General features: G+C 51.1%; 2 protein-coding genes across 7 annotated transcripts; both read left to right on the plus strand.

The window, feature by feature from the left end:
• The first annotated feature begins 719 nt into the window (after window positions 1-719).
• On the plus strand, window positions 720-68337 carry DEPDC5 (DEP domain containing 5, GATOR1 subcomplex subunit). 6 transcript variants are annotated; one of them, XM_079763039.1, is made up of 43 exons: window positions 836-951; window positions 1623-1740; window positions 5374-5461; window positions 6679-6725; window positions 7830-7915; window positions 8777-8860; window positions 10197-10246; window positions 12811-12880; window positions 14516-14594; window positions 15808-15869; window positions 17729-17798; window positions 18117-18189; window positions 19278-19381; window positions 19877-19951; window positions 21664-21798; window positions 22831-22892; window positions 23155-23228; window positions 23957-24026; window positions 25285-25321; window positions 26033-26153; window positions 26863-27083; window positions 27672-27875; window positions 29562-29697; window positions 30684-30781; window positions 34398-34463; window positions 36822-36978; window positions 37652-37812; window positions 39685-39802; window positions 40222-40389; window positions 41514-41733; window positions 42338-42471; window positions 46554-46665; window positions 49704-49769; window positions 53730-53884; window positions 55190-55267; window positions 55779-55911; window positions 56642-56750; window positions 57881-58105; window positions 60971-61140; window positions 62984-63155; window positions 65047-65107; window positions 66911-66993; window positions 67144-68337. In XM_079763039.1, the coding sequence occupies exons 2-43, from the start codon at window positions 1683-1685 to the stop codon at window positions 67434-67436; spliced, it is 4785 nt and encodes a 1594-aa protein (XP_079619165.1). In that variant the 5' UTR covers window positions 836-951; window positions 1623-1682; the 3' UTR covers window positions 67437-68337. The 6 variants fall into 6 exon arrangements, with proteins under 6 accessions (XP_079619161.1, XP_079619165.1, XP_079619160.1 ...); XM_079763035.1 differs by lacking the exons at window positions 836-951; window positions 49704-49769 and adding an exon at window positions 720-765; XM_079763034.1 differs by lacking the exon at window positions 49704-49769.
• Window positions 68338-80001: 11664 nt separating this feature from the next.
• YWHAH (tyrosine 3-monooxygenase/tryptophan 5-monooxygenase activation protein eta) lies at window positions 80002-91534 on the plus strand. The gene is made up of 2 exons (XM_079763354.1): window positions 80002-80289; window positions 90089-91534. Exons 1-2 carry the CDS (start codon window positions 80203-80205, stop codon window positions 90740-90742), a joined length of 741 nt encoding a protein of 246 aa, XP_079619480.1. The 5' UTR covers window positions 80002-80202; the 3' UTR covers window positions 90743-91534.
• The last annotated feature ends 28813 nt before the right edge of the window (window positions 91535-120347 follow it).

Here is a 120347-nt window from a genome sequence, read left to right on the forward strand (position 1 = left end):
ATTATTCATAACCAGACCAGGACACACGTTATTTGGGGTTTGGAAGAGGCTTTGAAAAGCCCCTCAAGCCGAAACCGGTTTGGCTCAGTGGATAGAGCCTCTGCCTTGGTTGCGGGCACATCCCCAGTGGGGGGTGTGCAGGAGGCAGCTGATTGATGTTTCTCTCTCATCGATGTTTCTAACTCTCTATCCCTCTCCCTTCCTCTCTGTAAAAAATCAATAAAATATATTTAAAAAAAAAAAGAAAAAGAAAAAAAGAAAGAAAAGCCCCTCAAGACGGGTACTTTCCAGCAGGGGCGATCGCACGAAGTATTTTACCTAAGTTCTCCCAGAAACGATTTTCGGCCTCTCAGTAGCCCCCCGGTGAGGCCAGAGGAGGGTCCCATACATGACATTCCCCTTAGAGGTCCGGGAGACTCTGCTGAATTTGCCTCGTTGGGGGGGAATCACTACGTTGGAAACGAAGATCTCGGGCTGGTATTTGTTTAGAAATGACCAGAAGGTAAAGGCATTTTCCTCTAAGGGGCTTACTGAGGTCTTCAGGCCTGCAAAGCGGGAAGCGCCTGGGGCAGCGGGAGCAGGAGGCCGCGCGCGAGGCCCCGCCCCCCCGGCGCGAGGCCCCGCCTCCCCCGGCGCGAGGCCCGGATGAGGAAGTCGCGCGGACACCGAGAGGAGCGGAGGCTGGGCCAGAGCGGCCCGGGGCGGGTGGGCGGGAAGGGGGCGTGGCCACGGGGGCGGAGCCACCGGCGCGGCGCGGGTTCTCAGGTGAGCGCTCCTCCGCTGGGGCGGACGGGCGGGCCGGTCGGCGGCTGGAGCTCGGGCACGAAAGCTGCACGGGGGGGGGGCGATCGAGGCGTAGGCAGGGGCGTCCCGAGGAGGCGCGAGGGACCTGGCGAAGGTCCGGTCCTCGGGGCCCCGGGCTGAAGCGGGAAGAGGGGTCCGGCGCTGCGGGTGAGTGGAGCTGCCAGCCGGGGCCCGGGTTTGGGGAACCAGAGGGAGGCCCCACCCCCAACCCGCTGTGTGACCTTAGACCAGACTCTGTACCTCTCTGAATCTCAGCGGGCCTCCGCTGTGGAATGGGTGAACGTGCGGAGGACCCGCTGAGAGTTGGTACGGATGGAGAGGTTCGGGGAACGAACCCTTGCCTTCCTCCCGTTTATACTCTTTATTTGCCCAAGACATGGATGGCCAAACAGGAACTGTGGCAATGCCTCTCAGCCTCTGAGTGATTTTTGGCCAAGTCAGCTCGCCGCTCCGGCCCACGCTTCCCTCCCACAGAAGGAGTGTGCTTACCTTTTTTTAAAAGCTCTTTATTTTTTGGGGTGTTATTGGTGGAGATCGAGACAAGGTAATGAGTGCCCCCTTCTCACTCCCAAGTTCCCCCTGTAGGAGTGTCTTCTTCTTGGAGGCAGGACGAGAGCGTGGCCCGGATTCTCTCCTTCCCCAAATGCTCTGGTTCTACTTGTCCTCCATCCCTCCTTGTCCTTGGAGGCGTTACTTTTTCATCCAGAGGTTCGGTGCCACCTCTGAGCTGAGCAGCAGCAGTGGGTGCCCGAGGTTCCAATCCAAGTGCCGTTTGCAAGGGCAAGTCTGACAGCCTTGTTTGTGTTTCTCCATGGCAGGGAGGCAAGATGACTTCTCTCCCCCGAGCCTGGAACAGCTGAAGGAAACCACCGCGCAAGATGAGAACAACAAAGGTCTACAAACTGGTCATCCACAAGAAGGGCTTTGGGGGCAGTGGTCAGTATCGATGGGGAGCTGTGTGAGTTGGCCGAGGTTCTGGTGTGTCCAGTGCCTTGAGAAGGACCCACGGGCTCGTGTGACTATGAAGGCGAGACAGGCGACTTGTCTGAGAGAAGCCGCAAGTCGAATGCAGTAGCGGAAGGGCAGTAGGAGCAGAGAGTACAGTCCTTCTCTTTCTTTTCTTTCTTCCTTTTTTTTAAAAAATATTTTTATTGATTTCAGAGAGGAAGAGAGAAGGAGAGATAGAAACATCAATGATGACAGGGAATCATTGATTGGCTGCCTCTTGCACGCCCCCACTGGGGATCGAGCCCCAAACCCAGGCATGTGCCCTTGACCGGAATCAAACCCGGGGCCCTTCAGTCCGCAGGCAGGCGCTCTATCCACTGAGCCACACCAGCCAGGGCTCTTTCTTTGTTGTTGTTGTTGTTAATCCTCACCTGAGGATATTTTTCCATTGATTTTTTTTTTAGGGGGAGTGGAAGAGAGAGGGAAAGACAGAGAGACACATCAATGTGAGAGAAACATATTAATTGGTTGCCTCCTGCAAGAGCCCCGACCCGGGAGAAGCCTGCAATCAAGGTACATGCCCTTGACCGGAATCGAACCTGGGACCCTTTGGTTCACAGGCCAGTGCTTTATCCACTGAGCCAAACCGGCTAGGGCCAGGCCTTTTCTAAAAGCATTTGCACTCTTTTTTTAAAAAGTATTTTTTAAATTGATTTCAGAGAGGAAGGGAGTGAGAGCTAGATACATCCATAATGAGAGAGAATTAGTCATCAGCTGCCTCCTTCACGCCCCCTACTGGGGATGGAGCCCACAGCCAGGCTGACCGGGAATCGAACTGTGACCTACTGGTTTGTAGGTTAGTGCTCAACCACTGAGCCATCCCAGCCAGGATGCACTCTGATTTTTAAGGTGCATTGTGAATATTGCCAGTTTAACACCCTTCATTTGTTTGTGGTTTTTATTACACATTTACTGTCTACGTTCCATACAATTCCAGTCTGCACTGGTTTGGCAGAAAAGAGAAACTTACATTCAATGAGAGAAATAGCAGATGTGCATGAGACAGGTATGATCCAAGCATGAAGCTTTGCATGGCTCTGAGGCCATGCGAGAAGGGGCAGGAAGACAGCGTGTTGCCCTGCGCTAACCAGAATCCAGAGTGTCTGCTCTGCCTCTGGCTTTCCCTGTGGCCCCTGGCGTATCTTATCTGCACATCCACGGGCCGCATGTCGCTTCTCTGAGCACTTGAGTCTATAAATCTGCAGCAGAGGATGACACTTCGTAATAGGATATTTTTGCTAAATAAATAATTTTCTGTTTTAACAACCTTATTTGTTTCAGCAGTTGGAATTAATAACACAATGAGTTGTTTTAAAATTGCATTTTAGTCTGCATGTGCTCCAAAGGCAAGGACTGCCAAAAAGGAAAAACAAACTTTTTTTTTTTAGTATAATTTTTTTTTATTTCAGAGAGGAAGGGAGAGAGAGAGAGAGAGAGAGAGAGAGAAACACCAATGATGAGAGAGAACTATTGATCGCCTGCCTCCTGCTCGCTCCGCACTGAGGATCAAGCCTGCAACCCTGGCATGTTCCCTGATCGGGAATCGAGTCATGACCTCCTGATTCACAGGTTGATGCTCAACCAATGAGCCACGTTGGCTGGGTGGAAAAACATTCGTTTCTCTGTCATAAGGTGTGGGGATCAAGTTAGGTGACGTATATAAAGTATTTAGCAAAACACCAGGCTTGTTAGTACAACTCCATAAACGCAGCCACTATCATGACCAGGACCAGGATATACCAGGCATTGCTATACTTAAAACAGTGTCTGCTAAAACTCACCCTCTGTGGTTAACATTATCCTTGGTTTGCAGCTGATGCTGCCTAAACATGGGTGAAGTAGAATTGAATAGCCAACACAAATCACTGTTGGTAGAGGGAAGGATACAACAGGGTGGGGCAAAAGTAGATTTCCAGTTGTGAGTACACGAAACACAGAGTTTATGCTTGTATTATTATTTATTAATTATTGTATTATTTTCCATACGAACAACTGGAAACCTACTTTTGCCCCACCCTATGTAGTAGTAGATATGATGTGTACAAGTCTGCCTTTTCATGTCGATGAGGCCAAGGTAGCTAGGTGCTGTACCCTGTTTCCTGTAGGATTATCTACACTAATAAAAGAGCAAGATGCAAATTGACCATACCTTCGTGACACCCACCAGCCAATCGGGTGAGTATGCAAATTAACCCAACAAAGATGGCAGGTTAATTTGCATATGCAGGCGCCAAGCTGCCAGGAGCAGGGCGGGACACTTGTGTCATCGCCATGGCGATGACGCAGGTGTTCCACATCGCCCCAGCCGCTCTGGGCCTCTGGGCAGCGTGGGAAGGCGGAAAGGCGAAAAGGCGGCTCCGGCTGTAACGAAGGTGGTGCCAGCAGCCAGGGGAAGGAAGGCCCGTTCTTGCACGAATCTTCATGCATCGGGCCTCTAGTAAATAAATAAAAACAAATCCAACCATTCTTAGGTGCATCCCTGTGCCAAACATAAAGATTATGAGCATGATAAGGTCCTTTGTCCCTAAGGGGCATTCAGCTTGAAGAGACAGACGAGCAAAAAGGAAATGATAACATGAAGCACAAGGAGTATGTGCTCGGGGAGCTTCATTCAGACTGTGGAAGTTGGGATAAAACAGGATTTGGCATAAAACTGTCAATGGAAACAATATGCCAAAGAAGCCCTGGCCGGTGTACTCAGTTGGTTGAGCATTGTCCCATGCACTGAAGGGTTGCTGGTTTGATTCCCCACCTGGGCACATGCCCAGGTTGTGGGCTTGATGTCCCTGGTTGGGATGCATGTGGGAGGCGGCCAGTCGATGATTCTCTCTCACATAGATGTCTCTTCCTCTCTCTCTCAAATCAATAAAAAAAATAACATATTAAAAAAATATATATATATATATGGGATAAAATTTGGGATTAACCCAGTGCTTTGGGTCCCAGGCTGAATTTTGATTGGGTCTGATTATGTTTGAAATTTAGATATACTTATTTGTCATGATTTTAGCTTAGTTAAAGGCCATGTCTTTCCCGAAATACCAGAAGAGGAAAAAAAAAAAAAATCACTCCCATCTTTATAGCTCTGAGTATGTTGTATTTGAAAGAGTTCTCTCCCAAACAAAGCATGAAACCATGTCCGCCCTTTATTTTAAGGGTCTCTTTGGATCCTAATGTGAATGGTATCTGAAGTTTTCCCCCCTGATCAGATGCTGCCCTGCAAAGCCCATTTTGTTTGGCTTGATTTTAATGACCTATGAGAGGTGGTGGGCTTTAGGTAGAAGGAGCTCTGGGCTCAGCAGTCATCAGTCCTGGCTGTGCTGTTACTAGCTGTCTACCCTTAACCTATTCTAGGTTATATCCTCATGTCTGCTAGGTCCAAAGATTTACTGTGAGGGTCCTATGAAGACAGTATCTTCGGGTCATTTTGGATAAATACAAGGGGTTGTCCTGTCATACCCGCCCGAGGGGGTGGCGAGGACCCAGTGTGAGAACACGCACCACGCCTGTCACCCACGTGTGTGTGTGTTTCCTGCTTGGGACTCCCGAATTGTCTTTCAGATGATGAGCTGGTCATGAACCCCAAAGTGTTTCCTCACATCAAGCTCGGAGACATTGTGGAGATTGCTCACCCCAACGATGAATACAGGTGAGTGCCTGGCTGGGGTCGAGGGAGCTAACTGGCGGCTGTTTCCAGATGAGATTTTGTTTAAGGGGCTTGACGGGCAGACAGCTCTTTGCTATGGGATAAAAATGCTCCTGCCCTCTAGGATTCGGTAAGCCAATAATCTTAAAAAGTGGTGCATTCTTTCTTTTTATTTTAAAATATATTTTTATTGATTTCAGAGAGGAAGGGATACAGAGAGAGAGAGATAGGAAACATCAATGATGAGAGAGAATCATCGATCGGCTGCCTCCTGCATGCCCCCCTACTGGGGATCGTGCCCCCAACCCAGGTATGTGCCCTTGAGCGGAATCAAACCCGGGACCCTTCACTCTGCAGGCCGATGCTCCATCCACTGAGCCAAACCAGCTAGGGCTCTGTTTGTATTTTTTATTAATCCTCACCCGAGGACATTTTTTTCCATTGATTTTTTTTTTTAGAAAAAAAAATCAATATTTCATTGATCTTTCTACAGAGAGGAAGGGAGAGGGACAGAGAGCTAGAAACATCAATGAGAGAGAACCATCGATCAGCTGCCTCCTGCACACCCCCCACTGGGGATGTGCCCACAACCAAGGCACATGCCCCTAACTGGAATCGAACCTGGGACCTTCAGTCCGCAGGCTGACGCTCTATCCACTGAGCCAAACCAGCCAGGGCTCCATTGATTTTTAGAGAGAGTGGAAGGGAAGGAGGGGAGAGAAAGAACGAGAGAGAGAGAGAGAGAGAGAGAGAGAGGCGGGCATTGATTGGTTGCCTCCCGCACAAGCCCCAACTAGGGCCAGGGATTGAACCTGCAACTCAGGTATGTGTCCTTAACTGGGAATTGAACCCTCGACACTTGGGAGCGCCAGCCAACATTCTAACCACTGAGCACACTGGCCAGGACCATTCTTTCTGTTTTTGAAGCCTAGTTGACAACTCTATGAAAAATTCTGGCAGGCTGGAAAAGATTACTGGGGGCGGGGGCGGGGGGAGGACCTATGTAATACTTTCAACAATAAAGATTTTTTAAAAGGAGAGAGAAAAATTCTGTAGCCTTTTCCCATTTCCTTGAGCGCAGATGCAGGATTACTTTGTTGTGCTGCAAGTTACAATATGTCCAGAGTGGTTAGTTTGCCTTTTGGAGGGGGGTTGCATGAAGAAAGCTAATTAGTTACTGCTTATAGCATCCCATCTTTTTGTTGCTTTTTTTCCCCCAGCCCTCTGCTTTTGCAAGTCAAGTCCCTAAAGGAAGATTTACAGAAAGGTAAGAAAAAATTCCATTTCTGTTCTCTAAGATTTTTATATTTTCCTGTCCCAGAAACTGCAGGAAACTTTCTCTCTCTTTTTGTTAATTCTCACCAGAGGTTATTTTTTCCATTGATTTTTTTGTTTGTTTGTTTGTTTTTAGAGAGTGTGTAAGGGAGGGGGAGAGACAGAGAGAGAGAGAGAAACATCAATGTGAAAGAGACACATTGATTGGTTGCCTCCCGCACCTCCCCTGAGGATTGAGCCTGCAACCCAGGTACACGCCCTTGACTGGAATCGAACCCTCAACCCTTCAGTCCCCGGGGCCAACGCTCTGACCACTGAGCCAAACCGGTTAGGACAAGAAACCTCTCTTTACAACCTCAGGAGTGAGGGCACAGCACTTCTCTCCTTATTGCGTTATCTCTGAAGGAATGGTCCACTGTCAAAGCTGTCAGTGAATCTCACTTGTCCGCATCCGGCACGGAAGAAACTATCTTAATTTAGTGTCAGGAGGAAAATTAATCTGAAGAGGTGAAGCTTTACACTTAACTCCAAAGTAATTGCTGGCAAAACATGCTTTCTTTTTTCTCTTTTAGTTTTTTAAAATTTATTTTTATTGATTTCAGAGAGGAAGGGGGAGAGAGAGAGAGAGAGAGAGAGAGAGAGAGAGAGAGAGAGAGAGAGAGAGAAACATCAATGATGGGAGAGAACCATTGATCGGCTGCCTCCTGCTCGCCCCAGGACTCATTGTAGAGTTGGTTCTTTCTACCATCACTACTTCTTCTGAATTTTCACAGCTCTTTGAACTTCTTTTTTGTGTGTTTGTTTGTTTTTTTTGAACTTTTTTATGTTGCTTCTTAAATTATTTTCTCTTTCTCTGTGTGTCTTGTCTTTTTCTCTCTCATTTTTTAATTGCTTGGGCTCAGGTCTTACTTTATCTGCTTGTGTCACCTGAAAAGCAGAGAATTCTAAATTTTAAGCCCCTGGAAGGCAGAGAACATGGCTCGTCCATGGCAAAGGGTCAGTTGTGTTGCTTCTTGAATGTCTGAGTATTTATAGATGAGAGTATAGGTACCTGCTTTTTTTCAGACTTTATTATTAGATTTCTTCTTTGTTTCAGAAACTATCAGCGTGGACCAGACCGTGACCCAAGTGTTTCGTCTGAGACCTTATCAAGATGTCTATGTGAATGTCGTAGACCCTAAGGTATATCTTTGTTCTGAACTTGAATATATTTCAGAGATGATTAGCACCCTTCCTCAAGACTAGGCCTCTGAGGAAATAATGAGTTACTTACGTATAGTGGTAGACTATGAAATATGCAGTAATATGTAGGTTATTTAGATTATAGGTAGTATGTAGGTTGCATTTAAAATGACCCCCCCTTTTTTGCCCCTCTTTCTATAAGGATGGAGTCTTTTAAAGACACATTTATGTATGTATAGATATATTTTTGCTCCCCCCTTTTTAAAGATTTTGTGTATAGATATCTGTGTGTGTGTGTGTGTGTTTGTGAAGCTACAAGTAAAATTTTCTATTAAAATGCTAAATTTTCTTTATAGCCTCGCACTTCTAGAGACAATGCTATAACAGGTAAAAATCTTCTAGAAGATACTATTGACATTATCTAGGGAAATAAAGCACACACCTCGATGTCATATTTGTGTGTCAGAATTAAGACTAAAACAACGCAATAGAGTGTGCAGGTGATGTATTGTGGAATTGTGCATCTGTAACCTGTGAAATTTTGTTAAGCAGTGTCACCCCAGTGTAGTCAATAAAAAGAGGAAAAGAACGAAACAAAAAGACTGAAGCCCGGAACCAGTACTCTGGTGCTCTTTGAACTTAACCATGACTCAGCTGCTATAGCCTCTGTTACAGACTCATCACCTGTTCCCAGAAACCGTTGTTGGCAGGATAAGCTCTATTTGTCACGGTTCTGCTATTGGATGGTCCTCCCGTAGTTTCTTTTTGGCCAAAAGGTGTCTCCTTGTGACCGGGCATTATCTTATGCCAATGAAGTGAGGCAGAATGATGCAGAGGGATATGTTTGATTGTCTTTTTTAGGATGTGACCCTGGATCTAGTGGAGTTAACCTTTAAGGATCAATATATTGGCCGTGGGGATATGTGGAGACTAAAGAAAAGTTTGGTAAGATATGATTTTTTTAAAAGTCTGTGCCTTTTTATATTTTATTAATAATCCATGTTCTCATAGAGATGAGAGGATCCAGTAAGGGAGAAGAGCTTACAGTCATTTCAAATTGCAGCATCACAGACAATGATTGGGAACATTTTCTGTATCTTCCTCCATTACTTTCATAGTGTTTTTTTTTTTTTTCTTCTTCTTCTGGGAATTGAATCTGCGACCTTCCAGTGCTGGGAAGAGGCTCCAACTAATGGAGCCACACCAGCCAGGGCTTTTTTCATAGTTCTTTTTTTTTTTTTTTCTTTTACTCTGCATTTTTGGTTTGAATGGGAAATTGTAATATTATTTGACATTTGAATAAAACTGTAGTTTTCAAATTTCCCCTTGATTTCATTTGCACCTCACATGCCCTCCTTGTGGACAGGTATTTATTACCGCTAATTTATAGATGTGAACACTGAGATGGAGACGTTAAGTGATTGGCCAAGACTAGGAGGCTAGGAAGCAGTCAGCACGGAGCTAAAATCCAGACCTTACTGCTTCCAGGTTAGACTGCTTTTGCCGTACCCTCCTCCCATTTTCCTTATTTTATCTTTAATTTACGTTCTCCCCTTAAAATGATGAGTTCATCAAAATTGTGAGCTGGAGCTAAAAATTCTCCTTATTGGATTTTTTTTAGTAGTATGAAACAACAAATTATAGGTAGCATTTCCAGGCAGTGCATATTTTCAGAAAAAAAAAAATCTTTGCTCCTTTTATTTTTATTTTTATTTTTTGGTTAATCCTCACCTGAGGATATTTTTTCATTGATTTTCAGAGAGAGTGGAAGGGAGGGGAGAGAGAGAGAGAGAGAAACATCCATGTGAGAGAGACACATCAATTGGTTGCCTCCTGCACATGCTCCAACCAGGGCCAGGGATTGAGCATGCAACCAAGGTATGTGCCCTTGACCGGGATCGAACTGAACCAAACTGGCGAGGGCTCTTTGCTCATTTTCAATGAGAGAAGGAGGGTACTATTTTCCGAAATAAGAGCTAACATGAGAATGAAATGTTCTATATTGAAGTGAGTATGTAAATTTAGGTATTCATACAAATGTGAGGATAAGTATATCAGTGAAGCTGGCTACTTATCCACCTGGTCTTTACTATTGTCTATACTTGCCAAACTCTTAAGACCCTACTGTTAAACCTGCCCCAGCAGGCTTTCCTATAAAGCTATTACTCCCACGTTAATTGAACTTGGGGTTGTTAGGAGAGATTAGACAGCCAGGAGCCTTTCTTTATGACCTTTCATGGCCTTGATGTATTGTTAAATCTCTCTCTCTCTCTTCCCTTAGGTCAGCACATGCGCCTACATCACTCAAAAGGTGGAATTTGCTGGCATCAGGTAGATAATACATGACTCTTGACTTACCCGCTGGTCAATGGGAGTAGGCTGTAAAGCAGAGAGGGGGCCGCAAACAGCATCTGAGGCATATGGATGTCCCTGTAATAAAATACACAATAGTTTAAAATGTTAGATTCTCTTCTGGCTAAACAAACCAAAAACCCCCAAAATGCACCAGAGTCCTGGCAGTTGCTGAAGCCACCTGGTGTTCTGTAACAAAGGAGGTCTAGAGTCGTAACTTTAGAATTGGAAAACGCCTTGGATGAACATACTTAAACCTTTTTAAAAAAAATACATATGTTTATTGATTTTAGAGACGGAGAGAGAGAGATAGAAACATTAATGATGAGAGAGAATCATGGATCGGCTGCCTCCTGCACGCCCCCCACTAGGGATTGAGCCCGCAACCCAGGCATATGCCCTTGACCGGAATCAAACTCAGGACCCTTCAGTCCACAGGCCAACGCTCTATCCACTGAGCCAAACCGGCGAAGGCAAACTTTCTTGTTTTATAGATTGGGAAGCAAGTTTGGAGACGTAAAATGACTAGCACAATAGTTCTGCCTGTTTTTCTTAATATATTTTTATTGATTTCAGAGAGGAAGGGAGAGGGAGAGAGAGAGAAAAAAACATCAATGATGAGAGAGAATCATTGATCAGTTGCCTCCTGTATGCCCCCTCCTGAGGGTTGAGCCTACAACCCGGGCATGTGCCCTGGATCAGAATCACACCCGGGACCCTTCAGTCTGCAGGCCAGTGCTCTATTCACTGAGCCAAACTGGCTAGGGCTAGTTCTGCCTTTTTAACTGTATTGAATTACTCTTGATTTATTAAAGTTATTTCTATATTTCAGTTTATTAAGAAGAGACCCCCCCCTTTAAATTAAAAAAGCATACTTCTACATAGTAAAGCTGTTGGTATAAAGATGTGTGCAATGAAATATGTAAATCCTTTTCTTAGAGGACACTGTGTCTTTCCTGAAACTTGTTGCACATATACAACAAATTTGCATCCGGTTGGCTCACTTAATGATGCTAAGATTGACAGGTGGGCTCCGGTGATGCAGTCTGAAGTTCCCCATCAGCTTTTTACCTAATCGTTTTATCCATTGACGATTGTTGTAAGATGGTGGTCTTCTAATTCAGTCATTCTTTCTACTTTCATTAGCCAGGATCATTTTGAAAAGAACTTATACCAGCAACTGGAGTTGTTTGATTAGTCTGAACTACTTAATTGGGAAAGAAAAAAAGGATAAAGGAATTATTTTTTCCAAAAAGGGATGTTTTATGATTCAGCCATAAAATGGACGCTCAACCACTGAGCACACTGGCTGGGCTGTCTTGGGTTTGTTTTGACTCATAAGACCTGAGGATATTTTCCACTGAATTTTTTTGAGAGAGAGAGAGAGAGAGAGAGAGAGAGAGAGAGAGAGAGAGAGAGAGAGCGCACGAAACATCGATGTGGGAGAGAAACATCGATTGGTTGCCCGCCGGGCTGGTCAGCTCCAAAGGCCTGTTGTCACTGTACTATCCATTTTACAACCTTAAGTTGCAGAGGAGAAAACAGCCAGCCCCCAAAACACAATAGCAAGTTGCCATGAAAATTACCCACTAGAATGACCCCCATTGAATAGGGCCTCTGTCCCTTCTGGCCTCCTAACTGCCTGTCTTCCAATCCCGATATGAACGTGGATTTTGTTTCTGTGGAGACGGACGGTGTTAAAACTGGGATTAGCAGAGTGGCTCATCCGTGCTTCTTCGTTGTTCCTTGTGAAATGGACCCTTTTAAGATTTGACAAAAGCTGCATACGCTGCCCAGAAAAAAATGTGCATCACTTCAGAGGGTTCCTGGCTTCCCTGCAGCCCTTTCCTTAGACCCACGTGCTGTCTGTGGACGCTCAGATTAAGAGTTCCTGCCCTAGCCGATTTGGCTCAGTAGATAGAGCGTCGACCTCAAGACTGAAGGGTCCCAGGTTCCATGCCGGTCAGGGGCTCGATCCCCAGTGTGGGGCGTGCAGGAGGCAACCGATCAATGATTCTCTCTCATCATTGATGTTTCTATCTTTCTCTTCCCCCTCTCCCTTCCTCTCTGAAATCAATAAAAACCATATAAAAAAAAAAAGAGTTCCCCTTGTGCATATACTACATGCTCTAGGAATTCTTTTTTTTTTTTAAATATATTTTATTGATTTTTTACAGAGAGGAAGGGAGAGGGACAGAGAGCTAGAAACATCGATGAGAGAGAAACATCGACCAGCTGCCTCCTGCACACCCCCCCCACTGGGGATGTGCCCGCAACCAATGTACATGCCCCTGACCGGAATCGAACCTGGGACCTTTCAGTCCGCAGACCGACGCTCTATTCACTGAGCCAAACCGGTTTTGGCGCTCTAGGAATTCTTCACGTGGTGTAATCTGTCCACGGCACTATCTCTGGAAGTCTGCACCTGGCCAGGTCGTTTGGGTAGAAGTAACAGGGTAGAGTGAGCCACCCTGAAGTCCCCTCTGCGTCTTCACGGTTCATGTAAGACTTGCACTAACTCATGTGTGTGTTTCTTCTTTCAGAGCACAGGCCGGTGAGCTGTGGGTCAAGAATGAGAAGGTCATGTGTGGTTACATCAGTGAAGACACCAGGGTAAGATGGAGAAAATGCTTTTTTTAGTTGTTAGTTTCGTTTCCCCATATCATGATGTCTTAAGTCCTGAAATAAGAAACAAAAACAGAGAAACAAGCAAAAACTTGATCATGAATGGCACAAGGCCCTCTGATGTTAGGTAAACTTTCTAACCAGTTCAGGTACCTGGTTTTCCAGCCTCCAAATTTTTAGAAGCAGCAAACATAAAAAGAGAGGGAGTATTAATGCCTGTAAGTTATTTTTATGAAGAAAAAATCAGGTGGACTGATTGATAGATGGCCAGGCATGGCTAGATGGTGATAGGTGGCATGCTCAGTATAGCACTTAGGTGGTGGGTATGTGGGTGGTTGCTGTATGAGTTTAAAAAAACTTTTTTGTACGTTTGAAACTTTTAATAATAAAATAATAAAAAAACACCCCAAATTCTGAATTAAGAATGGCAATGTTAATATGGCTATATTTCTACATAAATATTAAAATATGATAGAAAAAGTTATAATTGACATTAACTAGAATTTTTCAAAGTATCTTTGAAAGAGACTCAAATATAGTAAATGATTAATTCACTTTAAAAAAGGAAGCCAAACAGCCCAATTGACCAATGAACACATGAGAAGATGCTCTATATCATTAGTCATTAGGGAAATGTCAATCGAAACCATACTGAGATACCACCTCAAACTCACTAGGACAGCTACGATAAAAATAAAAATGTTTAAAAAGGAAAATGACACGTGTTAGAGAGGATGTGGAGAAATTAGAACCTGCATACACTCCCGTGGTGAATTAACATGGTGCAGCCACTGTGGAACAATTTGGTGGTTCCTCAAAAGGTTAAATTTAGAATCACCAAATGACCCAGCCATTACACTCGTAGGTACATGCCTGATAGAATTGAAAATATGTGTTCACACAAAAACTTGCATACAAATGTTTGTAGCAGAATTATTCATGTAGCAAAAAGTGGAACCAAGCAAAAATGCCCATCAGCTGATGAGTAGATAAACACAATGTGGTATAGCCATGTAATAGAAGGTTATTCAATAAAAAAAGAATGAGCCCTGGCCGGTTTGGCTCTAGGCTCAGTGGATAGAGCATTGGCCTGTGGACCAAAGGGTCCCGGGTTCGATCCCAGTCAAGAACACGTACCTCAGTTGCAGGCTCCTCCCCAGCCCGGGCCCTGGTCAGGGCTCCTGCAGGAGGTAACCAATCGTGTGTTTCTCTCACATCGCTATTTCTCTCTGTCTCTCCCTCTCTCTTCCACTCTCTAAAAAATCAATGGAACAATATCCTCTGGTGAGGATTAAAAAAAAAAAAATGAAGTGATGATTCATGCTGAACCTTGAAAACATTATGCTAAGTGAGAGAAACCAGTTAGAAAAGGCCACAGATTGTATGATTCCATTTATGTGACGTGTTCACAAGAGACAAATCCATAGAGACACAGAAGAGGGTGGGAGGGAGTAACTGCTAGTGGGTATGTGTTTCTTTTCGGAGTGATAAAAACGTCCTGGCCTTAGTGCTGATGGTTGCATAACATTGTGACTGCTAAAAACCACTGAGTTCACGAAGAATGGTGAGCTGAAACTCTACATCATTGCTTTTTTAATGCGGTCATGCTTTCGTTTATTTCAGGTGGTGTTCCGCTCTACGTCGGCTATGGTTTACATATTTATTCAGATGAGCTGTGAAATGTGGGATTTTGATATTTATGGTACTGTTCCTAAATGCTGGCTGTCACTGCTCATGGGGAGAAGTTTCTGGTTTCTCCCAAGTTGTTGTCATTTACAGTAAGCCCTTGACCTTCTCTAACGATGTGTCCCTGGGATTTTTACAAATCCTCAAATGCTAAAACAGACAGACAGTTTGTACACTGAGTGGCCAGATTATTATGATCTCTGAACGCATAATAATCTGGCCACTCAGTGTATAGCCAATATAATAAAAGGCTAATATGCAAATTGTCCCCTCGACCAGGAGTTCGACCAGCAGGCAGGCCGGCCAACCACCCATGTCCCCTCCCCCTGGCCAGGCTGGCCGGACCCCACCCATGCACGAATTCATGCACCGGGCCTCTAATACACACACACACACACACACACACACTGAGTGGCCAGATTATTATGCGTTCAGAGATCATAATAATCTGGCCACTCAGTGTATATTTTCCATATACTGAATTACATGACCTGTGGCAAAGCGTTAAAAGGTAAACAAAAAGATAAACTAAAGCACAAACACTCATAATGCCAACAGATCTTTAATTGTCCTGTGACTACAGGGTCAAAATCAGAGAGAGACTGACTCTGTGGAACCAACACTGTCTTTGCTATTTTTCATTTCTCGTCCTATCATCCCGGAAATCTCATTTTATTAGAATGACGACACAGTAAGTAGAGAACAGTGAAGGTGCTAGGCGGTGTGGATACTGTGTCCAACACACCAGCTTCATGGCGCACGCAATTTGGGTTTGTGCTTTATAAAATTATCAGTTGCTTTTTTGCTGCGGGTCATCAGAATCACTCAACAACAGCAGGAAGTGAAAATGGTCATTTAGCGAATGCCCAGGGTCCACCTGATCGTCTTCTAACGAACTGCAAGTCTCACTATGAAAAGGATCGTGTTTGGAAATTAGATGGTTCTCTCATTTTGGAGACCCACCATGTTTTCCAGTGGCCAAAGCTCTTTCAATCTTGCATTTTACCCCGAAGCCATGGCCTCTTACTGAGTGAGGTGAATGCTGAAATTGACCCCGTAGAAAGTCTAGGCTGAAACCCCTTTTGTATATCTGGCTTTTATGATCTCGTTTGAGGACACAGCAGAACCCACCTTCTCTCTGGCTAGTCCCACTCCTGTGACTTTACTGAGGGAAGAAATTGTCCGCAGGAGTTACAGCTTGTCCTCACCCTCTTCTTGTTCCCTTTCAGGGGATCTGTATTTTGAGAAAGCTGTGAATGGTTTCCTTGCCGATCTCTTTACCAAGTGGAAGGTATGTTTCCTCTTAGGCACTCAGTCTCATCGAGCAACCGTGATTCAATGCAGATTTAAAAAAACCCACTGTTTCTAATAAGCTGCATTTCATCGAGGTATCTTAGCTACAGCCTAAGTTGATGAGACTCGACTTAATTTACTTCAATCACCTCGACATAGTAAAAAGCATTTATGAAAAACCCATAGTTAATATCATACCCAATGTGGAAAGACTGATAACTTTCCCCCTTAAGATCAGGAACAGTACCAGGATGCCTGCTGTCACCACCAGTACCCAACATTGTCCTACAAGTTCTAGCCAGAGCAGCAATGTAAGAAAAAGAAATAGTGGCCCTGGCCGGTAGCTGGGTTGGTTAGAGCGCCGTCCCGAGATGCCATGGTTGTGGGCTTGATCACCGGTCAGGGCACATCCAAGAAGAAACCAGTGAATGCACAACTAAGTGGAGCAACAAATCTATGTTTTTCTCTCTCTCTCTCTCTCTCAAATCAATAAATTAAAAAAATAGTTAAAAAGAAGTATTTGAGATCACACATGTGGCAGAAAAGAGCATGGAGTCTAGATTCAAATAGACTAGGTTTCAAATTATGGTTCTGCTCTGATTAGCTTTTTTATATTTGAGAATTCAGTCTCTCTGAGCCTCCGCTTTCTTATCTATAGAATGGAGATAATAGTAGTCACTAACTCACAAGGTGTTTTAAATTACCTGCACATAGCCAGGTCTCAGTAGGGTCTGGGTCTCAAGTCTCATTCTCTTTCCTCAGCAACATAGGGAGAATGTCCTCCCTCTGAAGGTTAAAGAAAACAGAAATAGGATGCTTGCCCTCAGAGAACTTACGGATCTGCTGAGGAGATTGGATATACGTATTTGAAACAACAGCTAACCATACATTTATTATTATTATTATTATTATTATTATTATTATTATTATTATTTTAACTATACATTTTAGGGGCTAGGATGTTATTTACTTTTGAGTTTGGACCTGGGAGGCGGGCTCCCTGTTGCAAGCCAAATGTCACGCCATCCGTAAACACTCCACTTCCAGAACATTGATCTCCAGGCTCCACGAGAGTGTTTCTTCTCGCTAGGCCCTAGCCCAGTCCAAAGGGAAGGCATCGCCTTGGCTTCACCCCCTGCCTCTCCAGCAGCCCCCGTCCTCATCCTATGACAGTGATAGGATGTGGGAGTGTCTATGAGTCTGACATCCACCACCTAGCAGTTCTGTTCCCGTTCCCTAAACTGCACGTATGTAGAAATTAGAAAACACTGCCTGGCCGGCGTGGCTCAGTGGTTGAGCATTGATCTATGAACCAGGAGGTCACGGTTCGATTCCAGGTCAGGGCATATGCCCGGGTTGCGGGCTCAATCACCAGTAGGGGGCCTGCAGGAGGCAGCCGATCAATGAATCTCTCTTCTCATTGATGTTTCTCTCTCTCCCTCTCCCTTCCTCCCTGAAGTCAATAAAAATTATTTTTTTAAAAACAACAAGAACACTGACACAGATACAAACACCATGATCCTTAGACACTGGGCTGGTCTATTTCATGTCAAATCAAGAGCTTGGGAGACAGGGACCTATCCTTCTTTTGGTGATTTGCAGTTTTCAAAGCATTTACCACATGCCTGGAACTTTAGGTAACGTGCCCAAGGACACGTAGCGGTAAGTTTCAGAGCCAGGACTGAATCCAACAGTGCTCTCGTCATTGCCTTGTGCAACCTGTGATTACCTGATGTTATCTGAGACTGTGCTACCCACCATGCCTCCTGGAACGGAGAACGCTGTGTTCATGCAGACTGCTTCATGTGGAAGGAACTGGAATAAACTTGAGCCTTCTTTTTCTCTACTCATGCCTAGGAGAAGAACTGTAGTCATGAAGTGACAGTGGTCCTATTTTCTAGAACTTTCTATGATGCAAAATCTCTTGGTGAGTACGTCTTTCTCCTAGTGCTTTTTTGTTAAGCTTCTCCCACCCCCACCCCATTCGTTCCTTACTATCTTCTTTCCCTTTGCACTGCTCCATCCTTCTCACCGGTCCTGTTCTGTGGATGATAAAGTAGCAAATAGCACGGTCCCTTAGCGGGCGCAAGAAGTCCGTGGGCTGTGATTCATCTTAAACCAACTTCATAGACACGTCACGCTATTTCTTTATTTATTTTTGTGATGCCAATGTTCAACCCAGAAGCGTGGGAGCAGAGAAACTGAGTCTCTCTTTTCAATCTGATGTTTGTTTTCTCTGTTGCAGATGAATTTCCCGAGGTAAACCGAGCCTCAATTCGTCAGGACCACAAGGGGCGATTCTATGAAGACTTCTATAAGTATGTTTTGGGTCCTTCACTAGAACCCCCTCTCCTTGTTTTTTGGTGGTTTTCTTTCCTCCCTTTTTTTTTTTTTTTAATTAACCTTTGTATTTTGGAATAATTTTAGGTTTACAGAGAAGTTGCAAACATAATCTAGAGAGTTTCCATAGACCCTTCACCCAGTTTTCCCTGTTAACATTTCATAACCAAGGTACATTTGTCAGAACTACAAAAACATTACTATTCACTAAGTTTCAGGCTTTTCTCAGATTTCACCGGTTTTCCCATTTATGTACCCTGTTGTTCCAGGGTCCAGTCTTGGATACTACGTCACCTTACGACTTCCCAAGCTTTTCGTGGGAAATATTTCAAGCTTGCAGAAAAGAATGAGCAATATAATGAACCCATATACCAATGCCTGGTTTTAACAGTTGTTACCATGCCATATTTGCTTCATCGGTTCTTTTTGTGGCTAAATTATGATTGAGAGTAAATTATAGATATTATAACATTTTGCTCCTCTGCATATCTCTAGAGTAAGGGCATTTCCATGTATAATCACAGTGTAATTACATACATACCCACAATTTCTTTTTTTACCGTAATCACCTTCAACAAGATTAATAATAATTCTATAATATTACCCAATATCTAGTACATATTCAGATTTCCTTAATTGTCTCCAAAACAACTTTTTTGTTTGGTCTGCTTAAGCAATTTCCCCTTTCTTCCCTCTCCTCCCCCACCAAGTGTTGACTTCATGGAGAATCTGAGTCAGTAGTCAGGTACATGCCCTTGACTGGGAATCAAACCCACAGCCCTTAGGTGTGCGGGCTGACCCTATAACCACTGGGCCACACCGGCCAGGGCAAGGCAATTTTAAAATATCTTGTTCGTTTCAGTCTATGTGAATATTGACGTGGTTACATTTCTTTGTTAATATTTGTTAAATGGACTTGACTTTATCACTTGTAATTGTGTGGTAAAGCTCCCCCTAACTTTGGGAATCTCTTCTATTTACTCCTTTCCTTGCAACCCTCTGAGGGACCTGCTGTCCTATGAGTAGTAGTTGACTGATACCTGTTTCATGATGATGCTCCTTTCAGAGTGGTGGTGCAGAATGAGAGGAGAGAAGAGTGGACTTCGCTCCTGGTGACCATTAAAAAACTCTTCATCCAGTATCCAGTGTTGGTGCGACTGGAACAGGCAGGTACTGCATCCACGGGCTAGAAGGTGCAGCAGGGAAGAGGTGTAGGACGAGGCTGGGAGAAGAAGAGGCTCATGCTAGTTCCCCTTCCAGTGCTGTGTGTAGTTTCTGCTTCCATCAGGTTTCTTATCTTTAAAAAATATATTTTTTTATTGATTTCAGAGAGGTAGGAAAAGGGAGAGAGAGATAGAAACACCAACAATGAGAAAGAATCATGTATCAGCTGCCTCTCACACGCCTCACACTGGGGATCGAGCCCGCAACCCGGGCACGTGCCCTGACCGGGGATCAAACCGTGACCTCCTGGTTCCTAGGTTGACGCTCAACCACTGAGCCACACTGGCTGGGCTCAGGTTTCTGTTTCTGGTTGGGTCCAGTGGCTCATTACCTATGCAGTAATTTCCATAATGTCCCCACCACAGCGGAGCCAGGCACCTTCTACTTGCTTCACAAGAGTTTCTCATGCGCTGTCTTCCTTCTCTGTGCCTTTTGCTTCAGAGGGCTTTCCTCCAGGAGACAATTCTACCTCAGCACAAGGGAACTACCTAGAGGCCATCAACCTGTCCTTCAATGGTGAGTGAGGACAGCGGCCGCCGTGAGCAGGCATCCTGCTGACCACCTGACTCTGGCCTTCCCTGTACCGATGCCGAAGACCCAGGCCTGGTTGGTGATGGTCACACCCACCTCCCCCGCAAATGAACTGAAAGCATTAACTCCTGATGGCCAGAGTGTAGCTCTTAGGTCTTCTGTTGGGAACTTCACTTGCTGTTCTCATGTTTCTCAGGGTGACCTCAGAGTAAAGTGCTGGCGGGGTCCCCCTTGGGCTCTTGGTTTTACTAAACTGTATTCTTACTCTTTTTCACCCCAGCCCTCAGCTGCTCCTAGGCAATTTTTTCAATCAACTTTTTAAAATATATATATATATTTTATTGATTTTTTACAGAGAGGAAGGGAGAGGGATAGAGAGCTAGAAACATTGATGAGAGAGAAACATCGACCAGCTGCCTCCTGCACACCCCCTACTGGGGATGTGCCCGCAACCAAGGTACATGCCCTTGACTGGAATCGAACCTGGGACCCTCCAGTCCGCAGGCCGACGCTCTATTCACTGAGCCAAACTGGTTTCAGCACAATCAACTTTTTAAAAAAATTACAGAAGTGACCCGTGTGCCTAGAATTCACAGAGAGGGATATTGAAGGAAACCGCCCCTTCCTGCCACTGTCAGGCTCCCTCCGAGAGAGGCCTGTTAAGAGTGTGGCGGGGTTTCTTCCTGATGTTTGTCCCCACACTCAGGTGTTAGTTTGCAAATACCGAAACCTACTAAATTGGTTTAAACAAAAAGGGGAATTTACTCTAAAGGCACAGGGGCTCAGTGGGGCAGCCGAGAAAGGCCCGGACCCCACGTCGAAGAACATGGGGACCAGGGTGGCTCTGGGAAGCGCAGTGGCAGGAATTCCTAGAACTGGGTTCATCTCCCAGCAACCCCCGCTCTGCTCTCTGTTCCGAATGCCACGTTCCCAGCAGAGAGCATCTGATGGGACCAGCCCCGGGAGGGCATGTGTCTGGCGCCCACCAGCGGTCGGAAGTGACCCTGGTGTGGGCACTTCACTGTGCCTATCACCCTCCCCCGGCCTGCACTCGGGCGCTGGGCATTCTGGAGCCTGGGGTCTTTCATTAACGCATCTTCTGTCATATTTGGATATCACTGCTTTTCCATAGTGAGAATTACACAGGCCAGAAGTAAAAATTAACTTTCCAAATTTGCTAAGTCATCACCAGGTTCTGGCCCATCTCTTTTAAATATTGTCCAAAATTAGTATTTGGTTCTTTTTAAAATATATATATATTTATTGATTTCAGAGAGGAAGGGAGAGGGGGAGAGAGAGAAACATCAATGATGGGAGAGAATCACTGACCGCCTGCCTCCTGCACGCCCCCCACTGGGGATTGAGCCTGCAACCCCCAGCATGTGCCCTTGACTGGAATCGAACCCTGGACCCTTCAGTCCGCAGGCTGACGCTCTATCCACTGAGCCATACCAGCTAGGGCAGTATTTTATTCTTACAAGTTTTAGTACCACCTCATTTGTGGAAACTAATGGCATGAAGTTTGAGCCTATAAGGCTGGCTGCACAAGGCAAGTATCAATGGAGAGAGATGAGCAAAGGCGACGGTGACACAGTCTTGTGTGAGGCAGTTCTTAATGTAAAAGGGGAAAGGCAGGCAGCCGTGGCTGGTTTCTGAAACATCTCCATTGGAGGGTTGATATTTTGCTTCGTTTCCAGTGTTTGACAAGCACTATATCAACCGCAACTTTGACCGAACTGGGCAGATGTCCGTGGTGATCACGCCTGGGGTGGGTGTGTTCGAAGTGGACCGTCTACTCATGATCCTGACCAAGCAGCGGATGATAGATAACGGTAATGCTCCCTGGGTCCTGCTGACTTCCCCTGCTCTGTGCACCGGAGGTCGGGGAGTGTGGGTGATATCAGGGGACAAAAAGTGGTTTGGGAGAAGTTGGGTCATACACAGTTAAGCCCTTTCCCTAATTTCAGATTTTTTTTTAACTGTACACTTTTTTAAAAAAAAAATTGATTTCAGAGAGGAAGGGAGAGGGAGAGAGATAGAAATATCAATGATGAGGGAGAATCATTGATCAGCTGCCTCCTGCAAGCCCCCTGCTGGGGATGGAGCCCACAATCTGGGCGTGTGTCCTTGACTGTAATCGAACCTGGGACCCTTCAGTCGGCAGGCCGATGCTGTATCCATTGAGCCACACCAGACAGGGCCCTAATTTCAGATTTTAATATGTTAGTGTACCCTGCTTATCTCTGAAGGGCATAACTGGTACTCTGAGTTTCCCAAACATATTTGACACTGGGGAACCCTTTTGGGGGTGATGGTTTCAAGGAACCAGTGTCCATCAGCCCACACTGGGAAGTCCTGTCTAGAGCAGCCCTCCCTCTGTGGGGTGCCATGCTTCCCCAACTCGCACCCCGGGCCCCCATTTAATTTGTGCTTCCACAACAGGATGGGGTGGGAAGGTAAATCCCAATTGCCAGCAAAGAAGCCCTGTTAAGTGACGTGGATCGTTTGGCTTTTTACGGAGATGACAGGTTCCTTTCCCTGTCTGGCCTCGACCCTGGTCATGGAGGCCTGGCTGTCGGTGTGACAAATCATGATCTGCAAGGCAGGCAGAGGCTGACTGTCGAGCACCGAATAGTGGCAGGTGTGACAGACTTGGTCACAGGACAGAGAAAGAACAAAATACATCTGTGTGCTTCTTTGCTGCGTAGGCAGAACCAGGGGGTTGTAAATCGAAGCACGGGAAGTTGGCTCTGCCTCAGACCCTCACCCAGTGAGATAACCTCGATAGTAGATTGGCGCACTGATCTCCGCCTCTCCCCGCCTCACCTCTACCCAACCTCTTTTTGTCTTTTTTTTTTTTTTAGGAATTGGTGTGGACTTGGTGTGCATGGGGGAGCAGCCGTTACATGCTGTCCCGCTGTTCAAGGTAATTCGGTTTTGGATTGCTTACCGAAGGCCAGTTTCCAGGGCCGGGGCGGTCTTGAGAATAGTTTTCATTAAAAACAAAAGCTGGGCTGGGAGGCAGGGGGAGGACAGGAGCAGACTGGAGGGCCAATGGGGGGAAAAGGAGGACCTAGACAATACTTTCAACAATAAAGATTAAGAGAAGGAAAAAAAGAAAGAGAAGGGGAGCAGTCGCCTGGCCTGCTTGTTTTCGTAGCTGATCTGTGCTGACCTCTCCCTTGCAGCTGCATAACCGGAGTGCTCCTTGTGATTCCCGTCTGGGCGACGACTATAATATTCCTCACTGGATAAACCACAGGTGGGCGTGATCTTGACTCGTGGCGTGTGACAAGAATTTCAAATAACTTCCTTGACGTTTTCTCTATAGTCTCTTGTCAAGATGTGGAAACCAAAGCTCTAACATTTGCTTAAAGCTTCTCCGTGTACCTGCCCGACCGGCGTGCCTCCGTGGTTGAGCATCGACCTCTGAACCAGGCGGTCACAGTTTGATGCCCAGTCAGGGCCCAGCATCATGCCAAGCATCCGGGTGAAAAATTATTATGGTACAAATAGGTTTATCTCTGCCAAAAGAAGGAGAGTCTAGTCCAGTTAGGAATCAGAGCTAGCACGAACACAATTGAAAGCATAATTAATGTGTTATAGTAATTACAAAAGAAGTCAGCATTGGCGAGACCAGGGAAGCCTGAGACAAAGGCATTCAGGCGGCGGCTGATCCAGGGCTGCGATTTCAGCTGTGTCTTGAGGTTTAAAAAAGAAGGGGGTTTATGCCCTGGCTGGTGTGGCTCAGTAGATAGAGCGTCGGCTTGCAGACTGAAGGGTCCCGGGATCAATTCCAGTCAAGGGCACAGGCCCAGGTTGCGGGCTCGATCCCCAGTAGGGGGCGTGCAGGATGCAGCCGATCAATAATTCTCTCTCATCATTGATGTTTCTATCTCTCTCTCCATCTCCCTTCTTCTCTGAAATCAATAAAATATATATTTTTAGAAAGGGCGTTTGGATTGATGACCCTGTTTCTTTCTTCCACAGTTTCTACACCTCCAAAAGCCAGCTCTTTTGTAACAGTTTCACCCCCCGGATAAAACTGGCCGGAAAGAAGGTAGGTGTCACCCACCAGCAGAGCCTTGGGGACTGGCACACACCCGGGCGGTTATTTTAGTCCTGAGCTACCCCCTTCCCCCAGGGGAATAAACGAGTTTAAGAAATTGTTTTTAGAACTTTTTACAATTTCCCACATTAAATAAATAACAAGACTAATCCCCGTATGTAAGAAATATCTTTGGCAAAAATATGGCCAAAAACTATTTTTAGTTTTTAGTAATAAAAAGAATGATTTTTGTTATGATGCGACCGGTGTGTTCACCCACTGAGACCTCTCAGGTACTGGCAGGGACAAAGACAGGGACACATGTTGCAGCAAAGGGGAAATATGTTAAAAAGATCACATCTTAGCAGGGCATTAAAGAAAGACACTTTCAGACACGAGTGGGGACTCATCTTTTTGCTTACCAAACCAAAGAGGTTTAAAACCTGTTCATAATTATACCCAAAGCCTGTGAAATTGGTGCTTGAGTATCTGGTTCGTGTCCGATTCTTATGAAAAGCAGTTCAGCGTGTGTATGAAGAGCGGTGCAAAAGGTCATGCCATTTGACCACATCATTTTATTTCCGGCCACGTGGTCTAAGGAAATCATTGAGGACATTGAATCTGAATAGACCTTGGTCTAGTGTTGTTGTTGTTTTGAAATATATTTTTATTGATTTCAGAGAGGAAGGGAGAGGGAGATAGAAACACCAGTGATGAGAGAGAATCATTGATCGGCTGCTTCTTGCTCTCCCCCCACTGTGAACTGTGGTTCATAGGTTGACGCTCAACCAGTGAGCCACGCCGGCTGGGCTAGTTTTATTCATAATAGTGACAAGTTGAAAAGAATAAGGAAATGGCTAAATAAACCATGAAATATCCACTCGATGGAATATATTTGCAGCCAATAAAAATGCCACTCTTAAGAGTCTGAAGAGCTGGTCTTGGACTTTGGCTCTGCCACCTGCCAATTGTGTGCCTTTGAACAAGTCCCTTATTCCTTCTAAAATTAAATAGCCTCCCCTGTGAAGTGGGGTCCGGGGGCCCCCTGGGTGGAGTTGTGAGAGCAAACAGGAGTGAGGTGGGAGGAAAGGGCCTGGCAGGGCTGGAGGCCACGGTAGGTAGACGCCTGGCGTGCGCTCCTGCCTTTCCCTCAGTGTGAGGGGCGTGAGACGGCCTCCGCCCTGGGGAGCAGCCGCCGGCGTGCTGTGCCTTGTGGTCAGTCCTACTCCAGCGGGGAAGGGAGCGACTAATTCTCTCTTTATTTCCTCAGCCCGCCTCTGAGAGAGCGAAGAACGGCCGTGACACGTGTGAGTATTTTCCTCCTTTCATCTCTGTTAGAAAGTCAGCACCAAGAGGCTGTGCGCTCACATAAACAGTTCACAGCCAAGCTGGGAGACCTGGGTTCCTAAGCCACCTTGTATATTTTTGTCCTGTCAACTGCAAGATGGATGATAATGATAGGTCCACGGTAGGGGTCAGGGAGAACATTTGAAAGTACAAAACGTACACATGAAGATGGTATTTTAAGAGTGGGATTACAGAAGAATGTGGTACTGCCATCACCTTGCCTTTATTAGTGTTATACTCTTTCCGCATCCTTTGGCATATAAGTCATGTATCTCAACAACCTGATGAATGGTTATCATCCTTTTTAAAAATATATTTTTGTTAATTTTTAGAGAGAGAGGAAGGGAGAGGGAGAGAGAGAAGCATTGATGTGAGAGCAGAACATCTACCGGCTGCCTGCTGCCTGCCGGGGATCGAGCCTGCAACCCGGGCATGTGCCCTGACCGGGAATCGAACCAGCCACCTTTTGGTGCACAGCAGGATGCCCAACCAACTGACCCTCACCGGTCAGGGCCTCTCTCTCTTTTTTTTCCCCAGGGGGAGATGATGATGATGATGATGATGATGATGATGATGATGATCATTATGTCTTGCAGATTTTGATGAAGACCCTCGGAAGGCATCTGGTTGAAGGGAGTTTTGATGACAGTCATGTTATTTGTGTGTTTCAGCTCTCGGGACTCCAAAAGAAGCTGAGAATGCCCTTCCCATCCAAGTAGACTACGATGCCTACGACGCTCAAGTGTTCAGGCTGCCAGGCCCCTCGCGGGCGCAGCGCCTCGCCACCTGCAGGTCTTCTGCCCGATTCGCTTGGGGGTGGACATAAAAACGGCTGGGGAAAATGGGAGGTCCGACGGGGACCTCTATGAGAGCAACCTCGAAAATGTTTTCAATTCAAATAGCCGGGGGCGGGGGTGGGGGCGGGAGTGGGCTGGAGGGCGTCAGTAGGGGAGAAAAGGAGACATATGTAATACTTTCAACAATAAAGAATTATTTTTTAAAAAATTAGCCAAATAGGAGGCATACCATATAGATCATCAGGATTTTGTTTCCAGGTTCTCTGGGTCAGCCATTGTGATAGCTCTGTTTGCTGTGACGTATTGTCCCTAATCGGAGCGCATTCTTCTGCTGTTTACTAGACACGCGGACATCTCATTGGGGATTTTTTAATATATATTTTTATTGATTTCCGAGAGGAAGGGAGAGGAAGAGAGAGAGAGAGAGAGAAACATCCATGATGAGAGAGAATCATGGATCAGCTGCCTCCTGCAGGCCCCCCACTGGGGATCGAGCCCGCAACCCGGGCCTGTGCCCTGACCGGGGATAGAACCGTGACCTCCTGGTTCATAGGTCGTCGTTCAACCCCTGAGCCACGCCAGCCACCGGCCAGGCTCATTGGGGATTGTTGTTATTGGCTTCCCAAGTGGCTTGGGCTGGTGACAGGTTTGAGGGCAGCGAGCGTCCCTTCCTTGGCGGTAACTTGTCCTCTCTCCCGGGCCAGGTCTGTGCGCGAGCAGGAGAGTCACAGTCGAAAGAGCGCCAGCTCCTGCGACGTCTCCTCCAGCCCTTCCGCGCCCAGCCGGGCGCCGCCCGCGGAGGAAGTGAGGAGCCAGGCCTCCGACGACAGCTCCCCGGGCAGGAGCGCCAACATCCTCATGGTCCCCCTCCCCCACCTGCACCAGTATGAAGTCAGCAGCTCCTTGGGCTACACCAGCACGCGAGGTCAGAGCCGCAGCCCGGGCCGAGCTGGGCACAGCTTCCTTCCTGCAGGGAGGGGTGGAGGAGTGGGGGGTTGTGGCCCGATGTAAGGCCACGTTTTAATGATTTCCATGCCAATGCGATGAGTACAAACCACCTGAGCTGTCCGTATGTGTGCCTACGAGGAAAAGCAAGCAGGTTTAGCGAACATATTGACTGTCTCTGCCAGGGTCTGGCCCTCTGATCATCCAAATACATATGTCTTATTGTTCCTCTCACATGCAGAATATACCCACCCTCATCTCCTGCCCTTGACGTATACCAGCTTAAAGTCCAGGGTCTTTAAGTCTAGGCGATCTGTGGTCCTCCCCATCAAAGTGTGGATGTGGCTTCACTGGGCCAGTCATTTGGGGACCAAGACGAAGTATTTAAAAAGTAAACAAGCCCACGGTTTCATTTCTCCCTGGTTTGGTGATTTTACTCATTTCCCTCACTGCTTGGCATGTATAATGTCCTAGATTCTTGTCAGCCTCGGCAGATCGGACTGCCTGGTTCTGGTTCCGTGTGGCTCTGTGCTCTGTCTCCGTGTCTTATCTCTACCATCACCGGCAGATGTCCTGGAGAACATGATGGAGCCGCCGCAGCGGGACTCCAGCGCGCCAGGGCGGTTCCACGTGGGGAGCGCGGAATCCATGCTGCACGTCCGACCTGGGGGCTACACACCCCAGCGGGCGCTGATCAACCCCTTCGCCCCCTCACGGATGCCCATGAAGCTCACGTCCAACAGGAGGCGCTGGATGCACACCTTTCCTGTGGGTGAGTCGGTGGCTCAGGAGAGAGCCGTGGACCGGGCCCTCCCAGGCCTGGTCCGCAGCACCAACCAACCATGTGGCCTCGGTCAAGTATCCAAACTCCTCTGCGTACCTCGTGTCCCGCCCGTAAGATGGGGTAGCCACGCCCACATTGCCTACCCCAAGGGTTCTTGGGAAGACCCGAGGGCACACCTGGGAATGGGCTTTGTCACTGTAGTGAGCGGTGTCGAGCTGAGGGCTTCTGTTCTGTTGGAAAGAGACTGTGCTTTGCCACCTGCTTTCTTTCCTAAGACTGATGGCCCTCGTCCTCGTTCATTCCTTCCTCCCTGCCTTTCTCTGGGTATTGATATTACTGTTGGTTTGTTTGTTTAAAGATTTTTTAAATTGATTTTTAGAGAGAGAGGAAGGGATAGAGAGAGGGAGAGAGAAACATCGATGTGTAAACAGCACGTAGGTCGGCTGCCTCTTGCAGGCCCCCCACCAGGGATTGAGCCTGCAACCCAGGCATGTGCCCCGATTGGAACTCAAACCAGCAACCCCTTGGTGACCAGGACGATGCTCAACCAACTGAGCTGCACTGGCCAGGGCGATAATACTGTTTTGGTTACTTAGTTATGTTCCCTTGTTGTTGTTTTTCCTTTGGGATCTCTGACAACTGTAAAACGAAATTTTTTTCCTCCAAATTCAGTCTGTCCTGTTGATGGGTGCCTGTCCTGAAGGTGACAGTAGGTTTTAGGCAGCTGTGGCTGGAACGCACCTGCAGCTTCCTGGGCGCGTGCCGGGCTGGGAAGGGACAAGTGCACAGAACGACGGGGTTTCTCATGGGAGCCATCCTGCTGAGTGCCTAGAAATGCCTGGTTATTATTACTTATTATTATTATTTCCTTGCTTTAGTGTTACATAAGCCTGCAATGGCTCTGGTTGCTCCGGCTGTAATTGGGAGTCATTCTTTGCCCTCCTGTTCGCTGTCATAATCAGTCACGTGACCTGTTTCTTCCTGGGCCTCTTTCTTCCCATTGCTACCCCCGCTGGCTCCCTTCGCGTTCTCTTGGGAGCAGAACTATTGGTGTTTCTCCCGTGGCTCTTCGCTCTTCTTGCTTCTGTGCTTTTCCTCCAAGCACGCGACACGCAGCCCTTGACCGAAACAGTATCTCCAAAGCTGCGTCCTCCTGCCCGCCCGGGCCTCTCATCGCCCAGGCACCCCCTGGCCGGGCTCCCCAGCCGTCGCCATCCTCGGAGGTTCCTTTCTTTCCCACGCTCGTTTGGCGGTCTCCTGCAACTGTCTTGCCTCTTGCACGCCTGGGGTCTCACACGGATCCTCTCTTCCACCCAGACATCCTCTCCTGCGGCCCCTGCTGACTTGAATGCTCTGAAACTTCTTTCTCTAGGAAGAATTTTTTAGCAGACTTGACTAATTCTGATGATCTCCTACTCGTCTTTATTGCGCTTATGTATCTTCTGCTTCTTCGAGTCACAGCTGTTGCTATCTTATATCTTAGTCGAGTCGTTGGTGTTTTTTTTTTTAATCGTATTTTTATTGATTTCAGAGAGGAAGGGAGAGGGAGAGAGAGAGAAACATCAGTGATGAGAGAGAACCATTGATGGGCTGCCTCCTGCACACCCCACACTGGGGATCGAGCCCACTAGCTGTCGGGTGGGGATGATGCTCAGTGGGTCTTTGTCTGGGTAGGACCATCCGGAGAGGCCATCCAGATCCATCACCAGACCCGACAGAATATGGCGGAGCTGCAGGGCAGCAGGCAGAGGGACCCCGCCCACTCCTCTGCAGAGCTGCTGGAGTTAGCCTATCATGAAGCTGCCGGAAGGTGAGAACGTGCGCAGGGCTCCGGACGGTACCCCGAGACCACCCTTCGGCACCCAAGACGATGCACAGAACAGACCGCTGGCACAGCGTCACGTTGATGAGACTGAAGAGCCAGTGTGAGATCGGGGTCAGCGTCACTCCCTTCAGCGGGCCACGTTCAAAGCAAACAGCCTGACGTTGTTGCCAGAAACGTTGCCCAGGCCCTGCTTTAGCTGGAGGTGTAATTCAGAGCACCGTTTGTAAACCTCAGACGTGAATGTCTCCTAGTCCTTGGTCAAGGGTGACAGGGGGTCCGAGACCGGTGGTGCTTGCTGTGTGTTTTGGGCGGGCAGGCTCTGACTTTTGTCATTTTGGTCACTGAGAAATTTCCCTGCCAAGTTTAGGATAAATCAATGCTAAAAAACAGTGGAAATCGAGGTCTGTGCTTTTTAAAAACAAGCCTTTTTGAACCAGAATTCTGAACGTGTTACAGGCACCCAAAGAAGCTCGGTCCAGGAAGAAAGCCATTTCAGCCTTGGCAAGCTTGAGTCCGGGGTACGCCTGGACTCACTGTGAGGCTTTAGGCAACACTTTGCAAAGAGCGGAGTTCGACCCCATTCACTCACCTCAGCATCCCCCGGGGTGGATGAGGGATGCAGATGGGATGTGACCATCTCTACCAGATCAGCTGGCTGCCTCTATTCGAGCGCCTCACATCCTCCTGTCGGTGTGAGCAGGGGAGGCTTAGAGCAGAAGGGGCAGGCGGTCTAGCCTGGCAACAGCAGGGAAGGTGCCAGGGCAGGAGGGGCTGGTCACAGGAGGCGGGAGCTGGCACACAGGCCATGCGCCGCGGCCTGGGAGCCTGGGATACGGATCCCAGCAGTTGCCAGCCTGTGTGGCTGGATACCCAGTCCTGTTTTTGATGAGGACCCCCGGGATGCAGGGTGAGCAGGATAAAGGCGGCCGCGATCTGCACTAAGCCCGGTGGCTGGGCTCTGTTCCCTGCAGGCACAGCTCCTCCCGCCAGCCTGGCGACGGCACGTCCTTCTTGAACTTCAGCGGGACGGAAGCGCTGGCTGCCAGCCTGCTTAGCAACAGCGGTGCAGGTAACCAACCGAGGCGGCGCCAGAGCCGGGGTGCTCGGAGCAGGCTCACCCGGGGACCAGAAAGGAAGGGCCGCGTCTATTTTGGGATCATGTCAGCCACCATTTGGGGTGACCTATTTGGAAGCAGTGCTTTAGAATGCATGGAATTATAAATGGGCCGCACGTTACATTTTTAGCCGGGAACAGGCTGGTCAAGCCGCATTTATCACCGGTCTGTCAGTGAGTCGTGACCGAGGACGACTTACGAGCTTGGCGTTAAGGGCGGCACCAGGGCCGGGGCAGGAGAGAGCTCTGCTCCCAAGAGAGCTTTCCATGGTGTGTGTGTGTTGGGGTGGGGGTGGGGGCGAGCCCCCCTCCATAAAAACAACTAGGAGAGGCCCAGAGGGGAACAGTGTGGTGTATTTTGTCCTCTTACTTCTTTGCATTTCTTGTGCAGCCCGTGTGGCTCAGTGGTTGAACGTCGATCCCTGAACCAGGAGGTCACGGTTCAATCCCGGGTCAGGGCCCATGCCAGGTGGTGGGCTTGCCTCTGTCCGGAACATGCTTTTTCTCTTTCTTCAACCCCTGGTTCTGCTTGGGAAATGGCAGCTTCGTCTTGATGAATCAGCTCCAGCGACGCCCCTCCCGTGCAGCCCTCTGGTGCTCCTGCTCCTCCCCAGGCCTTCCCAGGAGCTGTGAGGCATGTTCCCACAGCGCTTCACACGCATGACCCCGTTGTCCCACTTGGCGCGTTCTGATCCCATCGCTTCTGTGTTTGTCTCCCCACTAGCCTGAAAGAGCTTGTCTCTGCTCGTCCCCACATTGTCCCCACACCCGCACACGTATTGACAGGTGAACATACACTTCCAAGACCAAGCTGCCATATGTGAGAAGCATCTGAATGACCCACAAAGTCATTCACATTTGTCTGCGAGTGTTCAATTACCTAAATATGTTCTAGAATGTTTAGCGTCTTAGAGAAGGCGTGGGCACCTCGGCGGGTAATATAGTCTGGGTGATGTATGGGTAATGTAGTGAAGTAGGGTCATCCTTACTCTTGCCCTGTCCCTTTATGTCCAATAGCATGTGTTTTCAAAGGGGTCAGGGGTCAACAGGAGGTGGTCTGTAGCAATGGCCTCGCATGGGACTTGAACTCCCACCTTTGATTTTGTGCTTCCCGGTCAATCGTGTCAGCCAGCCACGGACAGGAATGCGATAAAATCGTTCTGTGTTGCCATGTGCAATAACCAGTTCATGTCAGATTTACCTTCAGGATCGATCTAGAATCTTACCATCTCTCATCATCTCCACCACTCCTCGCTCGGTCCAACGTGCCACCCATCATCTTTCGCCTGAATTAGCTCAGAAGCCTGCTCACTGCCCTTCCATATAGAAACGTCAATGATGAGAGCTAGTCATGGATCGGCTCCCTCCTGTACAACCCACATGGGGGATCGAGCCCGCAACCCGGGCATGTGCCAATCCCGGGAATCGAAGCGTGACATAGGTCGACGCTCAGCCTATGAGCCACGCCGCTGGGCTGGATCTTTCCTTTTTGGTGTTGTTTATGATTGTATCTCTAGAGTGTAAAACGGTTCCTGGCACATATCCGGTAGCTGAATGAAGGCTGAAAGCCTTCTGAGGTCAGCTTTCTCTCTACTGAAGGAATTTCTTCTCTCTCTTAAAACCTTTAGCATTTATTCTGGAACAGTGAACTGGATTCCTCTCCTCACAGCATCGGACAGCCTTTTTCTGCCTTGCTTGGTTTGGAATCGACTCCTTTCAGCCATCCTCAATCCCCATAGATTGCTCTCTTCATACCCACTAAACTCTCACCGTTCCAGAAGTGTTTCTTGAACGCTAGGCACTATGCTAAGGCCTGAGAAGAAGCCAAATGATTCGGGCCCCGATTCTTCTCCCCTCAGGGAGCTCTGGCTTGGGATTCTGTTTGAAGCAGTTCCATGGGGGGTAGCAATCATGAAAGTAAAGCCCTCGTCCTGGGCAGTTTGGCTCAGTGAATAGAGTGTCGGCCCATGGGCTGAAAGGTCCTGGGCTCGATTTGGGTCAAGGGCACATATCTCAGTTGCAGGCTCGATCCCCGGCCCTGGTCAGGGCGCATTTGGAAGACAACCAATCGATGTGTCTCTCACATCAATGTTTCTCTCTGTCTCTCCCCCTCCCTTCCACTCTCTAAAAAAAAGAGAAAGTAAAGCCTTCTTCCTTATCTCTGCTCATCCCCACATTGTCCCCACACCCGCATGAGTGGTTCCAGTGGTACCTTGTGGTTTGAACATGTGATCTACGACCAGAACCAAGTTCCCAGCCCGACTCCTCATGACCTTTGGCGTTTGGCCCTCAGCCTGGGCTAAGCCTCACCTGTGTAACGGGCATAAAGGCCTTCACCTCCTCCCCGCCTGCCCACCTGCCTCAACAAGTTGCAGCGATCAAAAGTAGATCGGGTTCCTTGAGGGCAAAATGTCACATTGGGTTCTCGTTTGGGGACAAGGCGGGGTCTCAACAAACCGCTAGTTAACATTTCATTCATTAAAACACAGACGACCTCATCCGTGACCTCCCCCTCTCACCCTGGGCTTGACAGTCTGCACCACCTGCAGGCACGCAGGCGTGACTCAGATTTTCTCCTCGCTTGGACTGAATTCTAGCGAGTCATGGTTCCCAGGAGGTGTCTCTGTGGGTCTCCCTCCTGGCCCCGTCGGGTTTCATTCTGAGCTTTGCTGGCTGGAGCCTGGCACCTGGGCCATTCCCATGTTTTTCACACGCGGCCCAGCAGGGACCATGTTGGTGGGACTGGGCAGATAGTTTTCAGCTCTCTGCTTCCTTTTTTTAAAAATATATTTGCCCTGGCCGGTTTGACTCAGTGGATAGAGCGTCAGCCTGCAAACTGAAAGGTCCCAGGTTCAATTCCGGTCAAGGGCACATGTCCGGGTTGTGGGCTCGATCCCCAGTGGGGGACTTGCAGGAGGCAGCTGATCAATGATTCTCATTATGGATGTTTCTATCTCTCCCTCTTCCTCTCTGAAATCAATAAAAGTATATTTTAACTATATTTTTTTATTGATTTCATGTTTTGAAAGGGACATTTAAATATTTACATGTGTGTCTTAAAATGAGTTCTATTACATTTCAGTTGCATTTCAAAGATTCTTTCTGTTTTTCTTTCAGCCTGGTTATAGGTGCAGTCATGTGTGTTTTCTCCTCAGGTAGTGAGCTTTGATGTCTTACTTGAAACAGCCATGCTTTGGGGAAGGACGAAATTTAAATAGGTCATTTTATGCTTGCTAAAGATTACTTTTATGCTTGCTAAAGATGGCTTTACTTCGTTTAAAATGACTTTGAAATACGTCCCTTTTCCTACTGTAAGTGGTAAGCTGCTTTTTGCAAGGTCTCAGTGGGCAAAGAATAGTATTGATAACCTCAGAGTCGCGTTCTGGCTCATTCCCAGGTTTTAGAGTGATCCTTTTCCTTTGATTGACTCCTTTGTGCTGTTGGAAATCCTCAGCACTTGGTTTACATCTTTATTTTTAGCTCTAGTTTTGGGCTTTTAAAACCATGACTGGTGAGAACTTTTTTGGAAGAATGAGCCTCATTGAAACCAGCTGTTTTCCTCTTTCCATAGGGATGAACCCCAGGACCCAGAATAAGGATTCTCTGGAGGACAGTGTCTCTACCTCTCCAGACCCAAGTAAGAGGGGCGGCTGGCTGGGGAAGGTGGGAAGGAGGTGGGGGTGTGGGGTGGTCCATGCACGAGGAAGCAAGAGGGGGCCCTGCGGGAAGAGAATGGCCTGGAACCCCACATGGCTCCGGGGTACCAGGAGGCAGTGTGGTGAGGGAGGACTCTGTAGCCTCTGGGATGGAAAGTGAGAAGGGCGTGGCCAAACGACCTGTTCTGAAAGGTGGTTCAGAGGAACGTGGGAGGGGTAACAGAACTTTCATGAGGCTGTTGGGCCGGTCTAGAGCTGGCCTTAGCCCTTAGGTACCTTAGTGATGGCTTGGGGGGAGAGTTGGAAAGAAGTAATGAGAGCTGGAACTATGTACACGCCTGTAGCTGGAAACGTCTGACTGAGTTGCATTTGTTCTGATCATCCTTTTCTACTGAAGTAGCTGAACCACTTACCATAGCCGACCCTTGAATACCATGAGGTTCGGGGCCCTGACCCCTGTGTGTTGACAATCCACATATAACTTAAACAATTTTTTTATTGAGTGATTGATTTTAGAGAGAGGAAGAGAGGGAGGGAGAGAGAAAAAGAGAAGAGAGAGAGAGAGAGAGAGAGAGAGAGAAACATTGATCTGTTATTCCACCCGTCCCATAGCCTTGGCGGATTGGGACAGCCCTCCAACCAACTGAGCTACCCGGCCAGGGCTCTGTTTTGAGTTCTTGAAATGTTAATGAGTTAACAAGACTGCATAGTCAAACTCATAGACTCAGAGAGTGGCATGGTAGTTGCCAGGTGCTTAGGCAGGAGGTGGAAATGGGGTGTTGCTAGTCCGTGGACATGAAGTTTCAGTCACACAAGATGAGTAAGTTCTAGAACTCCGCAGTACGGCATTGTGCCCAGATAATAATACTGTGTGGTACGCTTAAAAATGCGTAAGAAGGTGGATCTCGTGTTCAGTGTTCTTACCATAATAATAAAGTAAAATTGAAACAAACAAGCTAAACATCAGCCCAAGACCTGTGTGGCTCATGGAGTTGGGCTGATCGTAGGTCAGATGAGATTCCCCAGGGCAGCGGTGCTGCGTGGGGCATATTTCCTGCTCTGACTGAGCACGCGGCCCTCCTGTCCTGCAGCCCCGGGTTCAGTGGGATCCCTTGCGCTGGTCAGGGTGTGTCTACCTGCTGGAAAGGCGCCTGAGCAGAGGGTTCTGGTCCGGTCACCGCTGGGAGGTCAGGCTTGGCCAGCTGTGTAAAGGGCTTGGTGGACACATCCAGCTGCCCCGAGGAGGCAGGGTGAGGGCTGCTCAGGTAACGGCAAAGCACGCTGAAGGACACAGTACTGTGCAAAGAAGCTGTATTAGGGTCTCGCCCGGGGTTCAGGGGCAAAGGCGTGGGGTGTTTCTGTGTCATATCGCTCCTTTGTACAGAGACTTGGAAGATAGTCTTCACTTCAGTGACTTAAAGAAATAGCCACTCTGTTTACCTTAACTCATTGATGCTCCTCTGGGGGAGGGGGTGCTGTCCCCGGGGGACACGTGGCCATGTCTGCAGACATGTTTGGTTTTCACAACCAGGAGATGCCATTGGCGTCTAGTGAGTAGCGTCCATGGTGCTGCTCCACATCCCACAATGCACAGGGCAGGCCCCCCACCCCCCAACACAGAATTATCCAATGTGAACACCTCAGTCGTGCCGAGGTGGAGAAACCCCACTTTAACCAAAGAGCAGGCAATTTGGGGGCAGACCCCTGTGGTCAGGCCCACGCTACCTACCCATTGAAGCTTTCCTTTCTAGGTTGTTCAGCTCAGTCTCATACACTTCCGGCCTTATAACGGTCCCAAGCACCCTTGACTTCTCTTCCTGCCCTTTTGGATCTGTGACTTATTTTTGCAATTCCGAAAGAACTAAATTCTGCTACCGTGTGCCGCTTGCTCCCAAACGCAGCTGAGCTCTCCTCCTCGCTCCGCCAGCCCCTCTGCCGGCTCAGGAGGCTCGGCCTCGAGCCCTCTCCTGCTCTGGGGACGTGATTCGCTTGGTTCGATGCGTACCCCTGCCTGCCCCGCAGTAACCTCCTTGCCATCACAGCTTAGAGCTCACAATCAGCAGAAAACGAAGAATCAGCTCTGAATCCCGTTTGCATGAGGGGATTGAATAAGCAGCACGCGCATTGCATTGTCTAACAAACTGTTTCTCTCTTTCTCTTTCTCCCTCCCCATCCCCATGCCTGGAAATTCTGTCACCTTTTACCGTGAACTCCCCCCCTCCCCTCCCCCCTCCTCTGGCTCCCCTCCCTGCCCGCCACTATCCACGCTTGCCGTGGCGACCACACGTGCCTCCCCCGTGGACACGAGGCAGTTCTGACGCTGTCTGCCCCCCCTGTAGTGCCAGGCTTCTGTTGCACAGTTGGAGTGGACTGGAAGTCTCTCACGACTCCGGCGTGCCTCCCCCTCACCACCGACTACTTCCCTGACCGCCAGGGCCTGCAGAACGACTACACCGAGGGCTGCTATGACCTCCTCCCGGAGGCGGACATGGACAGGTGCGTGTCAGGGGGCGGGTGTTGGCGGGCAGTCCGGGCATGGCCAGGTGTGCGTCAAAACACTGAGGTTTCAAACCCGTGTCATCTTACACTTAGGAAACGTTACGATGCAAGAACTGTTCATTTTTCTTTTTTAAAAGAAAATACTTTTATTGATTTCAGAGAGGAAGGGAGAGGGAGAGAGAAACATCCATGATGAGAGAGAATCATGGATCGGCTGCCTCCTGCACGCCCCCTACTGGGGATTAAGCCCACAACCCCGGCAAGTGCCAGGACCAGGAATTGAATGAACCCTGACCTCCTGGTTCATAGGTCGATGCTCAACCACTGAGCCACACCAACTGGGCTCTTTTTCTTTGGAGTTCTGTTGACCCGCCTCCTTTAACCATCTCCCCTCATTGATCCCTTCTCGTTTTCTGTGACAGTTGTTGTGATTTTCTTTTCTAAGATTACTCATTTGGGCATCCAATTACCTGCCTTCTTCTTCCACCTCTGGAACTGATCGTTTATCCCAGAACGGCTTTATAGACTGTTGGTTTTAGGAACCACCGTGGACTGGTTATCAGGGCTGGCTTGTGGGGTTGAAGCGAAGGAACGGATGGGAGTGTGGACTCCGAGTGTCGCCCCGCCCTGGGCTAAGCATAGGCGTGCGAGCAAGCGTTTGCTTTTTCAGGAGGGACGAGGAGGGTGTGCAGATGACGGCCCAGCAGGTGTTTGAGGAGTTCATTTGCCAGCGTCTCATGCAGGGCTACCAGATCATCGTGCAGCCCAAGGCGCCGAAACCCACCCCCGCCCCCCCACCCCCGCTGAGCAGCAGCCCCCTGTACAGCCGAGGTGAGTTCTTCTCCTGGGACTTACATTTTTTCTTTTTCTTAAAAAAAAAAACAACACAAAAAAACATATATATATATATATATATATATATATATATATATATATATATACTAGTATGTAAATTTTTTAATACATTTTTATTGGAGGGTCCAGGACTCTTTAGTTCACAGACCGAAGCTCTATCCACTGAGCCAGACCGGCTAGGGCTGTATTTTTCCTTTTCTACTAAATTTGTGCAAGTAGACTCTCAAGATGGTAGGGAATAGATACATTTAGGAGTAATTATTTTTCTTTTCTCTTTTTCAAATATATCTTTATTGATTTCAGAGAGGAAGGGAGAGGAAGAGAGAGATACAAACATCAGTGATAAGAGAGAATCATGGATGGGCTGCCTCCTGCTCACCCCACACTGGGGATGGAGCCCGCAACCCGGGCCTGTGCCCTTGACCAGGAATTGAACAGTAACCTCCGGGTTCATAGGTTAACGCTCAACCCCTGAGCCACACCAGCAGGGCTATGAGTAATTGTTTTTCAACACAAAAATATTTCCCCTAAATTTTACTTAACAGGAGGAATAGAGTCTCCACTAGGCACAGACTTACCCTAAAACTCTCCTTTGAAGGACGAGAATGGCCAAGTTCAGGAATGGCACAGCCTGGCTCGGGCAGCACCTCAGCTGAGCCGTGCCTGAGATGGCCAAGTACGCAGTGACTATTCTAGACCCAGACACTTGCATTTGTTTCAGACACGGGGCCTGACACACAGCAGGTTCTCAAATGTCACCTAACCCTGAAGTTTATACTTCCTTTTTTTTTTTTCTCTTCTGGATTCATCTCTTGTTCATCACTGATGCTTACTGACTTGGAGCAAGAATGGGAGGGTCATCCGTGAGTGACAGGGGCTAATCAGTGGCAGAGACTGGGTGACGCCGGCTGAGTTGGAGCCAGGCGCTGGAGGGCCCTTCTAAAGTAACAGAGGCAGAGAAAATCAGTGCGGGTGCCGGAATCAGAAAGCAGCGGTCACTTCCTGGAACAATCGATGAGCAGCCATTAATCTTCTGCTCCCTCCGGAGAGCTAATGAGACCCCCTGTTCCCCGAACCACCAGCTCAAAATCTCCGCCCGTCTTTGGCTCCATTAAGCCGCTCCTGGCCAGAGGGTCAGAGAAGTGTGGTTTTGTTAGAGGGGGCTCAGAGGTCACCCTGTCCAGGCCCCGTTGTTGATGGCGAAGCCTCAGACTCCCTCTGGATTTTCCTTGAAAGCCCCTGTGATATCTATCACGTGTTGCCTTCTTTTCCTGTTCTGGACTCTACTGAATAGGAACCTTTCTGAGTACCGGGACTATTTTAGCTTCATTTCTTTTTTTTTTTTTTTTTAGCTTCATTTCTTAAAAAATATAGATTTTTATTGATTACAGAGAGGAAGGGAGAGGGAAAGATAGAAACACCAGTGGTGAGAGAGAATCATGGATCAGATGCCTCCTGCAGGCCCCACACTGGGGATCGAGCCCCGAACCCAGGCATGTGCCCTGACCGGGAATCGAACCCTGACCTTCTTGGTTCCTAGGTTGATGCTCAGCCACTGAGCCACGCCAGCTGTTCGGCTTTGAGTGTGTCATCCAGGTGCTATCAGCAGCCCCAGGCTCTCATCTGCAGCTGGTTGGTTCATAACAGAAAAATCTGCTAACTTCAGGACTTTCACTTTTTTTTTTTTTTTTTTTTACCAAAGGATAACGCTTTTCCATGAAACTACCCCTCCAAAGAAAGTGTCTCTTTTGTCTCTCCTTTTCTGAATCTCTACGGAAGAGAAGCAATTGCCTGTTAATGGAATGACCTGCAACCAAATGTAGAAAATGATGTTTCCCCCTCTCTTAGGCCTGGTGTCCCGGAACCACCCTGAGGAGGAGGACCAGTACTGGCTGAGCATGGGCCGCACGTTCCACAAAGTGACCCTGAAGGACAAGATGATCACCGTGACGCGCTACCTGCCCAAGTGAGTGCTGGGATGGGTCAGGCTTCCAGCTCCTGACCTGCATTCTGTCCACATGCTGCCCACGTGCTCAGTTACGTGTGTCACACGCAGTGCACACGGAGGCGTCCGAGCGAGTGTCGTTGTCTTCTTCTGGAGCTGCTGTTTTGTTTCCCAGGCTTATGTTAGGGTTTTAGCTCCCAGACTCCCAAAAGGGATTTGATTCCGTTTATAACGTTTCGCCTGATTCTTAACAAGCCCAGTGAAAATGAAGAACGTGAGGAGAGAAGAAGGAGAACGTGGAGATCTGAGAAATCTCCTCCACCAGCCCCGGGGATGAGGTGGTTGAATGCCGAGGGGGGTGCTAAGTGTTTTGGAAAAGGTAGGGAGGAATCGGGGAGGGTTCTCTTTTGGACTTGCGGCCGTGCCTGGTTTTTTTTCAGGTACCCGTACGAATCGGCCCAGATCCACTACACCTACAGCCTGTGCCCCTCCCACTCAGACTCGGAGTTCGTGTCCTGCTGGGTGGAATTCTCCCACGAGCGGCTGGAGGAGTACAAGTGGAACTACTTAGATCAGTACATCTGCTCCGCCGGCTCGGAGGACTTCAGGTCGGAGGGCGCTTCGGCTCTCCCTTGGGCCGCCTTGGGTGTAGCCATATTTTTTTGTTTGTTTTTGTCTAAACAATATTTATTCGTTTATTATTTTTTTATTATTATTTTTTAAATCTTTATTGTTGAAAGTGTTACATATGTCCCCCTTCTTCCCCCCATTGAGCCTTCCAGTCTGCCCCCCGCACCCCACCCCAGGCCTTCACCACGTATTGTCTGTGTCCATGGGTTAGGCACGTATGCATACAAGTTCTTTGGGTGTGTCCATATTTTAACGCTTCTGGCCTTTGATTACAAAATGATGTCGGTTTTAGAAGAATCTGGAAGAACAAAAGCACATCTGCATTTGGGTTGAAAACTCAACGATGGGGTGGATGGTGGTGATGGTTGCACCACCGTGGCAATGTGCTGATGCCACTGACATGTACACTTAACCATCGTTAAAGTGGTCAACTTGGCTACGTCGATTTCACCACCTAAAAACAAACAGCCAGAAAACTTGGGGGTGGAATGTCAGGGCAGGCCATGTTCGCTTAACGTTTTCCTGACTACTCGTGGTGCTTCGCTGTTAATTTTTCTGTGTGATTTATGACTGCGGGGGTTAAAAAGCCACCACTCCCCTGGGCTGGGCGCACAGAAGCGTTCTGGCATCTCTGAGATAGAAAGCAAATGCAACCTTCCAGTCCTTCCTTCTGAGCTTGTGTTTTTGTGTCTTTTTTTTAATTTTTATTTTGTTATTATTTTAAAATATATTTTTATGGGTTTCAGAGAGGAAGGGGGAGGGAGAGAGAGATAGAAACATCAATGATGAGAGAGATTCATTGATCAACTGCCTCCTGCACACCCCACACTGGGGATTGAGCCTGTTACCTGGGCATGTGCCCTGACCAGGAATCAAACTGTGACCTTGAGGTCGATTTTTTTGTTTTTTCCCCCCCAGAATTTATTTTTTAATTATCTTTGGCATACCATGAGCTTGTGTTGTGAGTGAAGCCCCCTGAATGGTGGCACATCATGGGGAGAGGGACCCCCACACCCCAGCGTCAGGGAGAGGGTTGAGACGGTGCTTTCCTGATCCACGTTTTCTCACCACCACCCCCCGTTCTTCGTTGGCTCCTCCACAGCTTAATCGAGTCTCTGAAGTTCTGGAGGACCCGCTTCCTGCTGCTGCCCGCCTGTGTCACCGCCACCAAGCGCATCACGGAGGGCGAGGCCCACTGCGACATCTACGGGGACCGGCCCCGGGCCGACGAGGAGGAGTGGCAGCTGCTGGACGGCTTTATCCGCTTCGTGGAGGGCCTGAACCGCATCCGCAGGCGCCACCGCTCAGATCGCATGATGCGGGTGAGGGCTCCGCGGCCCCTTGGGGACGGCGCTTGGTCTGGGATTCGGGAACCGTCTCCTCCTATCTCAGGGACCTCTCCAGGAGATTCCAAGAGATGGAATAGTTTCCATCACTCAAAAAAAAATCTCCCTCGTGCCACCCTGTGTAACGGGTGGGGAACGTCCGGCCCACGGGCAGTATAAGGCCCTCGAAACCATTTGGTCTGGCCCTGCCAAGGCATTAGAAGTTCATTAAATGTTCGACCAAACAGAGCGGGCTAATATTTAAGTTGCTAATTTTGTGTGGCCCTCGAATGATGTTACAAATATCCACATGGCCCTCGGCAGAAGAAAGGTCCCCCAGCCTGCCTTACAGCCACCTTCCCCCCTCCTCTCTCCCCGCTGCCAGCCAGTGGCCTGTTCTCCGTCACTGTGCTTTTCGTCCTTCCCAAATGTCATAGGAATGGCATCGTACCCCATGTGACCTTTCGGAGCTGCCTGCTCTCACTCAGCATCAGGCCTCCGCTGAGGGGCTCCCGGGGCAGGCTGACGGGGAGCAAATGAGAGGAAGGGAGTGGGGTAGGCTGGGCTCCTGACTGAGGGTCCTCTCCTTTCTCTGCCTCAGAAAGGGGCCGCCATGAAAGGCTTACAGATGACCGGGCCCATTTCCACGCACTCCCTCGAGGCGGCCGGCCCCCCGGTTGGGAAGAAGGGGACCTCGGCCCTGTCTGCCCTGTTGGAGATGGAGGCCAGCCAGAAGTAAGTGCCTGGGCGGAGAGAGGCCGCAGCTACATGTAGTGGCCCAGAGAGTGGTTTTTGTTTTGTTTTATTGGTTGGTTGTTTTTTTGTTTGTTTGTTTTTGTTTTGTTTTTAGTAGAATTTATTTTGTAAGAACAGTTTTAGGTTCAAAGCAAAATTGAGTGCGAGGTACAGGGATTTCCCATACACACAAATGAGAAATTTCTGCACCCACATATACATATCTTCCCCCATGTATCAGCATCCCCCACCAGAGTGGTACAATTGTTACAACTGATGAAGCTACAAGGACACATAGTCACCCAAAGCCCATAGTTCATTGACCCCAGGGTTCTCTCTTGGTGGTGTCCCTTCTGTGGGTTTAGACAAATGCAGGATTACGTGTCGTCGCTATGGCAGTCATTTCTGTGCTGCCCTTGACTCTCCCAGCCAGGCCCGGGAGCCTCGGTGCTCCCCGGCGGCCTGGGCCTGTGTCCGTCAGTATTCTTCCAGGCCGCACCTGGTTAGCTCATCTTCTCCCGACTTGTCTGTGCGCTGAGGACAGAGGCTGTGTGCTGTGCCTGGCACGTAGTAGGTGGACAATAGACGTGAAAGATGGAGAAAGGGATGCCAGGGTCCCTGCACGAGATGTTATAGGGGACTGGACCGTGCGTGTCGGTGTGAGGGTCCCAGCAGGAGCCTGCATCCATTCAGCGTTCAGAAAGTGATACGGAGTGAGGAGGAGGCCGAGGGGGAGATGCCATTACAGAGACTGCGTGGGAAGCTGGGTTCAGGCTGTCCTTACCTTAGCAAGAGCGATCCTTGGAAAGGCCTTTTCTTTTCATGGAAAATTCCCAACAGATTAAAGAAGTAGACAGGCTGGTATAATAACTCCCCACTTACCCATCACCCAGCGTCACTGGTTATCACCTCGTGGCCAATCTCGTTTCTTTTATATCCCACTTGTTCTCATCTTCCAGTTTTATTTCTTTTCTTTTCTTTTTTTTTTAATTTATTGATTCTTCACAGAGAGGAAGGGGGAGAGAGAGATAGAGAGTTAGAAACATCGATGAGAAAGAAACATCAATCAGCTGCCTCCTGCACACCTCCCACTGGGCATATGCCTGCAACCCAGGTACATGCCCCCGACCGGAATCGAACCCGGGACCTTTCAGTCCGCAGGCTGACACTCCATCCACCGAGCCAAACCGGCCAGGGCCTTTTTTCATTTCTTATTCAATCCCACACATGTATCCCCTCCTCTGTAACATTTCAGTATGTCTCTGAAAAATAAGTACTCTTTCCTAAACAAAGCAAAACGAAACCACGATACCATCATTCACCTAGAAAGTTACAGCCATCCCTTAACATCACGAAATAGCCCTTCCGTGTCTCTGCCAGAAGTGGTGTTCTCAGAGCCGAGCCCCACGTGCAGGAAGGCCCGGTGGGTGGGCCCAGGAGGCAGGGGCCCCCGGGTGGGCTCTCGCTGGTGCAGGGGAGAATGCAGAGGTGGAGGGAGGGCGATGGTGACACGGGAAGGAAGGGACCCAGGTGGGGACGCGGAGAGCATAGCAGGCTGACAGGGAGCAAATGAGAGGAAGACAGTGGGGATAGGTTGGGCTCATGACTGAGGGGTCCTCTTCCAAAAATACCTCTGTGCCCGAGGAGAGACCCCAGGACCCTGCCTGGCAGGTTCTCCCTGCAACTAGTCCCAGGCCTTTCCTGCTGGAAAAAAGCACAAGGAGCATATGTTGCTGGGAAGGGTGTGAAGCTGGGGGTGGGGGGATCTTATTTTAATGTGTCAGTGAGTCATCATTCAGGACGCTCCGAGGAGCCTGCTGCTGCTCATCCTGGAAGAGGAGGGATGGCTTGGGGTGGGGGTCCCCGTGTGAGGGGCGAGACTCAGCTAGCCCCAGAGCAGGAGGCAGGACAGAGAGGCGAGATCCGCGCCTCCCTGGGGGACTGTTCCGTGACATGGTGCGTTCTCTCAGTGCTGGAGGCAGAGCAGAGGGAGCAGACCTTCGTAGAGTGTTTGCTCACACAGCGCTTTCCATTTGTGTGCTTTTTAATGTCCTGCACCAAGCTGACCCCACTTTATTTATTATGAAAAAGAATTTTTTTAATATAATTTTTAAATTGATTTTAGAGAGGAAGGGAGAGGGAGAGAGAGAGAGAGAGAGAGACAAAAACATCAATGATGAGAGAGAACCATGAATCTGCAGCCTCCTGCACAACCCACACTGGGGATCGAGCCTGCAACTCGGGCATGTGCCCTGACCGGGAATGGAACCGTGACCTCCTGGTTCATAGGACGATGCTCAACCACTGAGCCACCACGGCCAGGCATGAAAATTAACTTTTATTTATTTTTTTAAAAAAATATATTTTATTGATTTTTTACAGAGAGGGAGGGAGAGGGATAGAGAGCTGGAAACATCGATGAGAGAGAAACATCAATCAGCTGCCTCTTGCACACCCCTACTGGGGATGTGCCCGCAACCAAGGTCCATGCCCTTGACCGGAATCGAACCTGAGACCCTTCACTCCACAGGCCGACGCTCTATCCACTGAGCCACACCGGCCAGGCATGAAAATTAACTTTTAAATGTCCCCTGTAGTCCTGCCATCCCAGCCTAACTGTTTATTTCTTCCACTTTGCTCCCGTCTTTCTCGGAGGTGTGTCGTTCAGTCAGGCCCCCTGGGATCTGGGCCTTGGCCGATGAGCAGCGTGGCCGTGAGCCGTCTGGGCAGCAGGTACCAAGCAGCAGGCACCAAGCAGCAGGCTTCGCTGCTCCTGGTAGATGAGGACAATGATGACAGCTGAGTCCGAGCAGAGACCCCCCCCCCCGCCCCATGGCGGCTGTTACTGCCTTGGTGCCACCCTCCCGGTGGAAGGCCGTGTGCCCCTGTGCATGTTCTCACGTGTGTACGTGTACAATACGTATGACTGGTCATTTTGTGGCAGCCCCGTCCCCTGAGCCTTAGACAAGGGTCCCTGGATCCCTGATTGCTAGTCCACGGGCCGGACGGCAGCTCAGTAGGTGGGGGTTGACGTGGGCATCAGTGAGGCCGCTGGGGTAGCCAAGCCTTCCTGGCCCTGCTCTCCGGCCGCGGCCACCCAAGGGAATGGCACGGTGTGCGACCGAGCGTGAGGCTCAGGAAACACAGTGAGGGGAGTGGGGAGAGGCAGACAGTGATGCGAGGGGACAAGGGAAGGAACCAGCCCTGGCTCCGCGTTTCCCGTATGAACTGCACCCCAGAGCAGCCAAGTCGCTGTTGGGGGGAACGTTCCTTTCCTCGGTGTTCCAGCGAATAGGTGGGGACGATGGTAGAACATGGCCGTGCGTGGGCTCTGATGACGCGTAGACCCAGCAGAGATGATCAGCGGCAGCTGCCGTCGCCAGAGAGGGGCCGGGGGGCCTCCAGACGTAGATCTGCCCGCCGCTCAGCATCCTCTCCGGCCGCAGGCAGCGCAGGCCCCGAGGAGCGCGATGGCAGGGAAGGGAGGCCGTCGGCTCTCCCGGCTGTCCGTTCACAGGACACACGAGCTGCTTTCAGCAGATAAACGGCAGGGCTCAGGAGCGATCCGAAGGCGTTTATAGCTTAAAGAGACTTAAGAGACACAACGTATTGCAATGTAGGGACCTTAGTTGAATCCTGTTTTGAACAAACAAACTGCCAAGAAATGTTGGAAGGTGATTGGCGAAATATTTGATATTAGAAAACTTTAAAAAAAGGTTTTTGAGCCCTGGCTGGTGTTGCTCAGTGGTTAGAGCATCGGCCTGCGCACCAGAGGGTCGCGGGTTCGGTTCCTGGTCAAGGGCGCGTACCTGGGTTGAAGGTTTGATCACCTCAGTCGGGGTGTGTGGGGGAGGCAACCAGTCAATGTGTCTCACACTGATGTTTCTCTCTGTCTCTCCCTCTCCCTTCCACTCCCTCTAAAAATCAATGGAAAAAATATCCTCGGGTGAGGATTAAAAAAAAACAACAAAAATGACAGCAACAGCTCTGTCTTCACGGCACCTTGTCTACCGCGGGGGGCCTTCCTGGGGCGGGGGGGGGGGGACTCCGCACGAGCCACGGGCGTGTGTGTGTCCTTCCAGGTGCCTGGGAGAGCAGCAGGCAGCCGTGCACGGGGGCAAGAGCTCCGCCCAGCCAGCCGACAGCAGCAGCAGCGTTGCCATGACTCCCACCTACGTGGACAGCCCGAGAAAGGTAAAGGGGGCCACTCCAGTGGGGACCTGGGGGGGGGGGGAACGTGCCCCCAGGGGCCCGATGGGGAGGGCGGGGTCTAGGACCTGCGTGCTGAGGATTCGGAGGAGTTCTGCCCTGCGCCCTTTGCAGCGTGACTACTGTTACTGAGGGACTTTCCTGCTCTGAACTGTCAGGAGGCTGACTGTTCAGTAGATGCAGATAGAAGGCAGCCGGGCTAAACGGTATTGGTCAAGGCCCAGGATCTGGCTTGAGCCTTGGCATTGGCCATCTGGTTGTCCTTTAGCCACATCTCCGGCTCCCCCGCAGGGCAGGTAGGAAGCTCCTGAGGCATCTGCCATGAGAGTTCACTTTTTCCCTTTTTCTTTGTTTTTAATGATCTACAAGCAAAAGTCCAGGGTCAGAGAGCTCTCTCTTTGCTAACGAAATTCCCGTCTGTTTGCTCAGACTCCTGAAAGCGACAACAACCACAAAAATCACAGCCCTGAGGCGGGGGGCCTCTGTGCAGAATAGGAGGGACAGCAGAGGGGCGGGAACTGTAGGTCAGGCTTCTTACCCCTTTACGACCAGTGGCCTGGGCTCTGTCAGCGCCTCTGGGAAATCCAGAACCCGAGATCGTCCTGGTGCGGTAGGTGAGCCGATCAGATGTCCTTTCATCTGATCTCTATTAAGAAGAAACGAAGGAGATTTAATAGATGTGTTTTCTTTTCAAAATTGTGCTCAAATTGTCTATCCACCTTGGTATTTATTTCTTTTACTTCCATGTCATGAACATTTGCCCATATATCATTATTTTTCAAAAGAATGATTTTTAAAAATAATGATATAATATTTCATCATATGGATGGCCCTTCATTTATAATTTACGTTTTTTCATCTGGTTTTAAAAACAACTTTGGAAAATTCTTCCATAAATCTTTACTAGTATAATTATTCTACAGTGATCAATAATACTGCAAATAACATCTTTGCAGATAATTATTTGACCACATCGCTGGTTATTTTTTCAGGATAAATTACTAGCGTTAAACTATAAGGATGGAGGGATTAAAATCTGAGGAAAAGTATAACTGAGGCTGTAGGCAGCTTGTGTAATCTGCAGGTCAGGGGTTGGCAAACTTTGAGGAATACAGGCTTTGTGGGCCAAGAGGCAAGATCAAGGCTTTTGCGCAGGTGCTTCCATACGCAGTTACAGCCCTCTCCTCGCTCACAGGCCGTGATAGGCCAGTGGCTGGGTGTGGCCTGCAGGCTGTAGTTTGCTGTGGCTTCGGGTGCAGTTCTAAGGACAGTCTGTGCGTAAGGAATGATCTGTTGGTCAAGGAAGAGGCTTTTCACCCATCCTCACTTGCATGTACATACATCTCAGCAGTATCAGCGCCTCTGCTTCTGTCTGTTCTGGCAGAGAAGGGACCCGGATGGAACAATGAGAATCCCTAAGTACCCTCGCTTTGACCTCTGCTCATTGCCATCTGTGAGGATTAGAAACAGGGCCAGGGACAGGCCTGAAAAGCAGAGAAATGACAGAGCCACAAGCATCCTGGCTAAAATGTGGCCACAACCAGATATTCGATTGCCATTCAGAACACTCTCCTAACCTTCCCACTGAACACTAAAACCCAGATGGATGGCCGTCCGCCATGCCGGGTGTGGATTCCCGTGGAGGCAAGGAGAATGAAAGGTGTGATGCGATGGCCAGCGTGAAGAACCCTGGCTGACATGCTCAGAACCGCCTGGCGATGTCTCCAGGCAATGTCTGGGCTGGGATGCGTGGAAGGGTACCCGAGTTTGCATCCCCACAGCCGCGCGTTTTCATGGTTGGTTACCCGAGTTTCCAGTGGCTTGTGGGAAATGGCAGCAGTATTGATCAAACACACAGCCAAGCGGTTCAGTGATTCTGCGGACAGGATTGAAGGAAGGGGGTAGGAAAGCAGAGGCCTTCAGCTCTATCGAGTGTCGGTTCTGAATTTCAGTGATAATGCACCCAAAGCAAAAACATTTTGACAGAACAAGGGAGGCCTTCTGAGCTATAAGAAAGGTGGAAGGAGGGGTCATTGGAAAAGTCCTCTATGTCATTTTTAAAAAATGTATTTTTATTGATTTCAGAGAGGGAGGGAGAGGGAGAGATAGAAACATCAATGATGAGAGAGAACCATTGATCGGCAGCCTCCTGCACGCCCCACACTGGGGATGGAGCCTGCAACCCGGGCATGTGCCCTGCCCGGAAATTGAACCGTGACCTCCTGGTTCATAGGTTGATGCTCAACCACTGAGCCACGCTGCCTGGGCTTCTATGTCATTTTTGTTTCAAATACACGGCAACTTGAGGCCCACAGGACAGGCTGGGAGAGGAAGGCAGTTTCAGAAGCTCCCACCAGTGCCTGTGCGTCCGACATTCTGACATTGTCACACAGACTGGAGGAGAAGGGATGCTGCCTCTTTATCCCCTGTTTTCTCAGAACATAAAAAGCAAGACCTTGTCCTGCATGGAACCCTCTTCTCCCGTCTGGCTGCCATGCTTAGGGACCGACAGAATTGAAAACCTCAAGCCGCTGAGTATCTCGCCAAGAGGCCTGCTGGTCACCCAGGCTGGTGGGAGGCCAGACAGTGACCCCGGAAGGGTCTTCCCTACCACCCCCTCCAAGCTGCTCTCCGGCTCTCCCTCCCCCTTGGCACAGGCCTGAAGGGAGCTCAGAGCTGTATGGGAGGGCACGAGCATCCGAGCCGGGCTCCAAGGAGGCCCGGGGGAGCTTGGACCCGCCTTCTACGCCCGGTGCTTGCTCCCACGCAATGGGGTGCTCTGCCCACGAAGGTGCGAGTCCTGTCTGTGCTTTGCGTTTGGATGTTGTCTTCCCTGTGGCTCTCTCTTCCCCCATCCTCTTCATGAGCCATTGTTTCTCTCCTTCCCTCCCTGTTTTTGTTTTTTTGTTTTTCTTTCGTGCCCCCCCTCGGCCCCCTGATGGCTCACCACCGGCCCACATTCCGTTCCTTCGCTCTCTTGCACCTGCTGCCGCCACTGCCTCCTCCTCCTCCTCTGACTCCAGGACGGGGCCTTCTCTATGGAGTCTGTCCGCAGTCCCCGCACAGCGTCGTCCGCCTTCTACTCGCAGGTCAGTCAAACCCTGCAGCCCACGCACGCCTGCCCGGTCGGCAGGAGCCTTCTGCTCGGCTCGGGACAGATGGGATGGGACCTCGGCTGAGACTCAAGGGCAGCTGACATTGACTTTGGTCTCCGAGGCATATGTTCCCGTCCGTGGTTTTGGCCGTGGCAGAGGGGGATGGAAATGATGGATGCGAGAGACCAAATGGTCGCATCAGTGCTGACTTGCGCTTCCTGTCTCTGCCTCGGAGTTGCCGCTGGTTCTTCGCCACGTGGCAGCATCTTCCCTTTTAGGTGTTTCTGTCCACGTAATACAAGCAGCACGGACGAGGCCCGTTTAAGGACTGAACGCTTTTTTTTTTTTTTTTTTTAACTCCTAATACAACCAGAGAAGTTTGTAATCGTGGGGTGAGAAGCGGGAAGTGGTGGAAACCAGCACACGTTTACTAACAGGCCTGTGCTGTCGGAGGCTAACGTGTGTGGCCCCGGGCAGCTCGTCCGGCCACTGGACATCCCTGAACACGTGTGTCAAAGGAAGGGTCTGGGCCAGATCGCCCAGGGCCTTGCACGCCTTGCCATCCTTCAGTTGCTGTCTGCGCGCACGTAGTACCGTCTCACTCTGTCCTCATGCCGTCACCTGTGCGTTAGGTGGGAGTGTTAGGGCCAGTTGACAAACGGAAAAATTGAGAGGCAAAGAAGCTGTACTTTACACAGCGTGGTGCCCACCTGGGGTTTAAATCCAGGACCCAACAGGCTTGACCTGTGACCACCCCCCTGCTCTGTAGTCAACATTAGCAATGACTGTCCCGACAGGTCCTAGGGCACGATAAACGGGGCTCCCAGTCCTTTACCAAGACCCCTGAGTGCGTGACATTGGCCTAGTTACAGGGACTTGGGAGAGCTGAGAAGGTTTATGCGGAGCAGGGCAAGCTAAGGAGGTTGGGACTTGGGAGTTTAAGGGTGGGGTTAAGGGACCCTTACTGGGTAGAAGTCAGAAAACCAGCATTCAGTACCTCCCTGCCCCCCACTATGCAGTGGGCTCTGCAAGTATGATCTTCCCAGCAGGGTGTGAGGTGCAGGGATTATCGCCCCACTTTCCAGATGAGGAAACTGAGGCTTGAAGATGTTAGCTGGTCAAGTGGCATCCAGCTGGCGAGGGGCTGAGCCCCTGCACCATTCTGCCCACCTGTCTGTGCGGCCCGCACCTACCTCTTCCCAGGGAGCTGCTCGACTCGGGGCGGATCCCTGCTGGGGCCTCTGAGTCCAAGCCAGAACCTGTGATCTCTGAGTGTGGGCGGCGCACTGCATCTTTGGTTTAAAACAGACTCAGGTCGGACTTTTTAAACTTTTGCTTTCTAACAAGAGAGACCCTCTTGGACTTAGATTAGAATTTAACATAAGAAAAAGCAATCCCTAGCCGGTTTGGCTCCGTGGCTAGAGCGTCGGCCTGCGGACTGAAGGGTCCCGGGTTTGATTCCTGTCAAGGGCACATGCCTGGGTTGCAGGCTTGATCCCCAGTGGGGGGCGTGCAGGAGGCAGCCGATCAATGGTTCTCTCTCGTCATTGATGTTTCTCTCTCCCTCTCCCTCTCCCTCTCCATTCCTCTCCGAAATCAATAAAAAAAAAATATTTTAAAAAGATCAACAGATCTGGAATAAGAGAATTGTGTTAAATATCCCGTAATAGTCCATTCACGTGGTAGAATTCTCCAGTAGAACTAAAGTGGATGAGTTCCCACAATTGGAAATAACAGTTGAGATCTTAGGAGGACACGTGAAAATATTTATATCTCCCACCAGGTATGTTGTTAAGAAGACATATAACATTTTAGAAAATTAACTCTACTCAAATCAGGTACAGTAAGGGAGCTCCCTATACTCACACAAAATGAAATTGCACTTAATTTCTGTGTTAAATATGCATAACATAAAATCTGCTTGCTTTGTTTTCTTTAGAAATTTGTTATTTTTATTGATTTCAGAGAGGAAGGGAGAGGAGAGAGAGAGAGAAACATCAATGCTGAGAGAGAATCATGGATCAGCTTCATAGGTCGATGCTCAACCACTGAGCCACACTGGCTGGGCTGCTTGCTTTGTTTTTTGACACATAGAGTGGAGAGGGGCCACAGGGCCCATACATCACGAGTGACAGAAGTCATCACGCGGTGATGTCGCATCTGCCAGCTGTCTCCTCTGTGACGTTACGGTTTCCCTTTCCATGCTCATCTAGCCCACTCGGCAGAGGATGGGGAGATGAAACTCCACCTCCTGGAGAGGGAGTGCCTGCAGTCCTCTGCGACGAAGACTTTGCACACGGTTTCTAAGAAGAAATGCCTTCTAGACCAGCGGTCGCCAACCTTTCGGACCTCACGGACCACCGGTTGGCGACCGCTGCTCTAGACCCAGCACCCCTCCGCGTGGCTCTTTCCAGGCCTCTGTGCAAGAAGACAGCCATTCTGTCCATCGTCCGTTTTCCACTGGCCCTGGTCCAAAAAACTACTTGAGGTGGACGATGGAAATAAACATACCTCCAGAGTAAACACGTGACTGCATTTTCAGATTTGGGGGAAGTTCAGGAAAAGGAAAAGTCCGATAGGACATCGTGTGAGGTCTTCTAAAGTCCCTCGAGTTTCATGCTACATTCAGCCCCGACCCTCCTGGCAGCCAGAGAACAGTGGTCGTGAGATGAAGGCAAGCCAGTTTCCCGGGAGAAGCATGGCTTTTCCTGGAGTGAAGACCTGAGCAACACGCCTTTCTGTGCTGCCTCTTGAAAGATGAACGTAGAGCAGGGGTCAGGGAATGGGCAAACCTGGCCCACCATCTGCTCTTATGAATAAAGTTTTATTGGAACAAAGCCATGTCCATTTGTTTACATTGTCTACGGCTGCTTCTGTGGCTCTCCGTGCAGAGTTGAGTAGTTGCCGCAAGCCCTATAGGGCCCACAAAGCCTAAAATAGTCTGGTCCTTTCCAGAAAATGTTTGCCAATTTCTGATGAAGAGGATAACTCCTTAACCACATCTCCACTGAAATGAAACGGCAGGAATTAGGCAAATTTTGGAGACATCCTTCAGTTTAGGCTGGTGGGGCAGTTCTCAGGGGCAGTAGATGAGAGGGAACCCATTACCAGGATCCAGGAGGCGTCACAGAAGAGCTGGGTTGAGTCCTCCATTCGCTTCTAATTTTTTATCTTTTATTTTTAATATATTTTATCGATTTTTTACAGAGAGGAAGGGAGAGGGATAGAGAGTTAGAAACATCAATGAGAGAGAAACATTGATCAGCTGCCTCCTGCCCACCCCCTCCTGGGGATGTGCCCGCAACCAAGGTACATGCCCTTAACTGGAATCGAACCCGGGACCCTTGAGTCCGCAGGCCGACGCTCTATTCACTGAGCCAAACCAGTCAGGGCAATTCGCTTCTAACTTAGAAGGACAGTGCAGTACCCCTTCCTAAGTCTTGCTGGTTAGAAGCAGATGGGGATGGTAATTGCAAGTTGCCTCTTGCTGCCTTTCTCCGTGCACTTACGGTGCTGGCAGAGTCTACGTGTTTTTGGTGTGTTCTTTCCACCCCCCAACCAGGAGCCAAATGGTTCTTTCAGAATCAGAGGCAATTTTGCCTCCCAAGGTACATTTGGTACTATCTGGAGACATTTTTATTCATTACAACTGGGCTGGGGGAGATCATGAGAGTAGTGTTACTGGCATCTCGTGGGTAGAAGCTGGGGATGCTGCTCTATGGCCCACACAGGACAGCCCCCACAGCAGACTGATCTGTCCCCAAGTGGCAGTCGTGTCCAGGTTGAGACGCCCTGACTTAGCAGGAGTAATTTGTGCGGCATCTAACAGCATAGCTGACCATGTGAGGCTTCATTTTAGAAGTGCTCGAGTCCTCCTAGTCCCCTTTAAAAAAGAAAGGAAAAGGACCATAAATGCAAATAGCCTTAAGGAATTTTTTTTTTTTTAACGTACAGGTATCCGTGGACCAGACGGCCGTCCCGGGGTTGGACGGCACCAGCTTGGGGGTAAGCGCAGGCCAGTCCGTGGACAGAGGCAACAGCCAGACCTTCGGGAGCTCCCAGAACTCGGGGGAGCCGGGCTTCACCTCCGCGAACCCCAGTGACAGCAGGTGAGACGCCTCCTGGGCGATGGGGATGGTCCGCCCGTGGAGGCTGGGAGTCTGGGAGGCCCGAGTCCTGACTCCCAGTCCGTTCTCACCAGCACCTGTGCTGGGGCTGATGACCGGCGTCCTGCCTTGCTCACTGGAGAGCTCAGAGGTCCCCGCGGAGGATCAGACGTGCAGAGTGGGCTTTGGGGAGGGGGCTCTGAGCCAGTCCGTCCTGTTTCACGTGGCTCCCGTGGCAGAGGCCTCGCATGTGGTAGCGTGCAGTGGGTCTACGCCGCTGGAGGAAATGCACGGATAGTGAATGGGTCCCTCTGTGGCCAGACAGGGCTCTGCCGGGAAATGGGAAATTCCCGAGCATCCAGAGGGAGCAGAAGCCGCTCGGACCTCATTTGCTTGAGGAAGTGGCAGATCAGAGGAACTTCTTCTTGATTTCCTTTGTTGCGTAATGGCTCCCTAGCCATCTGCCCAGGCTGTTCCTGCCGCCTCCCTGGGCTGACGGAGCAGCCCGAGGAACCTGACTCTGGCACCCGCTCCCCGAGGGAGAGGGGCCCCGGGCAGCCTGCCTGGCCGGCGCTGTCAGAAGCGCTCGGTTGCCTTCACGTCGCATGTCTCATGCTCGCAGCCGTTCCCTGGGGCCATGGAGGATCAGTTCAGAGGCGCAGGCAGGCCTGGGCGGCGCTCGTCCCTGGCGTCTCCCAGGTTCATCCCCATCAAGCCTGGCTCTGGCCGGGAGGGACGGAGTGCATGTCCCTGCTTCCTCATTGCTTGCCAGACCAGGGGCGCAGGTTTTCCTCTGCTTTTGAAAGAAAAGAGGAACTGGGGGTGTCTAGGCTGGAGACAAGGAGACCAACATTGACAGGAATCGGGACCAGCGACCGAAAATTAGAACAGGTTGCATTTCGTGGTAAAGAACTTGCTAGCAGCCGGATGCCTCGGAGGAGCTGAGTTCTGAGTCACTGGCGGCGCTCACGCGGGTGGGACCGCCTCCTGTCCGAGCCTGGGAGTGGGGACTCGGGGTGCTTGGTTTAGTCCCCATTCAGCGTGGGTGTGGGAGGAACCCCTTCTCCCCTCTCTAAAATCAACAAAACGTATTTTTTTAAAAAAATAAGCAAGTGTGGACATAAAATCACTTGGAATTCTTTTTGTTTTTTAATGTACACACGTCGGAAGTAGGAAACCCCCCTCCCTCCCATAAAATAACCCCAGGATGTAGCGATCCAGAATTTTCTGGGGCGCCTTTAACGTCAGTGCTGTCCAGGCTCCTAAGGCCCCTGCCCTGGCCCTGCTGACCAGGCGCTCTGTGTCCAGCTCTCAGCAGGTGGTGGCGAGCGCCTTGACGTCGGCCTCCACGCTGGCCGAGATCCTGGACGCCATGAAGCACCCCTCGTAAGTGCTGGGCGCGTGTGTGAGCGCCGGGGCGGGAGGGTCCGGAGGGTCCGGCAGGCCCAAGCCGGGCCAGGCTCGGGCACTGCAGTTTGGCGGAGTCCTACCTGACTTGGTTGCTCACTAGCTGTGAGGCCTTGGGCGAGTTACTTGACCTCTCTGGTCCCTGAGACTCACCTTGTTTGCAAAATGGGATAATAGAAGTCACAGGTTTGATGTAAGGATTACATAAAATAGTTACGTAACTCACCTAGTCTGATACCTGACGAGGACAGGTGTTCTCTAAATGCCAGGTCCTTTTTGCTTTCTCTTCTCCTTCCCCCACTTTTATACCATTTTTTGTTCTGTCCGGGGGTTTCTCGGGGTCTAGAAATAGTGGCGAGCAGTCGCACTTGGGGGACCCTCCCGTCAGATAGTAAGCGCTTTAGCACGAGTCCCTTCTTCACCGTCTTCTCTTTCCGCTGCTGCCGTGGTGCGCCCCGCCCCGCTCCCTGCCCGCCGCGATGGAACGCAGGACAGGCGTCCAGCTGCTCTCGGAGCAGAAGGGCCTCTCGCCCTCCTGCTTCATCAGCGCCGAGGTGGTGCACTGGCTGGTGAACAACGTGGAGGGCGTCCAGACGCCGGCCATGGCCATCGACATCATGCAGGTGAGACAGCCCGGGCGGGGCCCGCAGCACCGTCTCTGAAGGAGCCGCCCTTTCCAGCAGCCAGGTCTGGAGGTGGGGGGAGGGTCTGCTTTAATAAGTGTGAAGACTGTCTGGAGTCGAGGAAGGAGCTTGTCTTGCTTTGAAAGACACGACTTAAAAATCTGGCTGAGCCCGGCCAGCGTGGCTCAGTGGTTGAGCGTTGACCTAGGAACCAGGAGGTCACGGTTCAATTCCCAGTCAGGGCACACGCCTGGGTTGTGAGCTTCATCCCCAGTGTGGGGCATGCAGGAGGCAGCCGATCAATGATTCTCTCCCATCATTGATGTTTCTATATCTCCCTCCCTCTCCCTTCCTCTTGGAAATCAATAAAAAATATATTTAGAAGCCCAATGCGCTATCCATTGCGCACAGAGCCCGCTAATAAAAATGTATTTTAAAAAGATCTGATGTCAGTATAGTAAAATATTAAATTGGTTGAAGTCGGATTTTCTTTATACTTTTCCGTATGTTTGAAATATTTGATGCTGTTAAAATATGCATTTGTACTTTATAGCATTGGCTGCACCAGGCACAGCACTTAGCAGGGTGCAGCTATGGCTGATGGGGGTGGGGGTGGAGGGTACGGTCTCCTGGGGGCCCTGCCATTCCCTCCACTCCGTCCTGTACCGGGGGCTGCGCCTCTCACATGTCCCTCTGCAGGAATTTCAGAGTCTCACTGTCTCTCCCTCAGAAAATGCTGGAGGAGCAGCTCATCACGCACGCGTCCGGCGAGGTCTGGCGGACCTTCATCTACGGCTTCTATTTCTACAAGATAGTCGTGGACAGGGAGCCCGACCGAGGTCAGAGGCGTGGCACGCTGGTGCCCGGGGGCTGGTGCTTTGCCCGGTGACTTGCTCTCTCAGATGGCGCTGCTGCTTGAGCTTCTTGGGTCACTTTGTTTTCCAAGTTGTGCCGGGCCTGTCGGCTCCCGTGAGCGTTCGTGTTTAATTTAAGCATAGCTGGAGCGACGCGGGTGTCTTAAAACTACAGGACGTTCTTGTGAGAGCAGCGTGAATGGGAGTAACCCTAAATGAGGGCGAGGGACCGGGTGTGAGCCAATTCCCGCGGGTCATGTTTCGGTGGCTGGCTTTGATTACAGCGCCCCCACCCGGTGCAGGTGGATCTGAGTATGACAGGATGGGCTCTAACCTGCATGTCTAACAGCACTTCCTCCTCACGGGGCCTGCAGATCCATTTCTTCCCCCAGGAAGACCATCAAGACCCAACATATTTCCCAGGATACGTTTTATGGGTTTGTTTGCGGGTTGCTTTAATGAGGAAAAGGGATCCCCAAGAGGAGAGCAATCCCAGCTGGTCAGAGCTGGCTCGCACAGCGCCGGAGACAGCCAGGACGCAGGCAGGCCGCTCCGGTCCCCTGGCGCGCAGGGCTGTGTGACTCTCGTCCTGCAGGCGAAGGGCGTCGGCCGCCGGGTCTCAGGAATCGTGCAGCCGATAAGGCATCCTGTGCCGCTCTTCCCCAAGGATCGGGCAGGTCGCCGCCCTTGTGGCTGCTAGTGTGTCCCTGCCCCCTCTCCCCTTCATTTCTGAGTGTGACCCGTTGTACCTTCAAGCTGAAGAAATGCCGGGCAACGTGAACGATGCAGTGGCATCTGCTACCTTCACGATGTCGTGCATCCACCACTGTCTCTAGTTCCGGATCATTCCATCCCCCAGTGGGAACCCTGGGCCCATAGCAGCCAGTCCCAGACTCCTCCGCCCCCCGGCCCTGGCCACCACCAGTCTGCTGTCCGTCTCCAAAGATTGGTCTTTTCTGGACATTTTATTAAGGGGACTCTTACAGCGTGGCCTTTTGTGCCTGGCTTCTTCTGCTTAGCATGATGTGCTCAAGGCTTACCCATGTTGGAGCGTGTGTCCGTAAGAAAACAAGCCTTCGTGCCCAAGGCGCTCTCTCTCCCTTCTACCTCCCCAGTGGCCATGCAGCAGCCCACCACCTGGCACACGCCCGCGGTGGACGACTTCGCCAGCTTCCAGCGCAAGTGGTTTGAGGTGGCCTTCGTGGCCGAAGAGCTCCTGCACTCCGAGATCCCGGCCTTCCTCCTGCCCTGGCTGCCCAGCCGGCCGGCCTCCTACGCCAGCAGGCACAGCTCCTTCAGCCGCAGCTTCGGAGGACGGAGCCAGGCCGCGGCGCTCTTAGGTAGGTGCCCGACCCGCGTAGGGCCCGGCGACACGCTGGCGGATGGCTGAGGCCGAGTGGCCGCCAGCCGAGGGGACGAGGCCACGGGACCCGGGATCGGGGCCGCCGTGGCGGTCACACTGGCCATTCGGTCTGTCGGCACTGCAGGCTCCTGTGCTGGCTTCTGCTGAGTGGGCCGAGCTCGTTACTGTCCCGACCAACAAACAGTGTTCATCGGCGTCCCACTCTCCCCAAGGTCACTTTCAGAGACAGAGGCACAATGGGTTGCTTTAAATAAATATCGGAGGGTGTGCGGTGGTACTTGATTTTCCTGAGCGCTGAAGGAAACAGAGATTTCCGAAGAACCCGACCCAGGGCCAGAAGTCCAGGCGTCGCCTCTCACTGGGCGCGCCCCGCAGGCCAGCACAGAGCGCTCTTTGCTCTTACGGGCTTGGCTACCGGTCGCTCAGCATCGCCCAGCTCAGAGGCAGAGGATCAGGGGCACTGATGGCGGCAAGTGCACAAACACGTTGTAGGAAAATGTTTTGCAAAACACATCTGTTAGATTTGGGCTCTTTTCAGGTGGGGGGTAACTAGCAGTTATTTGAAGAACGTCTTTTCCTTTAAAGTGTTCGATAGAAGGGCTTCTTCTGAGGTGAGTCCCTCGTGCAAAACCAGAGAGCAAGGGCCTCGACCTAGGCACTGTGGATATTGGGGTCCAGATCATCCTGTGTGGTGGGGCGCTGTCCTGTGCCTCGTAGCGTGCTTAGCCTCTCAGACCTCTACCCACTAGATGCCAGTGGCACCGCCCACTGGCAAAATGTCTCCAGACATTGCCCGGCGTCCCCAGGGGAGTGCCAACTTGCCCCCAGTTGGGAACGGCTGCCTGGGAGGGAATTGAAGATTCCAGGAAGGAGCCAAGATCGGGGAGCTCAGCAACCCGGGGAGGCCCTGAAGCTCGTCGGTCGCCTCCCTCAGCCGGTGTCAGGCCGAGCGAGGTGTTTTCAGAGCTGGTGGGAGGAGTGAGCTGCAGCCGAAGCAAGCGCTGTCCTCTGCCCTCCCGGCCTGAGCGGGCGATGCGGCTCTCTAGCCCTGCCCCGGGCGGTGCCATGCGGACGACAGCCTTCATGCCCTGGTTTCTGGATCACTCATGAGCCGGCACTGCAGCAAGCAGACAGTCACCTCATTTACTCCTCCTCCCTCCCGTGCCGGAGCCATGCTGTGATTTATGTTGCAGAGCTCGTGACCCTGAGGCTCAGGAGGGGAAGGAATTCCCCAAGGCGCTGCTTCCATGCGGTGTTAGGACTGGTGTGTTTTCTCGACTGTCTGAGCCCCCACCCTACTGCACTACGGCCTCAGGAAGACAAGTCAGAGCCGGGCAGGGCTGGAGGGGTTTGTGTGCCAGTTTCAATGAAACTTTTAGCATCAGAGCCACTAAATTATTTTGCCTTAAGTATTGTAGCCGGCCAAGCAGTGTCAGTGGGATCCTGGCCAGGCCTCGGGTGAGCATGGGTGAGCGCGTGGCTTACACTGGGAGGAAGGTTACCAGGAACAGGAGGAAAGGGGACGATTACAAGCGAGTGTGGCCAGAGGAGAAGGCACGTGGGAGGCTGTGACTCATCCACATTTCATTGATCAGAGCACTCCTCTGTGGCTGCGTAGGATTTCTGAGCAGGAGGCCCAGGGAGGATGAGCTAGTTTGATACCGACCTGGAACTTTTGAGCAGTACACAGTTAATGAAACAGGGCATTAGGTCTCATGATGAGGTCTCTTGAGGCAAGATTATAGAACTGTTGCCTTCCGGGGTCGAGACCAAAAAAGGGAGACGTTCCCCGGAGTGTGATGTGGTTGGATGGCTGGTCCAGTTGTGGCCCTTCATGGGTCACTGGGATCGGAAGATCAGGGATTCAGCTGGCGGAGGTTCTGACTCTGTGATCTTGACCGAGGCATTTTCCCTCCTTGGCTGCTGTTTCCTCAGCTATAAATGAAGGGGCGGGGTTAGATCGGGGGAGGTAAACTATGGCTTACCTGGTCAAATTTGTTTTATAATAAATTTTCTTTTCTTAAAATATATTTTTATTGATATCAGAGAGGAAGGGAGAGGGAGAGAGAGAAACATCAATGATGAGAGAACCATTGATCAGCTGCCTCCTGCATGCCTCCTACTGGGTATCGAGCCCACAACCGAGGCATGTGCCCTTGACCGGAATTGAACTAGGACCCTTCAGTCCACAGGCCGACACTCTATCCACTGAGCCAAACCAGACAGGGCATAAGTTTTCTTTTTAGAGCACTTTTAGGCTCAAAGCAAAATTGAGCGCAAAGTAGACTTTCTATATGCTCCCTGTCCCAACACACACTCAGCCTCCTCCACTATCAACATCTCCCACCAGAGTGGGATGGTTGTTATAATCGATGAACCTACATTGACATTATCATTATCATCACCCAAAGTCTGTAGTTTGCATTAGGGTTCACTCTTGGTGGTGTACATTTTATGGGTTTTGACAAATGTATGATGACATGTATCCACCATTATAGTATCACACAGAGCAGTTTCACCGCCCTAAAAATCCATCTGTTTTTGTAAATAAAATGCCTGTGGCTGCTTTTGCACTATAATGGCAGATCTGAGCCATTGAAACAGTCTCTGTATGAGACCACATAGCCTGCAAAACCTGTTTATTATCTGGACCTTGACAGAAGTTTGCAACCCCTGGACTAGATGATTTCCAGGAAGCTTCTGGAATCTTCCCAGAAGCTTCTGGAATCTGCGATTTTCCTCTTTGGTGATGCTGCAGTTTCCTATCTGGGTGTTTATTCTTCCTCCTCATCCCCTCCTCCTTCTCCCTCTCTCTTGGGGCCCCTCCTCTGCGCGGACATAGCTGCCACTGTCCCGGAGCAGAGGACTGTGACGCTGGACGTGGATGTGAACAACCGAACAGACCGGCTGGAGTGGTGCAGCTGCTATTACCATGGCAACTTCTCCCTGAACGCGGCCTTCGAGATCAAGCTCCACTGGATGGCGGTGACCGCCGCGGTCCTCTTCGAGATGGTGAGCGCCTCCTCTCGTTGCGGATGGGGCCCTGGCTCGCCTTGCAGGGGGCTCAGTGGGTGCTCAGTAGCAAATCGTGTCACTTTAAAAAATATATCCTTTTATTGATTTCAGAGAGGAAGGGAGAGGGAGAAATAGAAACATCAGTGATGAGAGAGAATCGTGGATCGGCTGCCTCCTGCACTTCCCTCACTGGGGATCGAGCCCACAACCGGGCATGAGCCCTGACCGGGAATCGAACTGTGACTTCCTGGTTCATAAGTCAACGCTCAACCACTGAGCCATGCCGGCCGGGCTCACTTTTTTTTAATATATATAGTTTTATATATATATCACCTCTCACCTGGATTATTGAAATAGCCTCTTTAAAAGTATTTAAGCACAGTAAAAAATTCAAGCAGTCACAAAGGGTGTAGATCAGAATTGCTCAACCTTGGCCCATATAACGCTCTGCCGTGGGGGGCTGTCCTGTGCTTTGTAGGATGCTGCACAGCGTCCCTGGCCTCCACCCCTACATGCCAGGAGCACGCCTGCCTTGTGACAGCCAAACGTGTGTCCAGATACCGCCACGTGTCCCCGGGGACGGGAGGCATTAGCACCTCCGAGCCCCCTCCCCCGGAGAGAGTCTCATCAGGGGAGCATTTGTAAGTCCAGGTTTTAAAAGATGGCCCGAAGTCTCTAGTGCATGTTAATTATCATTCTGAGGCAATGCCCCACCTGGTTCTGAATCAGATTTCATTAGGATGAGTGTCACATCAAATGAAAAAGTCACTGACTAAGCCTTAGAGAGTGTTTTGGTCAAACAGAGAGCTTGGTTTTTGAGGTGTGGTTATGCTGTTGTTGATCTGAGCGTTCCTGGGAAAACTGAAGAGTGGTCCCCTGCCGTTTTAAACATAATTGTATTTGTTTAAATTGAGGTATGGCCCAAACTGTAATTTTTTGAAACAGTATTTGACACAAATCTCATCTGTATGCCAAAGCCACATGCATCCGTTTTTATTTATATATCAGTTTTCTGGTTTAAAGAAATATCTTAAGACCAAGAACACGGCCACTGTTTCCTAAGAAAACATTATAACGGGAAGGTTTGTCTCCACGGCCCAGTAGCTTTGTTTGTGGGCCAGTCTTCGGACCGACAGCTTTGGGAGTCTGCCGAGAGCTGCGCTCATTCCGCAGGGCAGGCAGCTCGCACCCTGCGCCACGTCCCACTCAGCCAGCTGGAGCGGATCGTGTTCCCATTCGATGCTTTGGACTTAGTAGAGTTTTGATAAAGGACAAAATTAGGACTTAACCTATATCCTGTGACCTTCCTCCAACACCCTATAGAATGAGAAGGGTTTTTTAAAAAGTATATTTTTATTGGTTTTTAGAGAGAGAGGAACAGAGAGATAGAAACATTGAGGAGAGAGGAACATCATCCTCAGTCGGCTGCCTCCTGCACCCCGCTACTGGGGATCGAGCCCACAACCCAGGCGTGTGCCCTGACCGGGAATCAAACCGGCAACCTCTTGGTTCCTGGGTTGATGCTCAACCACTGAGCCACACCGGCCGGGCGAGAAAGGTATTTCTAGGCAAGAAATAGCTCTCTCCAGTCTCCTCCTCCCAAAAGAAACACTGGCCATGCAGACGCGTGGGCTGCGAGGAGGCACTGTGCTTAGCTCACAGGTTTCGAGTATTCGTCAGGAGGGGAGACTGCGTTTTCCGGCCCGGGACTGGTTGGGAGCGGCGATCACTAACAGTGCCAGCCAACGTGCGTGACGCCACCTGGCCGCTTCGCTCCCCGGGCAGTGCTTCCTCTCGCCTGCACCGGGTTGGGGGTGACACTGTGTGTGTTTCCCACCAGGTCCAAGGGTGGCATCGCAAAGCCACCTCCTGCGGCTTCTTGCTGGTCCCGGTTCTGGAGGGCCCCTTTGCGCTGCCCAGTTACCTGTACGGCGACCCGCTTCGCGCCCAGCTCTTCATCCCGCTCAGCGTCAGCTGTCTGCTCAAGGAGGGCAGCGAGCACCTGTTCGACAGTAAGAGAGGCTCCCTCGGGGATCGGCTCCTGCGCAGACAGAGCCTTCGGACAAGGGGCCACAGGGTCTGGGTTTTAATCCTCGTCCTTCACTTAGTGACTGACAAGTCACTTAATGTCTCTGAGCCTCAAAATCCTTTTTATTTATTTTTTTATATTTTTTTTTATTGATTTCAGAGAGGAAGGGGGAGGGAGAGAGAGATGGAAACATCAATGATGAGAGAGAATCATGGATCGGCTGCCTCCTGCACACCCCACACCGGGGATTGAGCCCAAAACCTGGGTTTGTGCCCTGACCGGGAATGGAACCTGACCTCCTGGTTCATAGGTCGATGCTCAACCACGGAGCCACGCCAGCGGGGCTATAAAGCACTCTACACACACACACACACACACACACACACACACACACACACACACATGTGACCTCACAGTGTGGCTGAGCAGGACCATCTTTGCAGTTCGGAAATGCCTGATGATTGTGGGTATCTGACGATGTTAAGCCAGGCGCCGCCTTATAGTGCTGCTTTTCACATGTTGAGGGGACAGAGAGATGGTCCCCCGCACCGTCCGAGCCTCCTCTGGGGTTTTCCACCTTCACGGTGATAGCACAGGACAGCACGAGGGGCTGGCGTCGGGGGCCGTTTTTTGTGTGAGCTGATGGTTTTCTCTGCCACTCATAACCCCGTCATCAAGACCAGCAGCCTCTGTGGGTTGCCATGGTTACAGCTGAACGAAAGGAGCCCTAGCTTCAAGGAATAAGGGCTGGAATCTAAAATTCGATTTTCTTGCTTCTGTGCTGCTTCTCTTCCAGTTATCGCCCCTTCTGATGACAGCGAATTCAAACCCTTACAAACCCGACTAGAATCTGCTGTGTGTGTGTTTTCCTATTGAAGCCAAAGCCTTTTCTCCCTTGCTCTCCCGTTGCCCAGAATCCTCAGGTCTGTCCTAGAGAGAAGATTTCAAGTGCGGAAGGAGGAGTGACGAGGCCACTGCAGGCCCCCGGGCCTTGGGGATGCCTCCTGCAGTGGCTGCTCCGTCCCGAGAGCGGCCCTGGCCCCTGGCCCCGCTGCTGTGGGACAGGCTGCCCAGCCCCCGCCGCAAAGGGGGCCATGGGGGAGGGGGTGTCCCGCCCCTCCCCAGCCGATCACTTTTCCAAAATTATTTTTATATTTATTTGCTTCCATTTTCCCATCCAGCTTATAATATTGCCTTTCCTCATAGGGAAATGGAAGACGGTCCTTAGAGGCCGATAACATGCATTTCTTTATTTTTTTATCTTTTTGTTCATCCTCACCCAAGGATGTTTTTCCATTGATTTTTAGGGAGAGTAGAAGAGAGGGAAAGACAGAGGAGACATCGATGTGAGAGAAACACATCTATTGGTTGCCTCCTGCACGAGCCCCGACCAGGGCCCCGGGCTGGGGAGGAGCCTGCAACCAAGGTACATGCCCTTGACTGGGCTTGAACCCGGGACGCTTTGGTCTGCAGGCTGACGCTCTATCCATTGAGTCACACCGGCCAGGGCCAGATGACTTGCCCTTAAAGCTCCTCTCCTGTTTGCACTGGGACATCATGCTCCTTTCCGCTGCTGACACAGGAGGTCATAGGGATGAGTCCTGGGCAGCTCACAGGACTCGCGTTCGTCCCCTCTCTAGATCCTGATGGAACGCAGGGGTGGGGAGGGTGAGAATGTGTGGCTGTCACTTTCTTTGGCACGTCCCCCCTTGGGGTGGAGGCCGGTCTTTCCGGAGGCGGGTCGTGTGGAAAAGCTGAGCCTGTGACCCAGGGGGAGGCACTGCCAAGAGCAGAGAAGGGCTCAGAAGGGCAGACCCCGGGCCAGTCGCGTACCTTAGCGCCACAGCCGAGCATCTGTCCCTTCTCCCTTTCAGGCTTCGAGCCGGAAACCTACTGGGACCGCATGCACCTCTTCCAGGAGGCCATCGCGCACAGGTTCGTGCCTTCGCGAGAGAGAACGGCAGGGGGGCCCTCGCGCTCCTGGAATGGCCGTTCCCAGAGCGAAGCCCCGTTGGTTCCATTTCCGGGGAAGCAGGTCTAGCCCCCCAATGTCACGTGCGCTGCTCATCTCCGATAGGACCCGGCCTTGGTTCCTACGGCTGTTGTTTCTCAGACCTGATTTCTGTCGCCTTCCAGTTGAGGGGAGAGCAGAGCTCCCTCCTTAGCCTCCAGCAAGACCTGAGACAGGCTATCATCCGGGAGGTGACAGGAGACGGAAAACTGGAATTTATCGAGTCCCTGGACACATGCTGAAAAGACAGTCAGTGCTTAAGCAGTGGTAGGGAAGTCAGTAGGCAATTCCTGGCGCTTCAGATGTGTTCCCGGGAAGCCTTCCCCAGCCTCGGCTGTCCATCGGGGATAGTGAGGGGGCCAAGGACCATGTGGTTAAATTGCCTTTTAATATATATATATATATATATATATATATATATATATATATATATATATGTATATATATGTATGTATATATTTATGGATTTCAGAGAGGAAGGGAGAGGGAGAGAGACATAGAAACGTCAATGATGAGCGAGAATCAGGGATCGGCTGCCTCCTGCACATCCCACACTTGGGATCGAGCCCGAAACCCGGCATGTGCCCTGACCGGGAATCGAACTGTGACCTCCAGGCTCATAGGTTGATGCTCAGCCACTGAGCCACGCATTTTTTTTTTCCGTTTAGCAATAATCGCGCCTCGGGTAAACCTCATTGGTTACGATACTGCCAGTGCGCAGAGCTTAAGTTGCCTTTTTAAAATGGAAGGTCCTTCCTTCCTGGTGACTAAGGAAGAGATGAGGCAAGAATGTGGCTCAGGCTGACCCACGCCGAGGAAATGAAGGACTTGGTTGGAAGCGGAGAGGAAGAGGGGAAAACCCAGTCTGCGCCTGCACCTGATGGAGTCAGCCTGCGGGCGGCGGATGGGGCTGGCGGGCCTGTTAGCCTGTCCGTGTGATTTGCACACCTGACTGATGTGGAGGCGGCCACACAGCATCACCCGAGGAACTTGGTCCAGGAGGAGCGGGGCCTTTTACCTCCTGGAGTCCTGCCCGTGTCCCCGCCCGCGTTACATAAGCCGTCGGGCTCAGGGCGGCAGCCACATCCATTACCGTGTCCTCTGCGGCACTTAGCAGGTAGAGCTGTGACAAATGGGCCTCACGAAATAGAAAAACCAGGAATAGAACCAGCCGGAGCCGAGGAGCCGGAAGGAACAGCCGTGCGTGAAAAACGGCCCCTCCTGCTCGTTCCAGACCGTAGCGAAGCTGAGAGCCCAGGCTGGTCCTCGCTTCTAAGAACAGAATTTCAATTAAGATACTTCGTTTCCCTTCAGAGCCTTTACTGAGAACCTACTATGTGCTTAGTGTGGGAGGCGAAAGGGAGGGAGGTGTGGCTATGGTAAATAAAGACCAGGACCGTTTCCTGGAGGGCCTGACAGTCCCGAGGATGTGCTGGGCACCGTGGGAAGGTCTGATGGTACGGACGGGGGTGCCAGGAGCAGGGGGTGAGGAAGAGGGCGGCGGGAGGGGGCTTTCGGCCACCCGGAGGTGAACGGAGGCCGGGCGGGAGGAGGTCCGGTGAGCCATCGGAGGCAGAGGCCGAGACGCAGCGGGGACAGATGCAAGCAGCCTGCACGTTCCATCTTGAAGGAGACCTTCCAGGCCCTGTTAGCCAGCCTGTCGGACCCTGTTAGCCCCTGGACCCTTGAGAAGCCCTACTCAGTGCGTCTTCCTGTCTTTCCCTTAGGTTTGGGTTTGTGCAAGATAAATATTCCGCGTCTGCTTTTAACTTCCCAGCTGAGAACAAGCCTCAGTACATCCACGTCACAGGTGAGGCGCTCTGGACAGAAGTGGGGGGGTGGGGGCGGGGACCATGCACAGAGTCTGCACCCCACCTGTGGTTGCAGAACTGCCCAGCCAACCCCGACCCGACCCCGGGCGCCTCCCGTGGCTGCAACCCAGCCCCCTCCCCCCTTCCAGGCACCGTGTTCCTGCAGCTGCCCTACTCCAAGCGCAAGTTCTCGGGGCAGCAGCGCCGGCGGCGCAACTCCACCAGCTCCGCCAACCAGAACATGTTCTGCGAGGAGCGGATCGGCTACAACTGGGCCTACAACACCATGCTGACCAAGACCTGGCGCTCCAGTGCCACGGGCGACGAGAAGTTCGCCGACCGGCTGCTGAGGGACTTCACCGACTTCTGCGTCAACCGCGACAACCGGCTGGTCGCCTTCTGGGCGAGCTGCCTGGAGAAGATGCATGCCAGCGCCCCCTGAGCCCGGCGTGGGGTCAGAGGGTGGGAGGGCGCCCGCCCGTCGGCCGTTGTGTTCAATAGGATCAGCCAGGCTCTGGGCACCGGTGGCAGTTTGCCACCGTCAGGGGGCGGGGGCCGCCACTGCCGCTTCCCCCCAGTGTTCTTCCGCTCGAGGAGAAGGGTTCTGGAAGCAGCTAGCGCCCGCCCAGAGCAGGTGGGAGGCCCAGATGGCCCGTGGGAAGGGGACAGGCAGCCCCCAGGAGTGTCCTCAGAGGGGGCGGCTCCTCTGAGAGTCCCCTCCTGCACCCCCCGTGGGCTCCTGGAGCAGGATCTGCACTTCCCACTAGGAGTGCGCACAGGATGTAAGATAATGTTGTGAAATAGTGTACATAGGCTCACACCGGCTGTACATACCTGTACATAGCGGCGTGGAGTAAAGTGCCACGGGCGGCATCCCTGTCCCCAGCCTGGTTTCTGCGCCGTCTTACACCCCCCACCTTCCCAGGCCCCTGGTACATGCTGGGGGAGCACCAGGGGCTGGCCAGGGATCTCACTGGGGGCGACTTTGACCCCCGTTTGAGAAACATTTGGCAATATCTGGAGACACTCGGTGTCATAACAGTCAGCAGTGTTACTGGCATCTGATGGGTGCTTCCCAACACCCTGCATTGCCCAGGGTGGCTCCTACAGCAAAGAATTGCCCGGCCCTAGCCCCTGGCCCGGCCGCCGTGGCTCAGTGGTTGAGCAATGACCTTATGAACCAGGAGGCAACGTTTCGATTCCCAGTCAGGGCACATGCCCGGGTTGCAGGCTCCATCCCCAGTGGAGGGCATGCAGGAGGCAGCCCATCGATGATTCTCTCTCATCATTGACATTTCTGTCTCCCTCTCCCTTCCTTTCTCTGAAATCAATAAAAATATATTTTTTGTAAAAAAGGAGTGGGAGGAAGAAGCCCACTGTGAGTGGTTTCCCACATTGGGAAGGAGGGAGGGCAGGCTGGGGGCCTAGCTCCCTGCACAGCGATGAGGCCAAGGCCACAGGCCCTCCGGTCCCCAGTCACCACACTGGCCTCCGTGGGCGGCTGGCACGGGAGGACAGGAGCGCTCCCAGGCTGGTCTGACACAGGAAGTGTCTCGCCTCAAAGCAGAAGCGAAACGGGGCACACTTCCCCTTGCAGGAGGCGAGTCGGACCCGTCCCCTCGCCACCGTCTCCTGCTGGGGTCTGAGGTTGGGGGGTGACAGAGAGAAGCCGGCCTGATCTGGGGACCCACCCATGTCCGCCTCCCACCACACACATCCTGGGCAGCATCTGGTCACACACGCCTCCTTGGCCGGCAACCCTGTGATTGGAAGAGACGGTTGCTGTCGGGTTTTGTGACTTAGACTCTCGGGGAGATGGCCCTTTATCCATCCCCTGCTCCCAGTGGGGTTGCAGCCAGCCCGTCACTACAGGAGGGAGGGAGGTTCATTTATGTTTTATGCGCTCATTCTCTGTTCTCCCATCAACAATACATTCAGAGCAATCTGTGTACAGGTCCATGAGGAGAAGGGCTGTAAACACCCGTGTACACAGGTCACTATTGTTATGGTGGTGAAGTCATGCAGTCGTGGGCTGGGATTCGAAGGCTGTGTATGAGTTCTGGCCTTCAAGGCGCCAAGGGACGGGGAGGGATTCTGGAGGGCTAAAGGGCTCTGGCACTAAAACCAAGCAAGAGAAGGCAGCCCGGCCACGGGGGCTCAGTGGTTGAGCGTTGACCTATGAACCAGGAGGTCCCGGTTTCATTCCAGGTCAGGGCACAGGCCCAGGTTGTGGGCTCGATCACCGGTCAGGGCGTGCAGGAGGCAGCCGATCCATGATTCTCATCATTGATGTTTCAGTCTCTCCCTCTCCCTTCCTCTCTGAAATCAATAAAAATATATTTTAAAAAATAAGCCCTAGCCCATTTGGCTCAGTGGATAGAGTGTCGGCCTGCGGACCAAAGGGTCCCGAGTTCGATTCTGGTCAAGGGCTCATACCTCGATTGAAGGCTCCTCCCTGGCCCGGGCCCTGGTCGGGGTGTGTGCAGGAGGCAACCAATCGATGTGTTTCTCTCACATCCATGTTTCTCTCTGTCTCTCCCTCTCCCTTCCACTCTCCCTAAACATCCATGGGAAAAATATTCTCGGGGGAGGATTATAAAAGAAAATGACTAGTCATCTTAAGAAGAAGATGCAGTTTGTTAAGTCAGACCAATAGCGTGTGAGCTTCCTGACAGCGTGGCAGAGGGCGAGAGACTCCGGAGAACGAACAGCGTGCGGCAGTTGATGAGCAAAGACCCAGACTTCGTGCTGGGACGCTTCTGAGGATGGCAGACCGGGGACTGAGAAGTACAGACGGGTTGTGACCGGAGTCCCGGGCATGGAGAGTACCACACAGGGAACATCGTCAATGACGCTTCAGGAACCATGGTGGTGCCGGGTGGGTCCTGGGAACAGTGGGGGACGCTTCGGGAAGGGTATGGTTCTCTGACCCCTGGGCTGTCCACCTGAACCCAGACAAAATAACATTGAATGTGAGCTGTAATAGGCCATTTTTGTTTGTTTTTAAAGATGGAGCTATCCTTTACTTTTTAAAATTTTTTAAATATATTTTATTGATTTTTTACAGAGAGGAAGGGAGAGGGATAGAGAGTTAGAAACATCGATGAGAGAGACACATCGATCAGCTGCCTCCTGCACACTCCCCACTGGGGATGTGCCCGCAACCAAGGTACATGCCCTTGACCGGAATCAAACCTGGGACCCTTCAGTTCGCAGGCCAACAGACACTCTATCCACTGAGCCAAACCGGCTGGGGCTCCTTTATTTTATTTTTTTAAATAGATATATTTTTACTGATCTCAGAGAGGAAGGGAGAGAGAGAGAGAGAAACATCGGTGATGAGAGAGAATCATGGATCGGCTGCCTCCTGTACGCCTCCCATTGGGGATCGAGCCTGTAACCCGGGCATGTACCCTGACCGGGAATCGAACCCTCAACCACTGAGCATCTTTGAGGTTGATGCTCAACCACTGAGCCACACTGGCCAGGCATAAAACATTTTTTGGTTTTTATCATTAAAGCTTCTGAGCCAGCACCAGGTGACACGATCAGGTTTGGGTTTTTAACAGCCTGTCTGGCTGTGGTTATACAGAATGGGAGCCGGGGGCGGGGGTGGGGGAGGTCGGGGGATGAGCGAGTGTAAAAGCAGGAAGCCTCGGAGAGGCCAGTGAGCTTGTCCAGGAAATCTGTGATGGAACCTCAGACGGGGGACGCGGCGGGGGAGGGGAGGCGTGGGTGACTCGCCGGCCATTTAGGAGATAAAAGGGATATGACTGGGCGATGGGTTTGGTGGGAAGGATGCGGACCAGACCTTTGTTTAGGATGACATCTAGGTTTCTGGAAAGAACTGTTGCCAGGCAACGGAGGGAAAGCCAGGGCGGAGCTGGGAAGGGGTGGGACGCACTTTCCCCTGCAGTTGCGATTATGCCCGTGTTTGCGAAATACGGGGTGTTGAGAGCCTGGGCACGCACAGCTCCCTGACTGCCTGCGGGCGGGGGTGGGGAGGGTGAGGAGGCTGGTTGAAGGAGGTTGCACGGGGCCGGCTGGAGGGCTGGGCCTGGGAGCTAGGGCTTAGCTGTGTGGCATCGAGGGGCAGCTTTGCCGCTCTGGGCCTCAGCTCTAGAATGGATGGCCCTGCTGGTCTGGCATTTTAAGGGCAACCTGAGTCCTATTTGTGGCCCCTGGCGCTCCTGCCAGGGGTCCCCCTTGGAAATGTATTCCTTGTAGGCGCACCTGACCCAGAGCCTGGAGGCGAAGACAGCAATGAAGTCTGGGATGTGAGATCTGAGAGGCACCCCAGAGCCCCGTTGGCTCCATCTTTGAATTTCGCAGAGGGGCTAGCACCTGTGCGACCCTCACCTCCGTCCTCCTGCAGTTCCCTGCTCGCGGGAGAAGAGGCGGAGCGTTGGTGCAAAGCCACAACGCTGGAGGGTGGAAGGGTACCCTTGGGGGTGGGCTCCAGGGTCCTTCCCCTTGGGGTGGGCACTTTCCTGCAGCCCACAGCCATTTCTCAGGACAGAGGGGGCTGGGAGAGCTGTGGGGAAGGATTGAGGTCATAGGCCAGGGGATGGTGCGCATCTGAGGGGCGGGGGAGGGTGATGAGGGGACATCGGGAGCTGAGCCCTGCGAGGCTGGGTCCTTGGTGACTCTACAGAGGCCTCTTGTCACGCACCCTGGCTGTGGCTCCTGAGTGTCCTCCCTGGCCTGCAAGATGCTCTTTGCAAGAAAAGGAATGCAGGAAACCCTTCCCCCCTGCGAGCAGCAAAAACCTGGTTGGAACAGAATCTCAGGCCTGAGGTTTCCATGGTGGCTCCACTCCGCCGCCCTTCCCATTGGCCAGGCATCCTGCTTCGGCTTTAGCAACAGAGGCTCCGGCACCCATCTCCTTCCTGATTGGCCCGGTGGTGCTGCAGTGCCATGGCAACAGGAGCAGAGGGACCAGTGGCTGCAGGATGACTTGAGTCACCATCGACCTGGGGTGGAGCTGAGAGTCTCCTTATGGGGAAGGGAGGGGGGTGCAAAGAGGAACAGGTAACCCCACCTCCTCTCACAGTCAGGTGGGGGACCCTCCTCCTCCTCAGTCGCCCAGGTTGGTGGGCTTCCCCTCATTTATCATATCTCGTAGCATCTTCCCGGCCCTTCTTTCGCCCCAGGGTTCCTGTCTCTGCAGAAGAAAAGCCAGACCTGACAGAGGTTAACTGATTTGCCCAAAGTCATGAAAATTGCAAGCCAGCATTTGAACCTGTATTATGTTGCCTGACTTAAAGGCTTTAGAGGGTCTTGCTAGAGGTCCTTTAAAAAAAAAGAAAGAAAGAAAGAAAAACTACTGTAAGAGCCATTTTAGGTTCATAACAAAACTGAGCAGAAAGTAGAGGTTTCCGATCGATTGTTTTCAGGTTTAACAGCAACCCCCCCGTTATTTACCAAACAGCTCATGCTTTCCAAAGCACTCTCCCATCGGACTTGCTATCTGATCCTCCCCAACAACCCTATGGGTTTGGAAAGTCAGGGAGGAGTGACCTGTTTTATAGATGAGGACACCGGAGTCCAGAGAGGGCAAGTAGTTGGTTCCATGTCACACAGCATCCTGATGCCACAGCTGGGCTGGTCGGATTTACATTTTGGGGAGCTCCCAGGATTTGTGGGAAACATACTGGAGAGAGACAACAGTGGGTGGGAGATGAGGGGCCTGCTTTGTCCAGGCCAGAGAAGCAGAGGTCCCCTCCCCCCGGGGAATGGGGGCACCTCATCATGTCACCGGCCTCCCCGACCCGATGGGCAGGCTTGGGTAACTCCCTCAGCTGAGGCAGTCTCTACAGGTGACTGCAGACCGGGTCAGGCCCCAGCTCTGCTGTGTGAGCTTCTGGGCTGGTCTGAGCCCTCAGCAGCCTCATCTGTTGAATGAAGGGGTCAGACGATGAGAAGAGATGAGGGTCCGAAAGGGCCATTCTGTTCCTGCCGTCCTGGGCTCTCTGCCCATCCTCTCTCTGACATCTCTCCTAGGTGTTGCCCCACCATGATGCCAAGTCCAAACTCGAGATGTTTGGCTTCAAGGTCACCCTTCCTATGCCCCCTCGTCACTCTGGCTAATGAATATGTGCCCTCCTTCTCCCTCCCCCCCCCCCATCTCTTCTCTCCAACCTCAGGACCCATGCCTGGTTTGGGAGAAGAAACTCAGCATTTTCTGAGGTCCTACTATGTGCTGAGCTGGGTCCTCTACATCACTTCTCTCATTTAAGCCTCATAACAGCCCCTCAAGGAAGGTATTTTATTATACCCATTTCAGAGATCAGAAAACCGAGGCTCAGTGGTACCGTTGCTGCTCAGGCCACACAGTGGAGTCCCGGTCTGGCTGGTGCCGCTGCTCTGCCCTCCCACTGTCTCCGGGAAATGTCCCCCGGGGAGCCCCTGATCCCCCATACAGTCATCGCTTGGGCTCAGTCAGCAGTCTCTTTGTCCCGCTGCAGGCACACGCAGCCCTGGCCGTTTCTGAGTTAAGCCGGGGGCTCAGATGGATGTGTTGAATGCTCGTCTGCTGGGGGCTTTCTGGTTTCTGAAGCCCTTTCCCAGCTGCGCCCTCCTCACAACCAACCCCACGGAGACTCTGTGCGCCCCCCTCCCGCTCCTCTGACCCGCAGCTCTGCCGCAGTGCCGGCCACATTAAAGATTAACCGGCAGCTCCTGGCACCGCTGGCTACTGGGCTGCTTGGTGGGGGCCCAGGCTGCCTTTCCAAGGGGAAGCCGTGCCGGGAATTCAGTTCGGCTGGCTCAGACGGCGTCCCCGGGGGCCGGCTGTCAGGAGCGGAGAAGATGCGCTAATGGAAGGCGTGGCAGGAGCTCTGGGGCTGTCTTCCTGTCTCGGCTCCCTCAGGCCCCCCGCTTCCTGCTGCTGCCACAGTGCACTCAGCCGTTTGAGGAGTGTTTGCTGAGCACCTGCTGAGCGCCAGGCACGGTGCTAGGCTCTGGGGGCACGGCTGCGAGGGTGATGAGACCCCTGCATCCTGGGACTCCCTGTCTGGTGGAGGAGATGGAGAAACAGCCTCATTGCAGAGGGGGACGCCCAGCCCGGTGCCCGCCCCGCCCCGCCCGCCCCGCCTGAGGCTGAGGGATCCCTCCAAAGAGGCTAGGGTGGTGCTGAAAACGGAGGGAGAAGCTCGAGTTAGGTCTGGAGAGAGGCAGGGGACATGTTTCAGGCAGAGGGAACCGGGTCAGAGCTCGGGTCCTGGTTCCCCCCTTCCTAGTCATTTATCTGCAGACTGGGTCCCCCTCCCAGGGTTGCTAGGAGGACTGAGTGAAGCCATGGCTAGCAATAGCACAGGGCTTGGTGCATAGGGCGAGCTTGGGGCGGGGGGAGGGGGGGGAGGGGTGCTGTTAATAAAAGAGCCCTATAGCCTGGCTGGCGGGGCTCAGTGGTTGAGCATCAACCTATGAACCAGGAGGTCACGGTTCGGTTCCCAGTCAGGGCACCTGCCCGGGTTGTGGGCTCCATCCCCAGTGTCGGGCGTGCAGGAGGCAGCCGATCCATGATTCCCTCGCATCTTTGATGTTCCTCTCTCTCTCCCTCTCCCTCCCTCTCTGAAAGAAAAGATTTCAGTTGGGCATTAAAGGGTGTGAGGAACCGAGAGGTGGAGGAATCAGAAAGGACATTCTACATTCCCAATTTGGAAGACACTCATGGCAGCGTCTGGGGACCTGGTGGGCCTAGGATGTGCAGGGGTGGGGGCCGAGCTTGGAAAGGTGGGCCAGGTCTGGTTCTGAAGGGCCAGGGGAGGAGCCTGTACCTTTAAGCGGTCCTACCTCTGACCCCGGCGGCAGGCAGGTCAGAGCTGTCTGCAGGGGCCAGGCCCCTGGAGTCAGCCTTCCCCCGTGGCTTTGGTCCCCCCAGACCCCTTATTTCCAGAGTCGGGGCCAGCCTGGCCCTGCTGTCTGGAAGAAGGCACGAGGCTCTAGCCATCTGCTCGCCTCCTACTAACATCCTGGGAGGAAAAAGATGTTTCCAGCGCAGAGGCCTGGCAGGGAACCTGGGGAGAACTCAGCGGCCCTCCCCCTGACTTCCCAGGGGACCGCTGCTTCAGCAGGAAAAGAAGGTTCTCAGGCTCCGGAGGGGCAGGGGCAGGGCCAGCAGTGGGAACGTGGTGATGGTGGAGCGGGTCTGCGCTCTGCGTCCTGCCCCCGGCCTCTGTGCTGCGGTTGAGCTCACTGGGACTCAGTTTCCTCGCCTATAAAATGGGAACATGACCGCTGACCTGACCTTTACTTAAGTGGGAGCTCCCGGGCCACCTGCTGCCCCTGCTATGGGCTAGGCGCGTGTTCCCTTCCCCCAACACGGGGCCTCTGATGCATCCTTGGTTCATCCTCTTGAGTTTGCTGAACTGCCGACGGCGAGCTACCTAGCCCTCCGGAGCTGGGAAAAAGAAAGAGCTCTGTCACTCACCAGTGCGGTCCCCCATTTCACAGACAGGAACTCCAAGGCTCAGAGAGGGGAAGTCCCAGCCATCTCAGGCCCGGTCCTCCAGCTTTCCTGGACCACACGGCCCCTCCCACCTCGGCCTCACCTTGTGGGAATCACACAGAAGCCTGAGGCGATTATCCAGATGGTTCCAGGCAAAGGGTCTAGAAACTTCTGGCTAAGGGACACAAGCTCCTTGACCCTCTGCAGGGCTGAAGCAAAAGGCTTTTCCCCCCTGATTTTAACCAGATCCCACAGCCTCGCCTTCTCCCCCGGAGCTGAGCTTGGAGGGGCAGGGGACGGGGAGGGGAGGACTGGGGGTGGGTGCTGGGAATGGCGCTCTGAGCTCCTCCAGCGCACAGATTGCAGCTCCCAGGACGTTTTCACACGTCTTAATGCCAACAGCTGCCTCGGGAGCCGATCTGCTTCGGAAGTGGGCTTTGAACGAGGGGTGGCAGGCTCTGGACGGTCCTGGAATCTGTGGGCGCAGGCTGAGCTCAGACACAGCGGGGGGGTTCGGTAGCAGCAAAGGGACAGGAAGTGGGCATGCATGGGGGGCCGCGGTGACCGCCTTGAACGCTGAGCAAGTGAGCGCCTGACCCTTCCAGGCCTCGTTTTCCTCGTCCGTATCATGGGGATAACCACCTCCCTCCAGGAGTTGTGAGGATGTGGGGAGACAGCACATGGGGGTAAAGTACCCTCAAGCCAGGCAGAGAGCCAGCCAGGGACTCACCAACTAAGATGCTGTTGATGATGCGTCAGCCAGCGGTCTCAAAGGTCCCAGGTTCGATTCCGGTCAAGGGCATGTACCTCGGTTGTAGGCTCTATCCCCAGTAGGGGGTGTGCAGGGGGCAGCTGATCGATGTTTCTCTCTCATCGATGTTTCTGACTCTCTATCCCTCTCCCTTCCTCTCTGTAAAAAATCAATAAAGTGTGTTTTTAAAAAAATAAGATGCTGTTGATGGTGGGGTCACCTGGGGCGGCAGGAGACCTGTATTTGAGGGGGCACAATTAACATCCTATCTGGGTGACACCAATCTGTGGGCGGGTGGCCCCTCCTGCTCAAGACGGTAACCATGCCAACGCGGTGAACACCGCCGTCTCTTCCAGAACAATGCCAGGCTTCTCTTTAATATGTCCCTTGGTGTCCAGACTTGTCGGGGAGCTGGAGTGTCCCAGAGCGCCCGCGAGGAAAGCAGGACGTGCTTTTTCTGGGTCACCCATTCCCCGGGCTCCGGCAGCAGGTGCTGGCAACGCTGGGCAGATCCGGGCCTGAGTGAGGAGCTGTGGGTACCACCGGCTCCGGGCGGGAGCGCAAGGGCGCATGACCGGCTGTGACGGCCGGCGCTTCCTGTTGCTGGCACCGGGCTGGCCCGGGACCCACACGGTCTTGCTGATCCCCCATCTGAAGAGACAGGTGTGCTTCGTCCCCTTTGGCAAGTGGCTTGCGCAAGGGTACTCAGCTGGGACCGGGCAGAGAGGGTTCTAACCCCAGTCCGGACCCTTCTCCCCCATCACACCACAGGCACGTCCTCGGGGAGCCGCGGGGTTCGCTCTGTTCCCTGCGGAGACCTGAACCAGGGGAAGACACAGCAGACCTGGCCCCCGAACGGGGACCTGCTCTGTCTGACCTTAATCATCGGCCCCCCTACACCTGGCTCAGGAGCGCTCTTTGGAGGTGTTCAAAGGCCACATTTCTTTTTAAAAATGTTTATTGATGAGAGAGAGAGAGAGAGAGAGAGAGAGAGAGAGAGAGAGAGAGAGAGGGAAGGGAGCAGGGGAGGGGGGCAGGCAGGAAGAGAGAGAGAGAAACATTGATTTGCTGTTCCACTTATACATGCATCCATTGGTTGAGTCTCCTATGTGCCCTGACTGGGGCTTGAACCCACAACCTTGGCATGCATATCGGGACGATGCTCTAACCAACTGGGCCACAGTGGCCAGGGCAAGGCCTTGTTTCTTGATGAGACTTGGAACCGGGGGACGAGGTGAGCTGTCTGAGGTGGCTGTCCTGGTCTTTGTGTGGGGGGAATGGGGATAGTAGCCGCTCTCCCCATTGCTGAGGAACCCCGGCATTTCCGGGTAGGCTGGGAAGACCAGCCCACACAGGAGACAGGAGGGGCCAGAGCAGCAGCGGGAAGCCGGGAGAGGGCAGGGTCAGGAGAGCTGAAAGGGCCAAGGAGGGGAGGACTAGGGGTGACCTTGGATTCGACAGCAGGAGCCGCGGGCGGCCACAGCGGAGCAGTGGCAGAGACCGCGGAGCTGAGGGCTGGGTGGAAGGCACGGAAGTGGAGACTGAAGTTTGGTGAGAAGGAAAGAAAGCTCCGTGGGCGAACCAACGTGTCCCCCGTGCATGTCAAGATCAGTGAGGATGGGGAGTGACTTCGATTAGAAGGCTGCCGTCCACCTAACGCTCACTGGGTTGAAATCCACCTCAGTCCAACATGATCAGAAAAGCTAGGGGGGCTCTAACCCCTCTAAGAGTTGGAGGAAACTGGGGTCCCCTCCGGTGCTGGGGACCCTGGCCTCATGGAGGGCAGGGCCGGTGGGTGACAGTTATGATCTACCGGGCTCTTTTAAAGATATTCACTAGGGGAAACGTGAGCCTGGTTTGTGAACCTCGGTTCCGTGTGCAGTTAGCAAAGATGACTCTTCAAAGCCGGGTGAAGCCTGGGGTGGGGCCTCCTCCCACACCCACGGGCAAATCCTACTCCACGGGGACTGTGTTCCTCTTTTTAGCATCACAGCGAAGGGGAGGAGGCCCGGGAGGCGGGAGACTGCAAACTGGGGCCAGCCTCTTCGCCCCCTCAAATCTCAGTTTCCTCTCATGCTAGATAAAGGGTCAGACAGTGGTTGACTTTTTAAAAAAAATATATATATTTTATTGATTTTTTACAGAGAGGAAGGGAGAGGGATAGAGAGTTAGAAACATTGATGGGAGAGAAACATCGATCAGATGCCTCCTGCATACCCCCCACTGGGGATGTGCCCGCAACCAAGGTACATGCCCTTGACCGGAATCGAACCTGGGAACTTTCAGTCCATAGGCCGACGCTCTATCCACTTAGCCAAACCCAGTGGTTGACTATATATATATATATATATATATATATATATATATATATATATATATTTAGAGAGAGAGAGGAAGGGAGAGGGATAGACAGACAGAAACATCCATGAGAGGGGAAAGTCATTGATTGGCTGCCTCCTGCAGGGTCCCCACTGGGAATCTACGCTCAACCGCTGAGCCACACCAGCCGGGCCACTTTCAAGTGCCCTGCCAGCCTTCCTTTGACATCCCGCGATTGCTCTTCTGCAGTTGCTGTTAGCAGTCCTTCCGGTCCAAGTTCCAGAGGGTAACACTCAGGTCCGGAAAAGACCCACTTTCCAGTGAATCCCCTTCTCCCCTCTAACGCGGGGCTGTAGGACTGACTCTGCAGGAGCTCCCCCTCCCAGGGCTGAGCACGCAGTAGGTGCTCAGTTAAATTCTCAGCGCCCCGAGGCCCTGTGTCCCCGAGCTGCTCTTTGCATGTTGTACTTTCTCCTTAGCGCCTGTGTTAGTCACTGGGATTTTCCTGGTTTGTCCAGGGAGTGCCCAGCCCAGGGCCTGGCACGGGCACCCTCAGCATCTCAGTGTCGAATGGCAGGACTGGGAGGGGCTTAGTGACCGGCCAGCCTTTCACCCCTCTGTCTCTTTGGCACAGGAGGCAGTCCAGCCTGGGTTTGAACTCAGATCCTGGTCCCACCACTTGCAGGCTGTGTAACCACCTTGAGCGAGTCACTAACCCGGCTCGGAAAGAATGGAGAGCCCAGCCGCGCCCACGTGCCCGGTGGGTTGTGAGGGTGACACAGGATGATACCCCTAAAGGCATCGCCTGGTGCCGGCCCCTAGCAGGTGTGTCCCTCCTCTCAAGGAAAGTACCGAATGCCTCACGCCCTGGATCAGGGTGGGGCAGGTGGCGCACTGATCTGGGTGTGTGTGTGTGCGGGGTGGGGGTGGGGGGGTGGGGGGAGAGGGACTGTCCCCAAAGGCCCGACGCGGTCTCGCCCGGGCCGGTGCAGGGTGTGGTCCAGCGGAGCCCAGCGGCTGCCGGGGCTCGGGGCGGGCGAGAGGGCTGGGCGGGTTCGACCCGCCCCTCCGGGCACACGGCCTCCCGGATGCTCCAAGCACCAGGTTTATTGGCGTTTCGGGTCCTTCTCAGGCCAGACCTCTCGCCCGGATTCGGGGGCGCTGTGCTGGGCGGGGTGCGCCATCGCGCTGCCTGCGCACGAGCCACCCCCGCGCCCCCTCCTCCAGCCCGCAGTGCGCCCCGCGTCCCGCTCCCACCTCTCGCTGCGGCGGCAGACTGCAGCACGCGCAGGGCGCATGCGCGGCTCGGGGGGCGGGGCCGCGGCGGCAGCTATTTATAGTAGGTGACGTCACCTTGAAATAGACCGTTAGGGCCGGCCCGCCCTTCCCCCCTCCCACTCCCGCCGCTCCCTGCCGCCCGCCCCGGCGGCTCCCACTGCGCAGGCGCCCTCCGGCCCGCCCCGCCCCCTCGGCAGCAGCCTCTCCTCCCTCGGCGGCGGCGGCGGCGGCGGCGGGCACTGCGCGCGGCGCGAGCCAGCGAGAGGGCGCGAGCGGCGCTGCTGCAGCGGAGCCTCCGGCGGCCGGCGAGCCAGTGCGCGTGCGCGGCGGCGGCCTCCTCGGCGACCGGGCGAGCGAGTCAGCGAGCGAGCGGTGCGGGGCGCGAGGCGAGGCCGAGCCACAGCCGACATGGGGGACCGGGAGCAGCTGCTGCAGCGGGCGCGACTGGCCGAGCAGGCGGAGCGCTACGACGACATGGCCTCCGCCATGAAGGCGGTGAGCGCGCCGAGAGCCCGGGCGGCCGGCCGGGGGGCCCGGCGTGGGGGGCGGGAGGGGAGGCCTGGCGGCGCCGCCCTCCGGGCCACAGGCGACCCCGCGACCCCGTGGGGCGCGGCCGCCCGCCCGTAAGCCCGTGCTTCCCGCGCCGCCGGGCGCCCCGCCATTTCCTGCGGCCGGACTCGGGTGGGGTCTCCGGGGAGGGAGCCAGTCGGGGTCGCGCGTGCAGCCCTGATGGACGGGCGGGTGATGGGGGTTCCCCCGCGGGCGGGCGGGGGTTGCCGCCTCCGAGCTCGGAGCCCCGCCTGGGGGGCGGGGGTGGCCCGAGGGATCGTGAGGCAGACACAGTCCTCCTTCTAGAGCGTTCTTCCAGACCTGGGGCTCACTCCCCCCCGCTTGCCTTCCTCCGTACCCCAACTTGCAATAAAGAGGCACCTAGCCAGTGGCGCCCCGTCTCTCCTGTTTTTTGCTGCCACGACCTGAGGTCTGTCATTCGGGTCTGTTGGGCTCTGCTTTGCTCGGATCGTGCTCGTCCCAGCTCCCCACGCCCGGGCTCTGGCTTTGTGTGCGGGAGACCCCCATCCTGCAGGCTAGGCGTGGGCTCGGGCGGGAGGGCGGCGGCGGGCGTGGGGCCCCACTCCCGGGCTTGATGCTGCGCCCATCTGCCTGGGGATGGAAACGAGGCGTGACTCCGAAGCGAGAGGAGACAGTATGTGCAAAGCTTTGCATTCTGAGACCCTCACAGATCGATTCTGCAGCCTGATTTCCGGTGGAGGACGCGGGGAGGGGGGGTTTGGGGGGGGTAGCCACACCCTAACCGTGCATTAGACACCCACCACCTGCGTTTCTGGGAGTTCCAGTTATCCCGTTACTGTCCCTGTCTCCTAACCTGATCGGAACGTTTTCTCTAAATGCACATTGCTTCTCTCTGCCTCAAGGTCACACAGCTACACCTGCGGCTGCCAGCCTAGCTGTGTGCATCCCATGTGCAACCTCCTGAGACCTGGAAGGATTCGCCTGGGCCCCACCTTAGACCTAAAGAGTCTCAAACTATGAGGGGGGGGGGTGGGCCCCCAGAAATCTGCATTCTTACCAGCTCTCATGGCAAATGTTAGTGGGCTTCAGTTTGAGAATTACTTCCCTGGGTTTTGCTGGCCTTTGTGAGGGGATTTCTTAGGGAAAAAGCCACAAATCCAGAGGTGCCATAACATTTCTGAATCATCTGAAAAGCTCCTTTGAAGGCTTTGATATTAATACGATATGAGGTATGTTGCTGAGGTCAGTGTTTGGGACTCTCCAGGTAAGAAACATGCTTGAAGCGTGGTGTTTCCGGGAGCGTCCTTATTGCACACGAACAAGGCGTGTTCGGAAACCACAGCCACAGCCCATGTGTTGATTCAATGGCGACATGGCGGGGTGTGGGTTAGATAAGGGCTTTCCACCTGAACCTGGGCCATCTGGGTTTGGAACTGAAGTCTGCGATTCTGGAGGCCCCGTTTAAGAAAATAAATGGAAAAGATAATTCATTTTGGAAAATTTTCACAGGACTGGCCGTGTGGCCTCATTTCCTTGGAAGAGGTTCTGCGCTTTCATTTCTTTGCGATAAAGCCACTTCTGTCCACACAGCAAGTCACACTTAAGTGATCTCTTCTCCCCAGTAACCGAGTGGTGCTGGGAGTAGGGCGGGGGGGCGGGGGGGGGGGGCGCTCTCTGGACATTTTAGGGAGGCCCTGGCCTCACCCTGTGAGTGTTGGAGCCTTTTGGGGAATGAAGGCATGAGGCCTGAAAGAAGGTGAGTTGAGGTTACGGCAAAGCGACTAGAAGGTGTGTTCTGAGCGCCAGGGAACCTGAGGCCCCCTCAAGCGGGAAGGAAGAGAGGAGTGGAGAGAGAAGCAGCATAAGAAATAGTTTGGGGCGAGACGACATTGGCTTTCTGTTCTTCATATCCAGGCTTGAAAAAATGCTTCCCTGCAGCTCCTGTGTCCAGTTTTCCTCTGAGGCTTGTAAGGTAGTGTTTCACAAACCCACGGCCCCCTCCCTGTGCTGGGAATCTGATAGCGGAACTGAGCTGATGGATGGGTTGGATAAGCCATCCAGCATCAAAAATTCAATCCAAGCTGTAATCATGTCATCTCAGAATTGGGATAAACCACTTCCTCAAGGTAACTCCTGTAAAAAAAAATAAGAACTTTTCTTGTGCGTCAGTATGCCTGTTTCGTCTATTAAAAATATGTTTGTCATCGAAATTAACGGAATATGTTTATTGGAAAGGACTTGGCAGGGGTCAGTGGGAAGCCTAAGTTGATGTTTGTACGTCCCATTAATGTTATTGAGAAGACTCAGTCTCCGTTTTATTAATGTCACAGGCCTTAAGAGCTTTGGGGAAGAGTGGATTCTAGAAGCCCTCTGGCTTTCTGAGGGTTTTCTCCGGGCAGGTAAGTGGACTGCTGTGAGGAGGACGGAGCAGCTCTGTGACCTTGAAACTTACATCTGGGCTTGGGGTCCTCTGCAGTGTAAAACGAATGTTAGTGTAACTATCGAGCTGATTTCAGTCTTCATTCTCCTAGCTTTTCTTTTTTCCTTTATCATATAAATGGTCATCTAATAATACTGCCTGCTTGTAATGATCGATGTTTTAATGATCCCAGCGCCACCTGGAGGAGGCCGTGGGTAAGCTCTGAGAAAAGCCATGGGCATCGGAATCGGGGGTGTCTCCCTCAGCTGAGAACTGCCATTCCCGCTCACTCCATAACTTGAAGAGGCAAGAAATGGCTCAGGCGAAATACAGGAGTGCCTTCGAGCTCTCCTCATCTCAGACCTAGTAGCTTACGTGCAGTATGAGAGTGGGAAGAAACACGGAAAGATTCTAGAACCCCACGTGTTTCTCAGCACTGACAAAGGATGGGCAGAAATACATCGGCAGGACTTGAGTGTCTGTATGCAGGAAACAAAGCTGCAGTTAAGGAAACAGGAGTCGGAGAGGAAGAGCCACTTGGCTCAGGCGGGGGCAAAGGGCTCTTATTCCGACAGCTGTGAGATTATGGAAAACGGGGACGCGAGCAGGTGCCGTGTAAAAGGAGAGCGCTGCCGAGTGGCCGGGGCGCGAGAGCCCGTGCTGCAGAGTGTAGAACGAACGATGATTTGAGGTGTACCAGCACTGTGGTTAGTGTGAAACCTTAAAACCACACGGGTACTACAGTCTGAAATACAGATATAAACACGAGTCCTGTTCCCACTAGCCAGACATTGGAAATGCAGTTACTGCTTTGTCCTCTATTGTCTGAGGAAGGAAGAAGGCTCTGGATCCTTGCAGTATCCGCGTTAGAAGGCACTTCAGATAGCGAACAGGTCACAGCTTTGCTGCACGCAGTGAGAGCCGGGGCCCCTGTCTGGGTCTGTGGTTCCTGAAGTATCTCCGGAAGAGCTCCCACCATCTAGGAACCCACCACTTAAAGGAAGCCAGAATGTGTTTTCTCCTTTCTGTCTGGAATTTTGTATCAGTGGTAGGCTGTGTGCCAGAATATGGGTTGTGAGGGGGTACCCCAAATGTATTTCCCATGTTACAGTTCACCAAGTTTGTGGAATTTATCATTTGACTAATTAGGCACTCAGTAAATGGGGTCTGTTATTCCATGTGTGTGTTCTTAGTTAATCTTTATAGCCACTCTGGATAGATACTGTGATTAACTTTATTTTTCAAATGGAATTTAGAGTTTAATTTTCTCCTGGTCAAGTTGTAAAGCCAGGATTCGAACTCGTAAATTTAGAACTCTCACTTTAACCACCATACGATAGTGCCCTGTGAGGTTAAGGGATAATATTTCTAATATATGTTCTGGTATATTAGCTGTTGTCATTATCGGCGATGAAATTCCAAGCCTTTTACATCAGTGGGCTTCCTGAACACATAAGTTCATCTATTACAGTGGTCGGCAAACTCATTAGTCAACAGAGCCAAATATCAACAGTACAACGATTGAAATTTCTTTTGAGAGCCAAATTTTTTAAATTTAAACTTCTTCTAACGCCACTTCTTCAAAATAGACTCGCCCAGGCTGTGGTATTTTGTGGAAGAGCCACACTCAAGGGGCCAAAGAGCCGCATGTGGCTCGCGAGCCGCAGTTTGCCGACCACGGATCTATTAGATGTAAGTTATTTTTGCCAACTTTGATTAGGACTGGAATTTACTGGCCCTGGCCGGATAGCTCAGTTGGTTAGAGCATCGTCCTGATATGTTGAGGTTTCAGGTTCTATCCCCAGTCAGGGCACATACAAGAATCAGCTAATGAACGCATAAATAAGTGGGACAACAAATCAATGCTTGCCTTTCCCTCCTTTCCTTTCTCTCAAATCAGTTAAAAACATAAAACCAGAATCTACTACTTAACATCTTAGCTGCAGCAGAGGAGCATAAAAGGCAAAATCACACATTTGGATTTTGCTTATTCTCTTGTTTTTTAAATATATTGATTTGAGAGAGAAAAATATCGATGATTAGAATCATTGATCGGCTGCCTCCTGCATGCCCCCTATTGGGGATTGATCCTGCAACTTGGGCATGTGCCCTGACCTGGGATGGAACTGTGACCACCTGGTTCATCAACCACTGAGCCACACCAACTGAGTTATTATATTTTTTTATTCTCACCCGAGGATATTTTTTCCATTGATTCTAGAGAGAGTGTTTTGGGGGGGATTGCCTCCTCCACGTGCCTCTACTGGGGCTGGCGAGCCTGCAACCGAAGTACCTGCCCTTGACGGGGCATCAAACACAAGACCCTTTGGTCTGCAGGCTGATGCTCTAACCACGGAGAAAACTGGTCAGGACAGGATTTTGCTTATTCTCTTGAAGACCAAGATTTTTTTTTTTTTTCAGCTTAATCGAAATAATAATGGGCTTTGAGTCCCTGCTATAAATTAAGTGCTGGACTATGTTAAATTATACATGTGGTATTTTAAGAAATGGATACACTTGGCACCAATTGTTTTTCTATATTGCCTTTAGTATAAGTTCTAAGCCCATAGACCCCCAGATTTCAGGCTTTAGGTTGTTGGTAAAATGGTTAATGTCCAAGTGGAGGCCACCTATTTTCTGTCCCCTCTCCTCGTTGCCATGGCATTCCTCGCTGGTGATGGGTGTTGGCACTTTCCTGTGATCAGAGTCTGGCACAGCTTCTGGAACCTTCAGGCTGGTGCTTCCAGGGAAAGGAGCATGCAGTGTGCCATTCAGATGGGGTTGTATTTCACTCCTGCCAGTGCCTACGGAAACGTCCAGTCATGTCAAGAGCAAGACCCAGGCAGTCTCTCAGTGATGTAAGGGTGGCTGTTTCCATTAATATTAACTAATATTAATTGAGTGGATATTAACTACCTGAACTCATCTGCTCTGAGCTTGCAGTTGAGCCTCTCTGGTGGCTTACAGACCTGCAGCCTCACCCTGTGAGGACAGGGCGCCGTCTTTCCAGGCAAGTGGTGACTGATGGTGATTTGCCAGCTTGGAACCAGGCGGAATCCTTACTTTGAGGGCTTTGACTTGAGGAAGAGTCAGCCAAGAAAGCTTGCATCCCTCTAACTCAGTTTAAAAAATAAAATATGGACAGATGTATAGAATTCTGCCACTGAAGCTTAAAGGTTTTATGATGTGGTTATGTTTATCTGATTGTTTATGAAAATGGTTTTCTTCTGTTATAAACTCTAGTATCAGAATCAAACTAGCTGGTGGTGTGTGGTTGGGGTAAGTATGAAAGGGGGTGGCAGTGTGTGGAGTAGCTGTGAAGCGGGGAGTGCCGTTCAGGGGAAGTAACAGCCCCAGCTGTGGCCTGGCGCTCAGGGATGGCATTTTTGTTTGCTCAGTGTTACTTCTGAGGCCGCTGTTTCCCAGAATAAGAACTTTAAGTTTTCCCAAATACTCCCTGTGCTATTTTTAGCAGTGGCTCTATTTTTACTCACAAATGAATAGTTGATTTGCCTGGTGAGTTAGTGGGCGGAGGCCCTGAGGGACTTTGAGTAAGCCAGTAGTGTCAGAGGAAGAGGAGCGGATTCTTGGTAGGCCAGGTTATTGGTGACTTTTCGTAATGCTGTGTAATGCCGAAGCAGAGAGGAGGGGGACCTGAGTGCCGGGCTGGGAGTTGGTGTGTGTGGTAAGGATGCCAGTCCTTAACGGAAGTGGAGAGCAGGGCCTTGATGAATGGCAAGGGCCCTCCAATTCAAGATTTACAGGAAGAGTGTAAGCAGGATGAAACGAGGTGGGGAGAGGGCAGGAGGAGAAGGCAGGGGGCTGTGGGCAGAGGTGGGGGAGCCCTCACAGATGGGGTTGCCAGGTGAAGGCTTGGTGCCTTGCCCTGCGGCGGGACGAGTGCTGAAACCGGCATCAGAGCGGAAGGAAGGCTGAGAGCCATCGTCTAGGTCTCTTCTATCGTGACAGTTCTCTGTCTTGCCTTCATGTTCCTAATTGGGAACCATTGGGAAACATGATTGTAGAGACGCAGTAAATCATCCCCAGAGAACCCCCAGATGGTCATGCTGGTTCCGTGTCCGTGTGGTTGGGACCAGCGGTTGGTGCTTTCCTTTCTGTCCATCAGGCCACGTCGCCTCCCAGCGTCTGCCTCCCGTAGTGTAGGACTAGACTTCTCTCTGGATCTCCTGGCTCCAGTATTTTGGAATTTGCAGTGTTGGGAACTGGGGCTAACTAATGTTATGGAGGTTCTTTACAATAAGTATCGCCAGTCAACACCGGCTATGAATCTGTTTTGTTTTAATGGGCCATCTGATTTTCCTTTGACATAATTTTTCTTCCCATCTGGGAACACGCCCAGTTTTCTTTAGTTATTTGATCAAGTAATAAGCCTATCTTCATTCCATAAGTTTCTCTTTATTAACTGAATTGTAACCCAGGATGATAAAAAAAACAAATACCATATTTAAATGTATCCAGTTAGGTCCTGGCCGGGGTTCTCGGAACAATGCTTGCCTGGTGATGTTAGTCACCCTCAGCTGATGCTGACAGTGATTCATTCAGACTGGCAGGCAACCAGGTGATTGTTACGTAAACACGCATACTCCTGGTAAATTATTTTCCTTGTGGAGGTGTCATTAAGAATACTGCCCACTAGCCTTTTCTGGCAGTTTATTCCTGATGGGGAAAGGGAATGCTACGTGAATTCCTGAAATCCAGAGACACACCCACCTTTCATTTACATTAAGAACATCAGCCTCATGCCTTAACCATGCCTCTTATTTATCAGGAAAAATGGAATCCTAGGATTTGGGAGCCGCAGTCCTTGGAGATCATTTGGGCTGATCCCCCTTTTACTTTTGATGCAAGTTGGTGATTGATGCCAGTTCACACAGCGAGCTCAGGCTAAACTCCCGATGGCTTAGGTTTTTTGTTAAAGTAATGATACTGCCCCTGGTACAAACATCCTATGTGATGTGTAATGTATCTCGGATGTGCACTGGGCTTGATAGTGTGCTGTGGAGCGTTACTTTGTGTATCTTTGCAGCAGTCTATAACAGCAGCTTCAGTCAAGGATGAAGGGTACAGGGACCCAGTTGGATACATTTGCATTTTCATGTCAAGTGGCCTTCGTCAGATTTACTTACTGCAAGATCTAAGGGGCTCTCCAAATTCTGTCATTGCCTCAGTTATGTTTTATTGGCTCTTGGCCCTAGAAAAGAGCTATTCCAGAGGATTCAAGTGTTCTGAGACTTTTCAGAGTATTTGAGACAGAATTTTAATTTATAAGGGTTTCTTCCTTAAAAGACAAAATTATCAAACAAGTGTCTACAAAGACTATATTTCCGATAAACAGATGAGTGACTAAAGGTACTCACTGTCGGAGAAAACTAGTCGGGTTACAGGTCTCCAGCTGGAGTTGAAGGGAGCATGGATGTGGGTTAGTAGAGAGAAGATCGGCAGATCATAGAGACCACAGAGCTAAGAGACCCCACTCTGCCAGTGAGGAGGAATGAGGAACCTGGCTGGCAGGCAGCGGGCAGGGGCCGGCTTGTAGGCAAAGACAACGCTGAAGGAAGAAGGGTTGGATGCATTGAGTATGCAGAGGAGGAGGAAATCCAGGCCGAGGATCATGGCAAAAGAATAGGGGGACTGGGGACAGGGAAATAAATCGACTAGTAGAGGGAGCTGGTATTTTACTTTGTCTGGGCTTTGTTGAAGAGTTGGGGGTAGTGGATAATTGCTTGTTTCACTTTAAGATCTTGGCACAAGTTTCCTAATTTTACACAAAATGATTATGTTTGTTTTGAAAATTTTGGATTCTTACTGCTGTCTTCTCAGTCCGTGTTAAGCATGTCTGTTTTTAATATGCTGTTAATAGCTTTCTCCATTGAACTTGGCTTTTCCCCTCCACTGGAGGAGGTTCTGTCCTTATTTGGTTTGATTTACACTAATACCTTTGTGTTGTTGATTATTTTATGGCTTCCCAAGTGCTTCCCTTGACCAGCAGGTCATATAATTAAGGAATCGCCCTACTTTATAGAAGATACAGGCCAGTTTAGCAACTTACCGGCTTTGCTGAGGCCTAGACCGAGGTGTTTTTACTCCAAGTTGGCATTAGTTTCCTAGTGCTGCCCCCCAAAGTAACACAAATGGGGTGGCTTATAGACCCAGAGCTGTGCTCCCTCCGACGCTTTGGGGAAGAACTTGGCCTCGCCTCTGTCCTAGCTTCTGGTTGTCATGGATGTTCCTGGGCTTGTAGGCATAGCACTCGGTTCTGCCTCCGCCATCACAGGGTGTTCTCTGTGTGTTTGTTTGTCTCCGAACCTCCTTTTCCTTATAAGGACAGCGGGCATCGGCTGTGGGATCCACCCTAACGCAGTATGACTTCATCTGAACTGATTACATCTGCAAAGGCCTGTTTCCAAATAAGGTCACATAACCAGGTACTAGAGATTAGGACTTGAACATACCTTTTTGGGGGACACGGTTCAACAACAACACAGTCCATTGTTCTTTCCACCAATGACATAGCGCTTGGAGGTGGCATCATGGAGAACTGAGTAATGGAAGTTCCAGCTTGTGACATTGAACAGGACCAGGTAACAGGTGGTGCTTCCATCCTGGTGGCCAGTCAGGGTTCCTGGCAGGCGGTGGAGTGAAGCTTGCTGCTGAGTAGCTCTGCTTCCTTTCAGCGGAGGCCAGGGCACTTCACTGTCCCTAATGCATCCGCTGTGGCTTAGGGGAGGGAGGCCGGGTGTCCCAGTGGGATTCCATGGAACCACACAGGCCGACACTCTGGCCACTAGGTCTGTGTGGTGTGTGATCTCATCTGTGGAGCGTTTACCTATTAATAAGTGCATGAGGGAGGTTTCATTGCTTCTTTCTAGAATAGAAAGTTGGAAGTAGAATCTGGAACAGACTTCTAGTCTGTAAGTTTTGAACATTTGACAAAGGAATTGCATGATCTTATTGTCGAGAATATCTTGTGCAGAACGGCTGAACCTTTGGGGCTTTCCCACCCACCTTTATGTGCCATCACCTACGACCTTCCCCTGGTTCCCTTCCCCCCTTACCTCTGCCCAGGCGAAGGCAACAGCTTATAAGGTCTGAATTAGGGATTTCAAAGCCCTTATCATTTAATACTTTGAGTTTCAAGTAGTTGTTTCTCTGGTTAGATTGCAGTCTTCCTTCAGATAGGATCCGTGTCTGATTGGCTTTCCTCCAGACTGGCTTGTCCATAATCTTGCGTTCGAGAAGGGTTGTTGGTTAGAATGAAGGGAAGGTTCCTTGCCAAGGTTGTCGGACCTGGGTCTCAGTGTTAATATCTTTGGCATTTTGCAGGTGACAGAGCTCAACGAACCTCTCTCCAATGAAGATCGAAACCTCCTCTCTGTGGCCTACAAGAACGTGGTTGGTGCCAGGCGATCTTCCTGGAGGGTCATCAGCAGCATCGAGCAGAAGACCATGGCTGATGGGAACGAGAAGAAGCTGGAGAAGGTGAAAGCTTACCGGGAGAAGATCGAGAAGGAGCTGGAGACCGTGTGCAACGACGTCCTGGCCCTGCTGGACAAGTTCCTCATCAAGAACTGCAATGATTTCCAGTACGAGAGCAAGGTGTTCTACCTGAAAATGAAAGGCGACTACTACCGCTACCTGGCGGAGGTGGCTTCCGGGGAGAAGAAGAACAGTGTGGTCGAAGCTTCCGAGGCGGCCTACAAGGAGGCCTTTGAAATCAGCAAAGAGCACATGCAGCCGACGCACCCCATCCGGCTGGGCCTCGCCCTCAACTTCTCCGTGTTCTACTACGAGATCCAGAACGCGCCCGAGCAGGCCTGCCTCTTAGCCAAACAAGCCTTCGATGACGCCATCGCTGAGCTGGACACGCTAAACGAGGATTCCTATAAGGACTCCACGCTCATCATGCAGCTGCTGCGAGACAACCTCACCCTCTGGACGAGCGACCAGCAGGATGAAGACGCAGGAGAAGGCAACTGAAGAGCCTTCAGGTCCCGGCCCTTCCTTCACCCACCACCCCCTCCATCACTGATTCTTCCCGGCCACAATCACTAAGTATCTAGTGCTACACCTATCTGTATTGGCAGCACCGCTACTCAGATCTGCTCCCCCGCCCCCCGGGAAGCAGGTTCAGATCCGTCATGGGCATTGCTGGATCGATGGTTGCTTGGAGCCCACGGGAGCTTTCTTTTGAGTTGTGTAGACAAGTGCGTTCTGAACGAGGCATTTTACGATGCCTGTTGGTAGTTGTGAAAGCAATGGGGAAGTTTAGAAAGGAGAATTAGCCAAAACCGGCTACGATGATATTTAAATGACCCATTTAAAATGAGCTGATAGTGTTTTGTTAATAAGCAGTACATCTTGTGCATGCAAAAAAATTCATCCCTCCCACCTCTTCTTCCTTCAACTAATGGAAAACTGTTAAGGGAAGCTGATACAAAGAGAACACTTGCTTCTTTCCATCAGCTTTCTAGAAACTGTTAACGTGAGGTTTCAGTAGCGCCTTGTTTTGCCTCTTTAAATTATGATGTGCACAAACCTTTTACATGCAATGCATCTAAAGTTTTGATACCTGTAACTTTTTTTTGGTTGCGATTGTTTAAGAATCATGGTTTTATTTTTTGTAACCCTTCGGCTATTGTCCTTGTGTATCCTGACAGCGCTGTGTGTCAGCCCATGTCAATCAAGATGGGTAATTATTGAAATGCCAGACTTCTAAATTAAATGTTTGGGAATTCAGTGGGTAAATAAATGCTGCTTTGGGGACATCTCTATAGGTGTATGGTCTTCATTTCCCTCCCCAAGGAGCTGTGGAACAGCTCGCCACATTGAGTCCTGGTTTGTGTCTCAGACATGAAGCATTTTTCATACAGTACGTTTTTTTGCCTTCTGATTCCATTACACATTTTGTAATACACACATAAGACTCCTGCATTTTAAATAGCTTTCTGTGAGCCAGCCAACATAGCCTCTCTTATCTGCTCACTCTCCCTGATAACTGGTGCTTATGTGGGAGCCTCTGTGAAGGTCAGGCCTTGTTTAGCTTGGGAGGGAGGGTGTTTGTCCCACCCTACTGGGATGCTGGTTGGTATTAAAACTCAAGGTACATACTGAGCTTATACATGTCCTCAAAAATTTGTTTTTTAAGCCTTTTTAAAAAAACTGATTTGGGAGAGAGAAACATCAATGATGAGAGAGAATCATTGATCGGCTGCCTCCTGCACACCCCACACTGGGGATCGAGCCACAACCTGGGGCGTGTGCCCATGACCGGGAAACCACCAGCCACTGAGCCACACCAGCCGGACCTCAAATTTTCTTAATATTTTTCCTGTATTAGGTGTAATAAAATGTTAATTAGGGACACAACCTGGAATCCTGAAATAACCTTTACTGGTTAATATTAAGAAAGCTTTGAGTAGTCTTTAAAATTGAAAAATGAGCCTCCGTGTGAGTTTGAAAAGGAAAAAGACCTAACCTCTTAAGCATGCTCCCCATTTCTTGCTCCCCAGCACTTGAGGCTCAGCATCACCAGTTGGACTCTTCCTCAGGTGATGACTCCAGCCCCTCACAGTTGTTACCACCCCCAGGGCGGTGCCTGGGACCAGCGGATTGGCTCAGTTGATTTTAGAGAGAAACATCGGTTGCCTCACGTACACGCCCTGACCCCGTAACCTAGGTATGTGCCCTGACCGGGAATCGAACCCCCAACCTTTTCGTGTACAGGATGATGCTCCCACCAACCGAGCCACCGGCCGGGGCTTAACTACTTTATTCTTGACTAAAGCTTGCTATTAGACTGGCGAAACGACCCAATTTCTGCCCTTGAGCTTATATTGTGGTGGCGCACAGAACTTTTAAGCAGTGAGGTTTAACCTATTTTCTCATTTTGAAGTAGAGGAATGACCCACGTGTTAATAAAAACTCCTGAGGATGCCTGCGTCAAGTTGGCCTAATTGCTAGCTAACATGGTTCCCGAGTTTCACTTCAATTAGGTCAGGCATTTTAAAGCCACAAGCTTTACCTGGCCAAGACACTGGGCTTGGACAAACATGTAGACACTAAAAGCATTCTCACGCCCTGGCTGGTGTGGCGGGGTGGGGGCGTCGTCCTGTACACCCAGAGGTGGCGGGCGGTTTGATTCCTGGTCAGGGCACACGCGTAGGCTACGGGTTCGGTCCCCGGTTGGGGCCCAATGTTTCTCACGGATGTTTCTCTCCCTTCTCTCAGAAATCAATAAAAAACACACACCCAGAACTGTTTGGACATTGGCAGTGCTCTTCCTTACTCTTTTTTTTTTTTTAAATATATTTATTGATTTCAGAGAAGAAGGGAGAAGGCGGGAGAGAGAGAAATATCAATGAAGAGAGAGAATCATCGATCGGCTGCCTCCTGCACACCCCCTACTGGGGATCAAGCCTGCAACCCAGGCATGTGCCCTTGGCCGGAATCGAATCTGGGACCCTTCAGTCCAGAAGCTGATGCTCTATCCACTGAGCCAAGCCGGCCACGGCCTGCCCAAGACTTCTTGCTGAGTCCCAGTGCTCCCTGCCCCGGTGGGCTCCGGCAGGGGCTGGCTGCCCGCGTGCCAGGCAGCCTGACAAGCCGCACGGCCTTCAAGGCGCCCGTCCCTCATTAGGTTTATTTTCCCAAAGTACCACTGCCGTGTCACCGTGCAAAGCCGGGGAAAGGAAAGGACAGGTGCTGGTTGCCGGCTGTGGGTGACGTGGCAGTCGTCATACAAAGTGGGGCTTTACTTCGTTGACCATTCAAAGCTGACCTTCCGTGAAGAAGGTTGTAGCTCCAGAGGAGGGGTTCGGAGAGGAACAGTGACTTTCCTATGGTTGCGCAATGGCGTCTCTGTGCGGAGCCTCAAAGCCCTCGTTCTCTGCAAAAACATGTTGCCTTAGGGCAGAGGGTGGGAGCCTGACGTTCCAGATCTTCCTGGATGGGACCTCTTCCTCCTCAACCAGACTCTTCAGCCAGGCCCCACTCCCTAGTCTTGATTGATTGATTGATTGATTGATTGATTTCAGAGAGAAAGGGACAGGGAGAAACATCAATGATGAGAAAGAATCATTGATCGGCTGCCTCCTGCACACCCTCTACTGGGAATGGAGCCCCCAACCCGGGCTTGTGCCCTGACCGGGAATGGAACCGTGACCTCCTGGTTCCTAGGTCAACGCTCAGCCACGCCGGCTGGGCTGCCTGGCCATGTTTTGCTGCCCCACTCCCACCACCAGGCATATGCAGGGACTTGTACCTGGATGTTTTTCTTCCTCCTATTCCTTGGAGCCCCTTCTACCAGGAGGGGAGGTACCTGCAGGTGCTCCAGCTATAGCATGACTCAGAGGTGGGTCCATCCACCACCGGTTGGATCCTTTCCCCGGCTGGACCCAACTTGTTCAGCTCTCACTTTGGCTCAAGCCATTACTCTCCTCTCTGGAATGGCCTTCTTCTCTTGGCCCACTCAAACCCTCACTATGAAATCCCACCTTCTCCTGCCCGCTGCAGTGAGCCCCTCTCCGGGCTCCTGTACTGTGGGTCCGGGCCACACCCCACACTTACCCCTTCGTCTTCACTCATTCAACCAACACTACGTGGTTGACATTGGGCAAGTGCGGGGGGTACCTTGGTGAGTTACCTGTCCTCCTGGTGCTGACATTCCAGTGGGGGAGCTACACTAAAAATATAAAATAATGAAGTAACTATGAAAATGACACTTAGGTTCTTCTCGAGGGTCTAGCACACAGCTCCCAATAAGAATTGGTTTTTTAAAAAAATTCATGAATGCCCAGTCATTGTGGTTGGGTGGTTGAGTGTCGACCTATGAACCAAGAGGTCACAGTTCGATTCCTGGTCAGGGCACATGCCCGGGTTGCGGGCTCAATCCCGTGTGGGGTGTGCAGGAGGGAATCAATCAATGATTCTCATCATTGATGTTTCTATTTCTCCCTCTCCCTTCTCTGAAAAAATAAATAAATTCATGAATAATTGATTGACTTGAGGCCAGAATTTTTAAAAAATGCAATGACCAAAGGGAATCTTTTATATTCTCACCCCAGTCTACTACCGCTGAGCCATATAAGAGACTGAGGGTCATGAGGCCTCAGGGTTGGTTCTAACATCATCTCTAAATGGGTGGTGTGACCTTGAGCAAGTTCTGGCCCCTCAGCAGCCCCTAAAAAGGAGGCGAGTGCTTTGCGGGGGGGGGGGGGGGGGTGCCTCTGGTGCCTTTCTGTTTCTGAGATTCTGTTATTTTCAGCTGCTCTGGGATGGTCCTCATCCTCTTCCTGGCCTTTCCCCCCTGCGCTGCCCCCCTTTTCCTTCCGCCCTTCACAGCTGTCCCCTCTGCATCCGCCCTCCACCCTCTTCGCCTTCCTGGCCACCCCCTAGTTCCACTGAGATGGTTACCATGGCAATCATCTCCTGGAAGTGACATCACTCATCTCCTAGGCAACTGTTTCCAGGGCAGTGACATCATTCGATCACCATGGCAACCCTCCAGGAGGACAGTTCTGCAGTGAAATGGGCAAACAGAATCCTTATGTATTTCTGGGGGCTGGGGGCAACGCATGGAGCATATTTTAAAAAAAGAGAAGCATCTCGGGAGCAAGAAGAATAAGCTTTGGGCTTCGAGGGGGAACGTGGGAACCCAGCGCGGGGCTGGGAAAGAGCAGGAGCTCTCGGGTGAATCCCCATCCTTCCCTTCCAATAACTAGGCTGACCGCGTAATATGTCACCCAACTGGGACACTGGAGCATGAACCAGGGCATCGTTATGATGATGCTGGGACGACGGGTGAAAACTGGGCCTTCTTAAGTAAACCAGGGCATGGGGGCCCCGCCCATCATCAGGAAGGTGCCTCGCCTCACTCCCTCACCTCATTAGCATTGATTCGGCTCCTCCTGCGTGTGGGCACCAGGACCCCACAGTGAGCAAAGCCAGCCTGGTCCCTGTCCTAATGGAGCGCACAGTCCTGTGTGTCTGGGGCCAAGGGAAATCCTGCAGTCACCCAGGGAACGCTGCGGTGCGGACTGAGAGCGCTGCTTGGAAGGGAACACGCAGAGTGCCAGGGCTGTGTTAGCAAAAGGACCAGCCAGGCCGGCGTGGCGTGGCTCAGCGGTTGAGTGTCGAACCTATGAACCAGGAGGTCACAGTTCGATTCTGGGTCAGGGCACATGCCGGGGTTGCGGGCTCCATCCCCAGTGTGGGGCGTGCAGGAGGCAGCCGATCCGTGATTCTCTCTCACATTGATGTTTCTATCTCTCCCTCTCCCTTCCTCTCTGAAATCAATAAAAATATCTTTTTAAAACCCCCCCAAAAAACAAAAATACCAGAAACAGCCAGGGCAGGAGAAGAGCTACTAAAGGGTGTGGGCTGGAGCCAGGGCGAAGTCTGTTTTGGCAAAGAGAACAGCATGCGCTAAGGGCGTGTGCAGAGTACCAGGAGCTCAGGGGGGCCAAGGAGAGGGCAGGAGGGAGCCGGGTGTGAATGAGGATGGAGAGGGTGGCAGGGACCAGGCCTGGAGGGACTTTGGAGGCCAGAGCACGGGGAGGCCCCAGGGAATGTGTTCAGCAGCGGGAGACATGATCCTGTTCGTACTTTTCAAATCTCATCCTTGCTGATCATGGGCAGATGGGAGAGCAGACTGCCCGGAGGGTGAGTGGTGGTGGGACCTGGGTGGCGGTAGTGAAACGGAGGGCACAGTGGATATATTTGGGAGGTGGAGCCGGCAGGATCTGCGGAAGGACTAGTGTGGGGTGAGGGTAAGGAAGGACTCAGTCCCTAGCTGGTTTGGCTCAGTGGCTAGAGCGTCAGCCTGAGGACCAAAGGGTCCCGGGTTCGATGCCGGTCAAGGGCACGTACCTCAGTTGCAGGCTGAGTCCCCGGCCCAGGCCCCAGTCAGGGCACGTGTGCGGGAGGCAACCAATCGATGTGTTTCTCTCACATCGATGTTTCTCTCTGTCTCTCCCTCTCTTCTCCACTCTCCCTAAAAAAAATCAATGGAAAAATATCCTCAGGTGAGGATTAACAAAAAAAAAAAAAAAACACACCAAAAAAACAAAAAAAACACAGGAATGACTCATGCCAAGGATGGTTCTTGGCATGAGTGACTTGGGGTGGGGAGGGACTGCACTTCTCTCAGACGAGGAAGCAAGGACTCGGTCTAAGGGAGGCGTGGCCTCTTCCCTTTCACCAACCCCCTCATAAACGGGGAGAGAACAGGTGGCAGGCCTGAGGCCTGAGTGCCAAGGGGCACCCGCTGCTTTCCTACACCCACGGGAGCCCATCCTACAGATGAGGACACTGAGGCTCAGACCGGTTCCAGAACTTGCTGAAGTCCGCCCGGTTTGCAAGGGGCTGCACCAGAACTCAGACAAGGGCTCGCTGACCACGTTTTCCCAGCCTCCCCAGGGTCCCGTGCAAGGAAGGAAGGACGGTAAGCCAGGTTCGTCACCACCACCGTTTGTGCTGAGGATCCGACAGAGGGTCTGAGAGGGGGTGAGACCCTCCGCCCCATCACGGCTGCTTCCTCTCCACCACGGGTGCTCTCCACTGGCCTTTCAGGTTCTGCCTCCCCAGGAGGAGGGATGGGTGGGAGGCTGTGCCTCAGTTTTCTCCTCTGTAAAATGGGGATGATGACAGCAGCAGCGTCTGCCCCCTACGTTGGTGCTGAGGCGGAAGGAGATGTAACTGATGAATCGTAGGGACGGTTAGAACCAGGCCGGGAGGGCAAGAGGTGTGGGTGTGCACAGGACACACGGCCCGGGGGCTGGAGGCGGGAGAGGCTGGGTACAGGGACATATGGACCAGCTGGCTGCGGGAGGCGCCTCCTCCTCACCAGCTGGCTCCCCAGGAGACAGCATGTTTGTACCCCTCATTCCCAGCCCTACACCTGCTGCTGGGGGAGGAGGATGGGCATCCACGAGGCCTAGGCCTGGGGCAGGGGTGGGGGAAGGGACTAAGCGGCCTGTGCCTGGGTCCTCTGCCCCATCACCTCCTAGGCCTACTCTCAGCCCCACCATTGAACAGCCGTGGTTTTGCTACGGCCTCCGGCCTCCAACGGCAGGATCCGGAAAGGCACAGACCGCCCTGAGTTTAGAAAAGAGTGAAGCCTACTAGCCGGTTTGGCTTCATAGATAGAGCGTCAGTCTGTGGACTGAAGGGCCCCGGGTTCGATTCCGGTCAAGGGCACATGCTCGGGTTGCAGGCTTGATCCCCAGTGTGGGGTGTGCAGGAGGCAGCCGATCAATGATTCTCTCTCTCATCATTGATGTTTCTATCTCTCTCTCTTCCTTCCTCTCTGAAATTAATAAAAATATATTTTAAAAAAGGAGTGAATAAACAGGAGGATTGGGCCCTATGATTCCAGGGCATGCGCGTGCGTGTACACATGCACACACACACACCCTTCATTTCCTTTATGCATTAGTCAGGGTTCAAGCAGAGGAACAGTACCAGTAGGAGATGAATATTAAGAGGCTGTGTGTGTGTGTGTGTGTGTGTGTGTGCAAGGAGTTGACGTATACGGTTGTGGGGCTGGCGAGGCAAGGCTGAAGTCATGAGGTGCGTGCTTGAACCCTGGCTCAGGGCAGATGCTGCTGTCCGCAGGCAGAATTTCTGCGTCCGGGAAGCCTCAGCTCTGATCGTAAAGCCTTTCCACTGATTGAATCAGGCCCACCCAGGTTATCTCGGATACTCTCCCTTCAAGTCAATTCACAATGGACTTTTATTTATTTTTATTTTTAAAAAATTAAATCTTTATTGTTGAAAGTATTACATACATCCTTCCTTTCCCCCCATTGACCCCTTCTAGCCCACCCCCACCGCCCACCCCAGGCCTTCCCCACCCTATTGTCTGTGTCCATGGGTTATGCATACATGCATACAAGTTCTTTAATCTCTTCCCACCCACCCACCCACCTACCCACCCTCCCCCGCCTTCCCTCGGAGGTTCCGCAGCCTGTTGGGTGCTTCTATGTCTCTGGGTCTATGTTGTTCATTGGCTTATTTTGTTCATGAGACTCCGCATATGAGTGAGATCATGTGATACTTGTTTTTCTCTGGCTTATTTCGCTCAGCGTGACACAAAATGCCATCACCAGCAACACCTAAATCAGCGTTCGATTGGCTAACTGGGACTGTAACTTAGACGACTGGACACGAGAGCACCACACCCAGGTCCCAACCAGACATGGTTCTGGTGGCCTGTGAATGCTGCCTCACCATGATTAGTGTGGCTCTTTCCTGAGCACCGACTCCGTGCCGGGCACTGCACCAAGTGATGTCCACACGGCCTCTTAGTTCATCTTCGAAACGACCTGTGAAGCAGGTGCCCTGCTCGTCCCTGATTCTCTCTCCTCCTGGGGCAGGAAGTCAGAGTTCCCAGCTGTGTGGGGGGAGCCTGTTCCTGGACCCCAGTTCTCCCCTCTGTGAAGGGTCCTTCCAGACCTGCATGGCTTTGGGGCCGGAGGGAGACCATCCTGGGATCGATCACCTTCCCGGGCCTTTGCTGCCACCTAGGGGGCGCCCCGATGTCCACCACGCTCTCCCTCTGAAGGCAGGTGAGTGCAGGTGAGCTGCTGAGGCCCAGCCGGATGGGGGGTGGGGGCAGGCGGTGTGTTTGAAGCAAATGGTGTGTGTGTGTGTGTGTGTGTGTCAGTTCTGGGCCCAGGAACAGAGACAATTTAAATTCCACCGGCGCTGGCCTCCCCAGGCCCCTGCAGAGTCACCAGGGATTTCTTTCTTTTTTTTTTCTTTTCATTTTTTTTATTAAGGTATTATATGTGTACATATCTTACAATCACCAGGGATTTCTGGGGCCCTCCACCTCCGTGGAGCTCTGCGGCCAGCCTGGCCTGGGAGGGTCCCGCCGCCCCCCTGCCAACTGGGCTTTGGGGCCGTCAGGATGCCAGGATGCCAGGATGCCAAGGGGAAGCGGAACTGCTCTCCCGCCCTCAGGTCTGCAGGGGACCCGCCCACCCCGACTGGAGAGCAGGAGGGGAGGCCCTGGGGCGGACAGAGGGAAGGGAAGAGGGGCGAAGTCTGGAACAGAGGGGGCTGGGGAGCCCCCACCCGCCCCGGCCCCGCAGCGCCCGGCTCTCGGCGTTAGCCCCGCCCCCGAGACAGGGCCCTCCCCTGACCCCGCCCACAGCCCCGCCCACAGCCACCCCCGCCCCGCCCTCCCGAGCGCTGCCACCAGGGACGCCACGCACCGCGCGGGCTCCATCCACCTCGGCCCTGGGAAGGAGCCGCGCCGCCCACCCGGCTCCATGCGCTTCGGCTCAGAAACCGGGGGCTGATGCGAGAGGCGGCGGTGAGTGGACGCGAAGTGACTGGGAGGCGGAGAGGCGGGCGGCCAGCGGCACCCTCAGCAGCAGCCCAGTCAGTACAGCCTGTCAGTCATCCCCTCAGTCAGCCCCCTCAGCCTGTCCGTCCCGTCAGCCAGCCTGTCAGCCAGTGCACCCGGCCTGTCAGTCAACCCTGTCAGCCAGCCTGTCAGTCCCCTCTGTCTGTCCGTCCCGTCAGCCAGCCTGTCAGCCAGTGCACCCGGCCTGTCAGTCAACCCTGTCAGCCAGCCTGTCAGTCCCCTCTGTCTGTCAATCCTGTCAGCCAGCCTGTCAGCCAGCACAACCGGCCTGTCCGTCAACCCTGTCAGCCAGTATACCCGGCCTGTCAGCCAAACCTGTCAGTCAGCCTGTCAGTCCCCTCTGTCTGTCAGTCCCGTCAGCCAGCCTGTCAGCCAGTGCACCCGGCCTGTCAGTCAACCCTGTCAGCCAGCCTGTCAGTCCCCTCTGTCTGTCAATCCTGTCAGCCAGCCTGTCAGCCAGCACAACCGGCCTGTCCGTCAACCCTGTCAGCCAGTATACCCGGCCTGTCAGCCAAACCTGTCAGTCAGCCTGTCAGTCCCCTCTGTCTGTCAATCCCGTCAGCCAGCCTGTCAGTCAGTCCCCTCAGCCTGTCAGTCCCGTCAGCCAGCCTGTCAGCCAGCACAACCGGCCTGTTCATCAACCCTGTCAGTCAGCCTGTCAACCCTGTCAGTCAACCTGTCAACCCTGTCAGCCAGCCTGTCAACCCTGTCAGTCAACCTGTCAACCCTGTCAGCCAGCCTGTCAATCCTGTCAGTCAACCTGTCAATCCCCTCTGTCAACCCTGTCAGCCAGCCTGTCAGCCAGCACAACCGGCCTGTCAATCAGTCCCGTCAGCCAGCCTGTCAGTCCACCAGCAGGTAGTCAAGTCGCATGGCCGCGGCCCCACAGGTTCTCCTCCAGTCCCTCAGCCGTTCAGTGTCTGGGCCTCTCAGCGGCCATCACGGCGCCCTGTCGCCTGTGCCCCGGTGCTGGGCCTGCACCCCGCAGGGTGAGGAGGGTGGGCGAGGGGAGGGAGCAGGCGGCACCCAGCCTTGGCTTTTCCCTCCCGCCCGCTTGGGATCTTGCAGGCCCTGGGAGGGCAGGAGTGGAAGCAGCGAGTCCAGGTGAGATGACGGAGGCAGGTGGACAGCGACAGCCATGGCGGAACTGAGAGGCCTTGGTGCCTGTCCGGATGTGGGGCAGGAGTGAAGGAGAAGGAGGACGCCTGGGATTTTTAATTCCAGCAGACAGATGGGTGGCGATGCCTTTGATGGGGCTATGGAGGCAGATTTTACGGTGGGAAACGAGAATGAAGTTTTGGAACGAGAACTTAGAGATTTCTGTTCGACAGGCAATGGAGATGACAGGCAATGGAGATGACAGGCAATGGAGATGACAGGCGGGCGGCTGGCACGGGCCCGGAGCGCAGGGGAGGCGATATTTGGCTGCTGGTAGCCACTAGCCACGTGTGGCCATTGGACACTTGGCTTATCTGAACTGAGGTGTCCGGCAAGTGTAAAATACACACCAGATTTTGTATTAAAAATATTTTTATTGATTTCAGAGAGGAAGGGAGGGAGAGAGAGAGAGAGAGATAGAAACATCCATGATGAGAGAGAATCATGGATCGGCTGCCTCCTGCACGTCCCCCACTGGGGATGGAGCCCGCAACCCGGGCCTGTGCCCTGTGACTTCCTGGTTCATAGGTCGATGCTTGACCACTGAGCCACGCCAGTCGGGCTACATACCAGATTTTGAAGAGTTAGCATGGAAAAAAGAACACAGAATATCTCATTAATAATGTTTTATAGTGATTACATGTTGAAGTGCTAATATTTTGGATATTTTGAGTTAAATAAAACATATTATTACAAGTAATTTCATCTGTTCCTTTTTACCTTTTAAAATGTGGCTACTGCCCCGCCCAGCGTGGCTCATTCCCGGTCAGGGCACAGGCCTGGGTTCCCGGCTCCATCCCCAGTGGGGGGCATGCAGGGGCAGCTGATCCATGATTCTCTCTCATCATTGATGTTTCTAACTCTCTCTCCCTCCTCCTTCCTCTCTGAAATTAATAAAAAATATATTTAAAAAATTGTGGCTATTAAGACATGTAAAATTACATTTGTGGGTCACATAGTCGTATTTCTATTGGGAAGTGCTGTCTTAGCGTGTGGAGAGTTGTAAGACTTGACGGATCAGGACACCAGGGGGCAGCAGTGGCTAGGAATTGGAAGGGCACTTCCGATGAGGACAATCCTACTTCACACCCAGAGTGGGGGTTGTTGGCCTGGCTCTCCCTTGCTCTCTCCCCTTCCTGAGACCTTCACATGGCAGAGCTGTAGCGCACCCCTCTGGACTCCCCAACCCCGCTGGCCGTCTCAGTTGGAAGTGAGGAAGGGTCCCAATATGGTGACAGTGTGAAGGACTCAGAAGGTGCTGGCACCTTAGGTGCTGAGTTCTCGTCCCCTTCATATCACCCCTGGCGGACCTCGTCCTGCCAGGGGAGCGTTTCCACCCCTGGGACTAAGCAGGGTGTGCCAACCAACAGCGGGGTAGTCAAGGCGACCAAGGCCATAAAGCTCATAATTTACCTGAAATAGATGTGGCTGGAACCCATTTTCACCCATTAACATTCTAAACACCTTGTTCAGACCGCCTGTGGTGTTTCTAGTTGCCAGGAAAACTGCCATTAGTAGAAAAAGAGCAGTGAGGTGACTGGGGGTGAGACTGAGTCGGCTTCAGTTGGTTTGGTGTGACGTTTGTGAGCACCCACTGTGCGCCAGAAACTGTGCCGGGTGCTTTGAGGTGCTGATTGAACCGTCCTCGAGCAATGTATGTTAAAATATATTTGTCCCTGCCTAACCCAGGGACAAATGCATGGAGGTATAAATAGAGACCCATGAGAGCACAGAGGAAGCAAAATTAATGCCTGTGTGTGTGTGTGTGTGTGTTTAAGTTTGACCTCAGAGAAGATGGCATCAGAGCAGAGGGGTAGGGTTTGGCCATGCAGTGGAGGGTGTGGAGAGAGGGTTCTCCAGGCCCACGGGGCAGCAGGAAAATACACAATTCGTCGGGTAAGTGCAGACAGGACTGTTTGGCTAGAATGTTGGGCATGTGGAACAAGTCCCAGGAAAAGAAACTTGGTGCCAGCTCTTAAGAGGCCTGGATTTCCAGGTTAGGGGGATTTTGCTTCAGATTGTAGTCTCTTTAAAATCAAATTTTAACTGATTTTTTTAGAGAGAGAGGAAGGAAGAGGAAGAGAAGATAGAAACATTGATCAGCAGCTTCCTGCATATGCCCTGACTGGGAATCGAACCAACAACCTCTTGGGACAACACTCAATCCACTGAGCCACACCAGCCGGGCCAGACTGTAGTCTCTTAAGAGCTGTTGAGGAGGAATTGATCTGTATGAGGTGTGAGGTAGGGCATCCACTTCATTCATTCTTTTGTATGCGGATACCCAGTTTTCTCAGAACCATTTGCTGCTCTTTATTCATTGAGTTATCTTGGCACCATTGTCAGAAATCAGTTGACCATTCATATATTCTTACCACTTTTTAACCCTGTAATATAAGCCGTGGTTTTATAATCTGTGAAATGGTGACAATAATATTTAGATCGACTTATTTATCGAGCACAGGAGGCTTAATGTCTAGGGGCCATGATGTTGTTAGAGGTCCATGAAAATGTTTTAGTTTTTTTTTTCTTTTTCAAATTAGAACAGAAGTGAACATTTAGGTCAAGGAAAATGTCTTTTTTAAAAAAAATATATTTTATTGATTCTTTACAGAGAGGAAGGGAGAGGGATAGAGAGTTAGAAACATTGATAAGAGAGAAACATTGATCAGTTGCCTCCTGCACACCTCCTACTGGGGATGTGCCTGCAACCCAGGTACATGCCCTTGACCGGAATCGAACCTGGGACCCTTCAGTCCGCAGGCCGACGCTCTATCCACTGAGCCAAACCGGTTAGGGCAAGGAAAATGTCTTACTATACAACATTAAGACAATAAATATAATATCTTTATACAAATGCAGTCATGAAATAGAATGTTTAACATTGTTTTGTTGAGAAAGGGACCCAGGAGGCAACAGTACTTTGCACCCACAAAAGTCCTACTGTGGTCCTGATAACGTCCACCTTAAAGGGTTATTGTGAGGATTAAAGATGATAATTAAGTAAAATCCCATGTATTGTGATGGCCCATGGTAGACGATCGGTGAATGGTCATTATCTGTGGGGGAGCAGAGAGAGTGTCCCTCACCAGCTCAAGCCCCTTTAACAGCACCTGCGCCTTGGCAAGTTGGTAAATTATTGAATGTGCAAACCCGTGAAGGGGCCACCCAGTGAGTTCAAAGGAAGGTCAGCACTAAGGAGCTGCCCTTTTCCCTCATTTCTTGCTCTAACACCTTTGCGGGCTCTGGGGGCGCAGCGGGGGGGTGGGGGGGTGGGTGGGGGCAGGCACTTGTGGCCTCACTAAACAGAGGGAGAGTTGCTGAGGTGGAGAGGAGGGGAGCCTTGAGGGGCGCTCTGCCTCAATGGTTGGCCTGTTTGGTAAAGGTCCCTAGCTGTGACTCCCTGACTTTGTTAGGCAGAGGCCTGGTGTCCACCTTGGTGGAGAAGGCAATGCCTATGCAGAGTTATTTAAGAGGCCCAGGTAGCCCAGACCTTTTTTTTTTTTTTTTTTTTTAAATTGAGGTGAAATTCACACAACATAAAGTTAACTCTTTAGGTGTATAATTTAGTGGCATTTAATACATTGGCATTGCTGTGCAATCATCCCCTCTATCTAGCTGCAGAATGTTTTTATCACCCTAAAGGGAAACATGTGATCATGCTCTATTTCTTCCTCCCTCAGCTCCTGACAACCACTAATCTGCTTTCCGTCTCTATGGGTTTACCTATTCTGGACGCTTCACGCATATATAGGACCATCATAGGTGGCCTTTTAAAAATAATATATTTTTATTGATTTCAGAGAGGAAGGGAGAGGGAGAGAGAGAGAGAAACATCAATGATGAGAGAGAATCATGGATCAGCTGCCTCCTGCAAATCCCATGCTGGGGATCGAGCCTGCAACTCGGGTATGTGTCCTGACCGGGAATTGAACCATGATCTCCTGGTTCATAGGTCGATGCTCAACCACTGAACCACACTGGCCGGGCTTATATGTGGTCTTTTGTATCTGTCTTCGTTCACTCAATATAATGTTTGCAAGGTTATCCATGTTGCAGCAGGCATCAGCACTTGATTTCTTTCCAGAGCTGAATGACATTCTGTTGTGTGGATGGACTCCATTGAGTTTATCCTTTCATCAATTGATGGACATTTGGGTTGCTTTCACCTTTTGGCTATTGTGAATGGTGCTGCTATGAACATTCATGCACAGGTTTTAGTGTTGACATGTTTTCAGCTCTTTGGGGTATATACTTGGGAGTGGAATCGCTGGATCACGTGGTTATCCTATGTTTGTCTTTTTGAGGAACCAATGGGGGACATCTGTAATACTCTCAACAATAAAGATAAAAAAAAAAGAAAATCACCAGGAAGAGAAAATGCATTTACAGTATTTATTGAAAAAAGTCCATGGACAACTGAACCCTTGCAGTTCAAACCTGTGTTGTTCAAGGGTCAACAATATATATCTATAATCTCCCTACTCTTAAGGAATTTAAAGACTTCAAGTGGGAAAGAAAAGTCTTCAAATAAGCTATAAAGTAATACTGTGTCTTCCCCAGGTTATATATTAGCATCTGAAATAGGGACTTTCTGGAGACATTAACCAAAGGGTGGTTGGTTATTCCCAGGAAGATTAATTTTTTTTTGAGAGGGAAAGTAGGACCAATAAATGGAAGTTGCCAGGACGTAGATTTTTGTTCTAGTCTAACAGAGACGTTTGAGAGCATTTGGAGGTGGTGAGCTCCTCATGTCCTCGGAGGTGACCAAGCAGGGACCGGCTGACATGTTGATAGAGGAGCTTCCTGGATCCCTTCGAAGGCTCTCTTTTCCATCCCTGTTCCCAGAAGCCCTTGCCCTCTTTTCTTTGGGTGGCTCCCTCCTTCGGCGGGACCTGGCATCCTGCTGGCGTTGTGGGACCGAAGGAGGCTGCCAGGGCAGGTGCCTCCTGCAGGTGACCTGGCACCTTATCTCCCCCGCCCCCATTTCTTCCCTGCCTCTTCTGGCTGACCTCCTAGAGCAGAAATAACCCAGGGCCAAACATTAACTGTGAAACCATAAAAACACGTGAGGCTCAGGTGGCTCCCAGCGGCCTGGACTCTTGGTGCCCTGTTATTAGGAAACGCTGGCTCTGCTCCCGATGGGTGGGGAGGGTGGGGCGGCTGGAACGATGAGGGGGACCCACCACTCCAGGCTTCCACCCTGGCAGAGCGGTGGGCAGAGGGTGCCTCTATTGCCTGAGGACTGTTTAGAATCTGAGCCCGGGGGCTTGGAGAGAGAACACAGCAGCATCTTTCAGCATCAACAGAAGATGCGCCCTCACTCATGCAATCAGGAGCTTCCCTAGTTTGCTGTGGGCCCTGATGGACATGCACATATGTACAGTGATTTCATAGGCATCTACATAGGACTGAAAAGACACGCTTACCACTCATGTCCCTGGCACTATATCCATCCATATGCTCTCTCTTATTCACCACCAGGACCTTGCACAGTGCTTGTAACATCAGGACATCTTCCTTGGACTGATGGATGAATAGTGAATGAAAAGTTTATGTATGACCTCCCACATACTCGTCCACATGTGTATACATTTAAAAATGAAGTTTTTATTGATTTTTAGAGAGAGAGGGAGGGAGAGGGGTAGAGAGATAGAAACATTGATGAGAGAGAAACATCATGACTGGCTGCCTCCTGCACTCCCCACTATTGGGGATTGAGATTGCAAACCAGGCATATGCTGTGATCGGGAATCGAACCGGCAACCTCTCGGTTCCTGGGTTGATGCTCAACCACTGAATCACACTGGCCGGGCCACATGTGTATACATTTTGAGGAAGGTACCTGTGAAACCCATGGATGTTCACAGTATGCCTATAACACACACACACACACACACACACACACACACCCACACATACACACTCAAACTAAACAGAATAGCATCAATGCACCTATACATACACATCTGCACCTGCTAGTCATATGTATATGAATATGTGTATGTATTTACAGATTCCCCAATGACCTTGCTAAACAGCAAAGGTGATGGCTGTGAGGAGAGAATATGGTTCCACGGACTCAGAGCAGGCCAAGTTGATATTTCAGCCGGCCCGTGGGCCGTATAAGACCCGCAAAATCATTTGGTCTGGCCCTGGCAAGGCATTAGGGGTGAGTTAATTAAATGTTTGACCAAATATAGCAGGCTAACTTTTAAGTGGATAATTTTGTATGGCCCGTGAATGATGTTATAAATTTCCAAATGGCCCTTGGCAGAAAAAAGGTCCCCCCTCCCCCACCTTAGAGAATGGTGATAAAAGAGGGGAGAAAAACAACGGTAGAGTCTAAAGGGAAGAAGCCCCAAGCAGGGTAGATCCAGTGCGAGGTATTTATAAAGTGTGTGTGTGTGTGTGTGCACGCGTGTGTGTGTTCACATGTTGAGGGGTGGCCCCAGGCTGCAGCTTCTTAAAAAGGGGGCAAGGCTGTGATTTCACTGCATGCTGCACACCCCGAAGACCAGGATCTGGAGGCCAGAACTCCGGTGCGAGCTTCGGGCTCTCCCACAGCTGGCCTGCCACATGGTCTGAAGGAGATGGCTTCACCTCCCTGTTACGGGCCTCACACTCCCGCTAAGTGGTCTGCCTGCCTCACAGGGAGGATCAGGGAGCAAAGAGAACTCACAGGAGCTTTGAAGAGTGAAGAACTTCTAGTGGCCAGGGCTCCTTTCTCAGCCTGGCGCAAGGCGTGTTAAGTGTCCCGGCATCCTGCACACTGAATCTGTGCACAGGAGGAGCGGTTGAACACAGCACAGTCTCAGCTCCAGAGTGATATAGTAATAGTATAGCGAGGTGGTCAGAGGGCTGTGGGTCCCAGGGCCTCGGGGAGTCAGACACGGGTTCATGGAGGAAGTGAGGATTGGCAAAGTTTAGTTGGGGGGGCGGAGGAGTTGGGGTGATGGAGGGTTAGGGGTGGAGGGTCAGGGATGGCAGCTAGACCATGGAGGCAGGAGAGAAACAATGCCTCCCAGAGTGACAAATGGTAAAGATTAAAAGGGGAAATAGGAGAAACAAGGTTAATTTTTGAGTCCTTTCTGGAACTGGCCCAGGCCAATGGTTAATCGCCTGACCCTTTAGGAATTACTTGGACCCTGTCCCAGGCATACGCGCACACACAACTGGAGGATGTGGGGCGGCCCAGAGCAGAGCTGAGGGGGGCTTGGAAGTCACCCTGTCCAAGCCAGACCCTTTTCCGGAGGCAAAACTGAGCCAGGAGAGGAGACTGGGTTAGCCAGGGAGTTAGTGGCAGAGCTGGAATTTGAACTCAGGAGTCCCCAGTCTACTGCCTTTTCTGGATCTTAAAAATGGACGGGGGGCTGGTGTGGCCCAGTGGTTGAGCGTCAACCTATGAACCAGGAGGTCACGGTTCTATTCCCGGTCAGGCACATGCCCAGGTTGCGGGCTCCATCCCTGGTGTGGGGCTGGGGTTGGGACTTAGGTTCAGTAATGCTGCAGGTTTGGATCCTGCCTTTGTATGCATTTGTTGATGGTTTCTGGGTACAGAACCTAAGAAGGATAGAGAGATAGAAACATCAATGAGAAACATCAATTGGCTGCCTCCTGCACCCTCCCCGCCCCCCCCCCCCCCCAACTGGGGATCGAGATGAAACCCAGGCATGTGCCCTGACCAGGAATTGAACCAGTGATCTCTTGGTTCACAGGTCCACACTCAACCACTGAACCACACTGGCCAGGCTAGAACAGAATGTTTATAACCAGTCATCACAATTCTCTTCAATATCTAGAACCTTTGGATAGTATAAGAGACGTCAATCAAAACATAATCTTCCCCTTTGACCAATCAATTTTTAATTATCTTCTTACTCACTAACATTAGTTGATAAGTAAGAGAAATGACTTCTGAATTATTTCATTGATAACAAAGTCTTCTAAGGAAACAGTGTTTTATTTAAAAAAATATTTTTATTGATTTCAGAGAGAGAGATAGATAGAACATCAATGATGAGAGAGAGTCATTGATTGGCTGCCTCCTGCCTATTGGGGATCGAGCCTGCAACCTGGGCACGTGCCCTGACTGGGAATCGAACTGTGACCTCCTGGTGCACAGGTCGCCGCTCAATCTCTGAGCCACACCAGCTGGGCAGGAAACAATGTTTTGTATATACGCAGATGTACATCCACACACACTGCCTAGCTACCAACACGCAAACACGTGTCTCCCTGGGCACCTCTATCCTGGCCCACGTGCTCCTGGAAACTTGCCACACATGCAAGATATCTTATCTACCCAATTGTGCACAGACAGCAAAAACCAAGCCAAACCACAATAAAACCACCCCCACCCCCACCCCCTTAGAAGACTCTTAAGTTTGGAAGGACAGAAACGAAGTGGAAAAAATAATAAATAATAAGACTATTAATTGCTATTCATTGAGTGCTCACCGAATGCTTGTGGTTAAGTTAAGCACATTACATATACTGTCTTCATCTAATCCTCTCAGCAATTCCATCAAGTAGATTTTAGCATCCCTTTGTTTCCCATAGGGAGACTGAGGCTGTGGTGAAATCCAGGAGCCCCAGGCGTTTGCATGCACATCCAAGTTTGGAATCCTTGTGGTGTACCTCGCCCGGGGTCACACAACTAGTAAACCACAGAAGCAAACTTTGTTGTTGTTTTTAAATCTTTATTGTTGAAAATATTATATAGGTCCTCCTTTCTTTTCCCCTCCCATTCACCTCTTCCAGCCCACTCCTCCCTCCTCAGACCCTCCCCAACCTATTATCTGTGTCCACGGGTGACGGGTATATGCAGACACGTTCCTTGGTTGATCTCTTCCCACCCACCCTCCCCTGCCTTCCCTCTGAGGTTCAACAGTCTGTTCATGCTTCTATGCCTCTGGGTCTATTTTTGTTCATCCGTTTTTTTGGTTCATTAGATTTCACATGTGAGTGAGATCCCGTGGTCCTGGTCTTTCTCTGACTACCTGGCGCTCTTCTTCAAGGCATGTCTTTCAGGGGCCAGACTACGTCAATGTGAGAGAGTACTGAGCAGAATACAGTAGGGAGTGGTGGGGACTGAGGAAAACTGGAGAGTTCGTGTCCCACGGAAGCCATTCAGGTGCTTTGAAAACATGGTGCTGGCCAAGACAGTTGTCTGTGGTTGAATTTGTCCCTGGCACCAGGAATTGGCAACGCCTGTCCTACAAAGCCCCATTCTCTGAAGGAGGCTCTCCTGGCACCTCATATTTCTCTTTTCACAACACACCATTTTCTAGTACTTATTTATTTAGTACAGGCTTTCTCACTAGGCTGTAAATCTGTTTGGGCAGGTACTTAACTGTTTTATCTTCAAACTCTATTCCTAACCTTATCACAGAACTGGTACGTGGTAGGTGCTCGGTAAATATCTATAAAACCAGCAAACGAGTGGACGGTTAATAAGTGATCGTTGAGTGAATTACTCTACGGGTCCCTCAGTGATGCTATTTGATTTCATTTTATTCCATTCTCTGAAAAAAAAAATTACAGCACCAGCCTCACAGCTAATGATTTAAATTCTTTAGATCCCAGTTTACCCAACCTGTTTGGCTCAGTGTTATGAGCTGGTCGAGCCCCTAACATTCTTCAAACAACGTCCTTCAGGTCTTTCAGGGGTGTTTAGGTTGGGAAAGGCAACTAACAGCTCTGGAGTCATCCGCTCTTCGGTTCATGTAGGGAAGTCAACAGAAACCCTTGTACCATCTCACACATATATTTAGATCTTTTCAAGACCCTTCAAGTCCCTGGTCTTCCTTTTTGTAACGTAGGGCTAGAAGGCATCATTGTCTTCATTTTATAATGAGAAAAACTGACATCAGAGAAGTTAGAGCTACATAGCGATCTTCATCAACAGAACCTTCACTAGATTATGTGTATTATTAGTCCTCCCTCCCATACCAGAGACACACGTTAATCATCAATGGCCTTCTTTCTACTGAACTTCAACTCTGCCTCAGAATCCTACTTAGCACAATGTTCTATTACCAACCATTACTAGACAGTTGACACTTGAGATGAAGACTATTGGCCTATAGTTGAGGATCCTTGCTTCTGCTATCAGGGATTTGCTTACTTTTCAAGAAGGTCTGAGGCTCATAGCTAATCAATACCAGATTGCTCCACCACTAGGAACCTCAAGGGTATTATACTCCTCCTCCTGTCTCCCCCCGCCCATTTCATTTACCTTTCAGGCTTTCTGATTTTGGCTGTCCCAATCTTGCCTGAAGGATGCTGGGAAGGATGGAGGCCTCCAGTACTTCAAGGGAGTTACAGAACGGGGCCCCCTGACTCCTGATCATGTCTGTTCTTAGCTTTTGCGGACCCTCACCCCCATCCAGAGACTTCAGACCCAGACAAGGCACAGGCAACTGAATGGTCTTGGGGGGGGAACTATCTCAGTGAAGCGTTGGGTCTCACCACAAGGTGGCGCTGTCGCTTCCTTTGCTTCAAGTTTCTATCTTGATGGAAAACATCTGAAATGTGCACACACTATCACTCAACAAATAAAACTGTGACTATCGTGTGGCTTCACAATTTAAACTGATGATTTATTAGACTGTCCTATTTCAATTTCTATCAGATTTCAGACAGTTACAAATAATTTTGTGTCTCTGCTGTGCCTTTGAAATAATGGCAGTGTGCTACACAGGGAGGATAGGGGCTCTAAATTCTAACCCCAACCTTACACACATGGACTTTCCAGAACTTCCTGCCATCCCCTAGGTTCCTTCCAATAAGTTCCCTGAAAAAGCATATCCCTGCTGACACTTTGATTTCAGCCAGTGGGACTGGTTTCAGATCTCTCACCATGGAGTCAAAACCATAAGAGACTAGCCCGGCCGGCGTGGCTCAGTGGTTGAGCGCCGACCTATGAACCAAGAAGTCATGGTTTCACTCCCAGTCAGGTTGTGGGCTTGATCCCCAGTGGGGGACGTGCAGGAGGCAGCTGATCCATGATTCTCTCTCATCATTGATGTTTCTATCTCGTTCTCATGATGCAAATGATTGAGATGGATTTTTTTCATCAAATACGAAGACTTAAAAATAAACCAAGCAGCTAGTTTAATACTGAATTGAACTACAGTTAAACATACTGCATTATTATATACTTGGAAAGTTGCTAAGAGATTAGGTCTTTAATATTCTCACCATCCACAGAAAACGTGGCTTACATTCATTGTGTGTGACGAAAGCATTTAACCTTATTGTGGGAATTATTTTGCAATATACACGTGTATCAAACCATCAGGCTGTACACCTTAAACTTACATATTGTTTGTTATATCTCAGTTATACCTCAACAAAGCAGGAAACTATGCTGAATTGACAAAGCTGTCTAGTTTTATATCATTCAGCATTTTTTCCCTTCAAAATGATTGTTTTAAAGTGTCATTGATTTGTTTCCCACCAGATTAACCAAACTTACAATTCGCCGAAGTTGCTTATTTTTGCCCTGGAGTCTGTGACGGTCCCTGACCCACCCCAGGTGTTCTGTAGATAGACTCGGAAGCCAGGTAGCTCCCCGGAGTGTGTGCGCTCCCCACCCCAGCGGTGAAGAGGAAAGTTTCCCAGGGAGAGGGTGTGACAAGGCACCCAAAGTGATTAGTGCTTCTTGCTTCAGACACAGGTGTGACCCGAACAGGGTGGCACCAGCCTCTTAGACCAAAGTCTTCTTGCATGGAGCGGGCGAAAACAGGCGCCTCCTGACTCAGCTGGAGGAGGGGCGGAGTCCCAGCCCAAGGCCCAGTGTTCCTTCCCAGATCCCGCCCCACGGAATGGGGTTGGCCTCCTGCATCACCCGAGGACAGTCAGCTCAGGGCGGGGGTGGGACTTCCCCGACGTCACAGACATCCCACGACTGCCCTCCACCCCGGGCTGCCTCTTGTGCGGCAAATACTTAGGAAGCACCAGCTGTGTGCAGGATGCCGTGGTGCTCCAACTTGTCTCTGTGCTCCTTGTCTCATGATGTGCTTTCTTTTTTCCCCCTTTATTTATTTTTATTTTTAAAATATATTTTATTGATTTTTTTACAGAGAGGAAGGGAGAGGGATAGAGAGTTAGAAGCATTGATGAGAGAGAAACCTCGATCAGCTGCCTCTTGCACACCCTCTACTGGGGATGTGCCCGCAACCAAGGTACATGCCCTTGACCGGAATCGAACCTGGGACCCTTCAGTCCGCAGGCCGACGCTCTATTCACTGAGCCAAACCAGTTAGGGCTCCCCCTTTATTTTGTTAATCCTCACCTGAGGATAATTTCCCATTGATTTTTAGAGAGAGTGGAAAGGAGAGGGAGAGACAGAGAGAAACATCGATGTGAGAGAGTCACATCGATTGGTTGCCTCCTGCACGCACCCTGATGGGGGCCGGGGGTTGGGGGGAACCTGCAACCGAGGTACGTGCCCTTGACCGGATTTGAACCCGGGACCCTTCAGTCCACAGGCCAATGCTCTATCCACTGAGCCAAACCAGCTAGGGCTCTCCTGATGTGCTTTCTGTCCAGCTTGCCCAGTTTGCTCCCTTCTCCTGGATCATTATCACTGGTCTTTCCACACTCCACTCACATCACTCTTCTGGGGAGCTTTCCCCAAGTTCCTGTTTCCCAGGACTCAGGCCCGTTCGTGTCTTTTCTGGAAACTCTAGAGCACTGTGTGGGTGTGTTGGTCATAGCCCTCATCACCCTGTATGCTATGGAGGTCCGCTGTTTCCTTGTTGTCTGCTTCCCCTCTAGTCTCTGACTCTTCAGAGCTACAGGCCAAGTTTGCTTGATCTCTGTATCCCCAGCATGCTTCACAATTCCAGGCACATAGCAGGAGCTGTGTTTATTTCTAATAGAAGTAGTTCTATTAATGGAACACTTGCTATGTGCCAGGCATGGTGCTACGTATATACCCGATGTGAGCTCACCGATCGTTACAGTAACTTTGTGAACTCGGTGTTACCACCCCCATTTTGCAGAGGAGAACACTGAGGCTCAGAATGGTTAAAGCACACTGCTCAAGGTCATACCACCAGCGAGTGACAGAGCTTGGAGTCGGGTCTCTTAGACTCCAAAACTCTGTTCAGTACATTAGCCATGAAAAAGAGAATCAGTGCGTAAAAGGCGCCATGCTTGGCCTGTGAGAAACCTTCAGACAAATCAATATGTAGCCTGCTTTTAAAAAGGTTTGTATCCTGCTAGGAGAAAGCACAGGTACGTGAATACCTAAGGTCTAAGGTGAATCCACCTCCCATAGGGTTGAGAGGAGGAAGCAGTTACTTCCATTGAAAGTAGAACCCTATCCAGGTTGGCTCAGTGGATGCAGTGTTGGCCCGCAGACTGATGGGTCCAGGGTTCGAATCTGGTCAAGGGAACGTACCTTGGTTGCAGGCTCAATCCCTGGCCCTGGTTGGGGCATGTGTGGGAGGCAACCAATCGATGTGTCTCTGTCACATCGATATTTCTCTCTCCCTGTCTCTCCCTCTCCCTTCCACTCTCTCTAAAAATCAACAGAAAAATATCCCCGGGTGAGGATTAACAAAAAAATAAAATCAATAAATTAAAAAAAAAAAAGGAAATGGAATATTGAAGAGGCTTCACAGGGAGAGAGGAAGACTCCTCGGGCTCTAGACACTGGCTGAGGGTGAAATGGGGGCAAGGATCAAGGAGGCGGTCTTGGGGCAGAAGGCCTGGGCTCTGGTCCCCGCTGGGCCACACCGCCTCATTGGGCCTCCGTGGGCCATTTGTGAAAGGCGGAAGAGCAGTCACATCATCTCGAGCGGCCTTTCCAGGCCTCACATTCAAGCCATGTAATTTCCAGGTCTTTGCAAGAAGCTGAGAGAGCTGGGACCGAGGTGGGCAGATTTGAAAATGCAGCCCAGGTGGCTTCCTGGAGGCGGTGAGCTGGCTTTCCCAAGACTTCAGCACCAGGCTCCTGGGTGGGGCTGGCTGAGGAGCTGTGATGGCTTTGTTACAGGTATGTAATCAGAGAGCTGTGATAACAGCCTTTGATACTCTGCTCTCTTCAGCATTTTTTTGCAGTGGGGGCATGTGGGCATGACCTAGGTTATCGCCTAAATGATGTACCTTCGGAAAGGGGAGTGTGTTGTTCATTGGCCTCTGAAAGTACCAGACTTACAACGCGATAAGGCTCAGGTATGGGCCTTGCTAAAGGTCGCCAAGAAAGGGCCGATTCCAGCCCTGGAATCTCCTTCCCATCCCTCCACCCACAGGCTGTCAAGACGTGGGCCCCTGTCAGAACCTGAGTCTGGCACAGCTGGCAATGTGGGCACAGGGGTCCTAGCATGATGCCGGGATCCCCGAAAGGATGAAGGAGGCCAATGGGCCGAGAGACCAGGGAGGTGCGGGAGGAAGTGTGCTGTTAGATCTCATGGTTTCACAGAGAAGCAGCAGGTTACAGAGGAGAAAGGATTGGTCAGGGGGACACTGTGAGGCAGGGGTGACCTGGATGCCTGCATTTGGAGTTCCCTCCTAGCGTATTTTTTCTCCCCCAGAACACTCTCTCTGGGCACACCCCCCTCCCCGCCCCGCTTTTTCTTTCCAACTTTATTTAGGTATAACCGACAAATAAAATTGTATATATTTAAAGTGTACAATGCGGTGATTTGGTATATGTATAATTTGTGGACACATACTTTTAAAAAAATTTAATGTATTTTTATTCATTTCAGAGAGTAAGGGAGAGGGCGAGAGAGAGAAACATCAATGATGAGAGAGAATCATTGATCGGCTGCCTCCTGCACACCCCCTACTAGGGATCGAGCCCGCAACCGGAACAGGTGCCTCCACTGGGAATCGAACTGTGACCTCCTGGTTCATAGGTCAACACTCAACCACTGAGCCACACGGGCCGGACAGAAGACCATTCTTTGGCTGAGTTTCTCCCTTATTGCTTCGTCTTCACGTTTTTGGTGACTCAGCAGGGACAAGGTCTGTTTGAAAGTGTGCAGGAGAAGAAAGCTCTCTTTCCGGGGAGCCAGTTTTGTGGTTCACTTATCTTCACATGTGCAAACGTTGGGTGTGTCATCAAGTCCATTTCCTTCACTGTCCTTCAAGCCCTACAGATAATAGAGCCAAACAGGAGCCCGAAGACATGGATTTCATCCCTAACTCTCCCACTAGCAACCTGGGTGACCTTGACCAAGGTCCATCCATTCTCTGGGCCTCAGTTTCTCACCGGTAAACTGTAAGGCCTGTTTCCATGAGACTGTGTTCTCCCACGTCTTTGCACCTTCCTCCTACAGCACCTGGAGCAGTGCCAGGCACCCAGAGGACACGCAGGTGATATTTGCCGAGTCAGTGAATACACCATGGAGTCAAGTTTGAAGATCTCCTGCTTGGTTGGCTATTCAGTGATCATAGGGTAGTATTTATTTTCTTTCTCTCTCTCCATTCCTTCCTCCTACTATCTGTTGAACGTGTAAATAATACGTGGTTCATAAAGTACACATGCAGTCTTCCAAATTTTCTCCCTGAAGGCAATCAGTTTTGCCAGTTTCTTGTATATCCAGGCGATATATTTTTTTCCCCAAGAGATATTTTTTAATGCACTTGTAGGCAAATATGTACCTACACTGAGTGGCCAGATTATTATGATCTCTGAACGCATAATAATCTGGCCACTCAGTGTATATCCTATATAATAATCCTATATAATAAAAGGCTAATATGCAAATTGTCCCCTCGACCAGGAGTTCGACCAGCAGGCAGGCTGGACAACTGCCCATGTCCCCTCCCCCTGGCCAGGCTGGACGGACCCCACCCATGCATGAATTCATGCACCAGGCCTCATATATATATATATATATATATATATATATATATATATATATATATACACACACACACACACACACACACTGAGTGGCCAGATTATTATGCGTTCAGAGATCATAATAATCTGGCCACTCAGTGTATATTTTTCCCCCACCTCCTGATATTTTACAATAATTTTAGCATACTATATGTCATTTTGCACACTTTGCTTTTTTAATCTAACAAAATACCTTTGAGACCAATCCATATCAATATGCTAGAGCTTTCATTTCTTTATGGCTGCACATATTGTTCTTCTAGGTGGATAAACTGTGATGTATTTAACCCATCCTTTATGGATGGGCATTTAGGTTGCCCCTAATCTTTTCCCATTATACATACTGCGGCAATAAATAACTTTGAACAAAGGTCATTTTTGTCCTTACGTAAGCCTATCTGGAGCACAAATTCTAAAATTGTTGGGTCAAAGGGTGTGTATGTGTTTAACTTTTTAGTAGACTTTATTTTTTTTAGGGCAGTTTTAGGTTCACAGCGAAATTGAGCTGAAAGTACAGAGAGTTCCCACACATCCCCCACCATCATCGGGGCTCACTCTTGACATTGTACATTCTATGAGTTTTGATAACGTATAATGACATGTACCCACGATTAGAGTATCATATAGAATAATTTCATTGCTCTAAAATGTCACATTCTCTGTGCTCACCTATTCATTCCCCTTTTCTCTCTAACCCCTGGCAACCACTGATCCATAGTTTTGTCTTTCCCCAGATGTCATATAGTTGGAATTATAAGAGTACATAACTTTTTTAGATGGGCTTCTTTTAAAAATTAATTAATTAATTATTAATATACTAGAGGCCCGGTGCACGAAATTCGTGCACGGAGGGGGGTTGTCCCTCAGCCCAGCCTGTACCCTCTCCAATCTGGGACCCTGATCCCAGGGATCGGGCCTAAACGGGCAGTCGGACATCCCTCTCACAATCCAGGACTGCTGGCTCCCAACTGCTTGCCTGCCTGTCTTCCTGATTGCCCCTAACCACTTCTGCCTGCCAGCCTGATCACCCCCTAACCACTCTGCTGCCAGCCTATTTGCCCCCAACTTCCCTCCTCTGCCGGCCTGGTTACCCCTAACTGCCCTCTCCTGCAGGGTTGATCACCTCCAACTGCCCTCCCTTGCAGGCCTGGTCCTTCTCAACTGCCCTCCCTTGCAGGCCGGGTGCCTCCCAACTGCCCTCTCCTGCTGGCCATCTTGTGGTGGCCATATTGTGTCCACATGGGGGCAGGATCTTTGACCACATGGGGGCAGCTATATTGTGTGTTGCAGTGATGATCAATCTGCATAGTACTCTTTTATTAGATAGGATAGAGGCCTGGTACAGGGGTGGGAGCCAGCTGGTTTGCCCTGAAGGGTGTCCCTGATCAGGGTGGGGTTCCCTTGGGGCGTGGGGCGGCCTGAGAGAGGGGCCTGTGGTGGTTTGCAGGCAGGCCACGCCCCCTGGCAACGCAAGCGGAGGCCCTGGTATCTGGAATTTATTTTCCTTCTACAATTGAAACTTTGTAGCCTGGAGCAGAGCCAAGCCTGGGGCTCCCTCCGAGGCCCACAGCCATTTGTGTTGGGGTTATAATTGAAACTTTGTTGCCTTAAGCGGGTGGGCCCGGCCAGGGTGTGCGAAAAGCTTTGCTTTCCCTGTTGCCACCGGCAACCCTGGCCTGCTCTCTCAAGCTCCATTCTTCCGCCATTTGTTTGAATTTGTTTACCTTCTATAATTGAAACTTTGTAGCTTGAGTGGAGGCTTAGGCCTGCAACGGCTGGCAGAAAGCTTGGCTTCCTCTGTTACCTAGGAAACCTTGCTCTCTGTGGCCGTAGCCATCTTGGTTTGGGTTAATTTGCATACTCGCTCTGATTGGATGGTGGGCGTGGCTTGTGGGGTGTCGGTGGTATGGTCAATTTGCATATTTGTCTATTATTAGATAGGATTTTTTGATAGTTTTACAGATATCTCCCATTTCCCCTTGTTACTCCCCTCCTCCCATGCCTTACCCTCTTCCCCCCGCCTGTCCGGTCTTCACTACCCTATTGCCCGTGTCCATGGGCTCTGCACGTAAGTATATAAGCTCTTTGGTTTATTTCTTCGTCTCCCAGCCCCACATCAAGGTATGTCAGTCTGTTCCATGCCTCCCTGCTTCGGGTCTTGTTTTGTTGGTCAGTTCATTTTGTTCATTAGATTCCACAAATAAGCGAGATCATGTGATATTTGTCTTTCTCACATTGGCTTCTTTCACTTATTAATATATAGTTAACATTCTTTCATGTCTTTTTTGAGGCCTGATAGCTTATTTCTTCTTATCACCGAATAATCGTCCATTGTCTGGATGTACCGCATTTTATTTTTTCATTCATCTACGGAGGGACATTTTGGTTGCTTCCAAGTTTTTGCAGATATGAATAAAGCTGCTATAAACAGCTGTGTCTGGTTTTTGTACAAACATGTTTTTAACTCCTTTGGGTAAATACTAAGGAGCAGAGTTGCTGAATCATATAGAAGTATGCTTCGTTTTGTAAGAAACTGCCAAGCTGTCTTCTAAAGTGGCTGTACGATTAAAAAAATATTTTTTATTGATTTCAGAGAGGAAGGGAGATGTAGAGAGAAAGAGAGAGAGAGAGAGAGAGAGAGAGAGAGAGAGAGAGAAACACCATTGATGAGAGAATCATTGATCGACTGGGGCTTGAGACTGCAACCCGGGCATATGCCCTGACCAGGAATCGAACCATCCATGACCTCCTGGTTCATAGGTCCACGCTCAACCACCGAGCCATGCCGGCTGGGCATGGCTGTACCATTTTGCATCCCCACTGGCAATAAATGAGCGTTCCTATTGTTCCACATCTTTGCCAGCATTTGGTGTTGTCAGTGTTTTGGATTTTGGCCATTCTAATAGGTGTGTAGTGACATCTCATTTTAATTTGCAAATCCCTAATGATACAAGACGCTGAGCATTTTTTTCATAGACTTATTTGCATATCTTTATTTGCATGTCAGAAGGTATCTGTATATCTTCTCGGAGGAGGTGTCTGCTCAGATCTTTTGCCCATTTTAAAATTAGGTGTTCATTTTCTTATTGCTGAATCTTACGAGTTCTTTGTATATTTTAGGTAACAGTCCTTTATAGCCAAAACCGGTTTGGCTCAGTGGATAGAGCGTCGGCCTGCGGACTCAA

This window comes from Cnephaeus nilssonii (assembly GCF_951640355.1).
Source record: "Cnephaeus nilssonii genome assembly, chromosome: 22".
Taxonomy (NCBI): Eukaryota; Metazoa; Chordata; class Mammalia; order Chiroptera; family Vespertilionidae; genus Cnephaeus; species Cnephaeus nilssonii.

What these genes read in the sequence shown, in the direction of transcription:
- DEPDC5 (XM_079763039.1), top strand. Translation starts at nt 1,683, where the DNA reads ATGAGAACAACAAAGGTCTACAAACTGGTCATCCACAAGAAGGGCTTT. An exon ending in AAAGGAAGATTTACAGAAAG is followed by an intron (nt 6,726 to 7,829) that starts GTAAGAAAAAAT and finishes TCTTTGTTTCAG; the next exon opens with AAACTATCAGCGTGGACCAG. An exon ending in GTGACGCGCTACCTGCCCAA is followed by an intron (nt 39,803 to 40,221) that starts GTGAGTGCTGGG and finishes GTTTTTTTTCAG; the next exon opens with GTACCCGTACGAATCGGCCC.
- YWHAH (XM_079763354.1), top strand. Translation starts at nt 80,203, where the DNA reads ATGGGGGACCGGGAGCAGCTGCTGCAGCGGGCGCGACTGGCCGAGCAG. An exon ending in TGGCCTCCGCCATGAAGGCG is followed by an intron (nt 80,290 to 90,088) that starts GTGAGCGCGCCG and finishes GGCATTTTGCAG; the next exon opens with GTGACAGAGCTCAACGAACC.